A 144,179-nucleotide genomic window follows, 5' to 3' on the forward strand; every position below is an offset into this window, starting at 1 on the left:
AGTGGAAACACAGAAGAAGAGGGAGAAGAACTGGGGAAGAAAGAAGCTCTGTGGAGAGAATACTAATTGTTTTGCACATGAAAATAATGAGTTGTGAGGGAGGCCAAAAAGGTCAAAGGGAAGAGCCCTGCCTTACAGGAACTCACTGTCTGCTGGGAGGCAAGAGGTAAGGTCCGCATACCAAACACACGAAGCAATGAGCTTATCTGGGTGAAAATGGCTCGTGCACATTATAGTATCACAGAAACTTAGAGGCTGGGGGAGGATGGAGAGGAAACTGGCCTAGTCAAGTGTCTTCTAAGTGCTAGGCGGCTTTCGAGCGTTAAACAGTTTAATCTTTACAACCACCCCATGATGAGGATAGTAGCTCCATTTTAGGGACGAAGAAACATGCTCAGAGAATTTAGGTTGCCCAATGTCACAAACTACCATGTGGAAGGACCATAATTAGAATTTAGGTCAACTGCCTCCAGAGCCCTGAGGCTTTCGCTCCCCCTCTCTCGGCGGTCGAGACCCACAGGGCTCCCATTCACCTGCGCGTCGGCCTGCGCTGGCTATAGCCCTCAAGCGCGCCGCGTTCCGCGCACTCACACCATCCTCTGCGCGCCAGCCCTGCGTCCCTCCCACGCGAACTGCGCCGGCGCGTCCAGCCCTCCCGCCCGGGGGAGGGGCGGGGTTGCGTCGCTGCCGCTGACCCTTGAGCGCGCGGCGGCAGAGGCGGTGTCCAGTCTTCCGGGCGGGTAGTCCTTCAGCTCCGGAGCCGCGACTGCGCTCGCCTAGGTGGTGGGCGGGGAGGGAAGGAAGGGAGCGGGCGCAAGGCGGCGGCGGGGGCGGCTGCGGGTGAGGAACTTGTTGCGCCCGCGGCTGCGCGGTGCCCCTCCCTCCGCTCCAGTTCGTCGGGGCGGGCGCGGCGGCGGCGGAGAAGGAGGAGCGCGGCCGGGGCGATGCGGCGCTACCTGCGCGTCGTGGTGCTGTGTGTGGCCTGCGGCTTCTGCTCGCTCCTTTACGCTTTCAGCCAGCTCGCCGTGTCCCTGGAAGAAGGAGCGGGCGGCGGTGGCGGGAAGCCGCAGGCCGCAGTGGCTTCCTGGCTCGCGGGCGGCGGACGCGGCGCCGTGAGAGGCGCCGGCGTCGCGGGCCCCGCAGCGCATCCCGGCGTGTCGGACAGGTACGGGCAGTTCCCGGTGTGGGGGACGCGGCGGGCGCGGGGCGCTGGGCGCGGGCTCGGCCTAGCCCGGGCTGCTCGCCGGTGGGTGCCGCGTCTCCCGCGTCTTTCCTCCTGTCTCTGACCCCTCACTCATTTCCCTCCTTCTCCTCCGGCCGGGGCTAAACCCGCGCTGCTCCCGCCTGAGAGTGTCCTACACTTTCTGTGTTTATCTTTTGACCCAGTCATGCGCCCTTTAAAGCAGTTAGAAATTAATTTTCAACTTTTTAAAAAGAGGGTTCTTTGAAAATAAGAGGTGTCCACAAAAGCCTTACTGTTGCCTGGCTAGTGAGAATTTCCTCTTGTTTCAGTGGAGTTCAAGTTGAGATATTTAAACATGAGGCTGGCGCCCTAGTTCAGTGTTTAAGGATTGTGTGTGTGTGTGTGAGTGTATATGTGTGTGTATTTTGTCCATCATGCTGATTTTCCTGTGTTAACGCTTACACTTCTGAGTATTAGCCATGGTTAGTTAAATTTGGAAATGGCATTTGTGCGGGTTGTGAAATTTTCTTTTGGAAACACTCAGTTTATTAAGAAACTTAGAGCAAATTAAGAAAAATGAGCGATACTTGGCGTGCTCAAGTCTGTTGTTGGATGGGATGGAGTTACCTTTGTTGACAAATTGGTATTTAAAAAGCGACGTAATGACTTAGGACGTAATCACTGCCAGAGTGGGAATCAACATGAGATTTAAATAGAAAAAAAAGGTTTCTGTCAACGCATTATGAATGCTTGAAATCTGAGCGTTTGCACTGCCTTGCAACATGGACACTTCCACCTTATGTATGGGCATCTCTCTGGGAACGACCTGAAGTGCTCCCTACCAAGACTTGGCAAATGCTGCTTTGATATAGAGAAGTATAGGGTTTGTCGGAAGAGGGAGTATAGATCAGTTGTGGGCTGTTGTTTAACATCATTTTGAGAGTTGATGGTCATTCCCAGAATGAAAGGGGAGTTTGGGCAGAGGAGCAGCGTGGAAAGCGGACTTGTCATGTTTTTACCCTGAGATTTGATTACAGTCAGGGTAATTCCTACATCAGGACCCTCAGTTGTCTGTCCTGGGAGAAAGCAGTCACTGAAGACTTGAATGAGCTCGTGAAAAATGACAGGTTGAAGCTAAACTGTTTATGGCCTAGTATGTTATTGTGAAGCATTTGCAATTATGGAAAAGGAATTATTTTTATATGGGGTAGAATTGTAAGGAAGCAACATTTTAATTAAATATTGAATGAAATTAGACTGATGTTAACATTACATTTTTAGTGCCTTGGTCTTAGATATTTTATTTTGTGACAGAAATTTACAAATTTTGTTCGCTTGACCAGCTAATTTTAATAAAATTATTTGAAATTTTCGAAAATAGCCTCAGTTTTAATAAACATCCAATATAATCATTACTGAAATGTTAAGTTTTATGTGTCAGGATTAAGTCAACCGAAATACTGTACTTTTTTAGGTCCTTTGAGTAGCATTACTCTTTATTTTAAATGAGGCGTACATCTAAGTTAGAACTATAGGTGTATTTATCTCTCTTTGTAAAAAATGTGATGAAGAACAGCATGTCACCACATTTGCGCGCATAAGAAACCATTTGGGCAGGGGAACAACGTGGAAAAGTTGGATTGTGAAGTTTTACTCTATGGTTAGATTAAGATCACGCAAATTACTAAGACCTCAGGACTCTATTTTATATATCGTCATTTATAACATCTTTATAGAAATCTCATAGAATTAAATCAACTTTTGGCAACGCTCGGTAGCTCACGCCTGTAATCCCAGAATTTGGGGAGACTGAGTGGGGATGATTGATTGCTGGAGGCCAGGAGTTTGACACCAGCCTCGTCAACAACCCATCTTTACAAAAAATAAAAAAATTAAAAAAAAATTTACTGAATGTGGTGTTTCACACCTGTAATCCCAGCACTTTGGGAGGCTAAGGTGGGAGGATCACTTGAGCCCAGGAGTTCAAGGCTACAGTGAGCTATGATTGCACCAGTGTAATCCAACCTGGGCGACAGAGCAAGATCCTGTCTCAAAAAAAAAAAAAAAAAAAATTAACTTTTTTGGCCACCATGAGATACGGTATAGAAATCCCTAACCTCTTCATGTATAAATCATTTGGCCAAGATCCAAAGCAAATCAGTGTTGGAGGAGGATTAGAAACTGTATCCTTGGAGTGTTATACAAGAGCTCTTTCTGTAAAGAAAGATAAGGGTCTAGTTTAGATAGTGGACTCAGTGGGCAGTGGGGCTATGGGGCAAGCCAGCAGCTTCCTCTTTTCAGTAGTACTTAGGTATTATTGCATTTTTGCCTTTTTTGATAACATCTTACTTGAAAGATTATAACTATTTCTCTCTTTTTATTTTAAACACGGGATCTAGGTTTGTACCCAGTAAGTTCCATTGGTCAGATCTTATAAAAACTATTCATGGTATAGAATTTCATGACGACAAAAGACTTGGAGTCCTTGAAGTAAGAACTTTAAAATGAAAGGAACAGTTTTTCAGTGGAATCTCTTATCCGTTAGTGTATTCTGTTTGAAGCCATGATTTTAATAATCAGAAAATACATGGGTCTTGGAGTCAGATAAACCCGTGTTCTCAGTATTCTGGCTCTGGTTGCTGTGAGACTTTGCCTAAATTGTGTCACATGCCTGTGTTTTAATTTCCTCACCTGTAAAATGTAGATAATACTTAAATTTTTTTAGCTTTAGTAGGGTATAATTGATAAATAGAAACTGTATATGTTTAAGGCATACAACTTGATAGTTTGACATACATATACATTGAGAAATGATCACAGTTAAGCTAGTTAACATCATCACTTCACATAGGGTTTTTTTTTTTTGTGGTGAAAGCACTGAAGATCTACTGTCTTAGCACATTTTAGGTATACTGTACACTTTGTTAACTATAGTCATCAGGCTGTACATTAGATTACCTTACTTAATTTGTAATAGAATTCTTAGTTGTCTTTGATGAAAATTCAGTAAAACTATCTCAAGCAAAACATATTTATAGGCTTATACAGTTTTTGAAATGAAGGAAAAACTGCAGATAGCAGGGCAGCTCAAAGGACCTTAAGGGCTGGGGACTCTTTTCCAGTAAAGACAAAACTTTGTTCATGGGGTTTTTCTGTTCTTGCAGGTTTTATTCTCTAATCTCAAATACAAAATCCTAGGAAAAGGCTGTCATTGGACTTGCCTGGGTTGCATGCCCGTTTGTGGACCAGTCAGTGTTACTTGGGATGGGGAACTCTGATTTGTTGACTCTGTGTCACTTGCACATTCCTGTGGCAGACAGAATAACATGATTGGTGTTGGAGAGGAGCGGTGCCTCAAAGGAGAAGGAATGCTGGATAGGCAGTGGCTGTTCTAGAAGGAGATCTACTCAAGCTCTTCAGTGTGGACAGACTGTATTAAGGTGTTTGACAGAAAGCAGTAGTTATTACCGGACATCACTACTTCATACCACTTTGTTGCATTTTAGTTACTCAGGATGATTAAATTATCATATTTCACTGATGAGTCCTGACATTGATTATCAAAATTTTACCTGTGGCTATACAGCAGTATTGGTAGTGGGGAATCAAGAAATTACTAAATGTTTCAGTGATACCATTCCTGGACCCATCATGCCCTTGGAGTCTCCTTATGTGTCTCCTTGTCACACAGGGAGGTAATTATTTCACTTTCTTTTTTAGATCTGGTTAGGCCATAGAGTTGTCATTTCTGCTGGATCCTGGGAATACTAGTGTTATATACTGAGAACTTAAAGAATAGAAAGTATGAGTTTTGGAGTGACAGACTTCAGCTTTGCCACTTACTGACTGTGTTGACCTTGAACTTGTTTTCTTCATCAGAGAGAAGAGTATGATATTGTTTGTGAGAACTGAAATTAAATATTAAATAGCTGATACAGAGTACCTAGTATGGTGCCTGACACAACAACATTTTAGCTAATATCATTTTGGTAATTTAAATTTTAAGTTGGGATTTTTTTTTTCTTCCAATTTCTGACCTCTGGGAAAAATTCTGGTCATTGGGCTCCAGTTAAGACCTGTTAAATCAAAATGCCCTGGCAGTGGGGTCCAGGAATTTATGTTTTAGATATGTGCTCCAGCTTGTTATAAAACCAAAAATTGAGAATAGTTTGGGCACTATTTTCACACTACTGTTTTTAGTGAAGTTCCCCCCCCCCCTCGCCTTTTTTTTTTTTTTTGAGATGGAGTCTTGCTCTGTCACTCAGGCTGCAGTGCAGTGGTGCGATCTCAGCTCACTGCAAGCTCCGCCTCCCGGGTTCATGCCATTCTCCTGCCTCAGCCTCCCAAGTAGCTGGGACTACAGGTGCCTGCCACCATGCCCAGCTAATTTTTTGTATTTTTAGTAGAGATGGGGTTTCACCATGTTAGCCAGGATGGTCTCCATCTCCTGACCTCATGATCCGCCCACCTCAGCTTCCCAAAGTGCTGGGATTACAGGCATTAGCCACCGTGCCCAGCCCTTTTCCCCCCTTTTTTCTGCAGTTATGTTTGAAGAAGAGAGTTGAGTCAGTGAACAGTAAAGAAAGTTGAATTACTTACTAAAGCCACTTTAATCTCTGCTTTGTTACTGCAAAAACATCTTACATAAAACCAGTGCCCTATACTTTGTATTTTAGGTCACTGAAGGATCATAGTGGTATCTACGTTACATATTTGTGAAGGGTTATCTTGGTTTCTTTGGGCTGCTATAACAAAATACCATCGACTAGAGAGCTTAGAAACTACAGAAATTTATTTCTTACAGTTCTGGAGACTAGAAATCCAAGTCAAGGTACCAGCAGATTCAGTGTGTGATGAGGACCCATTTCCTGGTTCATAGATGGCGCCTTCTCCCTGTGTTCTCACATGGTAGAAGAGGCGAGGCAGTCCCCTTTTATAAGGCCCCCCACTAATCCCATTCATGGGGGCTCTGCTCTCGTGACCTAATCACCTACCAAAAGGCCCTACCTCCTAACATCATGTTAGTAATTAGATTTCAACATATGAATTTTGAGGGGACACATTCAGACCATAGCAAATTCTTAGTCCGAACCTGACACATAGTATTTAATAAATACTAGTAATTAATTAATTAAAATGTTCTGTGCTTTTGGAGGAGAAAATTACTTGGTTGATGAAAAAATAATATGTACTTTTGATTTAGAAATCTTTTTTTTTTTTATTTCTGAGACAAGGTTTCACTCTGTTACCCAAGCTGGAGTACAGTGGCCTGAGATCATGGCTCACTGCAGCCTTGACCTTCTGGGCTCAAGTGATCCTCCCACCTTAGCTTCCCGAGTAGCTGTGACTGCAGGCGTGCACACCACACCTGGCTTTTTTTTTTTTTTGAGACAGAGTCTCGCTCCATTGCCCAGGCTGGAGTGCAGTGGCATGATCTTGGCTCAGTGCAACCTCCGCCTCCCGGGTTCAAGCAGTTCTTCTGCCTCAGCCTCACAAGTAGCTGGGATTACAGGTGTGTGCCAACTGCCCAGCTTTTTTTGTTTTCTTCTTTTTGTATTTTTTAGTAGAGACGGGGTTTCACCGTGTTGGCCAGCCTGGTTGGTCTTGAACTCCTGACCTCAGGTGATCCACCTGCCTCGGCCTCCCAAAGTGCAGGCATGAGCCACCATACCCTGCCTAGAAAATCTTATTTTAAAGCAGTAAGATCATTATCTATATGCCATACCTATTGGAAGTACTTCCCCTACGTATAAACTTAAATTTTGTTCATAATGTGTGTACTGTATGAGGTTTATGATTTTTGTTTTCAGATTGGCTACTTTTTACTTTATCGTGTTTACCTTTATTACGCATAGGAAAGCTTTCTACCAGTTTTTTTTCCCCTCCCTTTTTTAGATTTAAATCAATCCAGCTTTGTGGGGGAGCTGGGGGCTGGTAGAGGAGGTATATTGTGTGATGCTAACTTATTCTTTGAAATGGGTAGATGATTGTTTCAGTGTCATTTATATGTAAGCAGTCCTTTTCCTACTTGCCAAGGATTAATGAAATTAGAAATTTAAGAAAAAGATCTTACTTAGAGCTAGAAATTAAGTTGTCTAGAAATTATTTATTTGTTTGTTTGTTTATTTATTTATTTGAGACGGAGTCTCTGTCACCCAGACTGGAGCGCAGTGGCACTCTCTCGGCTCACTACAGCCTCCACCTTCCGGGTTCAAGCGATTCTTCTGCCTCAGTCTCCTGAGTAGCTGGGACTACAGGCGCATGCCACCACACCTTGCTGATTTTTTATTTTTAGTAGAGATGGGGTTTCCCCATGTTTGCCAGGCTGGTCCCGAACTCCTGACCTCAGGTGATCTGCCTGTCTCAGACTCCCAAAGTGCTGAGATTACAGGCGTGAGCCACCACGCCCGACTTGGAAACAATTTAGTTGAAAATTAAATAATAGTGATTTGGCAGTATCATGGGAATGGCCTCCTTTAATGTGTCCGTAAGCATCTTTGCTTCTCATGCACAGTCACAGGGAGGGTATACATGCCTTGAAGTTGCATTACTGCTTTGCAGCAGCACTTCATTCATACTGTCAAATATTTATGCTGAATATGCCTAAATTTATCACTGAGTCATTTTTTTTTTTTTCAATTTGAGATGGAGTCTCGCTCTGTCACTTAGGCTGGAGTGCAGTGGCATGATCTCGGCTCAAGGCAAGCTCCGCCTCCCGGGTTCACGCCATTCTCCTGCCTCAGCCTCCCAAGTAGCTGGGACTACAGGCGCCTGCCACCACGCCCAGATAATTTTTTGTATTTTTGGTAGAGACAGGGTTTCACCGCACCGTGTTAGCCAGGATGGTCTCGATCTCCTGACCTTGTGATCCGCTTTTTTTTTTTTTTTTTTTTTTGAAACAGATGCTCTGTCGCCCAGGCGGGAGTGCAATGACGCGATCTCAGCTCACTTTAACCTCTGCCTCCTGAGTTCAAGCGATTCTCCTGCCTTAGCCTCCCAAGTAGCTGGGAGTACAGGTGCATGCCACCAAGCCTGGCTAATTTTTTGTGTTTTTAGTAGAGACGGGGTTTCACTGTGTTAGCCAGGATGGTCTCGATCTCCTGACTTTGTGATCCTTCTGCCTCGGCCTCCCAAAGTGCTGGGATTACAGGCGTGAGCCACTGCGCCTGGCCTAATTTTTGTATTTTTAGTAGAGATGAGGTTTCACCATGTTGGTCAGGCTCGTCTCGTATCACTGACTCTCTGGTAAGTTTTGCATAGTTTTCACTGAAGCCTCCTATCTTGGACATTTTGAAATGAAAATTACTTTTTCTAGTTTAACTTAAAAGTACAACCAGGCATGGTGGCTCGTACCTGTAATCCTAGCAGGGAGGCAAAGGTGGGTGGATTGCTTGAACCCAGAAGTTCTAGACCAGCCTTGGCAAAACACTCTCTCAACAACAACAAAAATACAAAAAAATTACCTGGGCATAGTGGTGTGCGCCTGTGGTCCCAGCTACTCCAGAGGTTGAGGTGGGAGGATTGCTTGAGCCCAGGAGGTTGAGGCTGCAATGAACCGTGTTCACACCACTGCACTCCAGCCTGGGCGACTTGTGTGTGTGTTTGTATGTACGTATGTATGTATGTATGTATGTATGTATGTATGTATGTATGTATAAAAAACCTCCTGTAATTGGTTTTAAGTAAACTTCAAGTTTGACAAATGTTATTATGCCGAGTGTTGTTTTATCACATGTAAATACATGTAACCACCCCCAAAATTAGGATTAGGATACAGAATTGTTTCATCACCGCAAAGGTACCTTGTGCTACCCCTTGGTCAGTTGTAGACAAGCTACCTAGAGCTAGATGCTTTATGCCTTATTAAACTTGAGGATGAGCCATAGTAACATTTTATTTCAGTTTGATCCACAGTGAAAAAGTTCCCTTTTAGGACTTCAGTGCTTTTGAATGTCAGTATGGGTATAGTGAAGACATACCCACCTAACTCATATTAATGCTTTGCCTCATTAAAATTATTTAATAGAGTTACCTCTTTGAATGTTGGATGTTTAATATTCTGCTTTCAACAGTTTTAAGCAACTAATAGCCAGAACCTGGATAACTACCTTTACTTTTCCAGTATTTTCAAACTTTAATTTTTCTTTTTGGCCTAAAAGTGCAAGTGCTGTCTTCAGATGAGTTGCTTTTGCTAATTTATCTTATTGCTTCTAATAAGCCACTGATATGTCATAAGTTCTCAGTGTGAGTTTCTACTCTTTATCTAAATCTCCAAAACCAGTTTTTCAAAATGGGAGAATAGATATTTGGGAGTTAAAAAACTATAAGCAAATTACTTCACTCCTTACAGCAATACCTAAGTGTTTTATGATTTTTTAATGGTATGCAGCATATGTATTCACTAGTGCATGTGTTCTTATATTTCCAGTAAAGAAAGAAAAACATCTTTCCTATATACTGTGTGTTTTTTGACATTGAATTATGATCAATAAATTTACCTATAACTTGATTTTTCCTATCCACTTTTGACTGCATTAAACCTTTGTGAAGTAAATCATTACCCCCCAAAGAAACCCTGTATCCAGTAACAGTAACTCCCACCTTGCACTCCTCAGTCCCCCAGTCATGAGCAACCACGAGTCTACTTTCTGTCTGCCTGTTTGGGGCATTTTACATAAAGGAATCACACAGTATGTGGCCTTTTGAATCTGGCTTTCTTTTTGGCATAATATTTCAAGGTTTATCCACTGTAGCGTGTATCACTATATTTCATTCCTTTTTATGGACAAATAATAGTCCATTGTATGGATATACCACATTTTGCCCATTATTTGGTGGACATTTGAGTTCTTTCATACTTTTTGGCTATTACGAATAATGCTGCTCTGAGCATTCATGCACAGTTTTTCTGTGAACATGTTTTCAGTTCTCTTGAGTATATACTGAGGAATTTAATTGGTGAGTCATGGTTGCACAACTCTGAATATACGAAAAACCATTGAATTACACACTTTAAAAGGGAATTATGCTTGTATTATTCTGCTTTGCTTTGTAACAACCCCATACATCTAAACAGTTTACAATAGCAAGCATTTATTTCTTGCACACATTACATGTCTATGGCTATGACTTTGCTTGATATATCTTCTCATCCTGGGATCCAAGCTAAAGGAGCAGTCCATACATTGGATATGCCTGGTCTTGTGGTAGTGGATGAGCAAGAAGCCAGATTGAACAACACAGTCCCATTTGAAGCTTCTACTTTGATGCCACAATACCATGTCTTTTTATATTATTTTGGCCAAAGCAAGTCACTTGAATAAGGTCAAAGTCAATAAATGATGCAGGGATATATGCCTCCCCTATCAGGCAGGCAAGGCCCATGGTAATGAATAGGGTTGTATAATCCTTTTACAGTTAAATGTGGGGAGTGAATAACTGAACAGTAATACAGTCTACTACACAAATAGAGATTGCCAGTTAAGGAGAAAGAAAGACTAATTGATGCAAGAAGGTCTTTAAGGACTCCTGAGAAGAAGATGGGCAACAAGGGGAAGCATATGGAGTTGGTAATAGGTATGAGACTAGCTAAGGGGAAGACAATTAATTTATATTTCTACTAATCAGCATAGTCATGTCATTAACTGTTCTTCAGTATTCATCTGAGAATGTGAATGAACGGCTCAGTTTCAACTGAAGATTGTGCTGAAAAGGTACGGTGAAAGAAGAAGGTGGAAGTTCGCAGGTATAGGAACATGAATGGATGAACCATATGATGTAGTCTGAGTAGGGAGGGAAATGGGTAAAGCAGGGAGCTTATACTTAGGAAGCATGTGATTGGAGGGCTGAGCGATTTCCACACATGTAATGGGATATAAATAATAAGCCTGGGCAACAAAGCAAGACTTTGTCTCTACAAAAAATTTTTTAAAAATTAGGCTTGGTGGCACATGCTTATAGTCCTAGACTGAGGCAGGACGATAGCTTGAGCCCAGGAGATTGAGGCTGTAGTGAGCTGTGTTTGTACCACTGCACTCCACCCTGAGCAACAGAGCAAGACCCTGTCTCAGAAAAAAGAACCATAATTATTAGATCAGAGACTAGTCTGAGATGAGGTATTGGATTGCAGTTTCTGACAGGCCAGGATTTGTCATTTTTTTACTTTTTCTTCTCTCTCTCTTTTTTTTTCTTTTGTCAGAGAGGGTCTCACTCTGTTGCCCAGACCTGGTGTGCATTGGCATGATCACAATTCACTGTAGCCTCAAACTCCTGGGCTCAAACTATCCTCCTAACTCAGCCTCCCGAGTAACTGGGACTACAGGCACACACCACCATGCCTGGCTAATTTTTTTTTTTAAATTCTTTGTAGAGATGGGGTTTCGCCATGTTGCCCAGGCTGGTGTTGAACTCCTGGGCTCAAGCGATCCGCCCACCTCGGCCTCCTAAAGTGCTGGGATTACAGGTGTGAGCCACTGTGCCCGGCCAGCATTTGCCATTTTTCACTGAAGGGAAAAGGAGGTAAGAGTTACTGGATTTAAAGAATTGTGTAACCTGGGTGTTGGTTAGGTCTCCCACCTTGCAGTATCTGAAATGACATTCTGTTACTCCCCACTAGACAGTATGATCCATGTCCATTTTACTCACTATTGTGTTGCCAGTGTTTGGCCTGTGTAGGTAGTCATTCAGTAGAAAATTTATTGATTTACCAAATGAATGGTTAGAGGAAAGTAGGATTTGGTACTGAGATGAGGACTGTGAACCGGATGCTAGTTTTCTGTGAGTTGGGGAGGAACCAGTAGGTTGGTAGATCAGAATGGTGTGGCATTGTGGCTCTTTTACATGGCTAGCAGTTGATGCTGGCTTTTGACTAGGAGCTCAGTGGAGGCTGTTGATCTGCATTCTCTCAAGTGGCTTCTGCATGTGCCTTGGGCTTCTTACAATGTGAAGATCAGGTTCAAAGAGTGTTCCAAGAAATAGGATGTGGAACTCTTAAGGGAAGGGCCTGGACATTGGTACAGTATTATATTCAGTATTCTATTTGTCAAAGCAATCACAGAGCCCACTTAGATTCTGGATAAGGGGAGTTAGATCCTACTTGGTTGGTTGGTTGGTTGGTTGGTTGGTTTTTTGAGACAGAGTCTTTCTCTGTCACCCGTGCTGGAGTGCAATGGAATGATCTTGGCTCACTGAAACCTCCGCCTCCTGGGTTCAAGCGATTCTCCTGCCTCAGCCTCCTGAGTAGCTGGGATTACAGGCAACCACCACCACGCCTGACTGATTTTTTTAATTAGAGATGGGGCTTCACCATGTTGGCCAGGCCATTGTCAAACTCCTGACCTCAAGTGATCCGCCTACCTTGGCCTCCCAAAGTGCTGGGATTAGAGGCATGAACCACTGCGTGCAGCAGATCCTACTTATTAATAGAAGTGTCAGATGTGTGATCATCCTTAATCCACCATACTTGGCACCTAGTTTGGTACTAGCAGAAGTGTAGGGCTCTTGGTGTGGCTCAAAGCTTCACAAAATTTAAACTCGTTACTAAGTTGTTCAATATGTTGGTCTTGTTGAATTTAATTCTCATGTCTGTGGCTTCGTCATCTTGCATCAACTTAAAAAAAAAAACAACAAAAACATTGCCCCCAAATACAGTTTAATTGTAATACTGCAAGAGGGTCTTTTGAGTTAGAAGCTCCCTGGTGGATATTTCCTGAGAACAGGGAGTTTGAGGTGTGCTCTCTAGCTCACGTGGGCGTTTTCTTGAGACTAACGAAGATCAAGTAGTTTCAGCAACTTCTGCATGTTGGCAACATACACGTTAACTTTTCTAGTCAAATATTTGTAGGAAGATATTTTTGAAATATGGGGTAGTAAAGATACGAAAATGTTAATAGTGGTGGGTAATTTGTTTCTTAGGCTTTAAAAAATTTTCTAAACGGTACTTAATAAAATGTATTGATTGAAGTATTTGTAGAAACACAAATTTTCAAAATTTAATCATTTTTAAGTTGTAGTAAACAGGATTATCATAAGAGAAATGATCAGTACTGCGATAAAAAAATTTCAAGCTGACTCTAGTTATTCCTTGATACACAATGTTTCTCATTCAGGTCTGATTTTAAGACTTATCTGGGGATATTGGTGAAAAATTCAGCTTTTTAGGCCACTTCTCTGGGGAGTCTTGATTAACTGGGTATGGGATAGGATCCTATATCTGTATTTTTAACAAGTGACCTGAGGACCAGGCAGGTTTGGAAAACAACACATAACTGATTTGTTTTGTAACTTAAAGTACAAGTTGAGGCTGCAAATGGTATTGTTAAATATATATAATTTTAATTAATTTTATAGAAAAATTGAATTTGTTTTTGAGATTTCTATTTCCATTTTTCACTGTTGTAGAGTTTGACAGGGGATATGGAATAACCTGATTAGTTATCGTCTTCGTAGAACAAAGGTACACATTAGGTGTTGATTGTAAATAAATTGTGCATTTGTTGAAATAAAGCTGTGCTATCATCTGTATCTGAAAGACGGAGATCATACCTACCTTAAAACGTTTCTAGTGAGTCTAAATGGGTGTGAAAGTGCTTGAATCTGAAAATAACTCTAAGTGTTAGTTGTTATTACCATCAATGAGTCTGACTGTGTGGTATGAAATCAAAGACTTAAGAAAATACATAGCCATGCCTGAGAGGGTACAAACACAGATTTTCTAATCAAGTCATAAGTTTTACCCATACATACACATTTTCTTCTCTTTCTGGTTCAGCCTTTTAAATGAAGATATGTAGCCTTTTGTGCTATGCTAGAATATGGTGTCCCTTTAGAGGAAAACAAAGTTATAATGTAACTATTTTCTGTTGGTTAAGAAATTCCAACCTTGTTGTTCTTTATGCAGTAGTATACACAATTACTTAGGCAGCATTTTAAAAACCACCAGTGCCAGACCGTTTCTAGAGATTCTGATTTAATAGGTCTTGTGTGGCACCCTCTACCAGGGCTAAGAACCCCTGCCTTAGACTGTTGCCATTTGTGAGAGATGTGATCAGATTTTTGCAAATCAGAAATTTCATAGACCATTTGATATAAGCACAGTAACTCATAATTGAATTCATAATGAGAGAAAACAAAGCTGCATAGTGATGAGATAATGAAGTGACCTGGTTTAGTGACTCACCCTGACTTCATACATACTTTAGTACCCAGTGACTTTTAGACTATTATTTTGAAAAGAAATCACGATGAAAAACAATTTTTTTGTAATATAAGGTGTTTTCTTTTTTCCGTTTTGGCTCCAACATGCAACCTAACAAGAAAGACCAGACTTGATCTTCCATTTTAGCTTGTATAATATGGAACTGAGATAATGTAGATAATGATACTAGGCTGTGAATATCAGCATGATTTTCGGGTTTTTTTGGGGCAGGGAGGGTGGTTAAAAATTTTTTTTGTTTTTGTTTGAGACAGAGTCTGTTTTGCTGTGTTCAGCCAGGCTGGGGTGCAGTAGCACAGTCACAGCTTATTGCAACATCAAACTCCTGGGCTCATGCCATCCTCCCACCTCAGCCTCCTGAGTAGCTGGGACTTAAGGTAAATGCCACCATGTCCAGCTAATTTTTTATTTTTAGAGACGGAGTCTTGTTATGTTGACCAGGCTAATCTTGAACTCCTAGCCTCAAGCAGTCTACCTACCTCAGCCTCCCAAAGTGCTGGGATTATAGATGTGAGCCACTGTGCCTGTCTGTGTATGTGTGTATGCATGTGTGTATATGTATGTATACATACACACAGCAGTGGGGTTGCTGGATCATATGGTAGTTCTATTTTCAGTTTTTTGAGGAATCTCTATACTGTTTTTTTTTTATAGTGGCTGTAGTAATGTATGTTCCTACCAGCAGTGTATGAGTGTTTCCTTTTCTCTTCATACCTTTGCCAGGATTTGTTTTTTGCCTTTTTGATAATAACCATTTTAACTGGGTGAGATGTTATCTCATTGTGGTTTTAATGTGCATTTCCCTGATGATTAGTGATATTGACCATTTTCATATACATCTTGGCCGTTATGTTTTATTTTTCAGTTTAAAACACCATACAAGTAGTTTGGATTGAGGATTAATTTAAAAGCCATTAAAGATCTTCTTTTCCCTTTCTGCCAGCATTGGTAGCATTTTTATTATGTTTGAGGATAAGCAAATATTTTGTTTGTCCCAAAGGGATTTTGTTCTAGGGGTATATGTGTAGCCTGTGAAGAAAATTTTAGAAGACATATTTGTCTGTGTTATCTGAGGAGGGGATTTTAATATATCAGGAGACTTTCCGACGGAAACACTGTTTCCCAATCTATAGTATAGTCTACCTTCAAGGTTTTAAAGTTCTATTTAAAATAATGGTGCCCTAAGTAAGGGAGAAATCAGTTTTGCAAAATCTTTATCATAGCAATTTGGATTTATAATTTTATGTGCTTTAAAATAGAACAGTAAGTTATCGTGTTACTGAGTAAATTCCTTGTTAGTTCCAAACCAAAATACTCACACAGGACTGTTATTTCTGTCTTACTCTGTTAGGTGTAAAGATTTCTCTCTGTGTTACTGGAATCCCTATTGGATGCTGCCCTCTGATGTTTGTGGAATGAACTGCTTTTGGGAAGCGGCTTTTAGGTAGGCACTTAATATTTAATTGGTAGATCAGTGTAGATAAGGTTAGATAGTTGATAATAAAACCTTTGTAATAGGATGTAAGAATGTTTCTTATGATATTATACAAATAATTTATTTTCTTATTGGGTTTTCTATTTTTCCCATTTTGTAGTTGTTATTGCTAATTTTTAGTACATACTGTGTATAAATGCTTTAAATTTTCTTAGATGTTATTAAGACAAACCACTGTTCTTAAGAGAATTTATGATCTAACTTTTGGTAACAGTTGATAAAGTGATAAACTAGGATAAAAATAGGCTTCTACTGACGTTTACAGATATATCTGTATATATAAAATATGGCATTTATCTAAATTAAAGCTTGTGTACTATAGTGGATGGGGACAACTGGAGAAGGATTATATTAGTTATTAGTAGAGAGATTGAATACTGGGAATAGGAGGATAAAGATAAGTATTTAATGGAGGAGCAGATGGAGGAGCAGCTCCTGGCTACTTCTTCCTTTAATGTTTATTGACCTTTTAAGTTACTGACTAGTTCGGCTTTATTCACTTCTCTGGATAATGAAGGTATTGGGTACCCTGACCTCTTAGGTCCCTTCCTGCTCTAATCTAGAATGAAAGAAACAGGTATTGATAAGAATACCATAAGGCAGTGACTCTCAGACTATCTCCCTGATATAGTGGCAGAGGAGAGTGGGGCAAAGGTTTGAAATGCTCTTCCCAAGAGTAAAATTCCTTAGAAGAGTATCTACTGTGTCTTTATGATTCATTTAAATAGTCTAGGTTGGGTATGGTGGCTCACGCCTGTAATCTCAGCATTTTGGGAGGCTGAGGCGGGAGTATTGCTTGAGCCCGGGAGTTCAAGACCAGCCTGGGCAACAAAAGCAAGACCCTGTCTCTACAGATTTTTTTTAAAAAATTACCCAGGCATGGTGGCATGCGCTGGCTCAGGTGGGAGGATTGCTTGAGCCGTGGAGGTTGAGGTTGCAGTGAGCTGTGATGACGCCACTGCTCTTCAGCCCAGAGCAAGACCCTGTCTCAAAAAAACAAATAAAATAAATATTAATTCTACTCATTATATTTGCCACACGCTGTGCTAGGTGGTAAGCACTGGACTCTTGGGTCAGGTTAATTGTGGCTCCATCCTTTTGGAGCTTACGTTCTGATGGGAGTTTCACACTAGTAAACCTGAAATTACAATAGAGTGTGACAAGTTGTTGCTATGATGAGTCATCTTAAAGCATCAGGGAAGACTTGGAGGGAGTGACCAGATGATGATCTGGAAATTAGCTAGTTTCAAGGACAGGAGGTGAAGTGTTTGAGATAGGAAGAACTTCATTTTTAAAAACTTAATTAAAAAATTTATTTTTAATTGACAATAATTCTATGTATTTATGGGGCATAAAGCGGTGTTTTGGTGTCTGTATATATTGTGGACTGATTATATCAAGCTCATTAACATGTTTATCATCTTACATATTTATCTTTTTTTTGTAATGGGCACATTTAAAACCTATTCTCTTCGCAGTTTTGAAATAAACATAATTATCTGTAGACACCTTGCTGTGCAGTAGATCTTGAGAACTTATTCCTTCTGACTGGAAGTTTGTATTGTATTCTTTGGTCAACATCTTTCCATCACATACTCTCTCCCACCCCTTCACCTCCAGTGCCTGGTAACCACCATTCTCCTCTCTGTAAGAACTGCATTGTAAGTATCTATTAATTGTACATATTTGTAAATTCTTGCATTCTCAATACAGTATGCATCCCATGAAGAACTGGTGGGGAATAGGTTCAAATCAGATAGTTTAGTTATATCCTGTTGCTGTGGAAGAGATTGGGTGATTGAGATTTTAATGTGAGCCAAGTAATATTCCAACTTTTAAAAATTAACTTTTAAAGATAATCTAACCTTTCAGTTTGGTTATACTTTTGGATAATTGAAGCTTTGTATGTTTTCATTCTTATGAATATTTGCAAATGAATATAGTATTGACAAGAACCACTTTGCCTTGCCACGTAATTCCACTAGCTTGAAGCAGGGTAAACTTGAAAAGTTCAGCATACTCTGATTTATACAACCCAGACCCTTTTGTAAATTACAGCGTGAGTAATAATAATCTTTCCTCCTTACTGACTGCAGGAGTGTCCCAGGGAAATTTACCTAGTCGGAATCCTGGACTCTCTGCTTACCATTCCTTTTGTTTTGGCTCCTCTAACTCATTTTCCTAATGCTCCCAAGTATTCCGTGGAATAAATTATATGTGGATGGATACATAACGTTGTAAGCCTTGTGCCTGTAACCTAAATTTGAGACTTCAGAAGTTATATGCCTTTCCTCTGTTATACTTTCTACCCGTAATATTGCATCCATTATATCATGCTATTACATTTAAAAAAAGCAAACATTTTGTGTCATATAATTATGTAAAAATTTCTCAAACTTAGTTTCTTATTTAGAACTAAGGATTCCCTCACATTTAATCACCCTATTTCAAATATGCATACGAGCCCAAATGCCATACAACTGCCAAATCATTCTTGCCCTCCATCTCAGTATCTACTTTAATACTGGTAAAGCTTCTTTGGAATCCCCCTTTACTACCACTTTTTATGTCACATTCTGCCTGGCACCAGGGGGCCCTTAGTTGGGTACCTTACTTTCCCAACTTGAATTATTTGTATAACTTTGATCAAATATTATTTGGGTGATCATATTCTCCCAATTAATTTATTATACAGTGATCATAATATAAAAACTAAAATGGCCTCAACTCCTATTACAAGTGTTTTCATCATTCATATACATCATATGCTTTTACATAGTTGTGATTCTGGTGTAGACTAATCTTGAATTTTTTTTTTTTTTTTTTCTTGAGACAGGGTTTCACTGTCTCCCAGGCTGGAGTGCAGTGGCATGATCTTGGCTCACTGCAACCGCTGCCTCCTGGGCTCAAGCGATTCTCCTCCCTCAGTCTCCTGAGCTGGGACTACAGGCATCTGCCACTGCGCCCAGCTGTTTTTGTAGAGAGGGGGTTTCACCATGTTGCTCAGGCTGTTCTCAAACTCCCGAGCTCAGGTGATCTGGCCGCCTCGGCCTCCCAAAATACTGGAATTACAGGCATGAGCCACCGCCCCCGGCCTAATCTTGAATCCTGAGCTTAAAATTTTAATACTTTTCAGTGTAGTATGGTCTTCATATTTCTCATGTCAATGGCAACACACTATTCCATTGCCTCTCAAAGTGCTGGAATTATAGACATGAGCCACTGTGCCTGGCTTTATGTCTTTAAAACAAAATCAAAAATCCCTGCAACAGTTTGTTTTCAATCCTCTCTTTCCCTTCATCAGCAAGCTTCTTTTGAGTACCTACCTACTGGCTGGAGGGGTGTGGCTCACGCCTGTAATCCCAGCACTTTAGGAGGCCAAGGCGTGCCGTTCGCCTGAGGTCAGGAGTTCGAGAACCAGCCTGGCCAACATGGTGAAACCCCGTCTCAACTAAAAATACAAAAATTAGCCAGGCATGGTGGCGCGCAACTTTAGTTCAAGCTACTTGGGAGACTGAGGCACGAGAATCGCTTGAACCCGGGAGGGAGAGGTTGCAGTGAACCAATATCACACCGCTGCACTCCAGCCTGAGTGACAGAGTGAGACTCTGTCTCAAAAAAAAAAAAAAAGTTCCTACTGGTTTCGCTTCTGGGTTTTGTTTGGTTTGTTTGTTTTTTTGAGATAGTCTCACTTTGTCGCCCAGGCTGGCGTGCAGTAGCACCACCAGGGCTCACTGCTGCCTGGACCTCCTGGGCTCAAGTGATCCTCCTGCCTGAGTCCTCTAAGTAGCTGGGACTACAGGTGCATGCCACCATACCCGAATAATTTTTTTTTTTTTAATATTAGTGAAGACAAGGTCTCGCTGTCTCGCTATGTTGCCCAGGCTGGTCATGAACAACTGAGCTCAAGTGATCCTGCTGCCTTGGCTTCCCAAAGTGCTGGGATTACAGGCATGAGCTACTGTGCTCAGCCTTGGTTTTACTTCTTTTAATAAAAAGAACTTCACACCTCAGCTATCTGCCACCTGACTCTTACTGTCATCACCCCACCTCTGAATTATTGTTCTGGGGCTTAATTTTATTTCTCTTACCCATTTGACACTGTTTACTACTTCCTTTTTCTGTCAGCTCTGTTAGCCTCTGGCTTTTGAGACCAGACCAGTTACTCAGCTCTTTGATCTCTCTCCTCCTGGACTCCTCTAACGCTGCTTTCTAAATGATCTGCATTTCTTAGGATTCTGCTCTTTTCTCTCCCCATTCCCTGAATAGTCACAGGATAATTTGTTTAACTGATAGCTCCAATTCAGAGTTCTTTTCTGAGAGCCAGACCTGTATTTCTAGTTGCATATTGGTCATTTTTACCTTTCTGATTCAAATGCCTCAGAGACTCATGTTCAAACCTGAACTCATGCTCTAGCTCCTCAGACTTTCCTTCATCTGTGTTTTGTATCATGTTTACAACGGACTTTCTCCACATGTCAGTCTACATTAACTCTTCTTGTCTCCTTTCACACTGTTGCTCCTGGCTGCTTGCTTCCTTCCTTCTCCCTTAACTGTTGTACTCATCATTTCCCAAACAATTATAGTCTCCTCTCACTGCTCACTTCATCTCCCTTCTCTGTCTCCTCTTGGTTATTGTATTTACCGCATTTGTTGTGATTGTGAATCTTCATCCACTTCTAGACCGTTAACTCTGCAGGCTGATACCATATGGTTTTAACATTTAAGTCTCATGCCTAGCAAGGTGTTTGGCAACCAGTGAGAAACAAATGATTAACAGGATCATTTGTCTGGGAAGCTTTCCCCAATACCAGGTTAGATGTTTGCGTTGTGAGCCTCTTTAGCAATCTCAGTTTTTTTCTATTAAAACAATTACCATGCTTTCTTATTCTTTTAAAAATCAGTCTTTTCACAACAGGCTACAAATTGTATAAGGTGAAGATTGTGGCTTTCTTGCCTACCCCAGTGCCCATATGAAAGGAGTTCAAATATTTTTTAAAAAGAATGAATTGTATCACTAAATTGTGTTTTAAAAATTATATGGCTGTAAGCCTGCACCAGCATTGTGTGAGTGTACTTGGGGTCATCATAACCTTAGCATTATTGGGAATTATAATTTTATCACTTATTAAAATGATAGCTTTTTGTTGATTATTTGTTGAATGTATTTCCACATTTATTTAGCTTTTTTCTTTTGTTCTGTATATCATCTATTTGATATTGATAGTTATCTATTGAATTTTTAATGTTTATTTTATGAACTCTTAGAATAATATGTTCGGTTTTGCCATTGATTGCAAATAAGTTTCTAATTTGTTTTTTTATTTTACTTTCATTATACAAACTCTAAATTTTAGAATTATCAAAATACCAAAAATATTTTGTTTTAATGTACTAATTTTTATATGACTTTAGTTTTTAAAAAAATCAGTTCTTTAAAATATTGAATCTTCTTTATGGTGGGAATTGATTTTAGATTTGTGAATTCTGTGGTCATAGGTGAATTTAATATTAGCTGTATTATTTTGAGTAGTTCATACCAGTTTTAAGAGATATATTTTCACTGGTTATTTAAAATTATATTTTAGAAGTTAATACTTATATTTCATGTTGGATTTTTAGATTTTTTTAATGCTTTATATAAAAATCCTAGCTTTTTTTTTAAGTATTTTGTTTTGAAAGTGTTTTATATGTAACTCATGAAAGTAATTTTGCCTGGTATGATAATTTAGCACAACTCTTTTTTTTTTCTTTCTTTCTTTTAGTCCATTATGTGTTGCTGGGAACAACTCTTTTAATAGTAAGAGAAAAAGGTGTTGTTTTTCTTTTTAAGCACAACAGGTTAAGCAAAAAAGCTTTCCATTTTGTTCAACTGCAAGTTTTTAAAGATAGCTTCATGGCAGTTCTTTTTTAGTTTTAGTAGATGGTTATTTGAAATTTAATTGTTTAATTTGACTTTATATACTTCAATGGTAGTTTGTAGTCTAATTATGTATCTTTTTAAATAGGGAATACTAATTTAATAATAGGCTATAAGAACACACTGGAGATCATACTGTGAAATAAAACAAAATCAAAAAAGTTATTATGATTCCTTTATAGCAGAAATTTACTTAAAATAAGAAGTCAATTCTTAAGACTTAGAAATTTATTAACAGTATTTGCATCTAAATTTGTTATGTAAAGCATTCTTTTTTTATGATAAACCCCTACCTCCTAAATTTTTACTTTGATAAATTTCAAATATGCAAAGGTTACAAGAATAGTACAGTAAGCATACCATACATTTTTTACCTAGATATTTATTATTAACATTTTACCACTTTTCTTTTTCTGCCAAACCATTTGAGAGACAGCAGGCATTAGGACACACCCCTAAATACATAGATTCAGCATGTATCTCCTAAGAACAGGGACATACTTTAATACAGCCATAATTGTCACTTTAAGTTATTTAACACTGTTTATAGAATATATATTCCTATTCCTATTTTCTTATTTTCCTGTTAATGTCCTTTGTATCTTTTCCTCCCCATTCAGGACCCAGGCAAGGACCATACATTGCATTCAACTCAGGTTGAGTTAGTCTCCTTTATTCTAGAACTGTTCCCCAGCCTTTTTTGGGGTGAAAAGGGGTGCTGTTATTGGTATCTTTTGTGATATTTTTGTTTTTGTTTTGCAGAATGTCCCTTAATTTTGATTTGCCGACTGTCTACTTATTATTAGATTCAGGATTTTTGGCAGGATTACTGCATGGGATATTGTGTTCTTCTTTGGGCATGCTATCAGGAGACATTTGATGCCTTAAGTTTTAATATTATTAAGTTTGATCACATGGTTAAGGTGATGTTCTTGCATTTCTACACTGTAACAGTGCTTTTATCTCCTTTATAATATATGGGGGAAATACTTTGTTAGTACGTAGTTTTAGCATCCACTGATTATTTTTGTCCAGATTATCTGTTACAATGGTGATTGCAAAATAGTGAATTTTATAATTCTCTCATTTCTTCTGCATTTATTGGTTGGTATTCATCTTTAAAAAAAGAAGAGTTCCCTCTCCTTACCCCTTTATTTAATATCATTTTTTGACTGATGCGTTCACTTTTTATTTATTTTTTTGAAAGAGTCTCGCTCTGTTGCCCAGACTGTAGTGCAATGGCATGATCCCAGCTCACTGTAACCTCTGCCTCCTGGGTTCATGCAATTCTCCTGTCTCAGCCTCTCGAATAGCTGGGACTACAGGTGTGTGCCACCATGCCCGGCTAATTATTGTATTTTTAATAGAGACGGGGTTTCGCCATGTTGGCCAGCCTGGTCTCAAACTCTTGACCTCAAATGATTCACCCACCTCGGCCTCCCAAAGTGCTGGGATTACAGGTGTGAGCCACCGTGCCCGGCCAGGGTTCACTTTGTAAATTTAATACACTATCATTCATTACTGTCATACTTTTCATACTCAGGTTATGCCAGCTTTAACCATGGGAACCCTCAGATATTATCTTTGAATCATCTGACGAATTTCTTCTAATCGTATATCTGTAGAAAAATAGGCTTGACTTTAAAATCTTCTCTTCTATTACATTTCTTTAAATCCAGATGGACTTTTCTTTCGTTCATATTGTGACCAAAAGAAAGATTTTTGTAGACCCTGGCAAGATTCCGCCATTCAATTGGGGCCAACATTATTTGAATGACTGCTTCCCTGTAACTGCTTAGAAGGTTTTAGTTATCACTTCCTATCATATAGAAGCTTACTTTAGGTTTTTTTCCAGTTGCAATTGATTTTCCTGTCTTTTGGGTCTAGGGGTAGGGTGGTTGTCAGAGACATCTTTTAACCGTGTTTTTTGTGGTCAGTTTAGGAGTTGAGCCTGTATTGTATATAATACTTTCACTAAAAAGGATCCCAAACGGAAGAGGAAATGTGATGTAGTTGACAGTACTCCTGTAGAAATTGGTGAAAGGAGTGCTGGCAGTGTGACCAAAACAATCCTTGCTGAAATACCTGGGAGGAGTTCCTGAGACTTGATTTTTAGAGGGATTTTTTTTTTTTCCTTGAGAAACATTTGGGTATATTATTATTTAAGACATCGCCCAGCACCCAGGCTGGAGTGCAGTGTGGCATGCTCACAGCTCACTGCAACGTCGGACTCCTGGACTCGAGCAACCCTCCTACCTCAGCCTTTAAGTAGCTAGGAGTACAGGCGTGCATCACCACACCCAGCTAGTTTTTTTGTGTGTGTGGATACTGGGTCTCGCTGTGTTACCCAGGTTGGTCTCAAACTCTGGGCCTCAAGCGGTCCCCTCAACTTGGCCTCCCAAAGTACTGGAATTACAGGTGTTAGCCACCATGCCCGGCCTTGAGGCTGATGTTTCTTTAGGTTTAATATACATCTTGTCTGTGTATATAGCTGATGCTCTACAAAACAGCATATGACTATTATGCCTTACTTTTAAAATCTTCTCTTGGCCTTTGACTTTGGGGCAAGATCTAGCTATGGGCCAGTAAAGCAATCCGAGCCTGTTATTGATTCTTAAATCATGATGCTGTAATGAGAAGTAGGATCTGGAGGCAGTTACTGGAAAGATGAGGTAATTTAGAATTCTCTAAAAATTGTCATGTCTTGATTGCCTAGTTTTTAACTTGTCATTGTGGCTTCCACTGTTTTTGAGATGAACTGGATTCATGTCCCCTCTTTATAGACGTAGAAAGAGTAGAAAGTCTCCCCTCCATCATTAGTTTCAGTGTTATGAACTGATGGGCTCAGCACAAAAGAGGACAAAGGACAGAGGGTACAAACAAGGGAAGAGACATTGCTTCTTTCTAATTACAGTCAACAGAAAATAATAGAGAGCTTTAAAAAGACCCAAACTGGCCAGGTGCGCTGGCTCATGCCTGTAATCCCAGCACTTTGGGAGGCTGAGGTGGGAGGATCCCTTGAGGCCAGGAGTTCGAGACTAGCCTGGGCAACATAGTGAGACCCCCATCTCTACAAAAAATAAAAAAAAAGATTAGTTGGACATGGTGGTCGCACATCTGTGGTCCCAGCTGCTTGGGAGGCTGAGATGGGAAGATGGCTTGAGCCTGGGAGGTTGAGGCTGCAGTGAGCTATGAATGCACCACTGTACTCCATCATGGGTGATACAGTGAGACCCTGTCTCTAAAAAGAAGGAAAAAAAAGTAAAAAGACCGAAGCTAATGCTAACACCAGACGTGAAAGAAGTGGCACAGCAGAAGCAAGAGGTATTAAAGGTTACTTAAGCCTGTTGGTATCCACTGCTGCACTGTGTTAGAAGTAGATTCTAAAGACATACTAGTGTTTGACTAGCATGTTTTAGACCATCTTAGAAGTGTTTACATCTTCCTAGATATTTGGTAAATGGGAATGAATGTGTGTTATTAATGTGAAGGACATTTTTTCTTGTAGTCAGCATGGTTTAAGATTGAATGTAATACTGAAATATTTATGGATGAAATTATGACTGGGTTTGCTTTACAGTGAACTGTTGGTTGGTGAGAGGTGGTATGGGGAGAGGTTTCATATGAAGTAAGAATGTTTTTAAGGGTTTTTTTTAATAACAATGTTTTTAAAAAATTGAATGAAAGACCTTCAAATCCATCTTTCTCAATGGGTTCCTTGAGAGAGTTAAGCTCTGATTTCCTAAGGCATCTAATGTGAGTAATGAATTAATTTATTTACTGGCAGCCACAATGGTGCTAGTTATGTATTCTTGGGAGAATTGAGAAAGTAGTCATTTTTTGTGTGTTCTGTAGTTTGAAAGGAGGAAAATTGGTGAGAAGAGCTGGTTGAGAGTGTGGAAATACGTGATTGATTCAACATTTTTAAAATGTTTTGTAATTTGATGTTTGCCCTTTTCTTATTTTTTAAATAAATACATTATTTTTTTCGAGACAGGCTCTTGCTCTGTCTGGAGTAAAGTGGCACAATTACAGCTCACTGCAGCTTCTATCTTCTGGGCTCAAAATATCCTCCCATGTCAGCCTCCTGAGTAGCTGGGGCTACAGGTGCATGCCACCACTCCTGGCTAATTTTTGTATTTTTTGTAGGGATGGGATCTCGGTATGTTGCCTAGGCTGGTCTTGAACTCCTGGACTGAAGTGACCCTGCTGCCTTGGTCTCTCAAAGCTCTGGGATTACAGACTTGGCCTAGTTTGTTTTATAAATAAAAATTTTGAACTTCAGTTTTTCTTTCTTTCTTTTTTTTTTTTCCTTCCCTCCCTCCCTTTCCCTTTGCCTTTCCCTTTCTCTTTCTTCTCTTTCTGTCCTTTCTTTCTTCTCTGTCTTTCACAGGGTCTGGCTCTGTTGCCCAGGCTGGAGTATAGTGATGCAGTCATAGCTTACTGCAGCATTGAACTCTTGGTTTCAAGTGATCCTCCTGCCTTAGCTTCCCGTGTAGCTGGGACTGCAGGCATGAGTCACAACATCTGGCCTTGAGCTTCACTTTTTGAGCATGATGAAAGTACACGTTGTAAACATATACTAAAACTGTTGAAAAATGTGGTTTTCTTTCCTATTAGGTATAGTCTGAAAATACAGCCTGTTGAGAAAATGCATCTAGCTGTAGTTGCCTGTGGTGAAAGACTGGAAGAAACTATGACGATGTTGAAGTCAGCTATCATTTTCAGCATCAAACCTCTTCAATTCCATATTTTTGCTGAAGATCAGCTACATCATAGCTTTAAAGGCAGAGTAAGTATTTGAGACATAGTCAAGGTTGTAGAGTTGAATATTTAATAATATACTATAATAGAATGTTGTTGTAATAGTCTGTTCACATTGCTAGAAATAACTACCTGAGACTTGGTAATTTATAAAGAAAAGTTTAATTGACTCACAGTTCAGCATTGCTGGAGAGGCCTCAGGAAACTTAGAATCATGGCAGAAGGCAAAGGGGGAAGTAAGGCATGTCTTACATGGCAGCAGAAGAGAGAGAAAGAGAAAGAAGACCACACTTTTAAACCATCAGACCTCATGAGAACTGATGGTTATCACAAGAACAGTGAGGGGGAAACGGCCCCCATGATCGAGTCATCTCCCACTAGGTCCCTCCCTTGACACGTGGGAATTACAATTTGAGATGAGATTTGAGTGGCAACACAGAGCCAAACCATATCAGTTGTTTTATTTCTTAATTGCACAAAAATATTTATTCTGTAACACTGCCCTTGTAAGTGGGGAGTGCTCCTTGAACCACTTCCATCTGAGTCCAGATCTAACGTGAAAGAGGAAGGTTCATTTTTGAACAGCAGTGGGCTACTTAAAAGTAAGTTCTTTGTCAAAAATGGAGGTTTTATTTTAGTGACTCTAGTTCCAGGATGTTTAATCATAGGACTTAGAAATCCTATGATTTATTTTGTCTGTATCCTTTCCTTGGGAGTGCCTTAATCAGAGCTTATATAAAGGTTTTAATCCTGTTTTGAGAGGAGAGAATTCTTGATTAATAATATGGCGGGAAGTGGCTTCTGGTTCTGATAAGAAAGTTATTTATTTTGGTTTTGTATTAGTTAAAATCAATTTGGCAGCAGTGGCAGAAAACCCAAAATAACAGTGGCTTAAACAGGATTGAAGTTTATTTCTCTCTCCCATAAAAGTAGGTAGTCTGGATTATATGGCAATTCTTTATCTTCAGATACTCTGGCTTCGTCTTACTGTGGCTGAGCCATCTTTAACATGAGGCTTCTGCTTCATGGTCCATGATGACTACTCAGACTCCAACCATTGCACCCATATTCTATTCAGAGAGGGAGTGAAGAAGGGCAGTATCCTTAAGGGTACTTTCTAGAAGTCATTGTGACATTTCTGCCAGTATCCCATTGGTATGAATTTAGTCATATGACCATGCCTAGCTGTTACAGTGGAATATATACTCTTTAATCAGGTCAGCCTTGTAACTTCCTTAACAACAACAACAACAACAAAATATTATTGTACAATAAGAGAACAGATAGAGGCAGAAGAACATATAAGAAAAAGAAAACTCACCTGAAATCTCACTACCTTTTGTTCTGAGATGGTGGTAAAGGTGATGCTAATGATCATTCATATTTTCTCTTTCCTCCCTCTCTATTGTCTGTTTACATCTATCCACTTAATTAAGCTTTTAAATTCATTTGGATTTTTATGCTTGGTCTATGTAAAAAATATATTTGATGTTTTTTCAGGTTAAATCAGTTCATTTTGCATGTCAAGTGCAAAAATACTAATTATGAGCTCAGATCTTTTAGTTTTCTGCCAAAAACGTTTATACTTTTTTGGCAGAAAACTAAAAGGTATAAAAGTTTTCTTACTGTTTTAAGTGGTATATGAAAGTACACCTTCTTACTTACTGTTTAAAAATATTTTTAGTATCTGTATTTTTGTTAGATAATTTTATGATCTCGATCTCTTTACCTGGATTTTTAAAAAAATTTTATTATTATTATACTTTAAGTTTTAGGGTACATGTGCATGATGTGCAGGTTTGTTACATATGTATACATGTGCCATTCTGGTATGCTGCACCCATTAACTCGTCATTTAGCATTAGGTATCTCTCCTAATGCTATCCCTCCCCCCTCCCCCAACTCCACAACAGTCCCCGATGTGTGATGTTCCCCTTCCTGTGTCCATGTGTTCTCATTGTTCAATTCCCACCTATCAGTGAGAACACGCGGTGTTTGGTTTTTTGTCCTTGCGATAGTTTGCTGAGAATGATGGTTTCCAGCTTCATTCATGTCCCTACAAAGGACATGAACTCATCATTTTTTATGGCTGCATAGTATTCCATGGTGTATATATGCCACATTTTCTTAATCCAGTCTATCATTCTGGGACATTTAGGTTGGTTCCAAGTCTTTGCTATTGTGAATAGTGCCACAATAAACATACATGTGCATGTGTCTTTATAGCAGCAAGATTTATAATCCTTTGGGTATATACCCAGTAATGGAATGGCTGGGTCAAATGGTATTTCTAGTTCTAGATCCCTGAGGAATCACCACAATGACTTCCACAATGGTTGAACTAGTTTACAGTCCCACCAACAGTGTCAAAGTGTTCCTGTTTCTCCACATCCTTTCCAGCACCTGTTGTTTCCTGACTTTTTAATGATTGCCATTCTAACTGGTGTGAGATGGTATCTCATTGTGGTTTTGATTTGCATTTCTCTGATGGCCAGTGATGGTGAGCATTTTTTCATGTGTTTTTTGTCTGCATAAATGTCTTCTTTTGAGAAGTGTCTGTTCATATCTTTCGCCCACTTGTTGATGGGGTTTTTTTTTCTTGTAAATTTGTTTTGAGTTCATTGTAGATTCTGGATATTAGCCCTTTGTCAGATGAGTAGCTTGCAAAAATTTTCTCCCATTCTGTAGGTTGCCTGTTCACTCTGATGGTCGTTTCTTTTGCTGTGCAGAAGCTCTTTAGTTGAATTAGATCCCATTTGTCAATTTTGTCTTTTGTTGCCATTGCTTTTGGTGTTTTAGACATGAAGTCCTTGCCCATGCCTATGTCCTGAATGGTATTGCCTAGGTTTTCTTCTAGGGTTTTTATGGTTTTAGGTCTAACATGTAAGTCTTTAATCCATCTTGAATTAATTTTTGTATAAGGTGTAAGGAAGGGATCCAGTTTCAGCTTTCTACATATGGCTAGCCAGTTTTCCCAGCACCATTTATTAAATAGGGAATCCTTTCCCCATTGCTTGTTTTTCTCACGTTTGTCAAAGATCAGATGGTTATAGATATGCGGCATTATTTCTGAGGGCTCTGTTCTGTTCCATTGATCTATATCTCTGTTTTGGTACCAATACCATGCTGTTTTGGTTATTGTAGCCTTGTAGTATAGTTTGAAGTCAGGTAGCATGATGCCTCCAGCTTTGTTCTTTTGGCTTAGGATTGACTTGGCGACGCAGGCTCTTTTTTGGTTCCATATGAACTTTAAAGTAGTTTTTCCAATTCTGTGAAGAAAGTCATTGGTAGCTCGATGGGGATGGCATTGAATCTATAAATTACCTTGGGCAGTATGGCCATTTTCATGATATTGATTCTTCCTACCCATGAGCATGGAATGTTCTTCCATTTGTTTGTATCCTCTTTTATTTCATTGAGCAGTGGTTTGTAGTTCTCCTTGAAGAGGTCCTTCACATCCCTTGTAAGTTGGATTCCTAGGTATTTTATTCTCTTTGAAGCAATTGTGAATGAGAGTTCACTCATGATTTGGCTCTCTGTTTGTCTGTTATTGGTGTATAAGAATGCTTGTGATTTTTGCACATTGATTTTGTATCCTGAGAATTTGCTGAAGTTGCTTATCAGCTTGAGGAGTTTTTGGGCTGAGACAATGGGGTTTTCTAGATATACAATCATGTCATCTGCAAACAGGGACAATTTGACTTCCTCTTTTCCTAATTGAATGCCCTTTATTTCCTTCTCCTGCCTGATTGCCCTGGCCAGAACATCCAACACTATGTTGAATAGGAGTAGTGAGAGAGGGCATCCCTGTCTTGTGCCAGGTTTCAAAGGGAATGCTTCCAGTTTTTGCCCATTCAGTATGATATTGGCTGTGGGTTTGTCATAGATAGCTCTTATTATTTTGAGATACGTCCCATGAATACCTAATTTATTGAGAGTTTTTAGCATGAAGCGTTGTTGAATTTTGTCAAAAGCCTTTTCTGCATCTATTGAGATAATCATGTGGTTTTTGTCTTTGGTTCTGTTTATATGCTGGATTACGTTTATTGATTTCCATATGTTGAACCAGCCTTGCATTCCAGGGATGAAGCCCACTTGATCATGGTGGATAAGCTTTTTGATGTGCTGCTGGATTCAGTTTGCCAGTATTTTATTGAGGATTTTTGCATCTATGTTCATCAAGGATATTGGTCTAAAATTCTCTTTTTTGGTTGTGTTTCTGCCAGGCTTTGGTATCATGATGATGCTGGCCTCATAAAATGAGTTAGGGAGGATTCCTTCTTTTTCTATTGATTGGAATAGTTTCAGAAGGAATGGTACCAGCTCCTCTTTGTACCTCTGGTAGAATTCGGCTGTGAATCCATCTGGTCCTGGACTTTTTTTGGTTGGTAAGCTATTGATTATTGCCTCAATTTCAGAGCCTGTTGTTGGTCTATTCAGAGATTCAACTTCTTCCTGGTTTAGTCTTGGGAGGATGTATGTGTCGAGGAATTTATCCATTTCTTCTAGATCTTCTAGTTTATTTGCGTAGAGGTCTTTATAGTATTCTCTGATGGTAGTTTGTATTTCTGTGGGATCGGTGGTGATATCCCCTTTGTCATGTTTTATTGCGTGTATTTGATTCTTCTCTCTTTTCTTCTTTGTTAGTCTTGCTAGTGGTCTATCAATTTTGTTGATCTTTTCAGAAAACCAGCTCCTGGATTCATTAATCTTTTGAAGTGTTTTTTGTGTCTCTATTTCCTTCAGTTCTGTTCTGATCTTTGTTATTTCTTGCCTTCTGCTAGGTTTTGAATGTCTTTGCTCTTGCTTTTCTAGCTCTTTTAATTGTGATGTTAAGGTGTCAATTTTAGATCTTTCCTGCTTTCTCTTGTGGGCATTTAGTGGTATAAATTTCCCTCTACACACTGCTTTGAATGTGTCCGTCCCAGAGATTCTGGTATGTTGTGTCTTTGTTCTCGTTGGTTTCAAAGAACATGTTTATTTCTGCCTTCATTTCATTATTTACCTAGTAGTCATTCCGGAGCAGGTTGTTCAGTTTCCATGTAGTTGAGTGGTTTTGAGTGAGTTTCTTAATCCTGAGTTCTAGTTTGATTGCACTGTGGTCTGAGAGACAGTTTGTTATAATTTCTGTTCTTTTACATTTGCTGAGGAATGCTTTACTTCCAACTATGTGGTCAATTTTGGAGTAGGTGTGGTGTGGTGCTGAAAAGAATGTATATTCTGTTGATTTGGGGTGGAGAGTTCTGTAGATGTCTATTAGGTCCGCTTGGTGCAGAACTGAGTTCAATTCCTGGGTATCCTTGTTAACTTTCTGTCTCGTTGATCTGTCCAATGTTGACATTGGGGTGTTAAAGTCTCCCATTATTATTGTGTGGGAGTCTAAGTCTCTTTGTAGGTCACTAAGGACTTGCTTTATGAATCTGGGTGCTCCTGTATTGGGTGCATATATATTTAGGATAGTTAGCTCTTCTTGTTGAATTGATCCGTTTACCATTATGTAATGGCCTTCTTTGTCTCTTTTGATCTTTGTTGGTTTAAAGTCTGTTTTATCAGAGACTAGGATTGCAACCCCTGCCTTTTTTTGTTCTCCATTTGCTTGGTGGATCTTTCTCCATCCCTTTATTTTGAGCCTATGTGTGTCTCTGCATGTGAGATGGGTTTCCTGAATACAGCACACTGATGGGTCTTGACTCTTTATCCAATTTGCCAGTCTGTGTCTTTTAATTGGAGCATTTAGCCCATTTACATTTAAGGTTAATATTGTTATGTGTGAGTCTGATCCTGTCATTATGATGTTAGCTGGTTATTTTGCTCGTTAGTTGATGTAGTTTCTTCCTAGCCTTGATGGTCTTTACATTTTGGCATGATTTTGCAGCGGCTGGTACCGGTTGTTCCTTTCCATGTTTAGTGCTTCCTTCAGGAGCTCTTTTAGGGCAGGCCTGGTGGTGACAAAATCTCTCAGCATTTCCTTGTCTGTAAAGTATTTTATTTCTTCTTCAGTTATGAAGCTTAGTTTGGCTGGATATGAAATTCCGGGTTGAAAATTCTTTTCTTTAATAATGTTGAATGTTGGTCCCCACTCTCTTCTGGCTTGTAGAGTTTCTGCCGAGAGATCCGCCCTTAGTCTGATGGGCTTCCCCTTGTGGGTAACCCGACCTTTCTCTCTGGCTGCCCTTCCTTCATTTCAACTTTGGTGAATCTGACAATTCTGTGTCTTGGAGTTGCTCTTCTCGAGGAGTATCTTTGTGGCATTCTCTGTATTTCCTGAATCTGAATGTTGGCCTGCCTTGCTAGATTGGGGAAGTTCTCCTGGATAATATCCTGCAGAGTGTTTTCCAACTTGGTTCCATTCTCTCCGTCACTTTCAGGTACACCAATCAGACGTAGATTTGGTCTTTTCACATAGTCCCATATTTCTTGGAGGCTGTGTTCGTTTCTTTTTATCTTTTTTCTCTAAACTTCTCTTCTCGCTTCATTTCATTCGTTTCGTCTTCCATCACTGATACCCTTTCTTCCAGTTGGTCGCATCGGCTACTGAGGCTTCTGCATTTGTCACATAGCTCTCATGCCTTGGTTTTCAGCTCCATCAGGTCCTTTAAGGACTTCTCTGCATTGGTTATTCTGTTTGTCCATTCATCTAATTTTTTTTCAAAGCTTTTAACTTCTTTGCCATTGGTTCGAATTTCCTCCTGTAGCTCAGAGTAGTTTGATCTTCTGAAGCCTTCTTCTCTCAACTTGTCAAAGTCATTCTCCGTCTAGCTTTGTTCCATTGCTGGTGAGGAGCTGCATTCCTTTGGAGGAGGAGAGGCGCTGTGATTTTTAGAGTTTCCAGTTTTTCTGCTCTGTTTTTTTCCCCATCTTTGTGGTTTTATCTACCTTTGGTCTTTGATGATGGTGACGTACAGAGGGGTTTTCTGTTTGTTAGTTTTCCTTCTACCAGACAGGACCCTCAGCTGCAGGTCTGTTGGAGTTTGGAGTTTGCTAGAGGTCCACTGCAGACCCTGTTTGCCTGGGTATCAGCAGCAGTGGCTGCAGAACAGCAGATATTGGTGAACCGCAAATGCTGCTGCCTGATGGTTCCTTTGAAAGTTTTGTCTCAGAGGAGTACCTGGCCGTGTGAGGTGTCAGTCCGCCCCTGCAGTGGGGTGCCTTCCAGTTAGGCTACTCGGGGTTCAGGGACCCACTTGAGGCTGTCTGCCCGTTCTCACATCTGAAGCTTCGTGCTGGGAGAACCACTACTCTCTTCAAAGCGGTCAGAGAGGGACATTTAAGTCTGCAGAGGTTACTGCTGTCTTTTTGTTTGTCTGTGCCCTGCCCCCAGAGGTGGAGCCTACAGAGGCAGGCAGGCCTCCTTGAGCTGTGGTGGGCTCCACCCAGTTCGAGCTTCCTGGCCACTTTGTTTACCTAATCAAACAACTAACTCGGCAATGGCAGACGCCCCTCCCCCAGCCTGGCTGTCGCCTTGCAGTTTGATCTCGGACTGCTGCGCTAGCAGTGAGCCAGACTCTGTGGGCATAGAACCCTCTGAGCCAGGTGAGGGATATAATCTCCTGGTGTGCCGTTTTTTAAGCCCATTGGAAAAGCGCAGTATTAGGGTGGGAGTGACCCGATTTTCCAAGTGCTGTCTGTCACCCCTTTCTTTGACTAGGAAAGGGAATTCCCTGACCCCTTGCTCTTCCCGGGTGAGGCGATGCCTTGCTGTGGTTCGGCTTGCGCACGGTGCGCTGCACCCACTGTCCTGCACCTACTGTCTGGCACTCCCCAGTGAAATGAACCCGGTACCTCAGTTGGAAATGCAGAAATCACCCGTCTTCTGCGTTGCTGACGCTGAGAGCTGTCGACCAAAGCTGTTCCTATTCGGCCATCTTGGCTCCTCCCTGGATTGTTTTTTTAAAATATTGAGGAATTAATCTTGTCCTAGGGGTTAAGAGAATAGTAATAGACTGCTGCCAATTTTGGAAATCTTTGAAAATATAATAGAAAAGTAAAACAGTTATTGCATTATCTTAGGTGCAGCCTCTGTGTTGTGTTTACACCTGGCTGAATTATTGTTTGTGTAACATATACTATATTTTTCAACTTAGTTTTCCTTTGACTGTAATAATCACTGAGAATGTTTGGTTTTGCTTTTGATGAAAGAATATCAAATATTTTATGGAACATGCTTTTAGTACATGAAAGCACTATTATATGTTAAATGAAAGTGACTAAGATTTTATTTTGAAGTTGGTATTGAAAAGATCTTTAACTGATTAATAAGTGGAGCAGGGAAATGACAGTGCTAGTATTTTACAATAATTAGTAGATAGCTGGTTGTGGTGGCATGCACCTGTAGTCCCAGCTACTTGGGAGGCCTGAGGTGGGAGGATCACCCAAGCCTGGGAAGTCAAGGCTGCAGTGAACCATAATCATGTTACTGCACTTCAGCCCAGTCTGGGTGACAGAGTGAGACCTTGTCTCAAAACAATAATAAAATAAAATAATCAGAGACACCAAAGCAGAGTGTTGGAAGTAAAGGCATTCCCTTAAACTATATTGGAAGATATTAGTGTTTTAGAAATGACTTAAACACTATCATAATTCAAAAGAGATCTTATTCAGCCTGTACATAAACTACTTAGTTTTCCCCCCCCACCATAGATTGTTTCTTAATGCTCCTCAGGAAATTTGAATCAGTAATTCTGTTGAAATAAGAATGAGAGATAATACTTAAACTGAATTAGAAACAATTCAGTATCTTGAAATGCATTTAGGGTACTAAGTGTAAACATGTTCATCATAGATTTTCAGATGCATTTTGCTTTTTGTAATAATTTTTTAAAAATTGGCATTGGCTATGTATCAGAATATTATCAGAAATATTTAGGCATATTAAAGCTATGCATTGATGGACAAATATTTTTTAACTAGTTTCATATTTGGTCTGACTTTGAATGTAAGCATCTTTCATATCGTATATATGGTGGTAATAATATTAGTGCTTAATTTTTCTGATTTTAGCTTGTTAATGGATTAAGAGAATTTACACATTAGGTAAAGTTGAGGAAGACAAACTTGCGAGGGTCTTTCACCTTTCTGATTTTGGGAGTTGGACCCTGATAACTTTCATTATGCTTCAGATCTTAATGGGGAAGTCTGGGATCTAATTTTGATTTTTAGATTTTAAATGAAAACAATGAAAACAAATACAGTGGTGGAACAGAAGAATCTTTCCTTTAATTTTACAGCATAAAATTATCTTAATTTTTAGCTCTTTTGTTTTATAATCTGTTGTTTTATGATTTTACAGAGAAAATTCAGAGTGAAACTAAACAGTTTTTTTTTTTTAATTGTTTTAGCTTGACAACTGGTCATTTCTACAAACATTTAATTATACGTTATACCCCATAACCTTTCCAAGTGAGAATGCAGCAGAGTGGAAAAAACTCTTTAAACCATGTGCTTCACAGAGATTGTTCTTGCCGGTAAGTTTTTTCCCCTAGTGTCTTTTTTTTTTTTTTTTTTTAAATTTGAACCTTACTTTTACACATGAGTCTCTGAAGAGTTACATATAATTCCAGTTAAATAATTAAATTAATAAATAGAAATCAATGCATGTACTATCTTCCTTTGGAACATGAAAAAATATTCCTGTGGAACAAGTAAAATAAAAACCCCTGTTAAGAATTAAAAATTTTTAGTAATTTCTGTTGAGATACCAGTTTAATATATTCAGTTGCGGTGAACTCTTATCTGTAACAAGGAATAGAGGTTGCCAGGTCTTAATGGAGCCAAGTCTGTTGCCAGCAGAAATGCGGTGGCGTTATCACCTTCAACTTGTAGGCAGCATTTAGAGTTTGAGAAATGAGGTAGAGTGCTTCATTAAATAGGAATTTGTGTCTTATACCAAGCCAATTTATCTATTGTAACTGATACTTAAACAGAAACAAATTTAAGGCATATGAACTCAAAGGGAAAATGGGAACTATTTATTCAGTGGGGCTGTTCTTTGGTAATGTTCTATGGTGATAAACCTTGATTTTTTTTTTCTTTTTTATATACAAATGTTCTGAAGCAAGGTTACCTCTTTCATTTTGATTTGATTTTACCCAGTTTTAAAATTCACAGTAGTTGTTTAGACCATTATGATATTTAAATACTTACAGTTTTGCAGCTGAAATACATGGAGAATACTTATGGTAGAAATACTGAATTTAAGAAGCACACAAGGTTCCGGAAATTATATAAATTATGGGGAAGAACCTTCAGTTACTTCTTATTGCTAAGTGGATTAAGGGAATTCCTAGCTTATTAAGAATATGGTTTATTGAATCCAGGATATCTGTAAGATTAAGTTATAATATTGATAAAAAAGTCAGTCTAACCAGTATGTTTGTTGCTCCGCCCTAAAAAGTTATATCCTAGGATCTTTCTCTTCTCTTCCATTGTAAAAAGCACACAAATAAGGGATTAAGATTGGTTAAAAAAAAAAAGTTTTAGATACTTCACGTAGGTTTTGTAAGTTTTTGAAATAAGTTTTATATTGAATGACTGCAGTGTCAGTCATTTAATTAATATGTGAGTGCCTAGTTTTTGTCAGTCATCTATACTGAAATGCTGGGTATATAGGAATGAATAGAACACACAGGTTTCCTCTTTTCATAGAGCTTGTTGTCTGATGTGGGAGACAGACATTAAATAATCACACAAATAATATTGAAAAAACAATAAGAGATGAAAGAAAGACGTGAGGTTTTGGCCATTTCTCTGCCATTTTGTTATGGTACTTTATTAACACTTGGCACCATGGCACTTTGTTAACACTTTATTAACAAGTTTAATTGTTGATGTTGTTACATGAAATTTGCCAGATCATTTAATGATGTAATCTAGTTAAATCCCTAAATGGAATTTTAAGTACAAGAACTACTTGAAACCTGTCAAATTGACCTCATACTTTATTGTTAATTCTAATCGTTTTAACCAGATTTAAGTAAATTGGTGCTTTATTTTTTTATAGTGATAAACTTTTTTGCTGAGTTTCTCTTCCTTTAAAATAGATGCATGAAAAGAACTAATGTAAACTGTGCCAATGCCTTTTTCAACTGAAAGGAATCAGAACTATACATAGGTGATTATTATTTAACCATGTCTGATTTCCAGCTGGTAGTGGCTCCCAGCATTGAACTTGAAGCTTTATGCAGCTTCTTCCTACTCTGCTAAGAATATAGTAATCTGTAAACAGATGTGACACAGATGTAGAATGTTGCTATTAAAAACAATTCTAACTCCACCATCCCTCAAAAAAGTGAGATAGACATACAGACTCCACCCAGCCCCCTCCCCCAACACCTTTTTTTTTTTTTTGAGACAGAGTCTTGCTCTATTGCCTAGTCTGGAGTGTACTGGCGCAGTCTTGGCTCACTGCAACCTCTGCCTCTCAGGCTAAAGCGGTTCTCCTGCCCCAGCCTCCCGAGTAGCTTGGATTACAGGCATGCGCCACCACACCTGGCTAATTTTTGTATTTTTAGTAGAGACAGCGTTTTGCCATATTGGTCAGGCTGGTCTCGAAGCCCTGACCTCAGGCGATCTGCCCGCCTCAGCCTCCCAAAGTGCTAGGATTACAGGCGTGAGCCACCATGCCTGGCCACAGATTCCCTTTTAGTTGAGGTCTTTGACCAAGTGAACCTTCCCTACTCAGGCCCTGCAGTCAACCATCAGATTTTTTTGCCCAGCCTGATATTAAATCAGCTGATAGTGAGATAAGGGAGGAATGAGGTGATTTCGGCCTAGTAGCTGCTCATTAAGGTGATGGCTTTAGTTGCAGGAAGAAGTAGCAGCTTTGAAAAGTAGCAGAACTAGGATCAAGCTCCTATTATGTCTTAACTAAAAAGGTTTAGATTCACCTATTTATTGAATCTTACTAATAGACGAGGATAGGCGGTAAATTTAAATTTGTAGGAGTTAGAACCTAAAGTTCATGGGTAAGGCAGAAATGAAAAATTATCCTTGAGTGGGCACAGTGGCTCGTGCCTGTAATCCTAGCACTTGGGGAGGCCGAGATGGGTGAATCATTTGAGGTCAGGAGTTTAAGACCAGCTTGGCCAAGATGGTGAAACCCCATCTCTACTAAAAATATGAAAAATTAGCCGGGTGTGGTGATGCATGCCTGTAATCCCAGTTACTCAGGAGGCTGAGGCAGGAGAATGCCTAGAACCGAGGAGGTAGAGGTTGCAGTGAGTTGAGATCACACTACTACACTCCAGCCTGGGTGACAGAGTGAGACTCTGTCTCAAAAAAAAAAAGAAAAAAAATAATAATTATCCTTAAAATTCCCCAGGGAAGGCACATGTTGAAGATTTATCTCTTAGAAAGTGCAACATAGCCAGTCTTTCTGGCTTTACCCTAAAGTCAAGCCTTTACCCTTGCTAGGTGCACATTTGCTTTGATTCGTTGGGACACAACCTAGAAATAAGAGTATGGACTCTGAATCTGGATTGCCTGGGTTCCAATTTGGCTCTACCACTTACTAGTTGAAACTGAAATGATGTAAAGATGCCAGTGTTACAGGCCAAGGGGAATAAGTTCAGAAAATCTTTATTTGTATTGGTTTATTTCTGTATTTATCTCAGGAAATTAGGATTCAAGATATAAATTTACCTAAGTTAATGTTATTATCCATTATGAAAAACATTTCCTCCCTGATCTTTGAAGATTTCATATTATTCTCTCAATTTTTATAATTGAGTATTTTGTTTTGGTTTGTTTTCATATCTTCTCTGAAAGTTAATATGAAGGTTAGCATAGTATCTTTATATATATGCTATTGTTAAAAATGACAGATTTAGGAAAGATTACCTTAAAATAAAATAATATAAATTAGCTAATCTCTTAGGTGTATCTTACACAATTAGAGGTGCTTTTATGTTTCTTTTTAAAATAGAATTATAGTTAATCATTCAAATATCTCTCCTTGTAGTTAATCCTGAAAGAAGTTGACTCACTATTGTATGTCGACACTGATATCCTTTTTTTACGACCAGTTGATGATATTTGGTCTTTACTAAAGAAATTTAATTCCACACAAATTGCCGCAATGGCACCAGAACATGAGGAACCTCGAATAGGATGGTATAATCGCTTTGCTAGGCATCCATATTATGGAAAAACTGGAGTAAACTCTGGAGTTATGTTGATGAACATGACTCGAATGAGAAGGAAGTATTTCAAGGTAAGTCACTAATACAGATAGTTGTTAACATTTCTCTAAAAACCTTCTAAATTGTTTTTAATAAAACTAAATTTTATTAAAAACTAAATTGAACTATAAAGAATTTTTCTATTTAGAATAATCTAGAACATTAGAAGAATATAGATATCTAGATTTATCTAGAAGTGTGTTCATATTATTCTGTTTAACAGAGCATTACAATAGGTCAAACCAGATGACATGACAATGAAGTAAAATAACAATGCCCTAAGTAGTGAACATCTTCTCCCTAGATTGCCATTCCAGGAAGCAGATGTTATTTTGTAGTTGTACATTCATAGAATACATAGAATCTAAATTATGATATACCTTAGGGACAACATGGAGTTGCAGTTAAGAGCATAGACTCTGCAACCTGTTTGTTCTCACCCGTAAAATGGAAATGATAGCACTACCAATGTCTTGGGACTTTTGTGAGGAGTAAATGAGTTAGAACAGTGGCTGACACATAGTAAATGTTAGCTATTATGGTGTTATTGGAAGTTAACTTAAAAAATTCCTGCGTGTTTCCAGTCTTTCAAATTGTGGGGTCAGTAGAAAAGTCAGACTATTTAAATTCTCTAAATGTGCATTTAGACTTCATCAGTATGTACTAATATTTACCAGTTTCATGTAGATTAGTTGTATATCTAAGTTGCAAGTCACTGTAGTTTGCTTGCTCTGGAATCAGACTGGCTTTCTGTGTAGCTTTGCCTCCTGTGCAGTACTTAACTACTAGCCATTTAGTTAACTTTTAAGTATGAATTCTCTCAGCTGAATAAGATAATAAACAGACTTAACTAAGTTAATTTAAAAGAGATCTGTTGAAAATTCTTAATAGAGCCTGGCAGGAAGTAAGCAGTAAAATGTTAGCTAAAAACAGTGACTTCTGAGCAAACAGTATACCCTCTAGGAGTATAGAGTTACTGTTTATTCCTTTATATATCATTAGGACTAAATTAAACATTAAGGGATATCATATCTTTTGTGATATATGTGTACATTTATATGTATGTATTTTTGTCATGCGTTTTTCATATGGTATCTGGTGGAATGGAGTTTATTCTTTCTACATGTCTGATTTAAGTCTTTTCCTCATTTGGAACTGTTTCCTCTTACCTTTGGTATAGGCAGCAGTACTGCTGTAGCCATTACCATGTGCCAACACTTCAGTCTTAGAAGTCTGACAGCTATTACCTGTCACTCGTCTATTCTGTTGATCTTAAACTTAGTTTTCTTTTTTTAGCTTTCCCTTTTCTGAATCTTTTTAAAATTCTGATTTAAATTTAGTTTTGTCTCCCACAACTGATTGCATTAATAAGCCCAGTGTTAGGTAACCTCCGCTCTTGTTTAACAGAGAACATCTCTCTTTGGTTACCAAGTTTGTTATTCTGTCTTGAATTTTTAAATTTCATGTACTGTAAAGTTTTACTAAATATAGTAAAACTAAGATAGTAACATGATTGTTATTTTCTGATTGTTAGACTGTGCACAGTGATCTTATACCAGAAGATGGTGCTGTAAGATTATCTGCAAAAAAAAATGTGACTTCTCAATAACTGCATTTGAAATTTATGAAATTAATAGAAGTTTAGTGTTGCAAAGAACTATAGAGATAATATAACACCATTTGATTACAACTTAAAAATAGCTATATAGTTCAAATCCATTGTTTTTAAAATTATTTTGTTCTTATTTTACTTTTTTGTAGAGAACAGTCTCTACAGAAAAAGAGTTGCCCAGGCTGGTCTTGAACTCCTGGCCTCATGTGATCCTCCCACCTCAAACCCCCAAAGTGCTGGGTTTATAGGCGTGAGCCACTGCGCTTGGCCAGATTTACTGTTTTTAACTTACCTATTACTTATTTAAATATCATTCATAAATAATAGTTTCTCCCTTTCCCTTTTTCTTTTTTTTTCTGTGACATGTTCTAAGCTACCTAGAGGTGTAGTTATGGGAGTTGGAATAATTTCTAAACTTTCAAACCTTTTTTTCTTCTGCACATTAATGACTGTGAAAAAAAAACACAAGATGATTGGTTGTATGTTAATTTGGCAGGTATAATTTACTTCACACCTACTATTCCTGTGTTACAAACAACCCTGTTCTTGCTCCTTGGGAACATACTCAGATTTGCTTTGTTTTCAAATATTTTATTATACTTAGGATTGTCGAGATGGTCCTGCAAAATTTATTGATTGTTAATTCCTTTTCTCATATATTTTTATTTTTCTTGATCTCTATATCTATAGCAAAACATTGTCTTGGTTTTTCCTACCAGTTTTACAGTTTCTAGCACAGATCTTAAATTTTAGAAATTTAGCAATATAACTGAGTTACTTATAATCGCTTTCCAAACTGTTTTATACAGATCCACGACTGTTGCTTCATGGTTCTTAACCCATGTACAGCCACAATAAAAATTTAGGACAAAGGTCATAGTTTATTTATTTGCCTTGCTGTCACCTGGTTCTTACCACTCGTGGCTGTTCATTTCGAACCTGGTGTATTATAGTTATGTATATTAAAAAGTTAAAATAGGGCCAGGTGTGGTGGCTCACACCTGTAATTCCAAGACTTTGGGAGACCGAGGTGGGTGGATCACTTGAGGCCAGGAGTGTGAGACCAGTCTGACCAACACAGTGAAACCCCATCTCTACTAAAAATAGAAAAAATGAGCTGTGCATGGTGGTGCATGCCTGTATTCCCAGCTACTTGGGAGGCTGAGACAGAATTGCTTGAACCAGGGAGGCAGAGGTTGCAGTGAGCTGATATTGGGCCACTGCACTCCAGCCTGAGCTACAGAGTGACAATGTGAGTGAGACTCTGTCTCAAAAGAAAAAAAAAATTAAAAAATTTAAATTCAAATAATTTAATAATGAAATAATTATTTAATTAAATATATATTTAATTAATGAAATAATTATTAAATTATATATTTAATTTAATGAAATAATTATTAAATTAAATATATATTTAATTTAATGAAATAATTATTAAATTAAATTCAATAATTTAATTAAATAAATATTAAATACAACTTTTTAAAAATCATAATTTTTAATCTCATAATTGTATATTTGCTAGATAATGAATAACATTGGTTAAATGATTACATTGTATTTTGCAGTATCGTATTTGCAGTGTTGAATCCCTATTAGGGTATTTATTTTCTCTCCTTCTAAAAAATGTATTACTGTATTTCTTAACCTTTTCCTGTTTATTAGAGAAAAACCAAAGAGTATAAATTAGACATGGTGGGAATTTTTTCTTTGTTTACTCTGCCCTTTTCAGCTTTCTATATATTACTTTGTAGAGTATTTTTTGTCTGTTTGCTCCACCTACTGAGGGCAGGATGTGTCTTTTATACAGCTTTATATTAAGAATATTTAGCACGGTGTCTGACATAAAGTAGCAACTTGATAGATAATTGCTAGCAAAGGAGAGTCAGATGAAGGTTTTAGAAACTAGGCCATTAATGAATTGAAAAATACTGGAAAAGGGAACACTTTGTATGAAGTAGATACAATGCTTTTACATATTTGTAAGATGTATGTGATAAAGAGTTTTCTTGTGTTAGTACATAGCTTATGAGAGCAGAATAACAACAACGAACATCTTGCCAAAGGGGTGGAACTTTTTAAAGTGAAGTAACTAATCTTTGGGAATTGATGAGTTCCCACTTTTTTGTTGGAGCATAATGTGAATGCTCTTTAATTTTGTATGTATGTATAGGACAGGCTGATAATGACAGTCCATTCATTTTCAAAGCATGCTTAATTCAAAAAATGAAACTAATTGATCTTGATGTAACATACATGTATTTGGTCATAGGTTTGCTAAATTTTGTAAAATTAGAACTACAGTTTTCTGTTTTACATGTTATGAAACTAAATTGTGCTTATAAAGATTCAAAAAAGTAATTTTATGTAGAATGAAAAGACAGGTCTCCCCTTGACATATCTCTTCACACTTTCATGCCTCCACCCAGAGTGACACTATAAACTTGGCTATGTGTTCTTTTAAAAAGTGCATTTTGAGGCTGGGTGCAGTGGCTCATGCCTGTAATCCCAGCACTTTGGGAGGCCGAGGCAGGTGGATCACTTGAGGTCAGGAGTCCTAGACCAGCCTGGCTAATATGGTGAAACCCCATCTCTACTAAAAATACAAAAATTAGCCAGGCATGATGGCAGGTGCCTGTAATTCCAGCTGCTCGGGAGCCTGAGGCATGAGAATCACTTGAACCCAGAAGGTGGAGGTTGCAGTGAGCCAAGATTGCGCCACTGCACTCCAGCCTGGGCGACAGAGTGAGACTCTGTCTCAAAAAAAAAAAAAAAAGTATTTTGAAACAAGCATAGGTGTGCATTAGCATTTAGATATAGGATTCTTTTATACATCTTCAGCTTTTTTCATTTAGTAAATATATAGTTGACTGACTTCTATGTCATTACACATAATCACATTTTTAATGTGTGTATGATGTGGAGAATGGATGATTTTATTTTCTTTTTTTGTGTGTACCTAGTATGGATATGTAGTTGTATGGCTGAAAATATATTTTAAAATTCATATTTTCTTGACTATACTACCGGTGTGGTTAAAAATCTTTTCTTATAATTTGTAGCCATTTCTGTTTCTTCTTTTGTGAATGGTTGCTTGCCCATATCCTTTGCCCACTTCTTGGTTTTCTCTTTCTTATTGACTTGAACTCCTTTTATATGTAATACCTCTTTATTAAACTCATTTCTCATAGCTTTTCATTGGTTGTCTTGGATAATCTAGGTTATATCATTAGCAAATAATACTAGCGTTATCGCTTCTTTTCCAAATAGTTTTCTAATGGGACTTTTTTCTTTAAGGTTTTTTTCCCTTTTTATTTTTTTCCTAAGACTGCAGTGAACTCTTAATTTTGTATTTCATTGATGCTCTTTGAATAGGTACATTTCTTGTAAGATATATATTCAAATATATATATTTGATTTATATTGGTTTTTATAATTTAAATATGTATCTGTATTTCTGTGTATATTTGAATAGATAGAATCACATGAAGACTTTAACATGGTGTTGTACAAGGGCTCCACCAGTTCTGTCTGTTGAAAGTGTTCCTGGTTTTTGTCCTTGTGTAATTGATATTTTTCTTTTCAGATCCTAAGAATATTTCCTTAACATACTCAATGACTTATTTCTAAGAGTTATCTTTTCAAATTGTTTCCTTAAGTAAAACTTGTTTTAGTCATTTTCCAGATTAAAAAAAATTCTGATTATAATTACTATTTACTGTGTTCTAAGAAATTTCACACAAGGATAATAATGCAGTTGTAGCACATCAATTTAAGTATGTGGATTTTTTTTTTCATGAATTCTGGCCTTCTCTTTTTTAAAGGATAGATTGTTTATATCGTCACTGAATTTAATATAAATTATAAAATGACTTATAACAATGTTTCTCAAACTATGGCAAAAGATTAATTTTAAAAAAATTTTCAGTATGTTATGAGCCAATACTTTTGTAAAAGAGAGATTACTAGGGAAATATATTAAGTACACATAAAACGGTTAACTTGGTGTAAAAGTTTCTAAATCTTACTCTTAATTTCTATACTTAATTACTTAATCTTATTGAGGACATAGAAAAAATTTACATAGTAGCACACTATGTGAACTGCTGTGAACTGCACTATGAAGAATACTGGTTTTTACTCTGGATAGTCCCCGAGTCACATAGATCTAAAAGGCCCGGTATTCACTTCTACCCCTTCCAACACCAAGTTCTCATTGGACTCAGTTTCTTGCTTCCTTAAGTATTTAACTTTGGGTTTTCAAATAACAAGTTTTGAGCATTAAGAAAAAAGCATTACATTCAGTATCTGAAAAAGCACTAAATTCAGTATCTTTTTTATTTTAAAAAAGCATAAAATATAAATTGATAGATTATTAGTATTATATTTTTATCTCATTTCAAAAGGCAGCATTGTGCTTAATGGCTAAACAGTAGGAGCTTTCCAGTTAAAATGAAGATAAGGATATCTATTAATATTACCATAACTTTTTTTTTTTGAGACAGGGTCTCATTCTGTTAGCCATGCCGGAGTGCAGTGGCACAATCTTAGCTCACTGCAAACCTCCACCTCCCAGGCTCAAGTGATCCTCCCACCTCAGGCTTCCAGGTAGCTGGGACCACAGGCGTGTACCACCATGCGTGACTAGTTTTTTGTACTTTTGGTACAGGGTTTCACCATGTTGCCCAGGCTTGTCTCGAGCTCCTGAACTCAACTGATCAGCCTGCCTCGGCCTCCCAAAGTGCCGGGATTACAGGCGTGAGCCGCTGTGCCTGACATCATAACTATTAAGTAATATTTAAATAGTGGTTCTCAGCATGGAGGAATAACAAGCCCCCATATTAGACAAATGAAAGAAATAGGTATAAAAATTAGATAGGATGTAGAATTATTATTTGCATGACATATTTATATCCCTGGAAAACCTCAACCTATTAAAACTACTATAAACATTAAGGATATATAGTTAATTTGGCTGAGTTGAAAATTAAAATACAGAAATTGCTGCTTTTAAAAGGAGAGTCAAACCATTTACTGTGCTGGCTGACTCCAGGGGTTCTTTCTCAAGTAGCGTAGTATGGTCTCCTCCTGAAAACAGTGTTGATATGGCAATTAGTTGATATCCAAGAATAGGAAAATACTTTTGTTAGCAGGGTTGTAATTCTGATAGCAAAGCTTACAGTTGTTAAAATGGGTTGGGTGAATCTGTCAGCTCTTCAGTAGTATGAGAGGCATCAGGAGACTAGGGTCTCTTTCTTGGAGTGCAGTCTTAATATTGCCAAAGATGCCAGTCCTAACTTGCCTCCCTCTGGGATGGTGAGAGTTTATGGGACTGCATACATCTGCTAGACTGGACCCAGTTATTTTCCTCAGCAAATCTTCTTTGACTTTATATGTCATTCATGGTGCCTCTTTACAGAATTCTTTGCTTGCGTTTTCTAATGTACAAATAGCAACCTTTTAGAATATAAAATGGAAGACCCTCAAAAGAAATAGCATACATAGGAACAAACTTGAAAGAAATTGGCAGGATATATACATGTATATATACACACACATGTATTATATATATATATGTTTTAAATTTAATAAGATAAATGAACACTTAAATAAGTAGAAAGATACACTATGTTTTTGGATAGGAAAATCCATCATAAAAAGGCCAGTTCTCTGTGAGAATTTTTTACTACAAGTAGACACAAAACTCATACATTTCTCCTTCTTTGTTGATCTTCCCCACTCCCTCTGCAGCCTTGATTTTTGTCAATCATATTGTTTTTTAGTGTTTAACTTAAGTTGTGTATGCATTTTTTAATTTGATTTATCAATTTCAAAATGATCTATTTGAACTGCCAATTATAGAAGTTAAGCAAATAAATCTGAGACTAATAGCCATCATGGTAAAAAATAATAATAGCTAACACTGAATATTTACCACGTGTCAGGTGCTATTCCAAGCACTTTAAATTTATATATTAACAATTTTAATCATCAACAACTCTGACGTAGGCACAGACATAGGTACCAAAACTATCTTCATTTTAAGATAAGGACACAGTTACTTTCGCTTTCTTTCGTGACTTACTAGTTTTATCACTGCCACATACAACTTCCTTTTGTTATCTTCTGTTTTACTGTACAGCCCTTCTCACATTTAGGGTTAGAAATGTTACTTGATATTGTGAGGAGTTTGCATTTCTCTTTGTGGATTTGTAATGGTTGCTGTGGGAAGAATGAGGAACTGTCATCATGCTGCCATTTTAAGCCTGAAAGTCTGAAGCTCTTTTGAATGTTTTTATCAACAGAATGATATGACAACTGTACGACTACAATGGGGAGATATACTTATGCCATTGCTTAAAAAATACAAACTAAACATCACATGGGGTGATCAAGATCTATTGAATATCGTGTTTTTTCATAATCCAGGTAATTATTTAAATTCCTTTTATTTGCATTAAAAAATCACAGATAATACTTAGTGAAAAAGGAAAACATGCACTTATCTGATTCTGTCTTATATTAATGATTATTGCTATTTATGTTTAAGACGGAGTAAAACTTTCTTGAATTTTGCTTTAATTGGAAGAGATCTAAATGCCAAACATTTTTCATTAATTCTTACTTGTAAGAGCTGTATTTTTTAACTGAAAGTTTTGCATAATGTTACATCTGTGGTATTAGGGGTATTTGCTTCATTGTTTGGTCTTTTCTTTATGTAGAAAGCCTTTTTGTTTTTCCGTGTCAATGGAATTATCGACCAGATCATTGTATATATGGAAGCAATTGCCAAGAAGCAGAAGAAGAAGGAATCTTTATTCTTCATGGGAACAGAGGTGTTTACCATGACGATAAGCAACCAGCATTTAGAGCTGTTTATGAAGCACTGAGAAATGTAAGATTTGCCTTTCCTTTTTTTTAACTTTTTGTTTGAAAATACTTTCAAGCTAATGGTTAGTTTACAAAAATAGTACAAAGAATTTTTACACACACTCAGCCTCATCTGTTATTAACATTTTGCCTTATTTGCTTTGTCGTTGGTTTTCTCTCTACATTTTTTTTTTCCTGAAAACAATGTAGTTGTTTTTTCAGAAAACTCAACTTATATTTGATTGTAAGTTGCATACATTAAGTTCTTTTACCCCTAAAAACTTCAGTTTTTTTTTTTTAAACTAAGAATAAGGACGCTCTCTTATTAACCACAGTACATATGTCAAGCTAGAAAATTTAATACTGATGGAATACATTAATCTGCCATCCATATGGCTTTACTCTCTTTTGATCTAGAACAGTTTCTCAGTCTTTGTCTTATATGACATTGGCATATTTGGACAATAGAGCCTCTTCACCCCTTTTTTTATTAGAATGTTCTTCATTTTGGCTTGTCTAATGTCTCCTTATGATTAAGTTCAGGATATACATGCCTGCTCAGAATTCTGTATAGGTGGTGATGTGTGCTTCTCAGGCCCTCATAGTCATAGTCCCCTTTGTCTGCCCCTCACTGGTGATGTTGATTTTCATCAGTCAGTCAAAATGTCATTTATTTTCTCCACAGTGTAGTTATTTTTCCTCTTATAAGCAGCCTATGGGAAGAACCTTTTAAAATCATGTAAACATTCTGCTTCTCATTAAAATTTTCCTACAAGATTTAGCATCTATCGTTGGTTCTTGCCCAAAACAATCTTCACCATGTTATTTGCAAATTGATGATTGTTCAACAATAGCACTCCTTCCACATACATCATTTGACACTTGGCATGCATCTATAGGGAAGATCCCTCCCTTTTGCACATATATTGATGTTTATATAATCAGTATGAACCCTTTGATACTTATGTTCCTCCAATGATTTATAATTCATTTTTCCTTCTAATTATGTTGATGCTAAAGTTGTTCCAGGTATGGCCATTGGGAGCCCCATTGGCTACTTCTTGTGTCCCTTTGACATGTCCTCATCACTTTTTTTGAGTACCTCTTTTATTTTCTGTTCCAACAAAATATTCCAGGTTTATTTTATACTTTCCCTGCCCTACCGTTGAAATTAGTCATCTGTCAAAGGAGCTCTGGTTCCCTTTAGTAGGCTCTGGATATTAGGCATGTTTATTGCTACCAGGGTCTCATTGCTTTTGAGCTTTTTCAGTGGCAGAGCTAGGAAGTATAAGCGTGCACACATGATGTTAATGTGTTCACACCTGATTCTCTAATTCCATGCCATTCTTCCAAGGCTCTTCCTTGCTTCTACTCTATATTATATCTTCTTTCTTCCACAGTTAGAATCCTGACTTCTGTCATCAACACATTTTGTCATTTGCTTAATCTTACAATCATTTAAAATAATTTCAGAAATGTTCCATTCATACCATTGTCTCCACCCCCAAACCAGCTTACTAAAAATGGCTTAGGATTTGTTTTCAGTCTTTCCTCTTCCTCTCCCCTGCTCCCAGACAAGGGTGTGCACTCAATACTGTATTCAGAAGTTACTTGGATTAGTTCTTTTTTTCCGATCTTTCAGTGTGATTATTTTATTCATTTGAAATACAATTGGATTCATTAGTTTCCGTATGCTTTCAGTTTTAGCTTTTTTCCACTATCTTTGTTGATATAATTGCATTTTTTGATAGGAGGATATTAATATACTTCACAAAGTCAGAATAACATAAGGGTTTACTCAGATGTAACCTGTTATCTTAGCCCGTTTATCCTAACTGCCCCCTACCTTTATCGGGTACCAATTTCATTGTTTTCTGGTTTATCCTTCCTGTGTTTTTAATAAGATGAGCAGATGTATGTATGTTCTGTAATTTCCATTTTCTTACACAAAAGGTAGCTTAGTGTATATCTTCATTCATTCTTTGCTTTTTATATTTAAAATATTCTGGAGATATTTTCCTCAGTTTTTTTTTTAAACTGTATGGTACTTTATGTATGTACCAGAGTTTATTCAACCATTCTCTATGTTTGGACATTTTGGTAGTTTCCAATAGCTTGAATTATAAATAATGCAGCAATGTACAGTTAGCTGTGTCATATATATATATTTGTATTGTTGGAAGGTGAATCTTCATGGTAAATTCCTAGAAGTGGGATTATTGGATTGAAATTATTACCTGTGTTCCTCCATGGGGATTGTTTGTATTCCTGCCAATGATTTGTGAGACAGTCTGTTCCCCACATCCTCATCAACAGAGTATAGTATCAAGCTTTTAAAATTTTGTCATTCTGATGGGTGAGAAATGGTATCTTAGTGTAGTTTTAATTTGCATTTCTCTTACAAGTGAAGTTTAATCTTTTTATATATTTATGAAATATTTTTATATCTTTTTGGGGGGTGAATTTTCTTTTAAATATTTCTCCTATTCTTCTATAGTTTTTTAAAAATAACTAATGAAACATAATTTATATACCACAAAGTTCACCCATTTCAAATATATAATTCAGTAGCTTTTAGCATGTTTGCAGAATTGTACAACCATCATTATTACCATGAGGGCGTTTGGGCTTTCTTGCCCTCTCCTCCCTTTAATTGTTAAAAGTTCTTTGTATGTTAGGAATATTAGTACTTTTCCTGTGATATACGTTGTGAATATTTTTCTACCAATTTGACTTATTTATGGTATTTGACGCCATTCAGTTTGTATAATATTTTTCATGTAATAAGTTTATCAATTTTTTTTTTTTTTCACTGCTGGGTCTTGCTCTGTCACCCAGGCTGGAGTGCAGTGGCACAGTCTTGACTCATTGTAACCCCTGCCCCCTGGACTCAAGCGATCCTCCCACCTCAGCCTCCTAAGTAGCTGGTACTACAGGCACGTGCCACCACACTCAGCTAACATATGTATTTTTTATGGAGATGGGGATGTTGCTGTGTTTCTCAGGCTGGTCTTGAATTACCGAGCTGAAGCAGTCTGCCACCGTCAGCCTCCATAGTGGCTGAGATTACAGGCATGAGCCATCAAGCCCAGCCTCACCTTTTTTTTTTTTTTTTTTTTTTTGAGGCAGGGTTATGCTCTTGTCACCCAGGCTGGAGTGCAGTAGTGTGATCACAGCTTACTGCAGCATTGACCTTCTGGATTCAGTTGATCCTCCCACAGCCTCCCAAATATCTGGGACTACAGGTGCATGTCACCAGGCTTGGCTAATTTTTGTATTTTTTATAGAGATGAGGTTTTGCCATGTTGCTCAGGCTAGTCTTGAATTCCTGGGCTCAAGCAATCCTTGGCCTCCCAAAGTGCTGGGATTACCAGGATAACCCACCACACCTAGCCTAACACCCCCCTTTTTTTTTTTTAAAGTTGTAATCAGCAAGCTTTTTCCAGTCTACACTTGGGTTACAGAACAGGTTATAGGATAATTCACCCATATGCTGTTTCATTTATTACATTCAGACCTTTGCTGTGTTTGGAATTTACTTACTCTTTTGTATTGGGTGAGGAATAGATACTATTTGACTCTTTTCCAAATGGCTATCCTTTTGTCTCTACACCATTTACTTAAGAATCTATCTTTGGCTGGGCGCAGTGGCTGATATCTGTAATCCTAGCACTTTGGGAGGCCAAGGTGGGCAAGCTCAGGAATTCAAGACCAGCTGAGGCAACTCCCTCAGCCCAGCAGTTTGAGACCAGCCTGGGCAGCATAGTGAGACTTTGTCTCTAAAAAATAAAATAAATTAAAAGGCTGTCTTTAACCAGAAGATTTCAGATACTGACATTATCATAAATTCCATTTGTAATTTCTGAATTTTCTGTTTTGTTCCATTGGTCAGTTCATTTGTACACTAATAGCACACTATTTTAATTATAAAGGCACTTTGCTGTGTTTTAATATCTGATGGGGCTACTCCCTCTTTATAGCCTGTTTTTTTCAGTGTTTTCCTAGCTATTGTATATTTATTTTTCTATAAGTATCAACTCCATTAAAAAGTTAAAAACTTGTTGGTATTTTTAGGCCGGGCACAGTGGCTCACGCCTGTAATCTCAGCACTTTGGGAGGCTGAGGTGGGCGGATCACCTGAGGTCAGGAGTTCGAGACCAGCCTGGCCACCAAAGTGGTGAAACCCTGTCTCTACTAAAAATACAAAAATTAGCCAGGCATCATGGCACGTGCCTGTAATCCCAGCTACTTGGGAGGCTAAGGCAAGAGAATTGCTTGAACCTGGGATGTGGAGGTTTCAGTGAGCCAGGATCGCTCCATTGCACTACAGCCTGGGCAAAAGGAGCGAAACTTCATCTCAGAAAAATTGATATTTTTATTAGGAGTATATTAGCTTCGTATATTAACTTAGGGACTGCTAACGTTTTGGTGGTGTTGAGACATCCTAACCAAGAACAAGAGCTGTCTTTACATTTGTCTTTTAGGAATGTTTTATAGCAAGCCTGTCCAACCTGTGGCCAGTGGGCCGCATGCAGCCCAGGATGACTTTGAACATGGCCCAACACAAGTTCATAAAGTTTCTTAAAACATTATGACATTTATTTTGTGATTTTTTTTTTCTTAGCTCATTATTGTTAGCGTTAGTGTATTTTATGTGTGGTCCAAGACAATTCTTCCAATGTGGCCTAGGGAAGCCAAAAGATTGGACACCCCTGCTTTACAGTTTTTTTTTCTACAGGTTTTGAATATAACTTAAGTTTATGCTTAAGTATTGTCTTTTTGTTGCTTTTGTAAATAAAGTTTTGTCTTTTAAGCATTTGCTTTATAATGAGTTTGGAAAAAAATTATACTGCCCCTCTCTCCCCCATCCCCCAATTGTCTGTTTTCTCTTTTCTTCTTGTTCTTATTATTCCCCTTTTATGTAATTGGGGTGGATTGATGGGGGACATGATTAATACTTCATATACCTCTAGGTGGATGCATGAACCAGATCTCTGTGAATGTTAAGGACCAAGACTTGGGGCAAATCCAGGGGAGGTTTGGATTTATGCTGTTACTTAACAAGCTGTATCGCTATCCATGTTAGCTATTTCACTGCTACTAAGGAAGAAGTATTAATACATGTGATCACTCAACTCTCATTTAGATATGCTGTCTGTTCTACTACACTGTTTAATCTTACGTGGGTGGAAACAAAGCAAATAATAGGAGTGCTACTTTAGTTTAAATGTGGGGGTCAGGAGAAAAGCTGATGACCCCCGTTTCCTAGGTTCTCATTATTTGTTAGTGACTGAAATCCTCCGGTCTATGTAGCCTCATCAATAGCAGTGAGAATAAAAACACTTCACTATAATCCATGGTGACAGAGATTGTTCTAGAACTGTGAAAGAGTGTCTCAGTTTTGCCTTGAAGGGCCAGGGAATGCCTCCTTGAAGAGGAGGCTTTTGAAGTGGGCCCTGAAGAATGAGTAAGAGTTTTCCAGGTGGGTGGAGGCAGTCTGGGCTGACAACTGCCTGAGAAAAAGGTTCAGAGGCTGTGAAAAGATCCACGGAGAGGTCAGGCATCCATCTGTTCAGTGTGACTGGAGTGATGGATGAAAGTCAGCAGGGGCCGAAATGAAGTGGATGTGGAGGTGGTATGCCATGTTAAGGTGATGATCTGCCATGAAAAGGAATTAAAGTTTTCTCCCAGAAATCTGTTTCTTAAACTTGGTGGTAGACAAAATGCTAACAGCATTGTAGGCTACAGTTCTAGTGTATTATTAGCTAAGTTTCTTGTCGTATAAACTTGACAGATGCAGCTTCTAAACAATCAGTTTATCATGGTATGACTATACTCACTGATGAATTATAAAATTTAGTGTTGATGTTCATTTTAATGTAGCAGGCTTTGTATGCCTTCAGAAATTAATACTGTATTTTAATAATGCTTTATTATGGGTTGTCAGAAGGTGATAAAAATGAAGAAAAGTGCTTGTGGGGTTCTGAGACTTTGCAGGATAGAAAAGAAATGCATTCCTATAAAAATGAGATTCCTTTGTTTCCTTTGAGTATTAAAAAAAAATCTACTATTAGAGAATTAAATTTCCCTGGTTTTATTTGATCTTTTCTTTGGTTTATAAGTGTGTACCTTTAAAAATACGAGTAATAGTTTTAAGTTGATTAATTACACTTGATTTTTTTTAAAAAAATCTTATTTTTAAAAGGATTTCAGATGATTAATTATCTTCTGTGTTTGTTTTGGGTCTGTGTTAACTACAGCTTACATTTATTCATTTTTCAACTTAATGAAGTTACTCTGTCTTTTATGGTGCTCCTGCTTAGTGTTTTTATATTTCCTTATCTGTAATTCAGTAAGAAGTGTAATTTTTAAAAGAATTGTATTCAGACAAGGATATTTATGCAAGTTTCAGACAGAGGCTTAGTCATAGCCATGGAATGCAGTGAACAGTATGAATTATAAAGGATGTGAACCATCTTTAAAGTGTAAATTCATGGCTATGTCTACCAGCAAATCTGTTTTTATAGTCCATGCATATTTGTTAAATATTAGTTGTTGAGTGAATAAAAATGTTTAAAAATTGCAAATTCAAAATCAGAACAAAACATTTTATGGCTCTGTAAGGTATTTTCTGCATCATGCATTTCATTCTGAATTATATTTCTTGATGTTTTGTGTTAACTTTGATTTACTTTACACCTTGCTTATATTTGCAAAACTCTCTGCAAAGCAGTCTTGAATGTTTTCCTTCCCATAGTACTGACTTGCATATAGTGAACACTTAGGATTTGTTGGATTGAACTGCCATTCTCCTATATTTTCCAAAGATGTACTATTCTTTGAAAATACCTCAAATTGCCTAATTTTGGTCATCACAGCTTCACTATTTCATGTCGTTCAACTGACAGTATAAAGCATGAGCTTCCTAAAAATCAGTGTACTGGGCCCTGTGCCACTGAAAAGAGGAAACGATTAACTGTACATGGAAAGGCTTCTCAGAGGAGCTGACATTTGAACTAAGCTGTAAGGATGATGAGTACCAGGCAGAGAAGAAAAGGTAAGGATAAGTCAGGCATAGTATATAGTATAAAAAGAGGTCTGGAGTCAGGTAAGGGCACGTGTGGCCTCTGGGAAAGGGACACCTAGATGTAGGTTATGTACTGTACAAATATGCAGGCACTGCAGATTATGTAAATGGAAGAATGCAGTGTCTTTAGGCTATGTTTATATAGGTGGAAATTTTGGAAATTTATCTTCTTCCTTAGAGGTCAGATTGCTTTTTTCATATGATGGGCAGAAAGAGGTCTAACTAATGAGACACTGTTTTTATTTAAGAAAATATTCATCAAATGGCTTTTTTTTTTCTCCAGTGAAGAAGAAAACATTTTTTAACCACAAACACTGGGATTTGAATCACATGAAAACAAAGAAACTTAATCTCGAGCACTACATACTCCTGGGAATCAATAGTCTTCCTCTATTCTTAAATGCTTTCATTTTATTGTCATATAGTAAAAATAATGATCATAGTAGTTTGGGCTTCCCATAATTTTCTGCCACTCAACCAGTTGTTCAAGTGTTTTTTGTGCACATTGAAATATTTCTTGAAAGTATCACTTGATGAAGTTTACCTGCTTCAACCTGGCTACACTTTTAACCCCAAACAAATTTGTGTATCTGTTTACAATACAGCACTTTCCCCAGATTTCCACCATTCATTGAGCTTCATCCTTCAACAGGATTTTTGAACTGACTTGGCATGGTGTTTGCTCAATGTTTGGATAAGTAGTGCTGTCTGGTGGTTAATTAAGTGCATGGACTTTTGGAGCTAGACTGTTGGGACGGAATCCTGGCTTAACCACTTACTGCATTTATAACTGAGAAAATCCTCTCTCCTTGCCTTAGTTATTTCATTGTCAGATGGAGATAATATTACCTATATTATAAAGTTATTGTGAGGCTTAAATGTGTTAATACATATACAACTCTTTTATATGTATATATATTTTATTATACTTTAAGTTCTAGGGTACATATGCACAACGTGCAGGTTTGTTACATATGTATACATGTGCCATGTTGGTGTGCTGCACCCATTAACTCGTCATTTACATTAGGTATGTCTCCTAATGCTATCCCTCCCCCTTCCTCCCACCCCACAACAGTCCCCGATGTGTGATGTTCCCCTTCCTGTGTCCATGTGTTCTCATTGTTCAGTTCTCACCTATGAATGAGAACATGCAGTCATATACAACTCTTAGAATGGTGCCTGGCATGTAGGTAGCAAGCACTCTGTGTGCTATTGTTATTTTTGTTACATTGTTCCTGGCTAAGTTTCCCCATCTCTTTTTAAAACTTTTATCTTCAAAACAATTTTAGACGTTTATCTTGAGTATGTGTGATTGATTTTTAAAAATCACTCCAAGGGTGATGGTTTTATGCAGTTAATGCTTACAGTTTTTCTTGCTCAAAAGATGCCAAAGTTTAGGATCTCTTTGCATCTCTACAGTGACAAAACCCATGTTTTAAACAAACATCCAAGTTCATCCTCTTCTCTGTAGATTGACTGCAGCTTCCTGCAGACTCACTAAGTGTGCTTGGGGTGGTTCTTTCATTTCCTCTCCCTCAGCGTGCTAGTGAACCTCAGGGATAACCTGGGAGATTTCTGGTTCTGAATTTCCTTTGTGATTTTGCATTTTTCACCAGCTTCAACTTCCATATAAAATGTTCTACTTTTAAGCCCCATCCATCTTTCTAATTGAAAATACACCTAGTTGAAAATACTAAATCACAAAATACCTGGTTGAAAATACAAAGATTACTTATTATTTCCACTTTACTACCACAGCCTTTTCCAAAATTTATTTCTCGATATTAGTATATTTTATAGTAAAAGAAGGACTCTAGCCAAAAATATGTCTTGGGACAAACAGGTCAGACAACACTCAACAGATTTATTTTCTGTTTTACTTTTTAGACTTTTTCCTGTGCTAGTCTGAATCCCCATGAAGAGTGCCTAATATTTAGCAGTTTTCAAATGTGTTTATTGTTGGGATCCTTCTGTGCAGTTAGGGTTCTGTGGGACATGCTGAACTATGTTATCATCTTACATTCCTCCCACCATATGCCTTTACTTCATTTCCTTCCATTCCAGCCTCAGCAGTATTATTGCCAGAGTGGTTTTTAAAAGGTGGGACGCGGGTGTGGTGTGTGGTAAAGCTCTTCTTTTAGCCAGTCCACCTTTTATTAGTTTCACCGAGATACTCGTAGGGCTTTTGGTTGTCTTCTTAACCAGTATTTCAGTCTTCTCTGCCCTTGCGCATGTTCTCCAGGATTCCCCCGGAGATTTACCATGGCTGTCTTTCTTTAATGGGAGATAATAGTTCTGTTTAATTTATTGAAAATATTTGTTAAACATCTAATTTCTGTGAGACGTTAAATGGAGATCGTTCATATTAAACTGATTGAAGAAGTTTGGAAAATAATTGAATTTATATATGTACCTTTGCCTTTTAAATTTTTTATTTTTAAAAATTTTCTTTCTCTAGTGTTCTTTTGAAGATGACAACATCCGTTCCTTATTAAAACCTTTAGAACTGGAACTACAAAAAACAGTGCATACATACTGTGGAAAAATTTACAAAATATTTATCAAACAACTAGCAAAAAGTGTAAGAGATCGTTATGCCAGATCACCAAAGGAAAAGTGATTCTTGGTGACTGCTTAATCAAATGGATGAAAACAAAGAATCAGAAGATAAGTGTGAAGGAATCATCTTGGATGAAGTATTCAGGAAGGAATTACTCATCTCCAGAATAATTTTTTTTTTCCTAAAGAAGTTAAGTAAGCAGTATTTTCAGGTAATGAAGAATAAGTTAAAATCTTGGGCCTCAACATTGAACATTTTTTATCTGTGATGTTTTGTAATGTTACTTGCTATCATTCCAGTATTGATGAAAATACTATTGAATGGGTTTAACCTGCAGACTTCTGTTGACTCATACTCTCAAGAGTGGTAGGGGTGTGTAGATGGAGAAAATGTACCTCAAACAGTGCCAACACTCAAGACTGTGAGTAGAGCAATAATTTTATGTCAGCACTAACCTCACTTTAAATGTGTGAGAAAAAAGTTTGTTTACAGGAGCAGAAACAGTTCTGTTTCTAAAGAAATGTGATGTAACTGATGTAACCATTGACAATCTATGTGTGCCTTTATACATTTCATCTCTGTTTTAAAATATTTTTATGACAATCATGTTTAAAATTATTTTTAGATTACAAGTAAGCTGCATGTTAAAAATTGAGCTGTGTAAGGTAGAGGAAAAATAGTGAAAACTTTGGGATTTTAATCTGTGTGTGCGTGTTTGTGTGTGAGAGAGAGTGAGAAATGTAATGTTTCATTTTGTATGCATTAAACTGTCTTGCCAAAACTCAGATCTAAGATTGTTAAATAGATATTTGGGGAATTTTTTTTAAATCACTTTAAATGAAAAACGTCAGCTTTACTGGGCATTCTGGAAGCAAAATATATTATGCTGATGGTAAAGTGAGAACCTTAAGAGTATACTCATGATGGTGGAAAGTGTGATGGACCAAAATGCATAAGCTATATACTTCCTGTGAGTAGTAATTTTAGTTACAATGGAGTAGAAAAATGTGGTCCATTTAAACTTGTCTTCTACCTCATAACGGCCTTGCAAGATACTTTTGAAGAAGCAAATGTCTAGAGCCTTACTTTAAGTAAGTTAAACAACTTAAGTGGATGATTTGGAATAAGATTGTTACATCCAGCTGTAGAAAATGTGGTTTTAATTGGGTTGATGTGCATATCTTCCTTTTTTGAATATCACCTAAGACAGTTAATTTTTTTAAATCTTGAGAAATTACTTCTTTGGCATTCTTGACCTGTTAGCTAATATAACTATAGATTCTGAATACTTAGCATATACTATGCTGGGGCACATATCTTATTTTACCAACAATATGATTATCTATATGGTTATCTTCTTTTTCTCCCTGATATTTTAATGCTCAAGTAGAAAATGGAAAATCATGAAGGAAAAATATAACCTGTGAAAATTGTGGCAGTTAGCTTTGTGAAGACACAGTGACCTCTGTGGAGACATGGAATATGCAGAAAGAGATGGTTAGTACAGTTGTTCTGTCGTCTGCAGTTCAGTCAGGGACAAATTGAGAGAGGAAAGTTTAAGCAGGGTGCATTAGAAGTTAATAACCAGTCCAGCATTCTTAGAACAGATGGGTTTAGAGAACACGAGTTGTAGTTCCTTGGCAGAATGCCATGGTGAATATAAGAAACTGTGAAATTGAGCTTACTGAGTAGAAAATGAGAATACTAAAAATGTGAAGTTTGGAGGGTATGTATTAGATCATTTCTAATGGTCCTCAAATAATGATCATTGCCTGCCTGACTATATAAGATTCTTGTTGGGAGCTTAAGAATAGATTCCTGAGCTAGGCCTTTGGAGACTCTGGCATGCTGTGTCTAGGAGGGAGTCTGTAAAACAATTTTTAATGAAGAAATTTAAAAATTACACAAAACTAGAATAGTGCATTGGTACTCAACATCCAGATCTGACACTTATCACTATCTTACCATGTTTGCTTCGTTTGTCATTTTTTTGTTTGCTTAAGTATCTTAAAATCCCAGACATCGTGTTATTTCACTGCTGTGAACACTTTGGGTAGATACCACGATATCACACCTAACAAAGGCAGCAGCAGTCCTTCGGCTTCATCTCATAGCCAGTCCTTAAGCAAATTTCCCTGATTATCTCAAAAATCATCTTCTAGTTGGTTTGTTAGAATCAACAGAATATAAGTCACATGATGATTTTGTTTTTAACAATCACCTCAGATGACTTTGATGTTAGCTACTTTGGGAACCACTGGAAATTATTTTGCCAACTTGAAAGTTCAAGTTAGGATACCACAATTCTTGGCACGTTTGGTGGATTATAAATGTGATTTTGAAATATTAGAGGAAGCATTTGGGGTTAATGACAGGATATGAATTTATATTAGTAAGTTTGATAAGATAAAATTTCCTCAGTGAACGGAGAATCTCAGCCCCATGGGCTCTAATTGATTGGGACTTGTGTAGAGCGTGGTCACAGTTTAATCCAACTGGACTGTATGCTGTGGTCTCACTCATGTTGTGGCTTATTTACACTGTCGCACACTCTACATTGTGGATCAGTTGGAAGGTTCTTCATCTGGTTTATTTAGACCTGACCTAATTGATCATTTTACCATAAATTGAATTATAGTGAAAACTGTCTTTTAGGTACTGTTTCTACCTAAAGTTAAAGGTATCACAAAATGTGTATAATAATTTTTAAATGAATTTTCTGAATTTATCTTTAGACAAGGTAATTCTTTTGAATTCTAAAGAAATGCAGTTCTTGGAGTTGATGAGAGGTTAAATTATAGATGGACAACTTAGAGAACGTATTCCATCTTCATATAAATGGTCTTTTATAAAACATAGTGTATCTATGCAGTTTATATAAACTACATGATTTATTATTTGAGTCTATGTATTCTGACCTCAGAACTATCTCTGGGCTACAGTATTACCAAAGTGGGATGCCTTTAAAATGCAGTCAAACTTCATTTGTATGAAGTAGAAAAGAACTTGGGAAACCTTTAAAAATATATATTGTGATTTACGCTTTAAGAAAATGCATACTTTTTTCTAATGAAGAGTAGTTCATAATATATAAGGGTTTTAAGGCCCTGAAATAACATTAGTGCTTACTCATTGCTCTCTCATCTTGCCTCCAGTCAGATGTTATTGGTATAGTGAAAAGAAGACCAGATTTTGAACTAGATCTGGATTCTGTTTTTAGTAACTCAGGCATGTTATTTAACCTTCTCTGTGCCTTAGGTTTTTAAGTACAATCAGTGTACCCTTCAAACCTCACAAGATGAAACTCAGAAGAGATAATGGATTTGGAAGCATTTTGCGTGGCTTATATTATGCCACGCCAGTGTTACTGTTGAAGTTCTATTTTGTTCTGTTGTTTTCTGTACAGAGCGTTCAGTTTACTCAGGCTGAATGTTTTCTGACATATATCTCCAGTATGAATTTGTTTATGTAAGGAAGAGTTTTTCAGGAAGAGAAAGTAGAGAAGAAAAGAATGATGTAACTAAATCAAAAAAGAAGGAAAAGAGAGGAAGTGAGAAAAGGGGTGAGGAAAGAGAAAGGAGTAAGAATGGGAATGGCAAAGGGCAGAGTAAGAGAAAAGATGGAATGAGTGTATGGAAAATTGAGAAGTAGAGATGGAGAGAAATGGTGTGGAAACATTTACTTTTTGAGTTGTAGCCCTCACACTACATCAGTTTGCTTGCCTGGGCTCTCTGGGGTCAGGAAAGGTGCTGACTTCCATGGAATGGGGCAGCAAGGCCTGCTGTATTTGGTTTGTTAGTACTAGAGTTGTTTCCCAATCACCCTACTCACTGATCATTTAGTGCCAATTCAACATTTTATGTCTTTTTTTTTAGTGGATCCCAGTTTGTGAGCTAGGACCTGTGGAAATACAAGTATCTTCCTTTTTAACTTTATTGTTTTAGCCATCCCAAGTGTTAGACTGCAAGACTAACTACATATTCCCCAGTGGAGGTTGGAAGTGGAGAGGACTGCTTCATTAGGTCTGAAGGGGGCCAAGGAATGTGTTGCAGCAGTTTTCCCAGATGATACTGACGAGAGGCCAGGTTTGGGAATCACTGCCCTGCCTTGGATGGCAAATTAAGCAATAAATTACACCTATTTATTCCTCAGTTGGGATACTTTCAGTTGAACCATTCTGAGTAGATTTAAGAGAACAAAAGACAGCAGAAATACCTTAGAAGATATTATTGGTTGTCTTATTTTTCAGATATTTGTATTTAATAAATACCTTAGTAGTAGTCAGAACCTCTTTGAGATGTTTTTAGAAAGACCACTGATTTGTTTTTTAAAATAATTTTTTTGGTTCCTTAGAGTAGAGAAGAAAAGTAGGGGTGCAATATGTCAGGTGTGGGGCCAGTTATCCATTTATTAAATGCAATTTCAAGTGTCTTAAAACAATAATTGCCTTATTGCATTTTAATATTTAATAAAGTAGATTAAATAAAGATTTGTATTATAACAGTTATTCTTTTATACATTGCCAAAGCAACCCTTTTTTGCCTATTAAAATCTGGCTAAACTGTTCTGATGTTGTTTCTTAATTCATTAAACATGAAACTAGGTTTTACCAACTAAATTATATAAAGACAGAAGTCTAAAAATGGTACAAGAAAATTTTTTTTAAAAAAATTAATGTGTTATTCAAATATCCAGCAATTAAAGACTCATGAGAAAAACAGAATAGCATATTAGATGTAACAGTTTAAAATGGATTGCAAATCAATGTCAGACTTAAATAGAAAATATTTATTATCACCTCATTTCTACCAATAATTTCAGATGTTTAATGGGACTTTGAAAAGATAGGAAAAAATAGAAATGAAAATTTATCTCACCTTTAATACTGTGAATACTATTTGGAGGGTCCCTGGTCAGACATTTAAATATCAAACTTAAGAACTGACATGGAGCCTTTGATTAGTTTATATACAAGATCTGAATATTTACACACATAGCACACTATAGCAACCTCTTGTAAAAAATCATGAAGATAGAATGCAACAGTGTATATTCTATTAAAAAGTAAATTGGCTGGGTGTGGTGGCTCATGCATGTAATCCCAGCACTTTGGGAGGCCGAGGCAGGAGGATCGCTTGAGCCCAAGAGTTTGAGACCAGCCTAGGTGACAAAGTGAGACCCCATCTCTACAAAAAAATTAAAAAATTATCCAGATGTGGTGGTGTTTGCCTGCGGTCCTAGCTACACAGGAAGTTGAGGCAGGAGGATTGCTTGAGTGCAAGAGTTTGAGGCTGCAGAGAGCCAAGATTGCACCATTGCACTCCAGCCTGGGTGACAGAGCGAGACCTGTCTCAAAAAATAAAGGAAATTGGCTTTGACTATGAAAAACAGCCATTTTCAACCTTTTTATAAAACCTCTTCAGGGAATATTGGAATATTATTTTTGTCAGGCAAAAATAATCCAGGGCTTGAGCATTGCTGTAGAATATGTTATCTGTTCAAAACTTAGCAGAGCACGCATGCATCACATGCATTGTCATCAGTATTTGAGAGCTGAACCAATGGTTTTTGATGGTTGCCATAACAGAAGATCTGTGAAGAGGATGGTGGTTTGCACCTGTTCCTGAAGTCAAACTGGAAAAGGTTGCAGGTATTTCAATTTTCTCAATCATTTTGCATAAATGTATTAATATTTTGAGTAGTAATAGTTCTAAACCTGCAGGAAGGCATCATTGTATACTGTGGTATGTAGAGAATACTACTCTTATACTGCTCTTTATCTTAAAATGTTTTGGTATACTGTGAATATTTTCCTCTAAGTATTTGGTGTATTTTGACAGTTATTAAAGGAGAATATAAAATTAAAGATTCTGGTCTAAACTAAGAATAATGGAAAGTTGCTTCGTCCTGCCTTAGAGGAGTTTTCAGTTCATCCTCTTCTTGAGAAACTATGTGTTGCTGTTACTAAATAAACATTTACTCAATAAACGTTTTTATTTCCTCAAATTATATGTCTGGATTATTTTAGCAATCAAAAACAATTGTAGAATCTTTGGGATTGAGGTGCTTGAGAACCAGGAGTCTAGGTGGAGGGCAGTTCCTAGATTGGCTAATTCAGCAGCTGAACAGTGTCATCAAAAGCCTTAGTACCTTCTGCCTTTCATTGCCATTCTTAACAAGTGAGTCTGATGTCTCCCCTTATGGCTCCAAAGTGACCACAAAGGTTCCAGGTGGTGGATGATAAGAGGCTGAAATATCTTTTTTTTTTTCTTTTTTATAAGAGGAAGGTTTCACCTGCCCCCATTCACTTGCTCTCATGGCCACAGCAAAATGTGTATTATCTCCAAAGCAATCACTTTTCAAAGGGAATAAAGCTCCTATGATTGGCTCAGACCATGAAGATCTGCCCTTGAAATTAAAAATGATCTCCCCTTGAATAGCTGCTCGGAAAAAGGGGAACAACTTCCAGGTTCTGGATGAAGTTAGTGGGTAGGAGTTTGTAGGGAGTTTGGAAGATAGCTGCTCGGTGGGCAACAGACCATGTGTTGTTTTACTGACCCAAGTATTTCCTATAATTGTCAGTCGGGTCAAATTTCAGATCTAGAGAAGAGCACCCTTTTCCATCACAGGAACTAGTTTTGCTTTTAAAAGTCTCTGTAGGCCGGGCATGGTGGCTCACGCCTGTAATTCCAGCACTCTAGGAGGCTGAGGCAGGTGGATCACAAGGTCAGGAGATCAAGACCATCCTGGCCAACATGGTGAAACCCCGTCTATACTAAAAATACAGATTAACCAGGCGTGGTGGCATGTGCCTGTAGTCCCAGCTACTCAGGAGGCTGAGGCGGGGGAATAGCTTGAACCTGGAAGGCAGAGGTTGCGGTGAGCCGAGATCACGCCACTGCACTCCAGCCTGGCGACAGAGCAAGACTCTGTCTCAAAAAAAAGTCTAAGGCCAGGCAAGGTGGCTCACACCTGTAATCCTAGGACTTCGAGAGGTTTGAGGTGGGAGGATCGCTTGAGCCCTGGAGTTTGAGACCAGCCTGGGCATCATAGTGAGACCTCCCTCTGTACAAAAAATATAAAAATTAGCCCGGTGTGGTGGCACACGCCTGTGGTCCCAGCTACTTGGGAGGCTGAGGCAGGAGAATTGCTTGAACCCAGGAGGTGGAGGTTGCAGTGAGCCGAGATCATGCCACTGCACTCCAGCCTGGGCTACAGAGCCGGACCCTGTCTCAACTAAGATGAGAATCGTGTGTACTAAAGAAAATTTAATAAATAAGTCTCTGAAATGTTACAGTCGAACAGTTTTCAGTTTTGTATATTTTAATTTTTATACTTTTTTTGTCGCAATCATAAAAGGTTTTAAAAGATTGTGGAGATGATGGCTTCTGAGGAAAGTTTAAAAGTTCCTTTAAATTTGTGATGAAAATGTATTTATTGGCAATCTTTGTCGTGTTTTTAAAATTCTTTTTGTAAATTAAAAAATGTCCCAATTGAAACGATAAAAAAATACAGAAGAGTTAAAAGTGTATTATGTGAAATATGAAAGAACTTCCTCACCATCTACAACTAAAAAACACTTGGTATCTTTCTTCCCAGTCTTGTGCTATGCACATGTACATACAGGAACACACAAATGTGGCTGTAAAATAGTTTCTGCTTTATGCACTATTCTATAACTTGCCTTTTTTCACATCATCTATGACATCTTAATACATTAGATTCATCTCATTCTTCATAGCTGTGATTATTGTATAGTAGTGTCCTTAAGTAGAGATGACGACACATTTCTGAAGTACAAAAGTGTAAGTAAATGAGTTTTAACTTGATAGGGGAAGTAGAAACCAACCAGTTTCTCATTTTTTGCTTAAATGTGATTTAACTTAAGGAACATTAATTTAGAGTAAAACTGTAGTGTAAGCATCAAAATAAATGTTAGATTTTTTAAAATTAAAAGTGAAATTTTCTACAGTTTGATACATACTAATAGGTTGGTGCAAAAGTTATTTATTTTGCCATTTTAACGTTTAATGGCAAAAACCGCAGTTACTTTTGCACCAACCTAGTAGGTAGCAATACCTGATTTTGTGAAACTGGTGTGGCTGGTAAATGTTACTTCAAGGTTCTTTTACATATATGTTTTTTAAATATTTTGAACAGCTTAAAAACTATTTGTGGTCTAGATGTGGTAGCTCATGCCTGTAATCCCAAGCACTGAGGCAGGAGGATTGCTTGAGGCTAGGAGTTTGAGACTAGCCTGGGCAGCAAAGTGAGATCCCATCTCTATAAAAAATGTTTTAAATGAGCTGGGTATGGTGGCTTGCACCTGTAATCCCAGCTACTCCAGAGGCTGGGGCAGGAGGATTGCTTAAGCCCAGGAGTTTGAGGCTGCCGTGAGCTGTGATCATGCCACTGCACTCCAGCCTGGGCAACAGAGTGAGATCCTGTCTCCTTTTAGATAGATAGATGATAGATAGATAGATAGATAGATAGATAGATAGATAGATAGATAGATAAGATAAGATAGATAAGATAGAGAAGTAGAGAAAATTAACAAAAATTGACCACCAAATGTGCCTGTGCTTTGCCCACTGTTCTTTAACATTTAAAATATATTAAGAGAGTCACTTGACTGGTTAAAAGATATTTTCAATATATAGGCACATATACACCATGGAATACTATGCAGCCATAAAAAATGATGAGTTCATATCCTTTGTAGGGACATGGATGAAATTGGAAACCATCATTCTCAGTAAACTATCGCAAGAACAAAAAACCAAACACCGCATATTCTCACTCATAGGTGGGAATTGAACAATGAGATCACATGGACACAGGAAGGGGAATATCATACTCTGGGGACTGTGGTGGGGAGGGGGGAGGGGGGAGGGATAGCATTGGGAGATATACCTAATGCTGGATGACGAGTTGGTGGGTGCAGCGCACCAGCATGGCACATGTATACATATGTAACTAACCTGCACAATGTGCACATGTACCCTAAAACTTAAAGTATAATTAAAAAAACAAAACAACAACAACAAAAAAACAAAATTGTGGCACATTACCAGAGGAGTATTGAATCTTATTTTTAGGATCACATTTTAAAAATCACTAAAATTCTTCATGAATCACCAAGGAGCTTATAAAAATTAGACTTATGTAGTGAATAAAGTTGATTCTTTTAAAAATATATATATATGTATATTCAAAATTAATTTCAGAAACATGTTTTATTTAACCCAGTATATCTAACCTATCATATGGACATGCCAGTATAAAGTTAGGTATTTCATATTTTTTCCCCATACCAAGCACCTATTTTTCACTTACAGTGCACTTCTCAATTTGAACTTGCCACAGTTCAAGTATTCAATGACCACTTGTGGCTGGTGGCTATCATATTGGACCATGCCTCTCTAGAATGTAAACTCTCAAAGCAGACACCATTTCTGTTTTTACTATAGTATCTATCACCTAGTACCTTGACCACAGTACTGTACATGGTAAACACTAACATTTGAATTTTAATTGAGAAGTGTTAGAATTTTTTTGTGAGTTTGGAAGAGTTTGAAGTCTAGCCATTTAAAAAACAAAGACATGAAGTAAAATGCTTCAAAAGATGCCCATCCTCACTGATAGCGAAATAAACCAGAAGAGTTTCATTTTTTTTTAAATTGTAATGAGTGGACCTTGTATTTTTTAATGTGAGAAAGCTCAATACTGAAAAGTTACGGTGAATCTACTAAGCAGGAACTACAGATGGAAATGTAAGATTGGTATGATTTATGTACCCTTTTAGTTCACTTTTTGGAATTATTGATGATTCACGCATGTAACATTAATCTCAAATCTGTAGTAAACATGGGAACAACCTAAATGTCCAGAGGTAGGGCAATTGTTAGGAAATGATAACATTTTTCTAGGTCAGTGGTTCTTACCTGGAGGCAGTTTTGGTCCCCAGGAGACATAAGACAATGTCTGGAGACATGATTTTGGCAAACACAACTATACAGGTGGGAGGAAGGAAAAGGGTGAGTACTACTGGCATCTAGGGGGTAGAGGCCAGGAATGCTGCCAAATAACTTATTTGTTGGACAGTCCCCCACAACTAAGAATTAGCTAATCCAGAATGTCAATGCCACTGTTAAGAAACTGGGATACGGGTAAATAATTGCAAGACGTTACTTGATACAGATAAGCACAGGAGGCCATAGCCACACAGGGAAGTCAAGCTGCTCTTGAGGCATAAGAAATGTTTCCCAGAGGAAATCACATCTGTACTGAAATCAAAAGGAAAAGTAAGGGCTAGGCAAGAAGGGTGAGGAAGAACTTTCATTTATTTGTTTCTTACGGTTTAAGTTCAGGGATACATGTGCAGAATGTGAAGTTTTGTTACATGGGTATACATGTGCCATGGTGGTTTGCTGCACCCATCAACCCGTCATCTACATTAGGTATTTCTCCTAAAGCTATCCCTCTCCTAGCCCCCCACCCCACGACAAGACCCTGTGTGTGAGGTTCCCCTCCATGTGTCCATGTGTTCAACCATTGTGGAAGAAAGTGTGGCGATTCCTCAAGGATCTAGAACCTGAAATGTCATTTGACCCAGCAATCCCATTACTGGGCATATACTGAAAAGATTATAAATCATTTTTTAAATATACATGCACATGTATGCTTATTGCAGCACTATTCACGATAGCAAAGACTTGGAACAACCCAAATGCCCATCAATGATAGACTGGATAAAGAAAATGTGGCACATATACACCATGGAATATAGCCATAAAGAAGGATGAATTCATGTCCTTTGCAGGGACGTTGATGAATCTGGAAACCATCATTCTTAGCAAACTAAACACGAACAGAAAACCAAACACCGCGTGTTCTTACTCATAGGTGGAAATTGAACAATGAGGAAGAATTTTCTAAGCAGAAGGTTTAACTGCAAATCCCCAGATGAGAAAGATTAACATGAGTTCTGGAAACTAGAATTAATTTGGAATGTCTTTATCCTGTTTTCCACAGCCATCAGCCTAGATCAATCTAGGTAAGCTGTCTCAACCTAGATTATAGCAGTAGCCACCTAGTTTGTCTCCCTGCCTCCATTCTTGCTCCTCTAAGCTGTTTTCCAAAATGTAACCAGAATGGTCTTCCTAATGCATTAATCTAGTAAACATGCCTGTCGTGCTTAAGACTCTGCCATGGCATTGCTGGTGATAAGCAAACTGAGCAGGTGTCTTATCTTTCTGCTTTTGACTTCAGGGTAATGGAAGTGGCTGTTGGTGAGAGAAGTTTGTACTATGAGAAAATAGGGTGGATCCTCTGACAAAAGTAGGCTCCAGAGCCAATGAATCAGGTGACTGTTCTGAGGCTGAAGGTACTCCTTATAGAACTGGGGTGCGTTCCGAAAACAGGAAGTCTGGGCCTTTGTGAACGACATTTGAAACATCAGGAGACATAGGAGAGCCTTAGGATTTTGATAAAGACTGCTGATCCCCAGAGTTGAGATTTTCTTCCAGTAGGGAAAAAGTACATAAGATGCAAAATGCCAATGTTCAGTCTGTTGATAAGAGAGAAAAACCTATCAACAGATAGCAGCAACAGATAAAATGGGAGGAGGAGACCTTCATTCTATCACCCATTCCCTCTCATTTCATGATCATTTTAGAGTCTGGCTCGTTAATCTTACCAAAACTACTACTTTGATATTCTAGGTGATTTCAATAAATACATAAATGATCTTTTAAACACCTTAAACTCCTCCCGACCCTACTTCTAGCACTCATAGTCACAGTCTAACCTTGTCATTACAACGGCTGCAACCTCTATAATTTTGGCCTTGTACATCTCACTCTCTGATCACCACCTCATCCACCTTCCTTTCCACTTCACTTCCTCTAGTATCCTGACTTTAACAGTTTTCCTATTCCATGGGGATTCCAGTCTACTCATCTACCACTTTTCACTGCCCCTTGTCCTCTTGATGTCCTCTCTTCACTTTCTTGCCAAATTACCTGCCATTTGATCATTATAATTATTTCCTTGTGCCTGGGCATGGTGGCTCACGCCTGTAATCCCAGCATTTTGAGAGGCCGAAGTGGGCAGAACACCTTAGCTCAGGAGTTTGAGACCAGCCTGGGAAACATGGTGAAACCTCATCTTTACAAAAAAATACAAAACAATTAGCTGGGCATGGTGGCATAGACCTGTAGCCTCAGCTACTCAGAGGGCTGAGGTGGGAGAATCGCTTGAGCCCGGGAGGTTGAGGTTGCAGTGAGCCAAGATCTGAGATTGCACCACTGCACTCCAGCCTCCTGGGTGATACAATGAGACCCTGTCTCCAAAAATAAAATTATTTACATGCATATGCCCTCAACCTTGCCCTCTCTCACTTTGTCATACTACTTTGGCAAAACCACAACCTTAGTTAAATCCAACTCTAGATCTATCCTTTACCTGCACCAGTGCAGCTGAAAATGGCTGAAGGAAGAAACAAAACTGCTTACTGGTCCTACTTTAAATTCATGGCCATGAACTTTATAAACATTAAAAAAAAAAAAAAAAACACACACAATATATAATTTAAAAAAAAAGAAGACTTTTATTTTCTATAAAGGATTACAGTTGCCATCCCACAGGCTGGGAAGCATGCCTCAGGCCAAGATCAGAGACAAGCTCTTCAAAGAAGGTGGAGTTGGGGTAAGAGCTTTATGCAAAACAGTTGGCTAAACATATGTATTCAAATTACTGGAGGAGCTATGAATGTTCATGAAGGTGGTCCTGAGATTTTTATTGAACAAACATACATGTAATATGTGGCCCATGTTCACTTTGGGATGGGGACTTAAGGTCTTTTCAGGACATGAAGGCATGCAAGTGCACAACCTCTCTAAACCATCCAGAACCAGCCCATGGTCCAGTTGGTGGTCTTTTTACATGGAGAAAGTTTCTGAAATTGTCTCCTGTTTGATAAAAGCGGTGCTTATGGCTGGTGGAACAGGGGTTCAGTCAGCGTCTGGCAATGGATCAGCTGCAATTGTTTTAATATTGCTTATCAAGGCCAGTGCTTGTTTAGCTGCTAGAGAAAAAAACCTTGTGGCCATTAGAACATAGTTTATTCTTGGAAATGTGGGGTGCATGACTTAACCCTTGCCTGACATGGCCTTAGGTCCTGTTTATGATTTGGTATCTTATTGCTACGAAGAGTCTGTTCTGTCAGTCTTATGATCTCTATTTTACTAATGCTGGTGAATTGTGTCTAAACTGCAAAAGGGAGAGGGTATAACGAGGTATGTCCAAACTCCTGTCCCATCTTAGCTGGGAACTGCTTTAAGGCTTTTCTGGGGTCCCCTTGGCCAAGGTAGGTGTCCATTCAGTTGGTACAGGGCTTAGGATTTGTAGTTTGCAACCTCAAGTGGCTCTTAATGTTGCCAGCAGTTATGCTGTATATCTCCCTGTATTAATCTGTTTTCACACTGCTATAAAGAACTTCCCTGAGACTGGGTACTTTATAAAGGAAAGAGGTTTAATTGACTCACAGTTCTGCATGGCTGGGGAGGCCTCAGGAAACTTAAAATCATGGTGGAAGGGGAAGCAGGTACTTTCTGCACAAGGTGGCAGGAGAGAGAGCACGAAGGAAGAACAGTCAAACACTTATAAAACCATCAGATATCATGAGAACTCACTCACTATGACAAGAACAGGATGGGGGAAACTGCCCCATGATCCAACTACCTTCCTCCCTTGATACATGAGGATTATAGGTCCCTCCCTTGGCACGTGGGGATTACAATTCGAGATGAGATTTGGGTGGGGACACAGAGTCAAACCATACCACTCCCTGATCTATTCAGTCACCCATTTTCCTATGATAGTTTACACCTTCCCCTTTCTCTGCAAACCAAGCAGCACCTCTTCCTCGATCCTCATATCCAGCTGACACCATTGTTTCTTCTTTCAACAATTAGAATTTTCACATGTTCCTAGCATTAGATCTACTAAAACCAATGTTCTTGAGTCTGCACTCGTAGATTCTATCTTCCCCATGTTACTACACTACAGCTCCCATCTAAAGCCGTTTTCTTCATTTTGCTCTAGACTCAAGCCATCTGTTTATTCAAGAACATTGTCCATCAATTCTTCCCTCTTTCTCTTATCTTGCAGTTTTTTCCACTCTGCTGAATTTTTCCCAGCAAAAATTCTTTGAAAGAGTTATCCGTATTCTTTGTCCCCAGTTCCTCTCTTGTCAAGGTCGCCAATGACGTGTGTGCTGTTGATTCCAATATCCAATTGCTAATTCTCATCTTATTTGACCTATGAGCAGAGTTTGACATAATTTGATGAGGCACTTTTTTCATTGAAATACTTTCTTGATTTGACCCCCCATTTCATTACACTCTTTGTTTTCCTCCTTCCTCATTCAGTACTTCTTTTCATCTCTATTCTGATATTCCATTTTCTTCCACCCTCTTAATGCTGAAATATACCACAGCCTCTCTGTGATCTCATCCAGTCTATGCCTTTAAGAACATGGAACACCTGTCATATTTTTAATATCTTCAGTCAAGAGTGTCTTCTGAATTCCACACTCTTCTCTCTTCCTTGCTCCTGCTTGACATCTCTGCTAGGATAGCTAACATCCATCCCAAATTTAACATGTCCAAAACAGAATCCTCAATTTTTCTCTTAAACTTACTCTATCTGGAATTTTCTTTATTTAGATGATTGTAAATTAATTCTTCCAGCTGCTATGGCTACTTTTTTTTTTTTTTTTTTTTTTTTTTTTGAGAATGAGTCTCTGTCACCCAGGCTGGAGTGCAGTGGCGTGATCTGGGCTTACTGCAACCTCCACCTCCTGGGTTCAAGTGCTTCTGCCTCAGCCTCCGGAGTAGGTGAGACTATAGGAACGCGACACCATGCCCGGCTAATTTTTTTGTAGTTTTTGTAGAGACGGGGTTTCACCATGTTGGTCAGGCTGGTCTCAAACTCCTGACCTCAAATGATCTGCCCACCTTGGCCTCCCAAAGTGCTGGGATTACAAGCATGAACCATGCACCCGGCCAGGTATGGCTAAAATATTTGCAAGCATTCTCTACTTTTCCCTTGATCATACACATTCCACATTCAAGCTATTAAAAATCCTATATCAACCTTCAAATTGTTAATAAATCCAGAATCCAATCACTCATCACTACCTCTATTTCTACTATGCTTGTCTAAGCAAGTGTGATCTCTTGCTTAAATTACTGCAACAGACTATTAACATATCAGCTAGAATAATCCTTTTAAAAGATAAGTCATATGTCATACCTCTGTTCAATTCTCAGTGATCCACCATTCACTCATAGTAAAATCCAAAGTCCTTAAATGGCTACAAGACTCACAGGATCTGCTGGGAATCCATCCCCTCCCCATTCTCTCTCATATTCCTTTTAATATTCTTCCCCTGCGCATTCTATTTCAGTCACATTGAAATGCCTGACACAATCCTGACTAGGGAATGTTGCCCTGTTGTTTTCTCTCTGCAACTCTATTCTCCCAAATATCCCCTGGCCAATTCTCTCACCTTCTTCAAGTCTTTAGTGAGATGTCACTTCCTAATGATGCCTACTAGGTGAAGGTGTAGCCACGAAATTTTTGACATTTCTCCTATCAAGGTAAAAATCCATATCCCATCACCTTGAATAATGGATGGTGTATGACTGCTGGGACCAATAGAGTTTGGCAGACTTAGCTTTGAGACTAGCAATTTCCACCTGGGACCCTTAGAATCCTGAGTTTCCTTGTAAGAAGTCTGATACTGTGCTTAGAAACCACCTGGAGACATCCTGACACTCCATGGAGGAAGGAGAGGGTCCCAGCTGAGCCTAGGCTTCTAGTCCTCCCTGTCAAGTCCAGGCATGTGAGTGAAGTCATCTTGAACCCTCTTGGACCAGTGAAGTCATGTTGGATCTTGCAGCCCAGCTTAGCCACCAGTTGACACCAGGTAGAACAGAAGAATTGCACAGTTAAGCCCTAGCCAAATTCCTGACCCACAAAATCATGTGATATAATAAAACGGTTGTTGCTTTGAGCCATTAAAGTCTTGGGGTAGTTCATTACACAACAATAACCAAAACATTTATCCTGACTACTAATGTAAAGTTGCAATTTGTGACTATATGTCTCACTTCTCACCTTGCTCTGTTTTTTCCTTCATAGTACTTATCAGCTTCTAACATATAATATATTTATTTACCATGTTTATTATCTTTCTCTTAGTCAACATCTTTTCCCCCGATTCACCGTAGTATAAACAGGGATTTTTTTTTCTGTTTTATTCACTGATACATACCTGGCACATAGAAATGTTCAATGTGATGAATGAGAAGTAATAAATACTTTATGAGAACATATTAAAGATCTCAACAGAGCTGTCCAAGAATGAGCAAGATATTTTTTAAATGGTATGGTAACTATGTGGTAATACTACAGGAAAAAAAAAAAAATCCAGCAATTAGCTTCATGTTCTCTGCAAAAGACATACCTGGTGACTTTCTTAACAAAATGATGATGTGATTGGTGGAAAAAATGCCAATGTTATTAAAGGATATAATGTTTTTTATAGGAAATAATGTGGAAACTTATGGACTCAGTTGCACAAAGGCAGGATATGACATAACATGCTACCTAATGGTGGTGTGGACTTGCCAGTCACCAAAGATTTCCATAGGGAAATAGAATTGTGTTTATTATCAACAGCACTGAGTGAAGATTCTGCTACACAAGGGAATCTCACCTTACCATTCTCACAGGATTTTCATCTCCTTCTTTTTTCAACCCCTGCCTATTGCCTCACAACCTGGCTATTCTAGAGACCTGAGCTATATAACTGCCCATAAATCAGAGGCAAAATAATCCCAACATTTTCTGAATGCTTACCATGAGAGTGAGTGAGGCTGACGGCAATTTCCCAGGTCTAGCATCCCTCAAAAAAATCAGCCTGGCCGGGCGCAGTGGCTCACACCTGTAATCCCAGCACTTTGGGAGGCCGAGGTGGGTGGATCATGAGGTCAGGAGATCAAAACCATCCTGGGTAACACAGTGAAACCCGTCTCCACTAAAAATACAAAAAAATTATCTGGGCGTGGTGGCAGGTGCCTGTAGTCCCAGCTACCTGGGAGGCTGAGGCAGGAGAATGGCATGAACCCCGGAGGCAGAGCTGGCAGTGAGCTGAGATGGCGCCACTGCACTCCAGCCTGGGCGACAGAGCAAGACTCCATCTCAAAAAAAAAAAAAAAAAAAAATCAGCCTTCAGAATCCTCTGAGATCAATTCTGCAATACTCAAGCAAGTGACAACTGAAGTTTGAAAATAAATAAGTGGGGAAGGACACAGCAGAAAAATAAAAATGTAAGAAACCAAATATAGTATTATCAGAAAAAATCAAAACTCAAAGTTTAAAATGGGGCAAAGGACTATTTTATAATGGTTTTGTGTACACACAGCAAAATCTTCCCCAAAATATAAGAAATTGGTAAAGCCACCATCATAGTGTCACTCTTTAATAAACTTCTTTCATAATTTGCATATCAAGAAGACAAAACAAAAGTATACAGAAGATTTAAATGATGCAATCCACAAATATCATATATACATATTATATCCATATTTATAAAACTTAATAATTTGCAAAGAAAACCTTCAAAAACTTGTGCATTAGGTAGGATTAGCCAGGATAAGGTTGGCTACAGTGACAGAAACCCAAAGTAATGGTGGCTTAAAGAAGATAGAAACTCCCAAAAGAGTGGGGGGAGGTACATCCCTAGAAACACCTAAAGAAGAAAGTCAGTCAAGACGTATTCTACCTTCGACTTTTGAAGCCAACCGTTTGAAGAAAAGCAACTAGGGGTTTTTATTTATTGAGATTGTGGGCGGGACTCTGGTGGCTGTATGCTGTAGCTATGCCATTTATAGCACCAGTCCTCTCAAAAGTCTGTTTGCCTTTTGTACCTGCAACTACAAAGCAGATAAAAAATGTGAAAATGTTGCTATGCAGAGGAGGATCCCTGGTAGACATTGGTAATGGCGATGGACACATTAATAACACAGTAATAACAGCTGCAAAGGAAAGATTCACAGCAGTTGGTTGTGAATTAAATCCGTGGCTAGTTTGGTATTCCAAGTATCATGGTTGGCAAGAAAGTGTGCGTGGCTCTGCCAAATTTTATATTTCAGATTTGTGGGCAGTTACTTTTTCATAGTACTCAAACACTGTTATTTTTGGTGTGCCTCTCAGATGATGCTGCAGTTGGAGAAGAAACTTGAACTTGAGGATGATGCCAGAGTCATTGCTTGCCGGTTCCCTTTCCCCCACTGGACCCCAGACCATGTAACCAGGGAGGGGATAGACACAGTGTGGGCATATGACGTGTGCACTTTTAGAGCAGGTGAAGCCCTGAACATCGATGCATTTCCAGCCAGTCATTCAAATATAAACTTTAGTAAGAGTGCTCTTCTGAAATGTTCATGGTCTTCCCTGATTTTATGGAAACTTAACAGCTGTGCACCATAGCCTACTTTTCTTTGGTGTGTGACATGGTTTGGCTCTGTGTCCCCACCCAAATCTCACCTTGAATTGTAGCCCCCGTAATCCCCATGTATCAAGGAGGTAATTGGATCATGGGGGCGGTTTCCCCCATGCTGTTCTCATGATAATGAGTGAATCTCACGAGATCTGATGGTTTTATATGTGTCTGGCATTACTCCTGCTTGCACTCACTCTCCGTTGCCACCCTGTGAAAAAGGTGCCTACTTCTCCTTTGCCTTCCGCCATGATTGTAAGTTTCCTGAGGCCTGCCCAGCAATGCAGAACTGTGAGTCAATTAAACCTCTTTCCTTTTTAAATTACCCAGTCTCGGGTATTTCTTCATAGTTGTGTGAGAACAGATTAATACAGTGGGAATATATTAGACATTGTATTAGTGTGAAAAATTACTAGTGTGATTAGAATGAAATGAAAAATTACTATTCCTTTCCTTAACTGTGGGAGAAAACCAACAGAAGTTAAGAAAACAAGGTAGATTTAAAATCTGCTTTCAATGGTATATTCTAAGAAATGTACTTACTGCCTTTTTATGCACTTGGATGCATGAAAATATGAATAAGTGGTGGTCATATGGTCATGTTTATGGGTAGGAAAGATGTCAACAGCTCTTCATATTATAAGCAATATGGCTTAATGCCACAAATGAGGAGAAATGATTTTTTTCCCCTGTAAAATTTTCTTTTTTTATTATTATTTTTTAAATTTTACTATCATTATACTTTAAGTCTTAGGGTACATGTGCACAACGTTCAGGTTTGTTACATATGTATACATGTGCCATTTTGGTGTGCTGCACCCATTAACTCGTCATTTAGCATTAGGTATATCTCCTAATGCTATCCCTCCCCCCGCCCCCCACCCCACAACAGTCCCCGATGTGTGATGTTCCCCTTCCTGTGTCCATGTGTTCTCATTGTTCAGTTCCCACCTATGAGTGAGAACACGCGGTGTTTGGTTTTTTGTCCTTGCGATAGTTTGCTGAGAATGATGGTTTCCAGTTTCATCCATGTCCCTACAAAGGACATGAACTCACCATTTTTTGTGGCTGCATAGTATTCCATGATGTATATATGCCACATTTTCTTAATCCAGTCTATCATTGTTGGACATTTAGGTTGGTTCCAAGTCTTTGCTATCGTGAATAGTGCCGCAATAAACATACGTGTGCATGTGTCTTTATAGCAGCATGATTTATAGTCCTTTGGGTATATACCCAGTAATGGGATGGCTGGGTCAAATGGTATTTCTAGTTCTAGATCCCTGAGGAATCGCCACACTGACTTCCACAATGGTTGAACTAGTTTACAGTCCCACCAACAGTGTCAAAGTGTTCCTATTCCCCACATCCTTTCCAGCACCTGTTGTTTCCTGACTTTTTAATGATCTCCATTCTAACTGGTGTGAGATGGTATCTCATTGTGATTTGGATTTGCATTTCTCTGATGGCCAGTGATGATGAGCATTTTTTCATGTGTTTTTTTGTCTGCATAAATGTCTTCTTTTGAGAAGTGTCTGTTCATATCCTTCGCCCACTTGTTGATGGGGTTGTTTGTTTTTTTCTTGTAAACTTGTTTGAGTTCATTGTAGATTCTGTATATTAGCCCTTTGTCAGATGAGTAGGTTGCAAAAATTTTCTCCCATTCTGTAGGTTGCCTGTTCACTCTGATGGTAGTTTCTTTTGCTGTGCAGAAGCTCTTTAGTTGAATTAGATCCCATTTGTCAATTTTGTCTTTTGTTGCCATTGCTTTTGGTGTTTTAGACATGAAGTCCTTGTCCATGCCTATGTCCTGAATGGTATTGCCTAGGTTTTCTTCTAGGGGTTTTATGGTTTTAGGTCTAACATTTAAGTCTTTAATCCATCTTGAATTAATTTTTGTATAAGGTGTGAGGAAGGGATCCAGTTTCAGCTTTCTACATATGGCTAGCCAGTTTTCCCAGCACCATTTATTAAATAGGCAATCCTTTCCCCATTGCTTGTTTTTGTCAGGTTTCTCAAAGATCAGATAGTGGTAGATACGCGGCATTATTTCTGAGGGCTCTGTTGTGTTCCATTGATCTATATCTCTGTTTTGGTACCAGTACCATGCTGTTTCGGTTACTGTAGCCTTGTAGTATAGTTTGAAGTCAGGTAGCGTGATGCCTCCAGCTTTGTTCTTTTGGCTTAGGATTGACTTGGCGATGTGGGCTCTTTTTTGGTTCCATATGAACTTTAAAGTAGTTTTTCCAATTCTGTGAAGAACATCATTGGTAGCTTGATGGGGATGGCATTGAATCTATAAATTACCTTGGGCAGTATGGCCATTTTCATGATATTGATCCTTCCTACCCATGAGCATGGAATGTTCTTCCATTTGTTTGTATCCTCTTTTATTTCATTGAGCAGTGGTTTGTAGTTGTCCTTGAAGAGGTCCTTCGTGTCCCTTGTAAGTTGGATTCCTAGGTATTTTCTTCTCTTTGAAGCAATTGTGAATGGGAGTTCACTCGTGATTTGGCTCTCTGTTTGTCTGTTATTGGTGTGTAAGAATGCTTGTGATTTTTGTGCATTGATTTTGTATCCTGAGAATTTGCTGAAGGTGCTTATCAGCTTGAGGAGATTTTGGGCTGAGACGATGGGGTTTTCTAGATATACAATCATGTCATCTGCAAACAGGGACAATTTGACTTCCTCTTTTCCTAATTGAATGCCCTTCATTTCCTTCTCCTGCCTGATTGCCCTGGCGAGAACATCCAACCCTATGTTCAATAGGAGTGGTGAGAGGGGGCATCCCTGTCTTGTGCCAGTTTTCAAAGGGAATGCTTCCAGTTTTTGCCCATTCAGTATGATATTGGCTGTGGGTTTGTCATAGATAGCTCTTACTATTTTGAGATATGACCCATCAATACCTAATTTATTGAGAGTTTTTAGCATGAAGCCTTGTTGAATTTTGTCAAAAGCCTTTTCTGCATCTATTGAGATAATCATGTGGTTTTTGTCTTTGGTTCTGTTTATATGCTGGATTGCATTTATTGATTTGCGTATATTGAACCAGCCTTGCATCCCAGGGATGAAGCCGACTTGATCATGGTGGATAAGCTTTTTGATGTGCTGCTGGATTCAGTTTGCCAGTATTTTATTGAGGATTTTTGCATCGATGTTCATCGAAGATATTGGTCTAAAATTCTCTTTTTTGGTTGTGTCTCTGCCAGGCTTTGGTATCAGGATGATGCTGGCCTCATAAAATGAGTTAGGGAGGATTCCCTGTTTTTCTATTGATTGGAATAGTTTCAGAAGGAATGGTACCAGCTCCTCTTTGTACCTCTGGTAGAATTCGGCTGTGCATCCATCTGGTCCTGGACTTTTTTTGGTTGGTAAGCTATTGATTATTGCCTCAATTTCAGAGCCTATTATTGGTGTATTCAGAGATTCAGCTTCTTCCTGGTTTAGTCTTGGGAGGATGTATGTGTCGAGGAATTTATCCATTTCTTCTAGATTTCCTAGTTTATTTGCGTAGAGGTGTTTATAGTTTTCTCTGATGGTAGTTTGTATTTCCGTGGGATCGGTGGTGATATCCCCTTTATCATTTTTTATTGCATCTATTTGATTCTTCTCTCTTTTCTTCTTTATTAGTCTTGCTAGCGGTCTATCAATTTTGTTGATCTTTTCAAAAAACCAGCTCCTGGATTCATTGATTTTTTGAAGGGATTTTTATGTCTCTATTTCCTTCAGTTCTGCTCTGATCTTAGTTATTTCTTGCCTTCTGCTAGCTTTTGAATGTGTTTGCTCTTGCTTTTCTAGTTCTTTTATTTGTGATGTTAGGGTGTCAATTTTGGATCTTTCCTGCTTTCTCTTGTGGGCATTTAGTGGTATAAATTTCCCTCTACACACTGCTTTGAATGTGTCCCAGAGATTCTGGTATGTTGTGTCTTTGTTCTCGTTGGTTTCAAAGAACATCTTAATTTCTGCCTTCATTTCGTTATGTACCCAGTAGTCATTCTGGAGCAGGTTGTTCAGTTTCCATGTAGTTGAGCGATTTTGAGTGAGTTTCTTAATCCTGAGTTCTAGTTTGTTTGCACTGTGGTCTGAGAGACAGTTTGTTATAATTTCTATTCTTTTACATTTGCTGAGGAGTGCTTTACTTCCAACTATGTGGTCAATTTTGGAATAGGTGTGGTGTGGTGCTGAAAAGAATGTATATTCTGTTGATTTGGGGTGGAGAGTTCTGTAGATGTCTATTAGGTCTGCTTGGTGCAGAGCTGAGTTGAATTCCTGGGTATCCTTGTTAACTTTCTGTCTCGTTGATCTTTCCAGTGTTGACAGTGGGGTGTTAAAGTCTCCCATTATTATTGTGTGGGAGTCTAAGTCTCTTTGTAGGTCACTAAGGACTTGCTTTATGAATCTGGGTGCTCCTGTATTGGGTGCATATATATTTAGGATAGTTAGCTCTTCTTGTTGAATTGATCCCTTTACCATTATGTAATGGCCTTCTTTGTCTCTTTTGATCTTTGTTGGTTTAAAGTCTGTTTTATCAGAGACTAGGATTGCAACCCCTGCCTTTTTTTGTTTTCCATTTGCTTGGTAGATCTTTCTCCATCCCTTTATTTTGAGCCTATGTGTGTCTCTGCACGTGAGATGGGTTTCCTGAATACAGCACACTGATGGGTCTTGACTCTTTATCCAATTTGCCAGTCTGTGTCTTTTAATTGGAGCATTAGGCCATTTACATTGAAGGTTAGTATTGGTATGTGTGAATTTGATCCTGTCATTATGATGTTAGCTAGTTATTTTGCTCATTAGTTGATGTAGTTTCTTCCTAGCCTTGATAGTCTTTATGATTTGGCATGTTTTTGCAGTGTGTGGTACCAGTCGTTCCTTTCCATGTTTAGTGCTTCCTTCAGGAGCTCTTTTAGGGCAGGCCTGGTGGTGACAAAATCTCTCAGCATTTGCTTGTCTGTAAAGTATTTTATTTCTCTTTCAGTTATGAAGCTTAGTTTGGCTGGATATGAAATTCTGGGTTGAAAATTCTTTTCTTTAAGAATGTTGAATATTGGTCCCCACTCTCTTCTGGCTTGTAGAGTTTCTGCTGAGAGATCAGCTGTTAGTCTGATGGCCTTCCCTTTGTGGGTAACCCGACCTCTGGCTGCCCTTAAGATTTTTTCCTTCATTTCAACTTTGGTGAATCTGACAATTCTGTGTCTTGGAGTTGCTCTTCTTGAGGAATATCTTTGTGGCGTTCTCTGTATTTCTTGCATTTGAATGTTGGCCTGCCTTGCTAGATTGGGGAAGTTCTGCTGGATAATATCCTGCAGAGTGTTTTCCAACTTGATTCCATTCTCCCTGTCACTTTCAGATACACCAATCAGACGTAGATTTGGTCTTTTCACATAATCCCATATTTCTTGGAGGCTTTGTTTGTTTCTTTATTCCTTTTTCTCTAAACTTCTCTTCTCACTTCATTTCATTCATTTCATCTTCCATCACTGATACCCTTTCTTCCAGTTGATTGCATCAGCTACTGAGGCTTCTGCATTCGTCACGTAGCTCTCATGCCTTGGTTTTCAGCTCCATCAGGTCCTTTAAGGACGTCTCTGCATTGGTTATTCTATTTATCCATTCATCTAATTTTTTTTCAAAGCTTTTAACTTCTTTGCCATTGGTTTGAATTTCCTCCTGTCGTTCGGAGTAGTTTGATCGTCTGAAGCCGTCTTTTCTCAACTCGTCAGAGTCATTCTCCACGAAGCTTTGTTCTGTTGCTGGTGAGGAGCTGCGTTCCTTTGGAGGAGGAGAGGTGCTCTGATTTTTAGAGTTTCCTGTTTTTCTGCTCTGTTTTTTTCCCATCTTTGTGGTTTTATCTACCTTTGGTCTTTGATGATGGTGACGTACAGAGGGGTTTTTGGTGTGGATGTCCTTTCTGTTTGTTAGTTTTCCTTCTACCAGACAGGACCCTCAGCTGCAGGTCTGTTGGAGTTTGCTAGAAGTCCACTCCAGACCCTGTTTGCCTGGGTGTCAGCAGCGGTGGCTGCAGAACAGCAGATTTTGGTGAACTGCAAATGCTGCTGCCTGATGGTTCCTCTGGAAGTTTTGTCTCAGAGGAGTACCCGGCCGTGTAAGGTGTCAGTCCGCCCCTACTGGGGGGTGCCTCCCAGTTAGGCTACTCGGGGGTCAGGGACCCACTTGAGGAGGCAGTCTGCCCGTTCTCAGATCTCCAGCTGCATGCTGGGAGAACCACTACTCTCTTCAAAGTGGTCAGAGAGGGACATTTAAGTCTGCAGAGGTTACTGCTGTCTTTTTGTTTGTCTGTGCCCTGCCCCCAGAGGTGGAGCCTAAAGAGGCAGGCAGGCCTCCTTGAGCTGTGGTGGGCTCCACCCAGTTCGAGCTTCCTGGCCACTTTGTTTACCTAATCAAACAACTAACTTGGCAATGGCGGGTGCCCCTCCCCCAGCCTCACTGCTGCCTTGTAGTTTGATCTCGGACTGCTGCACTAGCAGTGAGCCAGACTCCGTGGGCATAGGACCCTCTGAGCCAGGTGAGGGATATAATCTCCTGGTGTGCCGTTTTTTAAGCCCATTGGAAAAGCGCAGTATTAGGGTGGGAGTGACCCAATATTCCAGGTGCCATCTGCCACCCCTTTCTTTTACTAGGAAAGGGAATTCCCTGACCCCTTGCGCTTCCCGGGTGAGGCGATGCCTCGCCCTGCTTTGGCTCGCGTGCAGTGCGCTGCACCCACTATCCTGTGCCTACTGTCTGCCACTCCCCAGTGAGATGAACCCGGTACCTCAGTTGGAAATGCAGAAATCACCCGTCTTCTGCGTCGCTTACGCTGGGAGCTGTAGACCAAAGCTGTTCCTATTCGGCCATCTTGGCTCCTCCGAGAAATGATTTTTTTTTGAGAGGGGGTCTCACTCTGTCACCCAGGCTGGAGTGCAATGGTACGATCTTGGCTCACTGCAACCTCTGCCTCCCTGGCTCAAGCAATCCTCCTATCTCAGCCTCCTGAGTAGCTGGGACCACAGGTGTGTGCCACCATACCCAGCTAACTTTTTGTATTTTTGATAGAGGTGGGGTTTCACCATGTTGCCCAGGCTGGTCTGAAACTCTTGAGCCCAAGTGATCCACCCACCTAGGCCTCCCAAAGTCCTGGGATTACAGGCATGACCCACCATGCCTGGCCCCGAGAAATGATTTTAAAAAGTAGCAAATGTGAATTTGAATGTGAGTCAACAAGCTTCATGTATCTGAAAAGTGAATATTGAATGATAGCTCGAATAATCCATGCTTATCACAAAAGAGAATTGAACTCTCAGTCATATACCTGTAACCTAAATACTGAACTGTCTTGATGGAGATGTAACAAAGTAAGATGGTTACATCTTTAAACTTATATGATCAAGTTGATAATTTTCTTTTAAATGAGAAAAAAGAAGATAGAAGCTTATTCTCTCACATAAATGTAGTCAAAGCTGATTTGGAAGTTCTGTTATTATCAGGGACTCAATCTCCTTCTAGCCTGCTCCTTGGTCATTCCTAACAAATAGCTTCCACCAGTAGTATAAGAATGCCATTCTGGTTCCATCTGCCATCTCCTTTTTAGCTATGGAGAAAAAAAATGGAAGGAAAAGGGCCTGCTTTTAGCTTTTAATAAAACTTTTGGGGAGTACCATCAATTACTTCTACTTACATACTTTTGGCCCAGAGCTTAGTCACATGGACACATCTAGCTAGAATGAAAGTTGGAAAATTTTTACATATTCTGGATCTTCATGGGTCCAGATAGAATTTGTCATGTTTACTACAGAAGGCAAAGGAGAAGGAGAAGGAGAAGAAGAAGAAAAAGAAGAAGGAGGAGGAGGACAGAAAGAAGAAGAAAGCTATTGAAGGGCAACAATCAGTGTCCCATCTTGCACACCTAAAAAATGTGTTTGTTCTAGAGTTCCCATGTTGGATAATTTGGCTGTGTATAGAGCTCTAATTTGGACAGCAACTGTCCTTTAAATGTGGAAGGCATATGTTCTATTGTGTTCTAAATTGTAATATTGTTATTGAGATGTCTGATGGAACTCTGATTCTTGAACTCTTGTTTATGGCCTGTCTTTCTGGAAACCATTAAAGTCTTTTCTCCTGGAGATCTTCATTCCACTGGGTAATTCTCGGAGTTCTGAAATTTCATCATGATGAACGTGGGGATGAGCCTTTTCTCCTTCATTGTGCTGGGTACTTAAAAAACTTTTGATTTAGACATTTGACATTTGAACCTTTATTTCTGGGAAATTGTCTTGAATACTTTCCTTTCACTTTTTATCTCTCTTTCTGGAACATGTATTTTTCAGACATTTCATAGCCTGGACTAGTTCTCTAATAAACCTATAATTTCTCTCCTACTTCCAAACTTCTATTGAGGTGCTTTTTTTTTTCTTTTCTTTTTCTTTTTGGGACGGAGTTTCACTCTGTTGCCCAGCCTGGAGTGCAGTGGTGCAATCTCGGCTCACTGCAACCCCCACCTCCCAGGTTTAAGAGATTCTCTTGCCTCGGCCTCCTGAGCAGCTGGGACTACAGGCGTGCACCACCATGCCTGGCTAATTTTTGTATTTTTAGTAGAGACGGGGTTTCACCATGTTGGCCAAGCTGGTGTTGAACTCCTGACCTCAGGTGATCTGCCTGCCTCAGCCTCCTAAAATGCTGGGATTACAGGCGTGAGTCACCGCACTCAGCCTCTATTGAGTTTTTAATTTGTTTTCATATTTTTAATTTCCAAGAATTTTTTTTGTTCTCTGAATGTCCTTTTTAATAGCATATTGTTCTTGTTTCAAGGATGCACTCTTATCTTTCCATGGATATTAATGATTTTGTATTAGCTCAGTCACAGTTTCTTTTTATTCTTTGTTTTAACCTCTGTCTTTCATGTTAGATTGAATATTTCTAATGACTGATGATTCTTGACTATCTTCTCATATTTAATATCGAGCTACCTAAAAGCTGATGGGAAACTCTATGCATGGGTGGGATTTATTACCTAATAGACTCTATAATACAGTAATCTATTTGTGCTGTTTTATTGGGAGCCCCTGACTCTCAGTATGTATAGGTCTTTTTTGGGGGGTGGAGAGTACTGGTCAGATTCCTAAGAAACTCTTGTTTATGTGGTTTGAAACTGACTGCCATGTTTTGGAATCTAAGTAGGGGAAAGGGGTTGTTGCCTTTCACTTAAACCACCTCCCGTCTTTTTTTGGTAGAATACCCCTCATTCTCTGTGAAGCACAGTGTACCCAAATTCAGTCTTTTTGGTCGAACTCTCTAACCAGTTAAACTCCAGGCTTCTGCCATAGTGGAGGGATGGCGTTATATGGTGGCAAAAGGTGGAGGGCAGGTGTGGGAGTGGTGGGGGTGGGGTGAAGGGGGAGGAAGGGTGAAATAGATGGCTGTGGTCTAGCAGCATCTTATATGAACTTTCAGCTAGTTCTCATGCATTAAGTCTATCAGTTCCCTTGCTTTCAGTGGCACCTTATGCTTCAGTTCCTGATATTTCCCCAGGATTTAAAAAATTCAGATAGCTTATTTCTGGGATTTCCCCATTGCCTGCTTACATTTATGCAGAGAAGAGGATAATAACTTCTTCATTTGCTTTCCAGTTTTCAAATTTTTGTTGCTGCATTTATCTCTTTTCCAGTTTTCTTTGTTCATGTGGGTTTATGCCTTTCCTCTTTTACTATCCGTGTTTATCAGAGTTCTCCAGAGAGACAGACAGAACCAATAGGGATTATACATGAGAAAATTTATTATGGGAATTAGCTCACACAATAATGGAGGCTGAGAAGTGCAACCACCTGCCCTCTGCAAGCTGGAGAACCTGGAAAGCCAGTGGTGCAATTCAATCGGAGGCTGAAGATCTGAGAATTGGGACCTCCATTGTCTAAAAGCAGGAGAAGATGGATATCCCAGCTCAAGAAGAGAGAGAATTTGCCTTTCCTCTACATTTTGTTTTTTCTATTTGGGCTCTTAATGGATTGGATCATGGCCACTCAGATTGCTGAAGGCAATTTTCCTTACTCATTCTACTGATTCAAATGCTAACCTCTTTCAGAAACATCCTCACAGGCACACACAGAAATAATGTTTTGCCAGCTATATGGGCATTCCTTAGCCCAGCCAAGTTGACATGTAAAATTAACCATCACACTTTCATTTAAGTGGAGGTTAGTGAAGAAGCAAAGGTAAATATGTGAGTTCAACTTACTATGTTTAATTCAACAATTTGTTGCTGTTTTTAACATAAGGAGTTTTAATTCTCTTTTCTATCTGTTCTTCTCAGTTTACTGTCTAATTTCTAGAGATGCTAATTAGCATATTAGCTTAAAAATGTGCAAAAGACTCATTTAGCTAATCTCTGGCTGTTTTAAGCTCTATCTTCCATAAAGTCCCTTACCCTACCCCACACATACCAGTTTATTAAAGGAGCTAAGCTTCTTCTGATGGTTCATACTTATTGAGTAGTAAGTATGATGTTTTTACTTTATATTGATTAGCTCATCAAATATTTATGGTAGTGTTATGGGTTAGATAGTACTATCCTCACTTTATAGATGAGAAAACTGAGTGATAGAAACATATTTTTTGCCTAAGACAAAGCAATAAGTGGCAAGACCAGACTTTAGTGGTCTTATTCTTTTTTTTTTTTTTTTTTTTTTTTGAGACAGAGTCTTACTCTGTCACCCAGGCTGGAGTGCAATGGCGCGATCTCAGCTCACTGCAACCTTTGCCCCTCCAGGTTCAAGCGATTCTCCCTGCCTCAGCCTCCAGAGTAGCTGGGATTACAGACGTCTGCCACCATGGCCGGCTAATTTTTGTATTTTTAGTAGAGATGGAGTTTCACCATGTTGGTCAGGATGGTCTCAAACTCCTGACCTCAGGTGATCTGCCTACCTCGGCCTCCCAAAGTGTTGGGATTACAGGAATGAGCCACCGTGCCTGGCCTAGTGGTCTTATTCTTAACCTTAGAACATCAAACATGCATCCTTTTGTTTTTCCATTTTCCCCTGTTGCTATATTGTCTTGTTTGGGCAAATGTAGTTAATTACTGGAAGAATTATGTAATTTTTATTTTTAAAGAGAATTTCTCTTGGCTTTTATATTAATATTTATATTAATATTTGCCCATTTGACATAGGTAATATTTTTTTTTTCGAGACAGGGGTTCACGCTGTCATCCAGGCTTGAATACAGTGGCATGATCTTGGCTCAGCCTTGACCTCAAGTGATCCCACCTCAGCCTCTTGAGTAGCTGGGACTACAGGTGTGTGCCATCATGCCCAGCTAATTAAAAAAATTTTTTTGTAGAGATGAAGTCACACTATGTTGCCCAAGCTGGTGACATGGGTAATTTATTAGAGTGTTGTAATGTGCTTCTCACAACCCTCATGCTCCAGGAGGCCAATTTAGAGCATACTTTTCCTTTTGATAGCTTAGCACCTTATCCACAGCACTGTAATTACATGCTACACACAACAGATTCATTTGCTACAATGTTCATTTTTAAAGAATTGTCAAATCTGCTGATCATTTGCCAACTCTTTTGTGCCAAAATGTTATTTATGAAGTTAATTTATAATAATTATTAATTATGAATACTTTATAACATATCAATTATTCTAAACACTTTCCACTTTGCCTGCAGATAAATCAGTCTGCCTTGTGAAAGCAAACAAACAAAAAATCCTTGACAACCACTTCCTTGCCAAGATTGACCAAACACATACAGAATTTGCCTATGTTCACAAATACCTTAATCTTTATTTGCAATGGTTTTAGAAAAACATTAAGCATAAAACATTTGTATTATAAATTCTTTAGTTGACTCTTTTTTGTCCTATGTGTCAGTCCCTCTCTTTGTAAAGCTAAGATTTATATATCTACCTTGCCAGGGTGGGAAAAGACTCAGTAAAGAAATGTGAAGGTGAATCAAAAGTATGAAAAGGTATAATAATTCTGTCTTTCCTTTTTTAACAAATATCCACAGTATTTCCGAGATTCCTTAGTCATCTCAGGGAATAAATTGAGTACTTCAGGCTGCCTACATTGAAGAGAAGGTTCTCATATGAATGCCAGGTAGTTTGTGTCCCATTGATTCCTACCAAGGTTCTTGTTTAAGAATGGGTTGTTACTCAATTGTTGTAATGTAAATAGAAATTTTTCTGTCTTTAATCATTTCAGCTTAGTTAACCCACAGTTATTCTTTTAAAAACTAGGAAATACAAATGAGTAAAAGGTAAAAAAATTCACATAAGCTCAGAGATAACCAGGGTTTACATTTGGTATGTATCTTTTCAGACATTTTTCTACACACATACATATATTGTGAAGGGGACCAGAATATGCCACTTTGGCATGAGGATTATTTTGAGCTGAAGGCAATTAAGAAATAGCTTATGCAGAAAAAACTCTCTGCCCTCCTCCATCTGACTAAAAGCAGGACATAAATTTCTACTTGTAAAGGTGTTTACCTCTTTTGTACCAGAAAGAAGAGAACAACTCTTTTTTTAAAATTACACTTTAAGTTTTAGGGTACATGTGCAGAACGTGCAGGTTAGTTATATATGTATACATGTGTCATGTTGGTGTGCAGCACCCATCAGCTCGTAGGGATATGGATGAAGCTGGAAACCATCATTCTCAGCAAACTATCGCAAGGACAAAAAACCAAGCACCACATATTCTCACTCATAGGTGGGAATTGAACAATGAGAACACGTGGACACAGGAAGGGGAACATCACTCTTTTTGTTTTTTAAGAGATGGGGTCTCGCTCTGTCTTCTGAGTAGCTGGGACTACAGGTGTGCACCACCACACCTGGCTAATTTATTTTTGTAGAGACAGGGTCTTGCTATGTTGCCCAGGCAGGTCTTGAACTTTTGGTCTCAAATGATCCTTCTGCCTTGGCCTCCCAAAGTGCTGAGATTACAGGTGCGTGAGCCACAGCTCCCAGGAGAACAACTCTTAATCACCAGGACTCTTAATTACTTGAGAGGACTCTAGAACTCTTATCAGCCCTGAGATGCACCAAGACAAGTCTGCAGAACAAATCTTACTAAACAACCTTTATTTACCATTAATTTCCTCATATATTTACGCCTCACATTTACCACCCCTAGGAAATTCCCTTGCCTCCGTTTCCTTTGACCTGTCATAGCTCCAGAATTTAGCATTCTTTGTTGAAATGGTATATAAGTGCTCAAGCCTATTTGCTTCTTTGAATCTTCATTTCTTTTATACAAAGGCCTCCATGTACATGTAAACATATTAATATCAAATAACATTTGTATGCCTTTTCTCCTATTAATCTGTCTTTTATCAGTTTTATTGGCAGGGCCCCAGCTGCTGAACTTAGAAAGGTAGAGGGAAATTGTTTTTCCTCCTCTGCCATTGTATCAGTCGGTGTTCAGTCAGGGAAGCAAAGCCACCAAAAATGTCACAGAATAAGGAAGTGATTATATGAATTAGACCTTGCCCAATTGTGAGGGAAGCTGAGGAAGTGAAAGTCTGAAGGGAGGAGGATCAAGAAAGAGCTACTAACCAGTTCTCCCTAAGCTCTGGTGTGGGTGAAGAATTTGGAGCTCTCAGGGAAATATGAGCGAGAGCTTGTGGCGAGGTGTCTGGGTTGCTGGGTTTGGTGGTGTGAGCCTGTAGTCCCACCTACTCGGGAGCTGAGGTGGGAGGATAGCTTGAGCCCAGGAGGTGGAGGCTGCAGTGAGCCAAGATTGTGCCACAGCGCTCCAGCCTGGCTGACCCTGTCTCAAAAAAAAAGTAATAAAATAAATAAAATGCCAACCAAGAATCAATCTAAAAATTTTTTTTAAAAGAGAAAGAGCTACACTGGCCAATACAAATGCTGAGGAGGAGATAGAGAATGTTGAGTAGGATTAGGATTAGGAATATGGAGGAGCCTGATGTTTAGGAAAAGAATGGAGATGAGTGTGGCAAAGCTAAGAGCTAGAGAGGGCAGGGTGACAGAACAGGTGATGTGACTTCCCAGAGGCTGAAAACTGATGGCAATGATGAGACAGCACTAAAGGGAAATTAAACAGGGTTTTCTTAAAAGAGTATAGTTTCAGGGGCTGGGAGGATGGGAATGAGGGTTGTTTAATGGGTATAGAGTTTCAGTTTGGCAAAAGAAAAAAAGTTCTTGAGATTGATAGCATGACAATGTGAATATATTTAACACAGTTGAACTGTACACTTAAAATTGGTTAAGATGGCAAATTTTATGGTATGTGTATTTTAACACAATTTTAAAAAAAGGATATAGTGATCCATACAGCTTCAGCTTCTCATTTTGAAATCCAATTGGAGTAGAGGGTCCCTCCTGCATTACCACCCTATTAGATAATATGATGCTTTTAAATTACTTTTTAAAATTTTATTTTCTTTAGACTATGTTGCCCAGGCTGATCTGAAGCTCCTGGGCTCAAGTGATCCTTCTGCTTAGACTTCCCAAAGTGCTTGGATGACTGGCATGTGTCACTACACCCAGCCCAATGATGCTTTTTAAATAAGATGCCATAAAACCAGCTTAGATGAACACTTCCAGCAGAGGAAGGAAAAGGCAAAGATTCCAAGGCCAGGTTTTGTTCTCAAAAATTACTTTTAAAGGGAAAGTTTTATTTGTATTTTAACTTATATTAATTTACAATTGCATTTAAAAATTAAGTTGTTGAGTTCATTTGATGAGCAAAACCATCTTTGAAGTATTCTGAATCTTACTGAGCTATTACTGTGATGTAACCATGTTTGTTATAATTTCAAAAGACAAACTTATTTTACAAAAGGAAAACAACAAAAATATTTTATTTGGAACATTTTGTTAGCCTTTTTACTTCCAAGTCTAAAACATCTGCAATTTATCCTTCTGTTTTCCCCTCCGACCTCCACCACCAACACTTGCTGCCTGAATGCAGTTTTTATACATAGACACAATTGTAATTGCCTAGTTATGGAGCCATGTGTATATTTTGGCAGATGGTCCTGTGTATGTTAGACCAGTAAAAAGCAGGACTAAATTAACAGCAGTATCAGGATAAAAGAAAAAGTCTCAGCCAACATTCTGTTAAAAAAAAATCATTGTGTGACACAAATAAAGACCTGAGAAGGTTTGAATTTTGCATCTTTGGGTAACATATATGGAAACAATTCTCTACTTATAAATTATATTATAGCACTGTATTATACTTCTTTTAAGTGCTTAATGAGTACTGAACAACAGAAAGCTCATCATGTAGTGAATACCAAATAAACAGTCAAGATTTTAGAAAGTGCTTCCTTCCATCATCACAGAAACAGATGGAGCCGGGTAGCAGAAATAATGGGAATCTCTTAATGGCTGAATCAGTATGATACCACAGAGGCATATTTGCAACTTCGCATTGCTCCTTCTGAGGCCAGATTAAGAACCTAACAAGACACCAATTGCACATTCCAGGTTCAAGGGGGAAAACCCCAAAATGTAATAAAATGTGAGGTAAATCGTATGTTTTGGAATTAGCAATAAAGGAGGCAGATGCTCTGACAATAATGCTGAGATATCCAGGGAGGCATCAAGGAACTTGCACGATGATTCTTAGATTAGCACCACCTAATTAAGAATAATTGAATTGTAGGCGCTGCTTGTAAGGCCTATAGCATTTGTCTTGTTGAAAGTAACTCCAAAACACACCCACACTTGAATTAATTCACTGCTAGCTATTGAAAGAGGAGTAAAATCGTTCAGCAAGCTAATCAGAAGGGTTGGACAGCTGGGGCTGAAAACTGTAATGTCAATTCTGCACCATGGCCTCACTATATTGTGTAATATGTTATTGAGCAGGTGGGTTGACCCTTCTGCCTCAGTTTCTTAGTGGTGAAGCTGGAAAACAGATACAACTCAGATCTACATAGCCTTCTGGTCTTCCTGGTTCTGCTCATCCCAACAACCCAAACTAAATACCAGTGTCAAATGTATTGATCCCCATTTCTACTTTGATCATATAGAAGCAAAAAATGACACTTTGCCCTGCTTTCAATATAATTAAGCACTTCACATATGGCAGTCAGAGAAAACATGCAACTCTCAGACATAAATCAAAATTAACAAGGTCACCCTGGCTGGGTGTGGTCTCTATAATGGTAAAAACTTGAATGTTTTTCATAAACCATTTTATATCTGACAGTTGCCATGGTGGTGTCTGAAGATACATCATGACCTTTGTGAATATGAAAATCATGTGAGAAAGCTACTGTCTTTCCTGCATGTGCAGACTAATGCTAACTTGGAAACCTGGGTAATTTTGCATCTTTTAAATGTAAATACTCATATTTGGCTAGCCAGTTCTGCTGAAGTGTGTCTGTCTTGGAAAATAAATGTTTTCTTTCCTTTTCTAAATGCTCCCTTCTCTGAGTCTTCCTTTACCAATCATCTCAAAAGACTTTTACAAAGCCTCTAATTTTTTTTTATTGCTTATCCAATGAAATCCTAATTCCTTTGGCTGACATGTCACAGCTGCTGAAATCTGACCTTTTCCTTCTCCAAACATATGTCCCTTTGTTCCTTCATGTGAATTCCACAGCAGTCAGGTAGAACATGATGCCTGGATTTTCATTTCTGCATCTTTGTTCATGATACTCCTTTTACCTGCAAAATCCCCCGCACACCTCTTTATCAATACAAATGATTCCCGTCTCTCCAGGTGCAGCGCAGGTCCTGTGTTGGCCGTGAAACCTCACCAGTAGCTCACAGGGCTTTTCCTTCTCTCATCTCATAGTCTGTGCCATGCAGTCAGCACTTAGTCATTTGTTGTTATGTGAATTATTTTGCATTAACTTTTTATGTTCGCATAGCCCATCTCTCTAGATAGATTATGAACTTCTATCCATAAATAAAATTGGCTTTTCTAATTTTCCTAATGCAGGTCTGAAAAGCATCTTGGGGCTTGAAAGCTGAGTACTGTATTGTTCTGCCTTTTACATATATGTAACTGCATTAGTGAGATGTGGAATAAATTGGGGTATAAACTGCTTTTAATAATTCTATGCTGTATGAGTCCATTCTTGCATTGCTATAAAGAAATACCTGAGACTGAGTAATTTATAAGAAAAGAGGTCTAGTTGGCTCACTGTTCTGCAGGCTGTATAGGAAGCATAATGCTGGCATCTTCTTCTGGGGAGGCCTCAGGAAACTTACAGTCATGGTGGAAAGCAAAGAGGGAGCAGGCTGTCACATGGTGGGAGCAGGCTCTCACATGGTGGGAGCAGGAGTGAAAGAGAGAGAGAGGGAGAGAGAGAGCAAGAGTGAGAGAGCGAGCAGGGGGGAAGTGCTGCACTTTTAAATGACCAGATCTCACAAGAGCTCACTCACATCAGGAAGACAGCACCAAACCATAAGTGATGCACCCCATGATGCAAACGTCTCCCACCAGGTCCCACCTCCATCACTGGAGATTACATTTCAACATGAGATTTTGGTGGGGACAAATATTCCCATTATATCACATGCCAAATCTCACTTTACAACCTCCTAACAATACCTTGGGCGGATTCCAAAATTTTCAGCTCTCTTTTTGTTATTAAAACAATCTAGTCCAGGCCAGGCACGGTGTCTCACACCTATAAATCCCAGCTACTCGGGAGGCTGAGGTGGGAAGATCGCTTGAGCCCAGGCAGGACGAGGCTGGATGCAGTGAGCTGTGATTGCACCAACTGCAGTCCAGCCTGGGCGATAGAGTGAGACCAAAAAGTAGCCAAAGCTACTTTTCTAAGAGGGGCTCTGTGCAAACATTAATCCTGTTCAAATTGTAAAGTAAATAGCTGCTTCATTTCTAAATAAGGTAATTCTAATGAAAGTCTAAGATTCCAGGCATCCCATAATGTTATGTATTAAAAGCACAGAATTCTTTACTTCACTAAAGAAGAGACTATTCCAACAGTGTATTTTCAGTCCCCAATCTTTCTAAAATTTGTGATATATAAATTCTATTCAATTACGGATCTTTTGGGATATTTGAGTAAATTTCAGGCATTTTTCAGATAATTCATATATATATTCATATGTGTATATATATACATATGTGTGTGTGTGTGTGTGTGTGTATATATAAATATGTAGAGATGGAGTCCCACTCAGGCACGTGCCACCACACTCAGCTAATTTTTGTATTTTTAGTAGAGATGGGGTTTCACCATGTTGGCCAGGATGGTCTTGATCTCTTGACCTTTCAGTGCTGGGATTACAGGTGTGAGCCTCCATGCCCAGCCTCCATTATATTTTTATAGTAGATCATTATCCCTATATTTTATTTGTTTAGTTTTTATTTCTAACTTTATTTTGTGTGTTCTACCCCATCGTCAGTGTAATCTTTTATTATGGATTTTCACTTTTAGTCACTATATGCTTCTTTTACAATTCTCATTTTGTATTCTGTATCTGTATCCAGTATTTCCAATAGCTGAAGTCCTTGAGGCCCTAATTTCTTATTTCTGCTGATTTTTACTCATGATGACTTGTTTGCTGATGTGGTTTGTAATTTTGGATTGTGAAATCATATTTGTCCGACCTTTATCTGTTAATTTCTTGTTTTGGAGTTTTTAAAACCAGAGACAGAATTTTAATCTTAACTGCATGACGTTAAGCCTGCAGTTATAAATCTCAGGAGATATTTTTATTTTTAAGCACATTGAGTCTGGGTCAAGACTGACAAATCTTGTTTCTCCTTTCTGCTGTTGGGTAGACAGCTTTTTTGCAGCCTTCTGTTAAGCTGAATGTGAGGATTTAATTTTTAATTTTTAACTTTAGAGACAGGGTCTCCCTCTGTCACCCAGGCTGGAGTGGCTCACTGCTGCCTCAACATGTTGGTCTCAAGCAATCTTTTTGCCTCAGTCTCATGAGTAGTTGGGACTATAGCCACACCCCACCATGCCTGGCTAATTTAAAAAAAAAGTTTTTTTTTTTTTTTTTGTACAGATGGGACCTCACTATGTTGCCCTGGCTGGTCTCAAGTTCCTGGGCTCAAGCAGTGCTGCCTCAGTTTTCCAAAGTGCTGATATTGCAGGTGTGAGCCACTGCACTTAGATGGGTGTGAACACTTTATGTGGGGCTTCAATTCCAAATCCCTACCTTATGCAAGTTCACTGCCTTGTTTCCTGTCCCCAAGTAGCCATTAAAATCCAAGACTTTAGATAATGGAAATTGGCAATTGCTTTGAGGCCAGCTGCTCCTTCAGTGTCAGTCTATAACTGTGGATTACAGCTTGCTTGTTAGTCTTTGCCCTTGGGATTTTCCTTTACTTTTTTTTTTTTAAATGAACTCAACTATGCATGAGAAAGGATTGATGTTATATAGTATTCAATTTATCTAGGTATCTTGTAGGAGAATTTTTGAAAATATCTAGGCTGCCATTCCTTTAAATTTCACATTCTACCTATTTTTATTCCAGAATTTTCTCCATATCTTATTCTGAAGCAATAATACATAATAAAAACTAGTGTTTACTGAATGCCTTTTATATGTCAAGTGCTTTTTCTGTGATCTCATTTTGTTGTCATCTTTCCTGTAACACTGATCACTGTATAATTAGGACCCTATCTGTTACTCTCTGTTTCTACCCCTGTGTATTTCCTGTATAGCAGCCATCATGACATACAATTATTTCTTTTTCTGCTTTCTTATCCTTGTGTTCCACTATAATGTAAGTTCCATGAGGATAGGGACCATGTCTATCTCATTCTTAGTTCTTAATTGAATTTCTAACATCTATGTGAGCAGCTCCTAGTGAGATTTTGATAAGTATTTGCCATATAGATGAACATAATCTGTGATGTAGGTAATATTGTACCTATTTTCACATGAGAACCTGGGCCTAGAGAGGTGAAGTGACTTGTCCAAGGTTACAGAAGTAGTCAGTGACAACTGGGAAAAGATCAGATGCCCAAGTCCATCCCCCCTGCCATTTGAGAAGCTATTTCTTTCATTAGTTTCTGGAAAGCAAAGGTGAATAGTTATATTATGAAAGTGGCTTGATTAAATGATAATGGAAATAAATTGCTCACATCATTAATTTCAAATTATATTTAGTTCTAATACTGTTAGATGATTTATATTATATAGAATTAAGGAGATTTCATAGAGTCAGCACATCAGGGTAAAATGTCCAAGACCTGAATATGAGGGAGCCAAGATGGCCGAATAGGAACAGCTCTGGTCTACAGCTCCCAGTGTGAGTGACGCAGAAGACGGGTGATTTCTGCATTTCCATCTGAGGTACCAGGTTTATGTCAATAGGGAGTGCCAGACAGTGGGCGCAGGACAGTGGTGCAGCGCACCGTGGGCGAGCCGAAGCAGGGTGAGGCATTGCCTCACTCAGGAAGTGCAAGGGGTCAGGGAGTTCCCTTTCCTAGTCAAAGAAAGAGGTGACAGACGGCACCTGGAAAATCGGGTCACTCCCACCCCAATACTGCGCTTTTCCTACGGGCTTAAAAAATGGCACACCAGGAGATTATATCCCCCACCTGGCTCAGAGGGTCCTATGCCCACGGAGTCTCGCTGATTGCTAGCACAGCAGTCTGAGATCAAACTGCAAGGCAGCAGCAAGGCTGGGGGAGGGGCACCCGCCTTTGCCCAGGCTTGCTTAGGTAAACAAAGCAGCTGGAAACTCAAACTGGGTGGAGCCCACCACAGCTCAAGGAGGCCTGCCTGCCTCTGTAGGCTCCACCTCTGGGGGCAGGGCACAGACAAACAAAAAGACAGCAGTAACCTCTGCAGACTTAAATGTCCCTGTCTGACAGCCTTGAAGAGAACAGTGGTTCTCCCAGCACCCAGCTTGAGATCTGAGAATGGGCAGACTGCCTCCTCAAGTGGGTCCCTGACCCTTGACCCCTGAGCAGCCTAACTGGGAGGCACCCCCCAGTAGGGGCAGACTGACACCTCACACGGCCGGGTACTCCTCTGAGACAAAACTTCCAGAGGAACGATCAGACAGCAGCATTTGTGGTTCATGAAAATCCACTGTTCTGCAGCCACCGCTGCTGGTACCCAGGCAAACAGGGTCTGGAGTGGACTTCTAGCAAACTCCAACAGACCTGCAGCTGAGGGTCCTGTCTGGTAGAAGGAAAACTAACAAACAGAAAGGACATCCACACCAAAAACACCTCTGTATGTCACCATCATCAAAGACCAAAAGTAGATAAAACCACAAAGAAGGGGAAAAAACAGCAGAAAAACTGGAAACTCTAAAAAGCAGAGCGCCTCTCCTCCTCCAAAGGAATGCAGCTTCTCACCAGCAATGGAACAAAGCTGGACGGAGAATGACTTTGACGAGTTGAGAGAAGAAGGCTTCAGACGATCAAACTACTCCGAGCTACAGGAGGAAATTCAAACCAAATGCAAAGAAGTTGAAAACTTGGAAAAAAAATTTAGATAAATGTATAACTAGAATAACTAATATGGAGAAGTGCTTAAAGGAGCTGAAGGAGCTGAAAGCAAAGGCTCGAGAACTACGTGAAGAATGCACAAGCCTCAGGAGCCGATGCGATCAACTGGAAGAAAGGATATCAGTGATGGAAGATGAAATGAATGAAATGAAGCGAGAAGGGAAGTTTAGAGAAAAAAGAATAAAAAGAAACAAACAAAGCCTCCAAGAAATATGGGACTATGTGAAAAGACCAAATCTACATCTGATTGGTGTACCTGAAAGTGACAGGGAGAATGGAACCAAGTTGGAAAACACTCTGCAGGATATTATCCAGGAGAACTTCCCCAATCTAGCAAGGCAGGCCAACATTCAGATTCAGGAAATACAGAGAATGCCACAAAGATACTCCTCGAGAAGAGCAACTCCAAGACACATAATTGTCAGATTCACCAAAGTTGAAATGAAGGAAAAAATGTTAAGGGCAGCCAGAGAGAAAGGTCGGGTTACCCACAAAGGGAAGCCCATCAGACTAAGGGCGGATCTCTCAGCAGAAACTCTACAAGCCAGAAGAGAATGGGGACCAATATTCAACATTCTTAAAGAAAAGAATTTTCAACCTGGAATTTCATATCCAGCCAAATTAAGCTTCATAAGTGAAGGAGAAATAAAATACTTTACAGACAAACAAGTGCTGAGAGATTTTGTCACCACCAGGCCTGCCCTATAAGAGCTCCTGAAGGAAGCACTAAACATGGGAAGGAATAACCAGTACCAGCCACTGCAAAATCATGCCAAATTGTAAAGACCATCGAGGCTAGGAAGAAACTGCATCAACTAACGAGCAAAATAACCAGCTAACATCATAATGACAGGCTCAAATTCAAACATAACAATATTAACTTTAAATGTAAATGGACTAAATGCTCCAATTAAAAGACACAGACTGGCAAATTGGATAAAGAGTCAAGACCCATCAGTGTGCTGTATTCAGGAAACCCATCTCACATGCAGAGACACACATAGGCTCAAAATAAAAGGATGGAGGAAGATCTACCAAGCAAATGGAAAACAAAAAAAGGCAGGGGTTGCAATCCTAGTCTCTGATAAAACAGACTTTAAACCAACAAAGATCAAAAGAGACAAAGAAGGCCATTACATAATGGTAAAGGGATCAATTCAACAAGAAGAGCTAACTATCCTAAATATATATGCACCCAATACAGGAGCACCCAGATTCATAAAGCAAGTCCTTAGTGACCTACAAAGAGACTTAGACTCCCACACAATAATAATGGGAGACTTTAACACCCCACTGTCAACATTGGACAGATCAATGAGACAGAAAGTTAACAAGGATACCCAGGAATTGAACTCAGCTCTGCACCAAGCGGACCTAATAGACATCTACAGAACTCTCCACCCCAAATCAACGGAATATACATTTTTTTCAGCACCACACCACACCTATTCCAAAATTGACCACATAGTTGGAAGTAAAGCTCTCCTCAGCAAATGTAAAAGATCAGAAATTAAAACAAACTGTCTCTCAGACCACAGTGCAAACAAACTAGAACTCAGGATTAAGAAACTCACTCAAAACTGCTCAACTACATGGAAACTGAACGACCTGCTCCTGAATGACTACTGGGTACATAATGAAATGAAGGCAGAGATAAAGATGTTCTTTGAAACCAACAAGAACAAAGACACAACATACCAGAATCTCTGGGACACATTCAAAGCAGTGTGTAGAGGGAAATTTATACCACTAAATGCCCACAAGAGAAAGCAGGAAAGATCCAAAATTGACACCCTAACATCACAAATAAAAGAACTAGAAAAGCAAGAGCAAACACATTCAAAAGCTAGCAGAAGGCAAGAAATAATTAAAATCAGAGCAGAACTGAAGGAAATAGAGACACAAAAAACCCTTCAAAAAATTAATGAATCCAGGAGCTGGTTTTTTGAAAGGATCAGCAAAATTGATAGACCGCTAGCAAGACTAATAAAGAAGAAAAGAGAGAAGAATCAAATAGACGCAATAAAAAATGATAAAGGGGATATCACCACCGATCCCACAGAAATACAAACTACCATCAGAGAATACTGCAAACACCTCTACGCAAAAAAACTAGAAAATCTAGAGGAAATGGATAAATTCCTTGACACATCCACCCTCCCATGACTAAACCAGGAAGAAGTTGACTCTCTGAATAGACCAATAACAGGCTCTGAAATTGAGGCAATAATCAATAGCTTACCAACCAAAAAGAGTCCAGGACCAGATGGATTCACAGCCAGATTCTACCAGAGGTACATGGAGGAACTGGTACCATTCCTTCTGAAACTATTCCAATCAATAGAAAAAGAGGGAATCCTCCCTAACTCATTTTATGAGGCTAGCATCATCCTGATACCAAAGTCTGGCAGAGACACAACCAAAAAAGAGAATTTTAGACCAATATCCTTGATGAACATCGATGCAAAAATCCTCAATAAAATACTGGCAAACCAAATCCAGCAGCACATCAAAAAGCTTATCCACCATGATCAAGTGGGCTTCATCCCTGGGATGCAAGGCTGGTTCAATATACGCAAATCAATAAATGTAATGCAGCATATAAACAGAACCAAAGACAAAAACCACATGATTATCTCAATAGATGCAGAAAAGGCCTTTGACAAATTTCAGCAACGCTTCATGCTAAAAACTCTCAACAAATTAGGTGTTGATGGGACATATCTCAAAATAATAAGAGCTATCTATGATGAACCCACAGCCAATATCATACTGAATGGGCAAAAACTGGAAGCATTCCCTTTGAAACCTGGTCCAAGACAGGGATGCCCTCTGTCACCACTCCTATTCTACATATTGTTGGATGTTCTGGCCAGGGCAATCAGGCAGGAGAAGGAAATAAAGGGTATTCAATTAGGAAAAGAGGAAGTCAAATTGTTCCTGTTTGCAGACGATATGATTGTATATCTAGAAAACCCCATTGTCTCAGCCCAAAATCTCCTCAAGGTGATAAGCAACTTCAGCAAATTCTCAGGATACAAAATCAATGCACAAAAATCACAAGCATTCTTATACACCAATATTGACAAACAGAGAGCCAAATCATGAGTGAACTCCCATTCACAATTGCTTCAAAGAGAATAAAATACCTAGGAATCCAACTTACAAGGGACGTGAAGGACCTCTTCAAGGAGAACTACAAACCTCTGCTCAATGAAATAAAAGAGGATACAAACAAATGGAAGAACATTCCATGCTCATGGGTAGGAAGAATCAATATCATGAAAATGGCCATACTGCCCAAGGTAATTTATAGATTCAATGGCATCCCCATCAAGCTACCAATGACTTTCTTCACAGAATTGGAAAAAACTACTTTAAAGTTCATATGGAACCAAAAAAGAGCCCACATCGCCAAGTCAATCCTAAGCCAAAAGAACAAAGCTGGAGGTATCACGCTACCTGACTTCAAACTATACTACAAGGCTACAGTAACTGAAACAGCATGGTACTGGTACCAAAACAGAGATATAGATCAATGGAACAGAACAGAGCCCTCAGAAATAACGCCGCATATCTACACCTATCTGATCTTTGAGAAACCTGACAAAAACAAGCAATGGGGAAAGGATTCCCTATTTAATAAATGGTGCTGGGAAAACTGGCTCGCCATATGTAGAAAGCTGAAACTGGATCCCTTCCTTACACCTTATACAAAAATTAATTCAAGATGGATTAAAGACTTAAATGTTAGACCTAAAACCATAAAAACCCTAGAAGAAAACCTAGACATTACCATTCAGGACATAGGCATGGGCAAGGACTTCATGTCTAAAACACCAAAAGCAATGGCAACAAAAGACAAAATTGACAAATGGGATCTAATTAAACTAAAGAGCTTCTGCACAGCAAAAGAAACTACCATCAGAGTGAACAGGCAACCTACAGAATGGGAGAAAATTTTTGCAAACTACTCATCTGACAAAGGGCTAATATCCAGAATCTACAATGAACTCAAACAAGTTTACAAGAAAAAAACAAACAACCCCATCAAAAAGTGGGCAAAGGACATGAACAGACACTTCTCAAAAGAAGACTTTTATGCAGACAAAAAACACATGAAAAAATGCTCACCATCACTGGCCATCAGAGAAATGCAAATCAAAACCACAATGAGATACCATCTCACACCAGTTAGAATGGCAATCATTAAAAAGTCAGGAAACAACAGGTGCTGGAGAGGATGTGGAGAAATAGGAACACTTTGACACTGTTGGTGGGACTGTAAACTAGTTCAACCATTGTGGAAGTCAGTGTGGCGATTCCTCAGGGATCTAGAATTAGAAATACCATTTGACCCAGCCATCCCATTACTGGGTTTATACCCAAAGGACTATAAATCCTGCTGCTATAAAGACACATGCACACGTATGTTTATTGCGGCACTATTCACAATAGCAAAGACTTGGAACCAACCTAAATGTCCAACAATGATAGACTGGATTAAGAAAATGTGGCACATATACACCATGGAATACTATGCAGCCATAAAAAATGATGAGTTCATGTCCTTTGTAGGGACATGGATGAAATTGGAAATCATCATTCTCAGTAAACTATCGCAAGGACAAAAAACCAAACACCGCGTGTTCTCACTCATAGGTGGGAATTGAACAATGAGAACACATGGACACAGGAAGGGGAACATCACATTCTGGGGACTGTTGTGGGGTGGCGGGGTGGGGGAGGGATAGCATTAGGAGATATACCTAATGCTAAATGACGAGTTAATGGGTGCAGCACACCAGCATGGCACATGTATACATATGTAAAACTAAGCTGCATATTGTGCACATGTACCCTAAAACTTGAAGTATAATAATAATAAAATAAAATAAAATAAAAGAATAACTGTCAATATGAAAACTGTCAATAAGAATAGTTTGTTTGCTTATTCAATCATGAAAGCATTTAATGTGGTGACATGTTTTATAATATCTCATATGCTATACTCTCATTATTGTTATTTCCCAGCTATTCTGTTATTCCCAGCTATTCAGGTAAAGTTTTGATATTTTCTTGGATATAAAAGTTATTTAGAAAATAATTTATTATACCTTTTTTCTTGTAAGAAATATTGTTGGTTTATGTTTTATTTTAATCTCCATGTTTATTATATTGTGATCACATATTATTATTAAAATTTATTAAGGTTGTAGTTATGGATATATATTTTTTAGGGTAAAGGAGTAGTTGGATATATAAATTAAATTGCTTTTATTATATTATTCATGTTCTTCATGTTTTCTTTATCTTTTTTAACCTAATTAAAAGATTTGGAACTGAAAGAGGAAAAACAAAAACAAAAATAAAAACAACAACAACAAAAAAAATGTCCAAGACCTATTGATTTTACTTTGTGCCAATTTTTGGCCTATTTCTGAAAAGTAGATTTCTTGTTTATTTTGGAAACTGTATTTTTTTTGAATGAACTTAGCTATGCATTAGGAAGTTCTCACCCCAGCCAAGAGAAATATTGAAAATTGTTTCTCTTAAATGCAAATCAAAACCACAATGAGATACCATCTCACACCAGTTAGAATGGCGATCATTAAAAAGTCAGGAAACAACAGGTGCTGGAGAGGATGTGGAGAAATAGGAACACTTTTACACTGTTGGTGGGACTGTAAACTAGTTCAACCATTGTGGAAGTCAGTGTGGCGATTCCTCAGGGATCTAGAACTGGAAATACCATTTGACCCAGCCATCCCATTACTAGGTATATACCCAAAGGAGTATAAATCATGCTGCTATAAAGACACATGCACACGTGTGTTTATTGTGGCATTATTCACAATAGCAAAGACTTGGAACCAACCCAAATGTCCAACAATGATAGACTGGATTAAGAAAATGTGGCACATACACACCATGGAATACTATGCAGCCATAAAAAAGGATGAGTTCATGTCCTTTGTAGGGACATGGTTGAATTTGGAAATCATCATTCTCAGTAAACTATCGCAAGAACAAAAAACCAAACACCGCATATTCTCACTCATAGGTGGGAATTGAACAATGAGATCACATGGACACAGGAAGGGGAATATTACACTCTGGGGACTGTTGTGGGGTGGCGGGAGGGTGGAGGGATAGCATCGGGAGATATACCTAATAGATGACGAGTTAGTGGGTGCAGCGCACCAGCATGACACATGTATACATATGTAACTAACCTGCACAATGTGCACATGTACCCTAAAACTTAAAGTAGAATAAAAAAAAAAAAGAAAATTGTTTCTCTTTCTTTCTTCCCTCCTCAGCTCTCCTTATTCCCTAATATAAAAGAGAAGGTTGACAAAACTATTGTTTTTGCTGAGCATATTATAAAAATCAGTTTATTATTTAAAAAAGCACAAAAATTAGTAAGTTCAAAATGTCATATCCTTAAAAGTCTGTAAGGATTAAAAATATATAAAATGGGCTTGCTTTGAATAATCTTCAGACTATATTTTTATTTAATTTTAATTTTTAAATTATTATTTTTAATTAATTAATTTTTAAGAGACAGGGTAATGCTCTGTTGCCCAGGCTGGGGTGCAGGGGCATGTAGCCTTCAACTACTGTGTCAAGCGATCATTTTGCCTCAGCTCCCCAAGTAGTTGGGACTACAGGAGTGAGCCACCCCTCTTGGCTAATTTCAAATTTTTTTTGTAGGGATGGGGTCTCACTATGTTGCCCAGACTGGTCTTGAACTTCTGGACTCAAACAATCCTCCCACCTTAGCCTCCCAAAGTGTGGGGATGACAGGTGTGAGCCACCATGCCTGGCCAAGACTATATTTTTAAACTGAAGAATATTTTCTGCAATAGAGACTGAATGATCAAACTGGTGATCAAAGTCAGGTGAAGATTGCAAAGAATATCCATAGCCTGGAGAAAGTATGCATCAGAGATGAGATTCTCACAATAGAAGAGTAGATGTGCACTGAGTAGAAAGGCCATTTTGGATCTTTTCACAATAAATCTGTCTGTGAGAAATTGTAGGTCGCCACTGCTACAGTTCAGCCTTAGATGGACGTTGAAATAAATGCATATATGTGCTCTCTGAGTATAATGACTTTGACTTATAGTACCTTTTTCAGCTTGATGCTATGAAGAAAAGTGACTCCCATTGTTTGAAAGAGTAGTTTTCTGTAGAGTCTGGAAAATGTTCTTATACCTTTAATGGTAGTTTAAAAAATGTTGTCTACAGGGTTCTATATCGTACAGCTGGAGGCAAAATCTGAGTCCATTTCACAGAAAACATGGAGCCTTGATCATTAGATTAGTTCCCACGGTGGTATGCACAATGAACAGCTTTTCAATCATAAAGAGTCAAAGTGTGGGTTTGAGTATGTTAAGTAAATCAATGCTATTTTAACTGAAAAATGGAATACAAAATATTTTGAAGATTATTTTAATACATAAGGACTTGTAATGCTAGTATTTAGGGGAAATAACATTTCAAAAATAGGATGGTTTTGAGGGAAAGTAAAAATTTAGTACATCGTGTTAATTTCCAAGTACCTATGAACGTGGAGTATGATGTCATAGATGGTGAGCTCCTAAAGGCGGAGGATACCTCTTATCCATCTTTTAATCTTCCCATTGCCACCACACCTAGTCAACGCTAGATAAAAGTCTCTCTCTTTTTTTTTTTTTTTTTTTTTTTTTTTTTTTTTGAGACGGAGTCTTGTTCTGTCGCCCAGGCTGGAGTGCAGTGGCACCATCTCGGCTCACTGCCAGCTCCGCTTCCTGGGTTCACGCCATTCTCCTGCCTCAGCCTCCCAAGTAGCTGGGACTACAGGCACCTGCCACCAGGCCCGGCTAATTTTTTGTATTTTTAGTAGAGATGGGGTTTCACCGTGTTAGCCAGGATGGTCTCTATCTCCTGACCTTGTGATCCGCCCACCTTGGCCTCCCAAAGTGCTGGGATTACAGGCGTGAGCCAACGTGCCCGGCCAGATAAAGGTCTTTGGAGACACCCATCCAAAGGATCACAGACAAGCCTCATTTGAACACAATTCAACAAGTAACTCCCTATCACACCAGTCAGTTCATGCCGGTTTTGACAGCTGAGGCAGAATTTCTTCTTCTCTTGAGTGAATGTGTGCTTTTCTCTAACTTCCTCATGCTAGGTCTGTTCTCTGAAGCTTCACAGAACAAATCTGATCCATTTTTTTTTTCATGTCAGAAAGCCTTTTAGACATTTGAAGGCAAATACAATGACGCAAAATTTTAATGATGGTATGGCAGGCCCCATGCTATAAAGTCATATTCCGACTTCTCCCTTTTAGGACACATTGGGTCTTACAGCAACCCCACCCCTACTTCTGAGATGGAGAGAGAATATTCATACAACATAAATTTTGTGTGAATTTTAGGGGGTTTCTACATTCCCTAAGAACCCTCCTCTGCTCCCAGGTTAGGACTTCTGCTCCAAAATCAATTTCACAACATGACACTCCTTCCAGGACTGGAGAAAGAATTTTCTCATGTGTGGACAAGGAATACTGTGAATTCTTGATCTTGATCTGAGTGACTATCAATGTTGAAAATAATATGAATGTTGATCATAATAGAGCAGGTAGTGAAACTGCCTTTGCAGAGATTATGACAGTGGGAGAAGTCTAGCATGACTGACTCTATCTTGCTTCTGCCCTCACAGGCTGGTTCTCCTTGCTCATTCTGGGGTGTAGGCCAAGCTAACTATGGGAGGAAATTAGTTTGTAGTTTAACTTTGAAGCAGGGATGATAATATTCCCTCTCTAAAACAGACGCCCTCCTTGCTTGGGGTCTGAAGCTGCCTTTCTAAGACTAATGAAAGGCCACAAGATTATGGGAGGGGCCTGAATTCTCCTATAATGTAGGTGTAGTTTTGAAGAATCCCTTATAGCTCAGGGGTCATGTGGCCAGAGGTGACAAGATTTGTGAATTTCCCAATTGCTCCTATAAATAACATCACTATTGCGGAACCCGAGATTGGTCTTTTGAGGTGTTTTTCAGACTTTTGCATTCTGGCAACCGACTGACTCCACCAGGACCTGTGACTCATGAATCAATTGGCCTTGTGCCTCCACCCAGAGGCTGACTGAGTGCATGAGGACTGTTTTCCACCTTCCTATGATATCATTCCCAACCAATCGGCAGCACCCATCTCTGAACCCCTGCCTGCCAAATTATCCATAAAAACCTTAGCCTCTGAATTCTTAGGCAGTCTGATTTGAGTAGGAAGCCCCATCCTTCTGCTTGGCTCTGTGATTATTAAACTCTTTCTTTGCTGCAAAACCCTGCTATTCTCAGTGCATTGGCTTTTCTGGGCAGCTGGCAAAATGAACCCATTGGGGGATTACAGTAGTGTCTGTGGAATAGTAAAATTTTCAAAGAGAGAGATTTTGTTAAGTGAGTAGACCCTGGAGGTTGGAAAGTGGTTGGAACTGGAGGCTTGGGAGTCATCAACATAGAGGCAGAAATTGAATTTAATTAATACAACAAATATGTATAGAGCACCTGCACGAACTGAGTGTTCTGTTAAGCAAAGGGATAAAATTATGAGCATTAGCATGTGTTGCTACCTTTAGAGTTTGTATCTACTTGTTGGAGCCTCAGGGAGAACAGGTAGATAGAGTAAAGGAGATACCCTGATAGAAATAATTAAAAGGATATGTTTATTTATGTAAATATGACTTTCTAATTTTTTAGGAATTGAATTGAAATTCTGTCATTTTACTGAAATTCAAAAATAGTAAAATGTCACATCTAAATTTTTGGGGGGGCTATTAAAAATGGCATTTAAATTTATACACGAACTGAAAAATGAAGCAAGTTCTGTCATAGTTTGACAGGTATAATCACTTATCCTGTAATGCAAACAGTAACCTAATAGCAAGATGCTAATATTGCTTTGGTGCAGGTGTTGCTAATTAGCTATTGGATTAGCCTGTATCATATTCTTTTCTCTCACCTATGGATAATATTTGTGCAAAATGCAAATGGAAGCTCTAAGCTGAAATGTGTAAGTGCCAACCTTAGACACTGGTTTGACTTTGAAACAATGAGAATTTTGAACTGGGCAGTGATTATGACTTAGTTGTAGTTTCGGGCTCAGTTAGATTCCTGGTTCTCCTCCCGACAGTGATGGTTTACTCTCAAAGAGGAAGTTAAACTCGTTTGGGGTCTGGCCAAGTGACTAGGTGAGAAGAAAGTCAGAAGTCATTTCTTTTTTTTTAATTTTAAAATTTTTAATTTTTTGTGGGTACATAGTAGATGTATATATTTATGAGGTACATGAGATATTTTGATACAGGCATATAATGTGTAATGATCACATCAGGGTAAATGGGTTGTCACCTCAAGCATTTATCCTTTGTGTCACAGACAATCCAAATGTACTACTTTAGTTAATTAAAAATGTACAATTGAATTGTTATTGACAATGGCCGCCTTGTTGTGTCAGCAAATGCTAAGTCTTATTCATTCTAACTATTTTTTGTACCCATTAATCATCCCCACTTCCCTGCTCCCTGCCCTTGCCACCTTTGGTAACCATCATTCTACTCTCTATCTCCATGATTTCAACTGTTTGGATTTTTCACTCCCACAAACAAGTAAGAACAAGTAAAGTTTGTCTTTCTGTCCCTGGCTTATTTTACTTAACTTAATGACCTCCAGTTCCATTCATGTTGTTGCAAATGACAGAATCTCATTCTTCCTTATGGCTGCATAGCACTCCATTTTATATATGCACCACATTTTCCTTATCCATTCATCTGTTGATAGACTCTTAGGTTGCTTCCAAATCTTGGCTATTGTGAACAGTGCTGCAATATATATGGGAGTGCAGATATCTCTTTGATATACTAATTTCCTTTCCGTTGGGTATATACCTAGCAGTGGGATCACTGGATCATATGGTAGCTCTATTTTTAGTTTTTTGAGGAACCTCCAAAGTGTTCTCCACAGTGGTTGTACTAATTTACATTCCTATTGACAGTGTACGAGGGTTCCCTTTTCTCCACATCCTTGCCAGCATTTGTTATTGCCTGTCTTTTGGATATAAGCCATTTTAACTGGGATGAGGTGATATCTTATTGTAGTTTTGATTTGCATTTCTCTGATGATCAATTATGTTGAACACCTTTTCATATACTTATTTGCCATTTGTATGTCTTCTGAGAAATGGCTATTCAGATCTTTTGCCCATTTTTATTTGGATTAATAGATTTTTTCCTATACAGTTGCTTGAGCTCCTTATATATTCTGCTTAACACTCCCTTGTCAGATGGGAATATTTTATCCCATTCTGTGGGTTGTCTGCTCACTTTGTTGATTGTATCCTTTGCTGTGAAGATTTTTTAACTTGATGTGATCCCATTTGTCCATTTTTGCTTTGGTTGTCTGTGCTTTGGGGGTACTATGCAAGAAATCTTTGCCCAGTCCAACGTCCCGGAGAGTTTCCTCAATGTTTTCTTTTAGTACTTTTACAATTTGAGAACTTAGATTTAAGTCTTTAATCCATTTTGATTTTTGTATATGATGAAAGATAGGGGTCTAGTTTCATTCTTCTGCATATGGATATCCAATTTTCCCAGCACCATTTACTGAAGAGACTGTCCTTTCTCCAGTGTATGTTCTTGGCATCTTTGTTGAAAATGAGTTCACTGTAGATGTATGGATTTGTTTCTGGGTTCTCTATTCTGTTTATTGGTCTATGTGTTTGTTTTTATGCCAGTACCATGCTGTTTTAGTTACTATTGCTCTGCAGTATAATTTGAAGTCAGGTAATGTGATTCCTCCAGTTTTGTTCTTTTTGCTCAGGATAGCTTTGGCTATTCTGGGTCCTTTGTGGTTTCATATAAATTTTTGGATTGTTTTTCTATTTCTATGAAGAATGTGATTGGTATTTTGATAGGGATTGCATTGAATCTGTAGATGTCTTTGGATAGTATGGACATTTTAACAATATTGATTCTTCCGATCCATGAACATGGAATATCTTTCCATTTTTTGTGTGTGTCTTCTTCAATTTCTTTCAGCAGTGTCTTACAGTTTTAATTACAGAGATCTTTCACTTCTTTGGTTAAGTTAATTTCTAAGTATTTAATTGGAAGTAATTTCTTATTTACTCTTCCTATTTCTAGTGGTTTGATTGCTCTGGAAGAAAGAGCAGCAATTACTAGACAAGTAGGGATTGTTTGTTTTTCACTTAGCAAATATTTACTGAATACCTCCCATGTGACAGCACTTAGTATGTAGTAGGAATGATATAAATATTTTTTGAGTGAAAATTATCACTGGAACGTTACAGAGAGAATTCCATAAATAATTTGTAGAACTTTGATTTACCTATAGTGAGAAAATTTTTCTGTTTGTGTGATTGAAGTGTGGAAGAGGTAGTCATAATACTCATCAAAGAGCAAATATTAGTTTTGGATAATGAGATGAGTCTCCTGGAACAAGACAGCGGAAAGCCCAATCATCAGGGAGGGAAGCTACATCTCGATGATACAGTCAGAAGATGGTGGAACCGTGTGGAGCAGAGGCCCTTGCTGACTCCTGCAGGACATGTAGCATGAGTAAGAAATAGACTCTTGTGGTAAGAGGATTTGAGAGTTTTTTTCCTATTTAATAGAAGGTTTGGGGGTTGCTTTTTAGCATCACATTACCTCATCTATCCTAATGCAAGAACTATTATGTGCTTTTGATTCTCGAAAATTTTTGTTGTTGTAGTTGTTTTTGCAGCATTGTTTATTGTAATGAGACTGTGGACAATTAAATAATCATTGTTCTCAGGTGGCTTAAATTATGGTATCCCATATCATAGAATATCAGGAAGCCATTTAAAAGAATGTACTAATATGGAATTATCCCTAAGATATGTTGTTATAAGAAGAAAAAAGATACAGAATAGTGTTTACAGCTTTGATTAGTATTAAAAAGACAGTAACTATCTATACACATATATATGCACACAGGTATGCATGAAAAAATATAGTATTTTTATTATAAAATATACATAACATAAAACTTATCATTTTAACCATTAAGAGTACATTTCTGTGGCATTAAGTACATTCACATTGTTGTGCAACCATCAGCACCATCCATCTCCAAAAGTTTTTTCATCTTCTCAAGTGGAAACTCTGTACCCATTAAACAAAAACTCCTTATTCCCACTTTGCCCAGCCCCTGGAAACCACCATTCTACTTTCTATCTCTATGAATTTGAGCACTCTAAGATGCTCATTTAAATGCAGTCATATAGTATTTGTTCTTTTGTGATGGCTTATTTCACTTAGTATAATGTCTTCAAGGTTCATCTGTATTGTAGCATGTGTCAGAATTTCCTTCCTTTTTAAGGCTGAATAAAATTTCTATTATATGTATATATGACATTTTGTTTATAAATTTATTTGTTGATGGACATTGGGTTGTTTCCACCTTTTGGCTGCTATGAACATAGATGCACAAATATCTGTTAGAATACCCGCTTTCAATTCTTTTGGTTTTATACCCAGAAGTGGAATTGCTGGATGATATGATAATTCTATATTTACTTTTCTGAGGAATCTCCGTAATGCTCTCCATAGCTGCTGCACTATTTTATGTTCCCCACGAACAATGCACAAGTGTTCCAATTTTTCCACATCTTTACTAACACTTGTTGCTTTCTGTTTTGTTAATTTTTTATAAATATTTTTCAGAGGTCTGGTTTTGCTACATTGCCCAGGCTGAACTGCAGCTCCTGAGCTCAAGGAATCCTGCCACCTCAGCCCCCTGAGTAGCTGGGACTATAGGTACACCACTATGATGGGCACTTTCTGTTTTTTTTTTTTTTTTCTGATGGTCATTCTAATGGGTGTGAAGTGGTATCTCATTGTGGTTTTGATGAGTATTGATTATAGTCTACGGGATTAAAAGTGTATAAATGATGATAGGAAATCTCCCCAGAGTATTTTAGTCAGCTATGGGATGATACATTAATTTAGTTTTATTCTAAATTATTTTTTTCAACAAAAAACCAGAAAAGTACTTAGAATTCAAAATATTGCTTTTCCTTCTTCACCTTCTGCAGATGCAGAATAATGGCCAATATTTCAATAATTTTCATTTGCGACTTTGTTCAGTGAAGTTTCTCAGGTTTCCCTTAACATTTGAGTGCTATCTTCATGCAGTGGTTAAGAGTATAATTTCTAGAGCCAAGCTATTTGAGTTCAAAGCTTGGCCCTGACACTTACTAGCTGTTTGACCTTGGACAAGTAACTTACTCTTTCTATGCCTCAGTTTCCTCTTCTTTAAAATGGGGATAATATTGGTACCTACCTCAAAGGGGGTGTTGTGATGATTACATAAGTTAATATATGTCAATCACTTGGAACAATTCCTGAGACATAGTAAACAATAAATGTACTAGTTGTTATTATAGTTAAATTAGAATACCATGAATCATTTCGTAACCGTACATCATTTATATTTACTTAGAAACTGTGTTGTCTTACCTGGATCTCAAGCAAGGGAGTAAAATGGTTTTTCATTATGGCTCTTGGAGAAGAGCCCATGGCTTTGAATAGAAGGGTTTATCTGGTCTGTGTTGGTCAATAAAAAGTAGTTGAAAGTCACCTTCAGGACTTCTCTTAAAAGTAACTAATCTTTTGACACCCCGGGGCCTTGAATCAATGGTTGCAGATCAATATTTTCTATATTCAGTTATTGTTTCCTTTCACCTTATACACTATGGGCTGAAAATCAACACACTGTAGCCTGAAAAAATCAATGGAGTACATTTGTGGTTTAGAGAACACTGGATAGGAGACATAAGTCCTTTTGGAAAACACATACAAAGGAAATTATGTAGACACTTTCTCAGAGGAATCCTAAAGTAATTACTGGTTGAATTTGTGATCCGAGAGGTTTCTCCTCAATTACACTGAGAGCACACATCAATCACTTACCTTGCAGTAAACAGGCTATCTCAAGCATTCAAATAAAGACACGAAGGTTGTCCCTGTTAGAGTAATTGGCTCCAGTGGGCCAAAACTCAGAATTTACAAACTGCTTCTCATTTCTGGCCCATTTGGCCTTGATTTTCAGGGATGGTTACTACTTACCGCTTTTAAAAGAATCTGATTTCAGCAGTCTCAAGGAAACATGTCTGAATGGTTTTGAGCTTTCTGTTTTAGTGGAACCAGATGAATTACTATCAGAAGCTAATTCACATTGTGAGTTATGTTTCTTTACCAACATGCTCTCACTCTTGGGGAATTAAAAAAGCACTGCCTTGATTTTAAAGTCAAGACCTCAAGAGTGCTGGTTGGCCCTTATACTGGGGAGTTAGTTCTGCAATAGCCTTCAAGAAATAAACACAGTTCTGTGGTTTGGATGGGGAGCAGAATTTAATGCTGTGTTTTCTGAATTCCCAAATGCTGTTTACCAGGTGAAGATTATGTCAAGACAGATGTGCTATAAGATTTTCTTAAGTGAATGATCATTCCTTTCACCTAGGAGAAACCTGGAGGGGCAGAATTTGTATCTGCATTTTCTGAATGTACTAGAATATTGAAGATGGGTTGCTTATATTGCTATTTGCAAATCAGGTTCACACAGTTGTTTAATCTTAAACAATTAAGGCTCAGGTTAAGACTTATCCCTACTTCACTGTGTAGTTATTAGCTAGCATCTGAGCTAGCTCAGGCTATGCCACATTCTAGCCATGATATTGGGCAACTCATTCATTCAGTCATTTATTCATTGTGGATATACTATATTTTGAGTGGCAAGTAGCGGCTGGAAATACAGCAGTGAACAAAAAGAAAATCTTGTTCTTTATGTATCTTATAACCTCGTTGGAAACAGTGGGATTTTCCAAATCTGAACCAAGGCAGTTGAGCTGCTCTAACAAAATATCACAGCCTGGGTAGCTTAAACAACAGAAATTTATTTTCTCACAATTCTGGAGGCTTAGAAGTCCAAGATTAGGGTGCGGGCTGATTCCTTTCCTGGTGAAGTTTCTCTTCCTGGCTTGCAGGTGAATGCCTTCTTAATGTGTGGGGATAGGAAGAAAGGGGGGGGTGTGGAGAGAGAGAGAGAGAGGGAGAGAATGTTACTGATGCCTCTTCTTGTAAGAGCACTAATCTCTTCATGAGGGCTTTACTCTCATGACCTCATCTAAACCTAATTACCTCCCAAAGGCCCCATCTCCAAATACCATCACATTAGGGGTTAGGATATCAAGATATGAATTTGGGGGTGGGTCATAATTCTGTCCATAGCAGGGATATAAAATACTAAATAAGCAAGTACACAATGGCCCAGATGGTAATATACACTACGGAGAAAGATAAAGCAAGGTCCCGGGAGAGTGTTGATGGGGCTGCTGTGTTATGTAAGGTAGTCGTGAAATGCCTTTCTGATAGTGTGATATTGTAAACTGTGACTTTAGTCTTAACTGACATGGAGAATCATTGTTGACTTTTGGGCAGAGGAGTGATGTGATTTAACTTATATTTTAAGTGAATCCCTTTGCCTCCTGTATTGGAAATAGACTTGGAGGTGGGGTGGGTTGGAAGACCACTGCAGAAATGCAGGCAGGAGTTTGCAAAGGGCTACAGAGGCAGAGGTAATGAGAAGTGGTCAGATTCTTAATATATTTTGAGCATAGAGCTGACAGGATTTGGTGATGGATTGGATGTGGGATGAGAGAAAGAGAAAAATCAAGGATGATTTTGTTGACCCGAGCAACTGAAAAAAGAAAGTTGCTATTTCTTGAGATGGGGAAGACCGAGTGATAAATTTTTTTTGTGTGGGGGGATTAGAGTTTGGTTTGGCTATTAGAGATGACAGCAGAGAAGTCAAGAGGGTGCTTGAATACAGGAGTCAAGAGTTTTGTGGCCCCAGTTTTTCTGGGGATCTATATGTGGCAGTCATCAGAACATAGACCTACTCAAAGTCATGAGACCCAATGAGGTCAGCAAGGAGGTCCCAGGACTGTCTCTGGGAGAGGAACAGGAAGCATCAAAGCTGACAGAAAGAAAAACCAGGTAAAAGGTGATCCAAGAGAAAGTGGCATTTCAGAATCCAAGGGAAAAAAAGTATTCTGAAAAGAAAGAAGTGGCCAACATGTCAAATGCTAAAGGTTTTTGTTTGTTTGTGTTTTTAGGCAGGATTTCACTCTGTCACTCAGGCTGGAGTGCAGTGGCATGGTCACGATTGGGCAGCCTTGACCACCTGGGCTCAAGTGATCCTCCTGCCTCAGCTTCCCAAGTAGCTGGGACCACAGATGTGCATCACCATGCCCAGCTCTTTTTTTTTTTTTGGTAGAGATGGGGTTTAGCCATGTTGCCCAGCTGGTCTCGAACTTCTGAGCTCAAGCAATCCTCCCTCCCAAAGTGCTGGGATTACAGGCAGGAGCCACTGGACCCAGCCTGCTAAAGGTTTTGGTGAAGGAATAATAGTGAAGTTGTGTGTACTAGACTGTCCATTGCCTGCCTGGCATCGTGTAAAGCTGGAACTACATTTCCCTGGAATCCCCTTCCCTGTATGGTTCTTAGCTGGGCAAGAGAGAAACTTGCATTGAGATTTGGAAGACGGCAGTGAAGCAAAAGCCATTATTCACAGGAAGTCATGGCAACCAGTTGCGATGGCTTTGCAGGTTTCTCCAGTGCTCCCGCGTGGTAGCTGTGATACTCAGGTGCAACCTGGAAGTTTCCTGGTTTTCCTGTGAACTTTGGCTGCTTCTCCCTATTCACTGCTTTAGTTTAGGGCCTAGCAGGGTTGTCCAGTCTTTTGGCTTTCATGAACTACACTGGAAGAAGAATTGTCTTGGGCCACACATAAGATACAGTAACAATAACGATAGCTGATGAGCTAAAAAAAAAAAGGCCCATGCATAAATTTCATAATGTTTTAAGAAAGTTAGGGACTGTTTTCCTTCTTTAGCTGCAGTCTTTAATTCCTGTGTTAAACCCCTTACTTCTTAATACTTGTAGTAACTGTTTTCTGACCAAATCCAGACTGATAAATTGTTTGGATCTTTATGGGGTCACTTCAAAAATCCTAGACACTTCTTAGGATTTAAAATGCAGTAGAGCCCCTGACTGCCTTTTTAAATTCCTCTTTCATTTTTCTCCAAGAAATGCTGAAATGAGTCAAGGACAAACATTAAGTAAGTAAACCCAAAGGCTACACAACTCCTTTACCTCGGAGAATGTACTCATTTCTCCTGTCTCTAGCTCATTGGACAATCTGCCAGCAATACAAAATATCCAAAATTTGATTGTGAGTTTCCCTTCCCTGTCAAGTAAAACCCTCTATTTCTCAGAGAAGTTTAACTTCTTCCTCTCATTAATACTGTCTTCTTCCCCACAAAAGTGAAAGCACACCTGGCTATTCAATCTTCTGTTTTTTTTCCAACAGATAAAGTGCAAAAAGTGGATTGGCATCTTCATAAAATTACGGCTCCACAATCTCTCTCCCCCAATTTCATGTTATTTTGTTCAGTCACAGTCTTCCTCATAGACCAGGAAGAGGGCTGGCTATTTCTCAGGCATGATGGGGTGCTCAGTCTTACCCTAGATCTCTTTTAAAAAGAGATCTCCATGTGTTACAGTTTTCTAGTCTCATAGGTCGTGCACACATAAGAACTCTGAATCAGTCCCCACCCACAGAATTTAAAAAACACAAATAAATCTGCAGATCAAACAAGCTCAAGTAGCAGTTTACAATGTGGACTCCTAATCTCTGACTGGATTTTGAAATGATCTGAGAATCTAATCGTATTACATTTTAGATTTACATGAATCTTATCAGCCATAGATCATGACAAAAACTTAATATTTTTGGGGGAAGAAGGTAAACAGAGGAAATGGTAGAAAGAAGATGAGAAAGGTTTTTTCGGCCACAGTGTGGCCATGGAGCCAATTAAATCATGGCAGTTGGCCAGTGTAGAGAGCCTGTGAACTTAAAATTCTACCGAGAGATCAACACAAGTGGTAGCATCTGACATGTGGTATTCTGTACCTATTTTTTTTTAACTATAACAACTTGAAGATTATTCATATTGGTACATATAGAACTGCATCAGTCTTTTTGACAACTGTATAGTATTCTTGTGTTTGTTTGTGCTATAATTTATTTAACCAGTTCCTTACTGAGTGACACATTGTTCTAAAATCATTTTTTAAATTAAATACAATACTGGAATGAATGATCTTTGTATCATTTGAAGTTCATTCTGAAAAACAGAATTTGCTTAGTATTTCAAACAGAGAAAAATTCAATATAGGTAACCGATTAGAATGGTCTTAGAAGTGTTGGGAGAGCAAAAGGAAAAAGGTTTAGGGGCCCTGGGAAAAAAAGGAAGATGGTGTGATAATCTGAGATCAGGAGCTGCTAATACCCCCAGGGTAGAGGTGGCACTGTAGGAGCTAATGTTGAGCCAGTTGGTTCTGGCTCTGCCAGAGTTGTGCACCTAGATTAGAACTGAAATAGCTGAAAAGATGCTGCCTATCATGCTGGGGGGTCGGAATCCTGTTGCCACTACAGTTCCTGCCAGCCTCCCCCAGCAACTACCACACTGCCAGGGCCAGAAGCAGAATGTTTGTCTCTTCTTGGACCAAGAAAAGACCACTAGAGTCTGTTATTGGGAGAACCAAACAGGAAGCGGCTGACAAGGGAGCCTGAAAAATGTGGTCTGCACACTCCCAGCCCTAGGAGTACAAGCATAGTCTAGAAGAGTGGCTGTGTGCTGAGGAGCAGTGGGTCACTGACTAGCACAATCTGTGCCTTAGAGTCCTTGGCACCCATCCATGTTCTTCTACCCTGATATGGTATGGCTCTGTGTCCCCACTCAAATCTCATATTGAATTGTAATCCCCACATGTCAGGGGAGGGCATGGTGGGAGGTAATTGGATCATGGAGGTGGACTTCCCCCTTGCTGCTCTTATGATAGTGAGTGAGTTCTCATGAGATCTGGTTGTTTGAAGGTGTGTGGCACTTCCCCCTTTGCTCTCTTTCTCTCTCCTGCTCTGCCATGGTAAGATGTGCTTGCTTCCCCTTCACCTTCTGCCATGATTGTAAGTTTCCTGAGGCCTCCTAGTGATGCTTCCTGTACAGCCTGTGGAACTGTGAGTGAGTCAATGAAACCTCTCTTCTTCATAAATTACCCAGTCGCAGATAGTTCTTTATAGCAGTGAACTCATATTTTGCCTTTATTTGAGTATATTTTCAGGAAAAATTCCTCATGTGGAATTGCCTTTACAGTAGATAAGCAGGAAATTTTGAAAGCTATAACCCAAACTCCTTTCCATAGAGGTGTACTTCAGAGTGCCTATTTTTCCATGCCCTTACCAAATCAGCATCTTCACCCATTCAGTAGAACTAGCCTTTAAACCCTTATCAGTCATGCTCCAAAGCCTCTGCTCTCAGGAAACACCACACTTATCACCCCTGGAAAAAAAACAAAAATCATTCTTAAAAATGTCTGAAATTCCCTTAACTAGAGTCTCATGGTTTGTAATATTAAAATAAAGACACACCCGGCAAGGTTAAGGCTCTCTATCATTCATTCACACAGCCCCATGAGTTAGCTCAACAGCATGCTCTTAAAAAGGGAGGTGGCAGGATTTCAAAGGTTCAGGAAACATGGCCTAGGGCTGGCTCTGCAGTGACTGGAGCAGGGAGTAATTCTTCCGAGCTGGGTGGAAGCCCAGATGCCACCTGATCAAAACCCTTCATTGTGTTGCTGGAGAAAGAGGCCTAGAGAGGTTAATGACCGATGGGCAGAGCTGACCAGAAGAACAGGCTGGAGAGGACTGAACTTTTTGGAGTCTCATGGAGCATGTCTTATTCTCAGGCAACTGACAAATCAGGAGCACCAGAATAATTCTAGGGGGGAAAAATAAAATATTTAACAAAAATATTTACTGTTCATTATGGGAAAAATAAGGACTCTTTTGGACTTAGTTTATGGTATAATGTCATTTGTATTTTTATTTTCATATTGGTGAGGGATCACCATTCACTGTTTACAGCCTCTGTAGGGCCTAATTCAGCCTGAAATCTAGGTCTCTTGACCTAATGCTTTGTTCCTTCTTCCTCCACATGCCGTCTCTGTTTGAGCACCACTAGACATTACAATACATCAGGAGAAAATGATATTTCTGTTTCTTCACTATTTATTCTGATTTTAAGTGAAATGAATGGTGAAATACACACATTATCTATTATTTTATTTATTTATTTTTGAGATGGAGTCACGCTCTGTCACCCAGGGCTGGAGTGCAGTGGTGTGATCTTGGCTCACTGTAACCTCCGCCTCCCAGGTTCAAGTGATTCTCCTGCCTCAGCCTCCCGAGTAGCTGGGATTACAGGCGCCCACAACCATGCCTGGCTAATTTTTGTATTATTATTATTATTTTTTATTTTTTAATAGAGACAAGGTTTTGCCGTGTTGGCCAGGCTCGTCTAGTACTCCTGACCTCAAGTGATCCACCCACCTCAACCTCCGAAAGTGCTAGGATTACAGGTGGGAGCCATTGCGCTGGGCCTCAAATTATTTAAAACACATTTTTAGAATTCCTAAAAAATTTCAGTGGGACTCAAAATTTCATACATTTCAAATATAAAAATGTGTAAACCTAGAAAACCTCAAGTAATATAAAAATTTATGAAAATAAGTAAGCATACATTATAATAGTATAAATTATTCATCAATAAAATCTATAAAATAGTGTCTTGTTTTCTTTCTGCTTTTTCTTAGATATGGAGTCTTGCTATATTGCACAAGATGGTCTCCAACTCCTGGATTCAAGCAATCTTCCTGCCTCAGCTTCCTAAGCAGCTGGGACTACAAGTACACGTCACCACTCCTGGCTCAGACATTTTCTTTTGACTATCTTCAAGTCACCCCATCTCTTTGAAGAGTACTTTTTGAAAATTTTGTACTTTGTTTTTTTAGAGTGACACTCTTTTTATTATGGTAAGCTGTTCTATTTTGTTTTGAAGAGAGCATTTCTGCTTGTCTTTGTTTTTCTTAGTTTCATCATGCACAGACTGAGACTTATGCTTTCAGTGGAAGCTCCAGTTGCACATCTGTTTGCTCATTGCAGCCTTTATGGGTGTAGATCTGTGTAGATGTAAAAAAATGAACACAGATTTGTTTTGTTGCATACATCAAAAATTGAGTCATTGATTTTTGAATACATAAAGGATTTATATTTCATGTTTTTTGGAAGTATGAAAATATCAGCATCATTCAGAACTAAGTATGTATTTCAATACTTAAGAATATCATGGTTTACCAGAATACTGAACATGGTATCATAAACACTAAGTACCATACTATCAGTTTTTGATCACTTTTCTTCTTCGTTTTGTCTTTCTGCTTCCTTGGCTTATAATTCAGATTTGTAAAATAACATGAGTGTGGCTGAATTGTGAATTATGTAGACCCCTGTGACTGGACCTGAAAACTTGACCACTTTTTAGGACCACTTTTTATTTCTTTGAGGAAGTGCTTGCTTACATTTAAGCAACTGACTTAAAAATGGGCTTTTTGTATTGCAGCATGTCTACTAGTCAATGTATGAAAATATTAATTTTATATATAGTTCTTATCTACTCTACAATAAGAAAAGCTGGACAGAGACTTAACTGGTGAACAAGGATAAGAATCTAAGTCTTAACAACCAAATCAACAGCCCCTATTGAAAGCTCATTTGAGCTACTGCATTCTGCTGAGGGATGGTGCTCTTTTATAAAACTCATGTCACAGACTAAAACATTTGTCCAAACTAACTTCTCATAAACCTAGCCTCAGACGTGAAGAAGCATCTATGTAAAGACTGCATTTACAAGGGATGTCATTCCCTATCACATCCATGTCAGTGCACCCTTGAGTTTCCTAAGTATTAGGGTGAACTATATGAAATTCCTTTGCTTTTGGTAAAAAAAAAAAAATAGTCAAGCAGCAGCAGTTTCTTACGGCGTAACCTATACTTTGTTTCCTGAAGATGCTATTTCTAGCATCTTTTTCTTTCCAAATATTTTTGGGAATATTTGTAATAAAAAATAAGCATAGTTTACCTGTTTTGGTCTCTCCTACCTGAAATTATAGTAATAGAAGCTTAATTAATAAATATCCACTGGAATCAGATGTCGGGAGAAAGTGGCCAAAGGAAGCTGCCTCTGGGTATCACTGTCCAGGTCCCCATCATAGTATCTTTCTAGAATCTTAGGGATGGCGGTACTGTAGGTGAGACTTCCGAGATATTTGTGGCTGTCCTTGACATTCTGTCCACCATTTTTTTTTCTGGTCATAACACACAAGCTCCAAATCATCTACATTAGAAAGCCAATATCTAGTCCTAAACATTACGTTTTCATTCATAGTTGAAAGAAACTCAGTGTCCCACTGTCAGCTCTGAAAATAGACTATTAAAATAGAATTACATACCAAGTGCAATTAAGAACAAACCAGCCAACTTGGTGCAAAGTTTCAGCTTTTTTAGGAAAGAAAGACATCTTTTGAACCATTTGCTTTAAATTCTAATGTTACTGTAAAAATATTTAATAACTCAAAAGGTGCTGTTTCTTTTATAACATAGTTGAATACATTTTCCTTCTTCAATAGTTCTCTTTATATTTGTATAAATATCAGCTTGTGTGTACGCCATTAATTTTATGGTACTTACAATGAATGTGAAGGAAAGCTCTGTAATTGGGGTTAGATACTTTTATTATGAAATGCATGCCCTAGTTTAGTGCATACATTAAAACATTATAACTAGGTTTAAATTTCTAATTTCATTTTTGTCTGAAATCAGAGAAATTTTATCTAGACTATCATACCTAAAGAAAACAAAATAAATACGAAAGCTCGCACTGTAACAAATAAATCTCATGTATTCCTTTATAGTGGAGAGAATTGCTTTGCAAAGGAGTCCAGGTCCCACCGGAAGGACCCCCTTCCATACACCGTAGCAATTCCGTAGCAGCCTCGACTCTCCCCTCGACGGACAGCAGATGGCGCTGCGCTTCCCTTTTTGCCGCCTCGGTGGCGGGACAGGAATCCAACTTTGGCAGAGCTGAGTTGAAGATTGCAAGCGACCTATTCCGAGCTGGGTGAGCAAAGGAAACTACGCATTTAGAATCACAGTTTACCTCGCTTCATACTGATCTGTGCTCTGGAGGACGTGCAGTTTCTGTTACATGTGATCCAGGGGGCTGCGTGTGTTGGATTAACCGGGCTCATTACGTCTTACAAATTGCTTGTCAGGAGAAGGCAGCTCGGGGCAGGTTGAAAGACTGTTATCAGCAGCACTCAACAAACATCAGCGAACGGACACTCTCTTCTTCATCATAACCAATTTGTATTTATGAAAGATCCCTTGGTGCTCTTTAGTGGGCTGCAGTGAGAAGATGTGATTTGGAACTTTGAGAAGTTTGTGGTCAAGAAGGTGACCTGCAGATATTCAGTCAAAACTAAACAACCACAGCCACACTTCTCTGCGTTCCTGCTTCATCCACTCATTGTGCCCAGGGCTCCCCAGCAATCTCTCCGCTCTTTAGTCTTTTGGTTTGTGTCTGCTTTCTTCTTCTAGGTCTGTTCCTTTGGCTAAATTTGCATGCGTTGACCGTGGCAAACAAATATATTTAGCTTTATTTTCTTAAATAACTTATAGAAATGCTTTTTGGGTGGGAAAGTGATGACATTAAGTATAATAATCATGTAGTTTTCAGCTAGTTGGGATCTTAGGGATTATTTAACTCAACTGATTAAATAATACTGTGAGAAAGTGACGCCTGGCCATGTGCAATGCCGTGCTCAGTTCACATAGAGGCAGAGTGAGAACTCTGACCCAGGTTTCTTGAGGATCAGTCTAACAACCCATATGATGCTATGCTCGATTATATTTTTAAACAAGTACAGATCATAAATGTCAAGGTTAATTTATTTCCCTGCCATGCGGATCATGGATGGATATTGGTCACACTCATTGCACAGCCATACGTGCAAATCCCTCCCCACCATTCCCATCAGAGTCAGTGGCTTGGTTCTCTTTGCTGCTGTTCCCTTTGTTCACACCTTTACCAGGCACTAGCCCCGTTGTGCTGGAGTTTCCTCTCTAGACTATGAGATTGCTAGGAACAGGCATGCCATCTCACTCATGTTTGTGCCCTCTGTGCCCTGCGTAGTGCCTGACACCTCATAAGCTCTCAGAAATGTTGACTGAGTGAATGAACTTTTGGTGGAGACTACCTTGAACATAGCAAACCAGGGTACGGTGGGAAGCCCTCCTCAGGCTCTGGACATAGAGACATGCTGGAAATATAAGAGAAAGCCTTGAATGTATAGCTCAGCTTGAAAGTGAGAAAAGACACCCTTACATGCTAAAAACAAAACAAAACAAAAAACAAAAGCAACAGCCAGAATTCAGAATGTTGCAGAGTAGAAGCAGAACAGGACCCAAGTAGGTGGCTGGAAAGGAGACATTTTCAGCAGGATGAATTGCAAGTGAGTTTATATCCATAGAACGTTACAGGACAGGCAGCCATTCTATGTACCTGAGCTTTGTTTTATATCTGGATGCAAGGCCCTGGAACTAGGGCATAAAAAGTTGCTTAATGACTGCATGCTTTTGGAACCCCTTCTTTTGTGGACCTCCAAGGTGCCACATAAGCTGCTTTGGCTTTATATATTTTGGAGGGTAGCTGATGGTAGAGACAATCCAGTAAGTCAGTGAAGGACAGGGGTCCCTGAAGTCACTTTAAACAACTGTGGTCTCTACAGGAAACAAAGGAAAAACCAAAAATTAGCCAACAGGCTGTTTAATAAACCAAGTGTCTTATTCCAGATGAGGCTAGCCCATTTACCTCAAATGTATAGTTTATGGATGTTTGTCATCCTGTTCTTTTTTTATTTGTGTAATGGGAAAAATTTGCAATCACAAAATACGTTCTGCAAGAGATTTCATATTTCATTTAAAAAATTCAACAGAAACATGATTGTGAGTGCTGTATATCCCAGGGCTTGGAAGAAATTTACAGTCATTATTGGGGATCCTTCCAACTCCCTTGGGTTGTATAATAATATGGTTTGGATTTCTGTCCCCAACCAAATCTCATGTTGAATTGGAAGAGGTTCCTGGTGGGAGGTGATTGGATCATGAAAGCTCATTTCTCCCTTGCTGTTCTTGTGGTAGTGAGTGAGTTCTCACAAGATCTGATGGGGTTTAAAAGTGTGGGGCACATGGCCGGGAGCGGTGGCTCACACCTGTAATCCCAGTACTTTGGAAGGCCGAGGCTGGTGGATCACGAGATCAGGAGATCGAGACCATCCTAGCTAACATGGTGAAACCCCATCTCTACTAAAAATATAAAAAATTAGCCAGGCATGGTGTTGGGCGCCTGTAATCCCAGCTACTCGGGAGGCTGAGGCAGGAGAATGGTGTGAACCTGGGAGGCGGAGCTTGCAGTGAGCCGAGATCGCGCCACTGCACTCCAGCTTGGGCGACAGAGCAAGACTCCAGCTCAAAAAAAAAAAAAAAAAAAAAAAAAGCGTGTGGCACATCTCCCCTCTTTGCTATCTCTCTCTCCTGCCACCATATCAAGAAGTGCTTGCTTCCCTTTCGACTTCTGCTGATTGTTTAAGTTTCCTGAGGCCTCCCAGTCATGCTTCTTGTTAAACCTGTGGGGCTGTGAGTCAAACCTTTTTCTTCATAAATTACCCAGTCTCAGGGTTTTTTTGTTTTTTTTTTTTTTTTTTTGAGAGAGGGTCTCACTCTGTTGCCTAGGCTGGAATGCAGTGGCATGATAGACTGGAATACAGTGGCATGATTTCAGCTTACTGCAACCTCTGCCTCCCAGGTTCAAGTTACTCTCCTGCCTCAGCCTCTTGAGTGGCTCGGATTATAGGCATGCACCACCAAGCCTGGCTAATTTTTGTATTTTTAGTAGAGAAGAGGTTTCACCATGTTGGTCAGGCTGGTCTTGAATTCCTGACCTCAAGTAATCCACCCGCCTAGGCCTCCCAAAGTGCTGAGATTATAGGCGTGAGCCACCACGCCTGGCTTCAGGTAGTTCTTTATAGCAGTGTGAAAACAGACTAATACATATAAGAAGAAAGGCGCCTTAGTGGTGCCTTAGTTTATGGGGAGGATCATCCAGCCTCAGTCCAGCATGGTCACAGCTGGCATCTGCTCTGCCCAAGCCATGTATCTTGGTGGCAGGCAGCTCTGTGACTTCTGGGCTAAATTCAGGCACAAGATACTTGCCCAGCTCAGAGAGCCCCACATTCAGAGGCCTTACCTGAATGAGCCTTCACTAATTGCATTCCTTCCTTTCCTGTAGCATAAAATACGCAGAAGAAATACACAGTGTAGTATTTCAAAATATTATCCTGCCCCACCTATGGGATAGGGACAATGACATCTGTCCTACTCTCCCTTTCTCAAGGATGTTGAAAGGATTGGGTGAGCTGGGTCTGTGCGAACACTTTTTCGTTTATAAAATGGTGGACGCTGCGGGAGTCACAGCTCCTATGGGGGCTGAGACCGGTGGAAGATGCCATGTGGGGTCTGACATTGTCCCACCCTAAGGGTTTTCCTCCAGCATGCTTGTTTCCTTGGGTTGAACACCAGATGACCTAGAGGTGTTCATTTGTGTTTAGGGATTGTGTTATCCAAAAACACATGCCTTTAAATCCTAGAATCACGTTCAGTCAGGCGAGACGGTCTCATGATGAAAGCCTCTGAGAATGGAGTCCCATGGAGTGAACGATGTTGTCATGTTTCATCTCACTTGCGCATTCCATGTCATGTTTGCATTAAAAGGATAGGTCAGAGGCCAAGAGTGGTGGCTGTCACCTGTAATGTCAGCATTTTGGGAGACCTAGGCAGCAGGATCACTTCAGCCCAGGAGTTTGAGACAAAGCTGGACAAGGTAATGAGAACCCAACTTGACAAAATAAAAATAAATAAATAAATAAATAGGCCAGGCGCAGTGGCATGTGCCTGTAGTCCCTGTTACTTTGGGGACTGAGGTGGGAGGATCACTTGAGCTTGGAAGGTTGAGGTTGCAGTGAGCTATAAGTGAACCACTGCACTCTAGCCTGGTGACAGAGCAAGACCCTATCTCAAAAAAAAAAAAAAAAAAAAAAAAGGATGGGTCAGAGATGTTGCCTGTACTATTTAAATGGTTGCTCCCTCTCACTTTTTTTTCTCTCTGTATTTTTCTCTCTTCTTTTTCTTTTTATTCCTGGAAAATTTATGGTTGAATTCAAGTTAATCTGAATATGTGACTCCTCGTATTAGAGAGAATCACAAGGTTTGAAATCAAAAGACTTGGCTTCAGGTTCCAGGTCTGCCACTTACATACTGAGTGACCTTGAGCAATTCAGCCTTTCTCAGTGGCCTGTTTCTAACCTGCAGACTTTGGGCTGACAATGCTGATCTCTCGGTGGGGATGAAAGGCAACAGTGAGGTCGTATGTATGGAAGCACACTGTGAATGTAAACTGCTTGACAGGACTTAGTTATTGTGACTGATTGTGCTTTTTTGATGTTTTTGACCTGTATCTTTAATATCCTGTGACTGCTGGACAATCAATAGCTGGTTAAATACTGTTTTATCCCTCACCCAAGAGTTTTGGAGCTATAAAAAAACAAATTAGCTCTTAAATCCATGGAAAGTAAAAGCTGTGGTTTTTTTGTTTGTTTGTTTGTTTTTTGAGATAGAGTCTTGTCCCGTCTCCCAGGCTGGAGTGCAGTGGTGTGATCTTGGCTCACTGAAACCTCTGCCTCTTGGGTTCAATCGATTCTCCCAGCTTAGCCTTCCGAGCAGCTGAGATTACAGGTGTGTGCTTCCATGCCTGGCTAATTTTTGTATTTTTAGTAGAGACGGGGTTTCACCATGTTGCCCAGGCTGGTCTCGAACTCCTGGCCTCATGTCATCCATTCGCCTCGGCCTCCCAAAGTGCTGGGATTACAGATGTGCTGCCACCGCATCCTGCCAAAAGTTAATATTTTGAGTTTCTTGTACTGACTGGGGACACTGTTAGGAGCAGGGTTTAAGAGTCTGTTTAAAACTCTCCAGGGAGCACAAGTGTCCCCTAGGCTCCCTCCAACCTGAGGAAAAGGGGCTTTGATGAGGGTGTAGGGCTAAAGGGGTTTCCAGGGATACACCTGGGCTGCAAGGCTCCAGGGCAGGGGTGTAAGAATGGTGGTGGGGCCAGCAGGTTACAGCCTCAGGGCTGACTGCTACTCTCCCCTGCTAGCCTATGAGGCTGGTGTCATAGGAAGGCTTGAGCTGCTTCCAAGTTGGTCCAAGTTACTTGGAGGGACTCTTGCCCTCTGATGTCTGGGGGCTGGATAACAACAGAATTTATTATCCAAACCTGGACATGAGTGGGAAAGGGTCTGTTATGAATAATTACACAGAACTAGCCCAGGCAAACCAAGAGGGGGTTACCCTACCTATGAATGTGGTTTAGGGAAGACCCTTCTCTTGGTCCTCTTTTTCTTGGCTTCCTTTTTCTTCTATTCCTTTTTTTTTTGAGATGGGGTCTTGCTCTGTCACCCAGGCTGGAGTGCAGTGGTGCAATCATGGCTCACTGCAGCCTCGACTTCATGGGCTCAGGTGATTCTCCCATCTCAGCCTCCTGAATAGCTGAGACTACAGGCGTGCATGACCACACCCAGCTAAATTTTTTTGTAGTTTTTGTAGACTCGGTGTTTTGCCCTGTTGCCCAGGCTGGTCTCAAAACTCCTGGGCTCAAGCAACTCTCCCAACTCAGCTCACACCTGTGCTGGGATTACAGGTGTGAGCCACCATGCCTGGCCTTCCTTTTTCTTTACATCTTTCCACAGCGTGGTGAAACCCCAAGAGCTAAGAGAAGAGTGGACCCAGGGAAGAGGCCATGAGGGGTCTCCCAGCCTGGGCTTCTGGTCCAAGTGCAACAGGATTAGGCATTTCACATAAGGCTTTCAGCAAATACTTAGACTCATCAGCAGTGAGCCCTTGACTGGCCTTGTCTTCCATCCTCCTCAGGTGCCCAGCTGGAGCTGAGGCTGGCTGTGGTAGGATGGGTACCAGAGGTCCTCATTTCCATTTCATTCATCACAAAGGTCTTCCCTAAACCACATTCATAGGTAGGGTGGCCCCCATCTTGGTTTGCCTGGGCCGGTCCTGTGTAATTATTCATAACAGACCCTTTCCCACTCATGTCCAGGTTTGGATAATAAATTCTGTTGTTACCCAGTCCCTAGACATCAGAGGGCAAGAGTTCCTCCAAGTAACTTGGACCAACTTGGAAGCAGCTCGAGCCTTCCTATGACACCAGCCTCACAGGCTAGCAGGGGAGAGTAGCAGTCAGCCCTGAGGCTGTAACCTGCTGGCCCCACGACCATTCTTACACCCCTGCCCTGGAGCCTTGCAGCCCAGGTGTATCTCTGGAAACCCCTTTAGCCCTACACCCTCATCAAAGCCCCTTTTCCTCAGGTTGGAGGGAGCCTAGGGGACACCTGTGCTCCCTGGAGAGTTTTAAACAGACTCTTAAACCCTGCTCCTAACAGTGTCCCCAGTCAGTACAAGAAACTCAAAATATTAACTTTTGGCAGGATGCGGTGGCAGCACATCTGTAATCCCAGCAGTTTGGGAGGCTGAGGCAGGTGGATCACATGATCCACTATGTCAAATAATAATTTATAAGAACTAACATTTATTAAACACTTACAGTGAAAGCTTGCTAAGAAGTTTATGTGGATTATCTCACTTAATCCATGCAACCGTCCCTCTAGGGGAGTTATTATTGTGTCCATTTGGCAGATGAGAAAGCTGAGGTTAGGAGGATAAGTTGCCAAGCTCTCACAGCCAATAAGTGGCAGATCTGGATTTGAATTTGGGGTCTGCCTGGAGAACAAACTTTTAACCATGATACTGTCAGCCACAGCCCCATCTGGAAGGAGCTTACTGCCCGGGAGAGACAGTGAAGTACACTTTGCTGTAAAAAACTCTGTAATAGAGACATATCCACATCAGAATAGGGGCACGGACAGGGAGCGACTCCTCTTGCTAGGAGGAGCTGAACAAGCTGCAGGAGTGACATTTTTAGCTTCCTCATCTTGGCTACACTGTCTTGCTCCCAGCTGGTTTCAGCTTGCTTCCTCTCACTCTCTGCTGCTCACTCGCCTCACAGTGTAACTAGGCTTCCCTGTGACTCCTCTCACCTCTTCCTAAAGGTGGGCAGTTTTCTTCTGCTGAACATCTGGAAATATGCCAATGCAGAGGTAACTCAAAAAGCCAACTAAGGCTGGGCGCAGTGGCTCACGCCTGTAATCCCAGAACTTTTGGAAGACAAGGCGGGCAGATCACTTGAGGCCAGGAGTTCGAGACAAGCCTGGCCAACATGGTGAGACCCCGTCTCTACTAAAAATACAAAAATCAGCCAGGCTTGGTGGCGCACCTGTAGTTCCAGCTACTCAGGAGGCTGAGGCACAAGAATCCTTTGAACCCTAGAGATGGAGGTTGCAGTGAGGAGAGATGAAGGTTGCAGTGAGCTGAGATTGTGCCACTGTACTCCAGCCGGGGCGACACAGTGAGATTCTGTCTCAAAAAAAAAAAAAATCAACTAAAGGGAGACATTTATGAAGACTTTCTGATATTCTGTGTGAAAATATTTGCACACATTCACTGGGGATGCCTTCCCAACTAATTTCCAATGGAACTCAGGGCTGGACATATGCTTTAAATGCTTGACTATTCTAGGCTTAAATAAGTAATGCATTGAAACAACAGCAAAAATAGATACTTGCAGCAGAAATTTCGGTGCAAAATTTGGCTTGTACCAAACATTTGTATAGTCTTTTTTTGTTTGTTTGTTTGAAGTAAGAGATGGGTCAGATTGGTGGAAGACAACTGATACTTATCAAAGTATGTCAGTTAGGCTATTTGTTAAAATTCAGATACGTGCACTCAATCCAAAAATTCTTATTCTCAGATAAGATTTTGGGGGTGGTGGAGTCCAGGAATCTGTATTTAAAAAGATTTCAGATGATTAAAAAAAATGCCAACTAGTCAGGGCAAGGTGGCTCACGCCTGTAATCCCAGCACTTTGGGAGGCCGAGGCAGGCAGATCACCTGAGGGTCAGAAGTTCAAGACTAGTCTGGCCAACATGGCGAAACCCTGTCTGTAAGGGGTGGCGTGTCCCTGTAATCCCAGCTACTCAGGAGGCTGAGAAATCACTTGAACCCAGGAGGCGGAGGTTGCAGTGAGCCAAGATCACGCCACTGCACTCCAGCCTGGGTGACAGAGCAAGACTCCATCTCAAAAAAGAAAAGAAAAGAAAAAAATGCCAACTAAAGTTTGAGATCCATTACTTTTAATTAATTAATTAATTAATCTAGCCATTCAATATTTAATAAACTCTGTGATCTGCCAGTTTTTTTTCTTTTTTGATTCCTCAGCTCTTTGAATTCTCTGCCAGTCATTTTATGGGTTATAATGACATGGTCTCTTCATTTCAAGGACTCCACATGTCAGTGAGAGACATATAAGGAGGATCCACAGAGCAGGCAAGTTATATTATCTAACCATTCTAGGAATCCTGGAATCTCCTGGCTGACCTTCGAGGTATGAGACTCTGTAATTAGAACCTTTTAAATAAGCTCCTTTTTAGCCTGGGCAACATTGTGAGACCCCATCTCTACAAAAAATTAAAAAAAAATTAGCTGGGCATGGTGATGCATGCCTGTAATCCCAGCTACAGGGGGGACTGAGATGAGAGAGGATTGCTTGAGCCCAGGCATTCAAGGCTGCAGTGAGCTGTGATTGTGCCACTGTACTCCAGCTGGGGTGACAGAGTGGCACTCTGTCTCAAAAAAAAAAAAGCTCCTTGGAAGAAATTTTGGAGAGCAGTTGTTCTGTCTGTCATTTTGTGAAACAGAGAGATTATACTCTCACAGCAGAGCCAAAAGTGAATCCTGAATTCTACAGGAAATGAGCAGGGTAGGCAGGGAACAGCACCAAGGAGTCTGGATTGTGCTCCTGAGCCCTGGGCTGGAGTTGGTTGGGAGAGATATCTGGTGCTGCCTAGCAAGTGTCTCTTAGCTTGGTGTCAGATGCCAGGGGAGCTTAAAAATGCAAAAAAGAGCCAAGCTTCCCTTTTGTGGGAATTCTAGCTGGGTTGGAACCTTTTCCCACCATGGTAAGAGAGAAGCAGCTGCCTTAGCAGTGAGAGGAAGCCACACAGGGCCTTTGATTTGCATGTGTCCACAGGCATCAGTTCAGTTCAATGAGCTGATGAAATTGATTTTCTCACTGCATTGACTGGTTGTCAAACTGAATTGCTGTGGTGATTGGCTGGTTCAGCATCTTGCAGATATAGCCACCAACTCCAATGACTCGATCACATTCTAAAAAATGAATTTCACAAAGGTGCTGTTTTTAAACCAAGTTTCAATTCATTTTGAGAAAGTTGGGCATTCGCTAAAAAGTAGGTAAAAAACCCTCTTACTTGATGACATTGACAAACACTTGGTATAAAACATTCAAGGTTTCACATAAGAATTAATTTGGCTGAACTTTACTGTGCTTTGACTTTGAAACTAGTATGAGTGACAACTAAATAAGTTAAATATATTCTACTTTGCATTCAGCAGGTTTGCAGTGTTTTTTTTTTCTATCTGTTATAACTTTCTTCAAATTTGTGAGTCACACTATCAATCAAAGGTTGGGACAAAATTGTGAAGGGCCTTCAATGCTAATCAAGAGGATAGTTTTTCACAAAACATAATTTTTTTGCCTGAATTGCTAAACACTATTTGCAATTTTCAAAGTCTGTGTAGAAAACAAATATACTCTGCCTTCAAGTAGGACATGCATGATGAGAACCCTCAAATGATATTAGCAACACTCATATAGCATTAGTGAAATCCCTGTCATTAGGAAATGTTATTTTATATAAAAAAGTTGATAATAGGATACAAAGATGCTAATATGATTAGGTGATGAGCTGATAATGGGAATTTTTTTTCATATCAGTGATTTTCATTCATCAACAGCAAAGCTGATCTCCCTAATATGATATGATATTATAATAAAACCCAGGCAGAGTCAGCAGTGAAATTTATGGTGCAAAAGAAAAGTCAATAGCATTATAAATCTTATAAACTGATTATATTTCAGCTGTCAATGTTCTTGGCTGGGAAATCTCCTTTAATACCCGTGTCTTAGTCCTATTTACTTTAGTGATACTGAGTAAGGAAATGAAATAGATTTAAATCTTTATCTTAAGGATAACTTTAATGAGTGACAGTCAATTCCACATGGCCTGACGGGTACAGATCTGCCACCTTTGCTTGACTAAACTCCCATCCAATTAAATGCATATTTAAATGTAAGTAGTAGGCAGGGTGGAGTCAGTGGAATTTAAATAGAAACCAACAGATATAAACCAAGTTTTCTGTGATACAATGGCTTTAAGCAGTAAATGGCTACCTGAAGGTGTGGGATAGCCATTTGAATATCATCAAAGGATTACTAGCAGGCTTGTATCATGGATTAGAGAAGGGAAACCCTTCTTTTCAGTGGAAATGTAGTCTAGCCAATGAGGCTTTTTGGAAAAGCATCTCCCTCAGAGAGAGGGGGCAAAAAGCAATGAGATTCCATTGAGCCATTCAATCATCCAACTACAATCTCTTGAGCTTAAGCAAAAATTCAATATATAAGCAATACATGTCAGAGTAGTGACTAGAGGGCTTCCCTGACTATCAATGCTTTGGAGGAATTCTCCAAGGGACCTGGAGTCCTAGCAAGCTGTTTCTTGTTTGGTGGTACTGACAGAATATAAAATGTACCACCAGGAATATAAAATGATGGCTCTCTCTTCTAGCTTATAAATTAAGAAAGAGTGGGCATATAAAAGTTGCTCTCAAAAGTATAACAAATAGTGCAGTAAGATATGAAAGTCTTAGTGTGAGTCTAATTTCAGTGTCTAATGCCTTGTCTATAAATCTGTTGTTCAACATTATTAATATATAGCACCAAACATGGGGATGATAAATACAGGCAGCTCAGCAAATTTGTATGTATAGACAAAGGACTGGGAGAAATACCATTACTGAAAATGCTTTGTTCATTGGGGTCTTAATATATAACAGTACCTACTGCAGTGTGGAATGCAGAAGTAGGCAGATCCTTCCAGCAGCATTTAAAAAAGGCTTTATGTTGGGGACACCAGGAGAGCTTTGTTAGAACCTTATTTTACCTCTATTTTACCTTTACCATGACATGCCAGAGGTGTGTCTCCCAGAGGGAGGCCTGTTCATTTAACTTTTATAAATATTTTCACCCTCAGGGGTTCCAAAACACTTTATAAAGTAGATTTCAGGCTGGGCATGGTGGCTTACACCTGTAATCCCAGCACTTTGGGAGGCCAAGGTGGGCAGATCACCTGATGTCAGGAGTTTGAGACCAGCCTGACCAATATGGTGAAAGCTCGTCTCTACTAAAAATACAAAAATTAGCCAGGCATGGTGGCATGTGCCTGTAGTCCTAGCTACTCAGGAGGCTGAGACAGGAGAATTGCTTGAACCCAGGAGGTGGTGGTTGCAGTGAGCTAAGATCATGCCACTGCATTGCATTCCAGCCTGGGTGACAGAGCAAGATTCCACAGCTTCTCTCATGTGGATAACTCTTGTTGGCTTCCATATATGGAGGAGAACCTCATACATTTTGTAGGCAGAGCCAGTTCACTCTTGATGAAATAGTCACTGGAATAGCCCAGGGCCAAAGAACTTCCTTCTGAGAAAATATTTGAATTGAGCAAAATTCTCACTTTAAAATCTGCATTAAGCTCTCAGGTTACCACGAACTTCACTGGGCTAAACTTGGGCTAGATTGGACTGAACTTGGATCAGAAGCTACACAGGGCCATTTTCCTGTCCAGGTGAGAAAGAGTTGCTTGGAACAGACAGTAAGGGGAACAGCCCCAGGGAAGCTGCAGAATTCTTTCTGTGACCTTCTGATGCTTCTGAGATTTGAACTTTGGCTTCCATCCAGTTGGATTTCCTACCTGTCCCCACTACCCCATTTAATTAATCTGCTCTTGCTTGTTACCCTAAGCACACAGGCTGATTCTTTTGGTTCCTGGTTATTTGCTCTGTGTTGCCCTGCTTTCCTTGGCTTGAGACCTGATCTAACCGCTGTGCACTCAGATACTACTTTTAACTCTTTATGCACCACAGTCCTTGGATTCTGCTGCTCAGTCAGTTTTGTCCCAAGAAACATGGCAAGTAGGCCAGAATGAAGTCATCACTTGTGATTACTAAACTAAGTAGGGATTAGCTCCTGACTTCTTTGTCAGGCAATGGGGTTTAAGAAAAGTTTTTAAAAAATACATGATTATGACTGGGCGCGGTGGCTCATGCCTATAATCCCAGCACTTTGGGAGTCCGAGGTGGGTGGATTGCCTGAGCTCAGGAGTTCGCGAACAGCGTGGGCAACACGGTGAAACCCCGTCTCTACTAAAATACAAAAAATTAGCCCCCAAAATTAGCTGTAGTCCCAGCTACTTGGGAGGCTGAGGCAGGAGAGTTGCTTGAACCTGGGAGGCGGAGGTTGCAGTGAGCCGAGATGGTGCCAGCGCACTTCAGCCTGGGTGACAGAGCGAGACTCCATCTCAAACAAATGAACAAACAAACAAACGAACAAAAAAAACTTGATTATAGTAGGGCTACTTTTTAAATTTTTCCCTTTTCTTCTATCAATATTTTGCCCCTTAAATTATGTTTGTCATTATTAAATATTATGCATAAGCAAGTGCTAAGATAGATCTTTCCAGTGAGTTTCTAGCTATAGACGCTTTCCAGCCACAGCACATGTCGGGCATTGTAGCCATCCCATTGGTTTATGTAAACATCAGATGAAGTGAGGGGAAGGATGGGGTCAGGGAGGCAGGTAGAGGAGGAAGAATGGTCAGCAGGAGCAGCCTCCTGGCATCACATCAACTACAAGAGCTAATTATCTTGAGTGCTAAGCATCTACCACGCATTTTTTTTATGCAATCTTTAGAACTGCACTGGGAAGTCTGTTTCTATTGCTGATTTGGATGTGGAGAAATTGAGGCTTAGTGATGTTCTCCTGGTTACACAGCCAATAGGTATAGGGATTTAAATTCAGACCCATCTAACTGCATAGCTTGAATGCTTAATCATCTTGTTAAATTGCTTTTACACTTTTATGAGTTGGTTGAAAAAATATTTAATGATTGACATTTACTAAAAATCCAATATGCCCTTCAATAAATTTGTATTTTGTCAATTACACATTGAAAGACACATGGAAAACAGCTGAACTCTCATTGAGAAGTGAGGTCTAATTGCCCTCTGCTTGAATCACAGGCTGGTCCTGTGAGTGCTTTGAGCAACAGAATGACACTGTGTGGTTTCCAAGGCTAGGGCATAAGAAGCCTTGCTGCCTCTCTCTGCCTTTTAAAAATACGTCCGTTTTGGGTGCTATCTTTTGCAACCTAGCCACTCTGAGAAGCCCCATGTACATAGAAATTTCACATATAGGTGTTGTGGTTGACAGCCTCAGCTGAGCTTCCCACCAAGAACCAAAAATAGGCAATTGTACGAGCATGACATCTTGAATGTTCCAGCCCAGCCAAGCCACCAGATGACTGTTGACATCCTAGCACTTCAGCCAGTACCATGTGGAGCAGTGGAACCACCAATCCACCCACAGAATTAGAAGAGAAGAATACATTTTTTTTTTGGCTTCTCATGGGTGGGGGGGTTGCTACACAGTAATAGATATCTGAAACACACATCTGTGTGTGATAATATGCTGTATGTAGTCTGCACACAGTGAATGACTGTGCTCATAGTGATTCAAGGATCTCTGGCAATAACTGCAGTCCCATGAGGTCTGAGGCCCACTGTTTGGGACCAGAGAAGAGGCTCATGGGAAGCCTCCTATAGTGATGCATATCATGCATATTGGCAACATCATAATTCATCTGAGTCCCAGACGGTATTCTCAATTGTCCCAGATGGTGTTCTCAATTGTCTCACAGAGGATGGAAACTTTCTGTGGGGTGCCATGGAAAGTTGAGTTAAAATGCACACACACGCACCCATAATTTGGATGATCTCAAATGAACAGTATGTATCTGGGTGACATTTGAAAGAAGCAGCCATTTGGATTTCTCTCTTCCAAAGACAAAATACAGGCTAAATGATGCATCAGTAAGTGCTTTTACCAGGCATTCTTAATAGCCTTGGTTTATATGCCTATAATTCTAACATGGGATTTCAGAATGCAATAAACAAAGAACAAAGTGCAACCATTTTACTATATTATTAAAATAGTGCATATAATTGTTGTCTAGTAATCAGAATATTTTAAAAGATACTTGATTATAATGGGTGCTACATTTTAAATATTTCTCTTAACATTAATTCATCTATATAGGAAGTTTTTTTTTTTTGTTTGAGATGGAGTTTGGCTCTTTTTGCCCAGGCTAGTGTGCAATGGCATGATCTCGGCTCACTGCAACCTCTGCCTCCTGGGTTCAAGTGATTCTCCTGCCTCAGCCTCCCGAGTAGCTGGGATTATAGGTGCCCATCACCATGCCCGGCTAGTTTTTGTATTTTTAGTAGAGATGGGGTTTCACCATGTTGGCTAGGCTGGTCTCAAGCGCCTGACCTCAGGTGATCTGCCTGCCTTGGCCTCCCAAAGTGCTGGGATTACAGGTGTGAGTCACTGTGCCCAGCCTAGATAAGAAGTTTAAAAATTATTCTTTTAAAAACATGATCTTAGTTTTTAAGCTTTGGTTACATTCTTTTGGTTATGATAGTTACTGTTTATTGTGCACCATGTGCCCTACATGACGGTGAACCTTTCCATAGCCCCGCAAGGTAGTTATGACCATCCCCCCCCTTATAGGTGGAGAAACTGAGGCTTAGAGAGCTTACATCTCTTGCTCAAGGTTACTTGGTTAATAACTGCAGAGCCAGGATTTGAACCAGAGTCTAGTCGACTCCAGAGTCATGGACTCATGCCATCTTCTATGACTGCACCTCACATTGCCCTTCTAAAGAGCTTATGATTCAAAAGGCAATTTGTAATAAAGAGCCAGACTGGAATGGAGGGTTTAAAAGCACTGCCTGCCCTTTCGGGTATAAAACATTTTGTTAGAAGCAATAACAGCACAATTACAGCAAATGTCTCCACCTTCACTGTCGGTTACTGCACACAGGTCTAGGTTACAAGTTCAAAATTTCACTGATTATTGGTGCATAATTGGCTTCATGTGGATGATAAACGTATTACTGATTGATTATCATGACTTGGTCATATTTGAAATGTCAAAGTAGAAAATTGAATTGTCATATTATCACATGTTCTCATTCAAGCACCAGATAAATATTACAAATGATGATTTTCCACTGAGTACTGTATAAAGAATTTATGGAATATTAATAATACTGTTATCCACAACCTTCATGCTTGGTGGATGACCCCAAACTGAAATCATGTTTGACTTTTGAGGAATAAACCTTAAGAATGATCTGATTCAAACCACTTCTCTGCTGCCTACAGTTTCATAAAGTAAATATTCCTAAGGACAATACTTGCCTCCCTTAGAGAGAATTGGACATTTATGACCTGCCCGATAACGCTTTTTTTTTTTTTTTTTGCTTCACCCTTTTACAACTCTCCATGTTATGGCAGTCAAGGTGTCTTCTGAGGTGAAATCACATCTTCAAAGAGAATCAAGTGGTTGCTCTGAGACAGTCCAGGCTCAGTCTCCAATCCTCAACCCGGTGAAGACACCGACAGCTTTCAAAAATGCTGCTGTCAACCATCTGAAGAAATCCAACATTAGTTTCCCTTTTCCTGACTGGTCTAACCTCTCTGCTTTCACCAGGGCACTGGGGACTTCTTTCCACAGACCTAGTTAAGTAGAGTCTGGGAGGAAAACCTTGGAGATTAAAGGCTGGAACAAGAGATGTCAGCTTGTGAGATGCAGGTCTCTACTCTGGGCCCTTGAAAGTTTCTTTTTTTTTTTTTGAGACAGAGTCTCGCTCTGTTGCCCAGGCTGGAGTACAGTGGCGCCATCTCGGCTCACTGCAAGCTCCACCTCCCGGGTTCACGCCATTCTCCTGCCTCAGCCTCCCGAGTAGCTGGGACTACAGGCGCCTGCCACCACGCCCAGCTAATTTTTTGTATTTTTAGTAGAGACAGGGTTTCACTGTGTTGGCCAGGATGGTCTCGATCTCCTGACATTGTGATGCTCCCGCCTTGGCCTCCCAAAGTGCTGGGATTACAGGCGTGAGCCACCGCGCCCGGCCGAAAGTATTAAAGTGTTCTTCAGATTCCTAAGTGCACGAAGCATTGCCTGTGGACCGAATAAACCACACTTTTTAGAGACAGGGTCACTCCCTGTCACCCAGACTGGAGTCCAATAGCACAGTCTTGGCTCACTGCAGCCTCAAGTTCCTAGGCTCAAGGAATCCTTTTGCCTCAGCCTCCCGAGTAGCTGGGGCTACCAGCGTGTGACACTGTGTCCAGCCTTAAAAATTTTTTTGGAGAGACAAGTTGCCCAGGCTGGTCTTGAACTCCAGGCCTCAAGGGATCCTCCCACCTCAGCCTCCCAAAATATTAGGATTACAGGTGTCAACCACTGCACCCAGCCTCACACAATTTAACTATTTTTAGATATATGTAGAATGTAGATACTGCTATGTGTAATACAACTTATTTTAAGATCACATTGAATTTATAATACCTTTCAACAATATATATTTTTAAATAGATAATAATTTTAAAAGTATAACAGGGGGTGCATGGAATTTTTTTTTCTTTCTCAAATTAGCCAGAGCCATAGACTGGGCCAGGAACTGTTTGTTCAAATATGTTGCTCTGGAGAGCTAGGAGGACAGCCAGGGGAATGTAGTTCCTGCCCACCAAACCCTGCTAGTTGATGTGGCAGTTAAGGAAAACTTATGTTCTAGTGTTTTTATGATTCTTTTGGGTAGACTAAATGTACAAGTTCCTTAAGCACTCCAGGTCTGCTCTAGGACTCAGTGTAATCATTCTTTCATCCTTCCTAGGTACTGTTACCCTTAGGTCTCCATGGCTAGACCCTAAATATTTTTCAAACCTCCATTTCATTGTATGCCCTATAGATAGTAGGTGCTCAATAAATGCTGGTTAACGCTGAAGAAGCTGCTTTGCTCTAAACATACCTCTTACCAAATCATCACTGTTAATCACGTTCATATTCAGGGTGTTATCTCTGCAGTGAATGAAGCATCCCTGGGTTAGAGAGAAAAGGAAATCAATGCTTTATAAATGTCATTGAAAATGTGTCTTTTCTGCTCCTCCTTGTTATTCAGAAAAGACACAAAATGTGTTCTAATTTGAATTAGCCACCTGGCTTTTAGAAGTGGCTTCTTACAGAGCTTGATTTAAATGTCTGGTATCCATTTTTCTTTCTTATACTGCACATCGTTATGTTTGAAGTGGAAACACCAGAAGAGCATGGATACTTTTTGACTCCTAAATATGTAGTAAATATGAACCCCAGGATAATTCAGTGTTTTACAAGCCACCATGTTCTCTCTTTCTTTGTGTTCTGTACCTAATGTTTCTTTAGTTAGTAGTACCAAGGCTCAACTAGTTCCCTAGTGAAGCCATATGATGGATAACCCAGCTTTGGTTGGGTAACCTATGAGCACAATGGGCATCTGTAATCTTGCGTTTATGGAAAATGCCAAACAGCTGTCTTTGTGACTGAACCTACTTGGAGCTAGTACAATTCTTGCCAGACTCCAAATGCCTCCTGGGTCAGTATGTAATTAGTATACAAATTTCATGCACTGTAATGTGGGCCAGTTGCTCAAACACTGATGGACTTCAGCATCCCCCAGTGACCTTGTTAAAATGCAGACTTGAGCCCCACTCTCCTACCTTATAATCCACTGAATTAGGGGTGGGGCATAAGAGCCTTCATTTTTACCAGCCACTCTAGGTGATTCTGATGCCTGTGTTCTGGTGTACAGAATTGCAGGTGTGGCAGGGAAGATGGGAACTGGTGCTTTGAACATGATTAGGATTTAGACAGGGAGGGGGAAGGCATTCAAGAGTGGAGGTGGGGCTGGACGCAATGGCTCACACCTGTAATCCCCTCCTAGCCTCAAGTGATCCACCCGCCTCAGCCTCCCAAAGTGCTGGGATTACAGGCGTGAGCCACTGAGCCCATCCAGGAGTTCAAAACCAGCCTGGCCAACATGGTGAAACCCCGTCTCTACTAAAAATACAAAAAATTAGCTGGGTGTGGTGGCGGCGTATCTGTGGTCCCAGCTACTCAGGATGAGTATTGAGGCATGAGAATTGCTTGAACCAGGAGGCAGAGGTTGCAGAGAGCTGAGATTGTGCCACTGCACTCTATCCTGGGTGACACAGTAAGACTCTGTCTCAAAAAAAAAAAAAAAAAGAAAAAAAAAGAGTGGAGGTGGAATACATGAGTGGAAGGAAGTACACAGGAGACTGAGTTTGAGGTAGTAAAGTGTGGAGTGAGGAGTGTGTGCACTGAGGTCTGACAGACCTGCTTCACTCATGAGTCTCCGTGCTTTGCCACTGGCAACCTTTAAGACTTGGACAGGTTATTTCACCTCGATGCCATCTCTACCATGGGCATAATAATGGCATCTATCTGTGAGGGTTGGTGTGAGAATTAAATGAAAATATGCACATATGCACTTAATGTGCTCAGTGTATGTCAAGGCCTTAGTAAACACTAGCTTTTATTATGCATACATAAGAAAAACTGTATGTAAAATTTCTTTTTCTCCCTGTAATTGCAGAATTTATATTTTGAAAACTTCTTTCTTTCTTTCTTTCTTTTTTTTTGTTCTAATGCTCACCGAGTCACATGGAGAAGTAGGAAGTACCCAGAGTTTGGTGAAAGGCAACAGAATTCTTTGGGAAGTTCTTAGAATATGTATTCTCCCCCAGATAAGACAGTTTCTGAAAGTTCCCAGTTTTACATATTCTGAAAAGAGAGTCAGGGAAGAGCAGAGAAGGGCATGGGGCTGCAAGCAGGATTCCAAGTTCTGGCTTTGCTACTTGCCTGCTATGCAATTTTGGGTAACTTAGTCAAGACCCCTCTCTGTGCCTCAGTTTCCTTCTTACTAAATCAAGAGGGTTCTAAGGGCTTGGCAGTACAGAACGTCACATGTGATGTGAGGAGAATATGGGTATGAATGTGTGGATGGAGTGGTGGCTCTGGAGCAGGATCGCCCGTGCTTGAACATTACTAACTGTGCAATTCTGGCCAGTTACTTCAACTTTTTCCAGCTCAGTTTCTTCATCTATAAAGTGAGAATAATTATGATCAGACCTACCTACCTCCTTTGACGATTTATCTGTTGATGGACACTTAGGTTGATTCCATGTCTTAGATATTGTGACTAGTGCTGCAATGAGTATATAACAGTTAATACACACAAAGTGTTTAAAACAGTGCCTGGGCACAGAGTGCTCTGCAAATGTCAGCTTAATATTATTATATTGATGTATTGTCAATTTGGAAGCAAAATATTCTTTTTAGAAAAAAACCCTTTTTACCATGAGGATTTAGGTTAGTCTCAAATCTTCAACCAAGGACATCCCTTATCCTTCATTATTTCCCAGGCTTTCTTTGATTTCTGAGTTTCTCCTCACTGTCGTCCCATAATTCTAGTACATTTATGGAGTGCTTAATGCATGCTAGTGAATTGCTCCTGTGGCACTGTCATGGTGAAGCTTCACCACACCCCACCAAGTGTGCACCTGACATTCCGGGTGAGGACAATTGCTGAGGGTCACATAGCCAGTAAGCGGCAGTGACTGCTCCAAAACACATACTCTTCAACTATAGTTTATTTTTTATTTTCAGCTCACCCTTTTCTTTCTTTTTTTATTCGTGAGAATTTATGGAATATATGAGAAAATGTGTTACATGCATATAATGCATAGAGATCACATCAGAGTGTTCAGGGTGTTCCTCACTGTAGTGCAATATAATTTTGTGAAGTATAGTCATCCTACTCTGCCATCAAATATTGAATTGATTCCTTTTATGTTACTATATATTCATATCCTTTAACCAACTTCGCTTCTCCTGTGCTCTCCTTTCCCCTGCCCCTCTGCTGGCCCTTCCCAGTCTCTGTTATCTGTATTACCACTCTCTACCTCCATGAGATCATCCTTTTGGCTTCAACATGTAAGTAAAACATGTGATATTTGTCTTTTGTGCCTGGATTATTTTGCTTAAGATAATGACCTCAAGTTCCATCATTGTTGCTACAAATGACGTGATTTCTTTTTTTTATGGCCAAATCGTATTCCATTGTGTATATATACCATATTTTCTTTGTCCTTTCATCTACTGATGGACACTTAAGTTGATTCTCTATTCTAGATATTGTGAATAGTGTTGTGATAAACATGTAAGTGCTGGTATCCCTTTGACATATTGATTTTTCCTTTGGGTAGATACTCAGTAGTGGGATTGCAGGATCAAATGCATACTATTGTTCATTCCACCTCCCCTCCCTACCTGACACTTCCCTGCTTTTCAAACTCTATTCTTTCTGTGACCCATGCCAGTCTATCTTGGCTTTGACCCTTTTGGAGTAGCACTTACTTCCTCTCCTGCTCATTTGGGCCTTGGACCTCTTATTATTCTCTAAATGTCTCATCCATGTGTATGTCTCGCTAAAAGACTGCAAATTCCTTGAATACAGGGCCATGAGATCTCTCAACAGGACAGTTTTATGTCAGGTATAGAGTGGTAATTTTTTGTTGAATTAAATGTATTATGCATGTGTATTAGTTTCTGGGGCTGCCATAACAAAATACCACAGACTGGGTGGCTTAAACTACAGAAATTTATTTTCTCACAGTTCTGGTGGCCAGAAGTTCAAGACCAAGGTGTCAGCAGGTCTGGTTTCTCCTGATGCCTCTCTCCTTGGCTTGCAGATGGCCACCTTCTCACTGTGTCCTCACATGGTCTTTGTGCACACACATTACTGGTGTCTCTGTGTTTCTAAATTTCCTCTTCTTATAAGGTCAGCAGCCAGATTGGATTAGGACCCAGCCTAATGGCCTCACCTTAACTTAATCACAATGTGACTTAATCATTTCAACTGAATCAGAATGTGACTGTATTTGGAGATAGATTTGGGGCCTTAGAGGCTTTTAAGTGAAGGGCCTTATCTCCAAATACAGTCACATTCTGAGGTACTGGAAGTTAGAGCTTCAACATGTGAATTATGGAGAGAAGGCTGACACAGTTGAGCTCATAACAGAATGTGTCTTTAAAATAACTCACAGTTGTACTGAATATGAAGTGCTGATCAAAAGTTAGAATGTCCTATAAATATATGATCTCATATATAGAGGGATTTAATAAAAATTGATTTCAGAATTCACTAGGTTTGATTAAAATAATTTCCAGGTTTCCAACAGGTAAGCCAATGATAGCTACGTGGTCTGCCTAATCACAAGTCATGGCCCATTTGAGATTTTAAAATAACCTTTATTTTACCCAATTAGTTAGCACATATGTGGGAGAGGCCTAACCACCCACCCACTTCTACTTCCTCCAGGTGTCACATCAGCAGGTGTGAATCAAATTAGCAATTTGTGAAGGAAGCTGAATGTAATCAGTTACACAATTTTCAGCTGTTCAAATTTAATCCATTAAATTACATCATGAAACAGACCCGTCATGAAGCACTGAAAATAAAATGAAAAAAGCATGAATAAAGGCCTTTCCCTGGGAAATGCTATTATGAGAGAGGTCTCCTGAGTCCTCCAGACCTGTGTGTGAGTGCTGGCTCTGTCACTTAGTAGTTTCTGAACTTGATCAAGGCTCAGTTTCCTCACCTGGGAAATAGGGCTAATAATGATCACTGCACACTTAGGCTTTGAGAATTAAATGAGATGTTGAAGGAAAAAATAATCTTCTGGTATGTGAACAGCATGAGAGTAAGGACTTTGTTTCTTTCCTTCATTGATTTATCTCCAGTGTTTAGAGCAATGACAGAAAATAGTAGGTGCTCACTAAATGTTTATTGAATGAATTAATGAATAAATAAAACAAAAGAACTCCCACAGAGCAATAGTGATAGCTTTCATGGACATAAGGCAGAGGTTCTCAAGTCTGGCTGCACATTAAAAGTGGGGAGC

The 144,179-nt window shown here is 39.3% G+C and overlaps 1 protein-coding gene and 1 pseudogene across 3 annotated transcripts; both read left to right on the forward strand.

Annotated features, from left to right (window-relative positions):
• The first annotated feature begins 634 nt into the window (after positions 1–634).
• On the forward strand, positions 635–63,891 carry GXYLT1 (glucoside xylosyltransferase 1). 3 transcript variants are annotated; one of them, XM_001167787.7, is made up of 8 exons: positions 635–1,165; positions 15,748–15,840; positions 26,432–26,603; positions 35,914–36,039; positions 39,534–39,785; positions 47,671–47,794; positions 48,088–48,260; positions 57,784–63,891. In XM_001167787.7, exons 1-8 carry the CDS (start codon positions 945–947, stop codon positions 57,943–57,945), a joined length of 1,323 nt encoding a protein of 440 aa, XP_001167787.1. In that variant the 5' UTR covers positions 635–944; the 3' UTR covers positions 57,946–63,891. The 3 variants fall into 3 exon arrangements, with proteins under 3 accessions (XP_001167787.1, XP_522357.1, XP_016779126.1); XM_016923637.4 differs by lacking the exon at positions 57,784–63,891 and adding an exon at positions 52,720–52,909 and having other exon boundaries at positions 684–1,165; XM_522357.8 differs by lacking the exon at positions 15,748–15,840 and having other exon boundaries at positions 658–1,165.
• A 6,651-nt stretch (positions 63,892–70,542) lies between these two features.
• LOC100613914 (ATP synthase subunit C lysine N-methyltransferase-like) lies at positions 70,543–76,839 on the forward strand (annotated as a pseudogene).
• The last annotated feature ends 67,340 nt before the right edge of the window (positions 76,840–144,179 follow it).

The sequence above is a fragment of the Pan troglodytes genome, chromosome 10 (assembly GCF_028858775.2).
Source record: "Pan troglodytes isolate AG18354 chromosome 10, NHGRI_mPanTro3-v2.0_pri, whole genome shotgun sequence".
Classification (NCBI taxonomy): Eukaryota; Metazoa; Chordata; class Mammalia; order Primates; family Hominidae; genus Pan; species Pan troglodytes.

Coding starts and splice junctions, on each gene's coding strand:
- GXYLT1 (XM_001167787.7), top strand. CDS start 945: ATGCGGCGCTACCTGCGCGTCGTGGTGCTGTGTGTGGCCTGCGGCTTC. Junction 26,604..35,913: donor ATCATAGCTTTAAAGGCAGA/GTAAGTATTTGA, acceptor TAATTGTTTTAG/CTTGACAACTGGTCATTTCT. Junction 36,040..39,533: donor CACAGAGATTGTTCTTGCCG/GTAAGTTTTTTC, acceptor CTCTCCTTGTAG/TTAATCCTGAAAGAAGTTGA.